The sequence below is a fragment of the Chrysemys picta genome, chromosome 4, assembly GCF_011386835.1.
Source record: "Chrysemys picta bellii isolate R12L10 chromosome 4, ASM1138683v2, whole genome shotgun sequence".
NCBI classification, from domain to species: Eukaryota; Metazoa; Chordata; order Testudines; family Emydidae; genus Chrysemys; species Chrysemys picta.
In genome coordinates, this window is record NC_088794.1 from 25,050,431 (window position 1) to 25,189,533 (window position 139,103).

Here is a 139,103-nt window from a genome sequence, read left to right on the forward strand (position 1 = left end):
CCCCCTACTGAGACCCCTGCCCCGCTCCCCACAGCACAGCGCCCCCCCCACTGAGCCCCTGCTCCGGTCCCTGCAGCACAGTGCCCCCCCACTGAGCCCCTGCCCCGCTCCCCGCAGCACAGCGCCCCCCACTGAGCCTCCGCCCCGCTCCCCGCAGCTCAGCGCCCCCCACTGAGCCCCTGCCCCACTCCCCGCAGCACAACACCCCCTACTGAGACCCCTGCCCCGCTCCCCACAGCACAGCGCCACCTATTGAGCCCCTGCCCCACTCCCCGCAGCACAACACCCCCTACTGAGACCCCTGCCCCGCTCCCCACAGCACAGCGCCCCCCCACTGAGCCCCTGCTCCGGTCCCTGCAGCACAGTGCCCCCCCACTGAGCCTCCGCCCCGCTCCCCGCAGCACAGCGCCCCCCACTGAGCCCCTGCCCCACTCCCCGCAGCACAGTGCCACCTATTGAGCCCCTGCCCCACTCCCCGCAGCACAACACCCCCTACTGAGCCCCCTGCCCCGCTCCCCACAGCACAGCGCCCCCCACTGAGCCCCTGCTCCGGTCCCTGCAGCACAGTGCCCCCCCCACTGAGCCCCTGCCCCGCTCCCTGCAGCACAGTGCCCCCCCACTGAGCCCCCTGCCCCCCACAGCACAGCACCCCCCACTGAGCCTTTCCAACCCACCCCCTGCAGAGTGAAGTGTGTGTGAGGTGGACAGTTTAGCATCAGTTCTTTACAGTGCCGTCTACTGACCTGGTGCTGCTTCTCCTTCTGCCCCAGAGGGCGCCCCTTGCATCCCACCCCTGCAGTGGGGCAGGGGCTCAGCTACACACCCGAGACTGTAAAGTCAGTGCTGGAATGAAGGAGCAACACGGGTCCCACTGCCCCTGGGCAGGTGAGTGGGGGGAAGGGTCAGAGCAGGTGCTACTGGATGGGGGGCACACGGCAGGGCCTGGGGACAGCCTGGGAGTGTGCTGGGCTCCCACTGTGCTGGGGAATACCCTCCCCAGAGAATGGGGCACGGGCAGAGCTGTGTGTGGGGGGTGGGAACCCAGGGCTGGGTTAGCGGGGGACGGAGGGAGGGGCTGCAGGGCCGGATTGAGGGGCACGGGCAGAGCTGTGGGCAGAGCCCACGGCTGGGCTAGCGGGGGACGGAGGGAGGGGCTGCAGCAGGGCGGGACTGAGGGGCATCGGTAGAGTTTGGGGGTAGCCCAGGGCTGGGCTAGCAGGAGTCTGCAGGTCGGGGACACAGAGCTGGGGGTTTCCTGGGGATATCTGCACTGGCGAGGCGCGTTATCCCATCTGGCCACTGGGTGTCACTGTTACTTCCAGGATTCGTAGCACCTTGGCTGGGAGGAAGCGGAGGGCTCAGAGTTAACCCCCTCCCCGCCGAGGGCCTTGCTGCCGCCTCCATACTGGGCCCCCCGGGGTGAGGTGGGCGGGGCGCTAGTGGCTGATTAGCTGGACTGGATTCTGGGGCGCTGCTTTCTGCGACTCCTTGCCGGCACGTCATTCCAAGGCCTGCTGCAAATACATGTCCACACAAGAGCCCCTCATCCCCATAGCACAGGGGAAACTGAGGCACGGGGCTGGCAGTGATGCCCCAGGATCACATGGGGGCCGTCCCAAACCTGGTCACCAGTCAAGGGTTCCCCCCTTGGCCCATGTAGTCTTCCCCCCTTCTCCATATCATTAGTCAAGTACCAGGGGGTAGCCGTGTTAGTCGGTATCTGCATCTGAAGAAGTGGGTTTTTACCCACAAAAGCTTATGCCCATATCGTCAGAGTTATTCTGGCTCCATGCCCCATTCTTTCACAGCTCTAGACTTTGCTGCATTGTTAACTCCGAAGCCTAGTGATTCCAGATTAAATACCTGTATTGTTAACACTTTCATGGCTGATCACTTACAAATCTAGCTGATGTGCTCCACATCCTCCCCTCCATCACCAAACTACCCCCCATCTTGGGTGCTGAGAGCCCCAACTTCCCCCCACCCCAATTTCTGCAAAGTCATGTGCTCATTACAAAGCTCTTTTACATGAGCAGTTTAGGGATTTCAATATAAAGAGGATGGCATATTAGGGCATCCCCCAGAGTCCCCAGTCAGGAGCAGGGCCCAGCACTGCACAAACACACACACACAGGCCCTGCCCTGAAAAACCAGATTTCACTGTGTGGAACTATCCCAGTTCTAATCTCTCTGCTGCTCCCACCCAGTGCTGAGATGCAGCCCCCTCTGGGGAAGAGGTGCAAGAACTGTTTATACAGGGATCTTTTGCCAACCACTATGGTGCAGTCCTCTGTGGGTTGGGGCACAGAGGCTGTTTATATAGGTATCCCTCACCCAGTGCTGAGATGCAGCTACCTCTGGGGAGGGGCCCAGCATCTGTTCTACACCTGCAGATTATTTTAGGACCAGAAGTGATGGTGAATAAGCGCAGCCAATTGAGGAAAGCAGGGTGACTGAAGGAGGCAGAATGGATGAACCAGAAGGGGTAGGGGAATGGAGCCCTGGGTCTGATGCCACAGAAGCTGGGTGGTCTCCCTTCCTAGGGTTAACCTATCCTGAGCCTGCTTAGCTTCAGGACTGTGCAGAGCTCATGGTCTGGGGGATAGAGAGTGACTCACTTTGGATCTCCCCCACATCCCTGACCCAGGGCAGCCTCAGCTTTGTCCCCTGCCAGGAACGGGGAGGGAATCAGGGCTGAGTCAGTCAGATTCCGGGAGCCCTGGCTCCAGGGAGACAAAGGGAGGCAGCAGGGGCCACCGACCTCAGCCCCAGCCTGCCTCTGTTGGGGGTGAGGCATCCAACATGGCACTGAGTCACCACTAGCCCCCAGGGCCTCCTCGCCCCCCCCCATCGGCTCTGCTGGTGCCCCTCAATCCCAACCTGCAGCCCCCTGCCCCGCATCCGACGTGGGGTGGGGAGGGGCTGGGACAGAGAGACAGAAACTCCCAGGGGGAGCCATGTGCAGGTCACCCAGCTCAGCCAGGACTCCCCACTCTCCCCAGCCTTCACAGGGGTCTGAGATCCCAGTGCCCCTCCCCCTTCTCCCCTTTCAGGGGCATGCCCAGGGCGCCAGGCTGGAGGCCCCACTCTGAGCCCATTGCTGACCAAGAGAAGTATGTCAGCCACAGACAAGGGGGCAGTAGGCATAAACAGCAAACATACACACACACACAGCTGTGCCGGCCCCTCAACCCTGACCCACAGGCCCTGCTAGCCCAGCCCTGGATTCCCTGCACCAGGTGTGGATTATGCCAGGCTGCAGTGTGTGTATGTGCTGCATTCCCCCCCTCCCCAGCTATATTTAGGGGCTCCCCCTCCCCATTGATTAGCTGCAGTTGCTGGGTGAATTTACAAGGCATGAAGGCAGTTCTGGGGTTCCACATACAGAGCGAACCCAGCCAGCAAGAAGGGGAGAGGCTGGGGACCTGCCCCAGACACTAACTCAAGAGCCACGATTCTGTACGTCAACCTCATGGGACGTGTCGGGGGTGTGTGTGGATGGATGGGTGTATTGGGGATAGGTGGATGGAGAGGTGTATTAGTGGATGGATGGAGGGGGTGTGTATGGGGATGGGTGGCAGAGTGTATTGGGAGATGGATGGATGGAGGGATGTATTGGGGGATGGATGGGTGGAGGGGTATATTGAGGGATGGATGGAGGGATGTATTGGAGGATGGATGGGTGGAGGGGTGTGTATGGGGATAGATGGAGGGGTGTATATGGGGATGGATGGAGAGGTGTATTGGGGGATGGATGGGTGGAGGGGTATATTGAGGGATGGATGGAGGGATGTATTGGAGGATGGATGGGTGGAGGGGTGTGTATGGGGATGGATGGAGGGAGGGGTGTATTGGGGGATGGATGGATGGAGGGAGGGATGTATTGGGAGATGGCTGGATGGAGGGGTGTGTATGGGGATGGCTGGAGAGGTGTATTGGGGGATGGCTGGAGGGTGTATTGGGGGATGGATGGCTGGAGGGGTGTGTATGGGGACAGGTGGCGGGATGTGTACATGGGTGGGTAGATGGCTAGATGGATGGATGTGTAGGGGCTGGGTAGATTAGGTCCAGAAGCAGGGGGTTAGGGGGCTAGCAGGTGTTTTGTCCCCATAATGCCTGCCATATTGAACTCTTTGGTGAGCTCTACACTGATAGGAGAGGCCCGATGGGCCTGAACCTCCCATTTATTCTCAGAGCAAGTGCAGCAGTGTTGGCTCCCCCAACCACAACATTTTAATTATGAAGCAGAGGAGTGGGGTCTAGTGGGTAGAGCCGCAAAGAGGGTGGGGTGGGAGCCAACATGCCTGGGTTCCATTCTCAGCTTTGCTTTTAACTGGCTGTGACAGAGCCCTATGCCCTCCCTGTTCCTCAGTTTCCCCCTTGGACATAAGGAGCCTGCTGTCAGACACAAGTGGGGAGGGCTCGTTCCTTATCAGACATGTCATGTTGTACAGGTAGGAGCTGCCAGGATGGGCAAAGGGGCCTGGGACTCGCCTCCTCATCCAGCCCCACCCCTGCATCCATCTCAGGGCCACTTCCCACATTACTGTTCCATGCTGATGAGCCGTCTCCCCACCCCCACCCTCTCACATTCTCTTTCCCAACCCCTAGTGCTCCAGCTATGTTGTTGCTCTCCCCCCCTCCCCCACACACACATGTTCTCCTTCCTGCCCAATTCTCCATGACCCTACAGATAAAACCCCTCAGGTCCCTATTTCTTTCCCTTCCTGCCAGGAAACCCCCGTCTTAACCCCAAAGCCTCAGGATGGCCAACCTTCCAGGAGAACGTGTGTGACATAGCAAATGGTGCCGGTGTGGGGGGCAGATCAGGCTCTGGATCAGGGGCAGGGACCTGGGGGACAGATGGGTGGGGGTGGATTGGGGTTGTATTAAATGGGTTAGGGATCTGGGGTGGCTGCTCAGTTTGTGGTAGAATCTGGGGCAGCTGATTGGGGTGTGGTGAACTCTAGCAGCCCAGTGAGCTCTCAGCCAGTCCCAACCCAAGATGCCAGTGAGCCAAGCTCATGGAGGAAGCCTTTTATTTGTTAATACAAGAATAGAAATTCTGCAATAAATACCATCTAATAAATAACATTTCCAAATAAATAAATATTAATATAGATAAACCAAGAAAAACACAACCCGATAGGGGGAATGTGAGGGGCGGGGGAAGAAGGGTGGGGTCACAGGCCCTTAACCCTGATCCCACACCTGAAGCATGGGGCTGGGCAGCAGGGCCTATGCCAGGTAAAGAGCCCCCACAACTGCCCAAATGCTACGTCGGCAACAATGTAAACTTTAAGGAAATTCTCCATGTGTCATGGCACGAAAGGGCGGAGGGATATTGCCCCACCCCTTCCTGGTTTAGCTCCCCTGCTTTCCTGGCCCTCATGGGTGTTTTGTCAGGAGGTGGGGCCAAAAGATGCAGCAGCATTGTAATTGGAGAAATGCTGGAGGTCCGCTTTCAAGCCCTGCCCCTATTTTGGACCCCAACCTTTCCTCTTCCAAATCCCACCCCTTCCTGGTTTGGACCCCAACCTTTCCTCCTCCAAACCCCGCCCCTTCCTGGTTTGGACCCCAACCTTTCCTCTTCCAAACCCTGCCCCTTCCTGGTTTGGACCCCAACCTTTTCCATTCCAAATCCTACCCCTTTCTGTTTTGGACCCCAATTTTTTCTGTTTCATTCCCCCTCCCCCTTTGTGTTTTGGATCTCCAGACTTTCCTGTTTCACACCCTGATCCTTCCTATTTCTAGTCCCTCTTGCCCTATGATGCTGCAGTGTCATGGGGTGAGATTGCCTCATTCATAGGTGGGACCGGAGGGCTGGCGCTGATGGCATTGCTCACCTCAGCCATGAGGGAAGTGATGCATGGAGGGCAGAACTGGAAGCACCCAAGGAGACATGGAGGCCAGGCTGCAAGACAGTGTCAGGGGCTCTGAACCTGAGGAAAGGCTGGATGAGTCCAGGTCTCTGTGCATGAGAGGAGGGGTGGGGGATTGCAGCAGGGGAGGGGGATGCAGAGGAAGAATTGGATCAAACCAGAGGTACAGGGTATGATGCAGCAAGAGACAAAGCCAGACAAGGCTTCGGGCTGCCCATGGTAAATAGACAGTGCTGGCTGCTGCCAAGAGCACATGGTGGTGGGGCTTATTGTTGCTCTGGGTGAAAGGGAAGGAGCTTATTGCTGTCCAGATCTGAGGATGGGGCTTATTGTAGCGCTGGATGAAATGGGAGGGGCTTATTGCTGTCAAGATCTGGAGGTGGGGCTTAGTGCTGCTCTGGGCTGTATTGGGAGAATGAGGGTCATATCCCTGTTTTGGAAAACAAATAGGTCCCTTGCTGGAGAATAAAGAAAAAGCGGGGGCAGGGAGGGCGCAGAGAGGGAGGGAGAAGGATGGGGACGTGCTGCATGGCATCACGGACGGGGAGGAGGCTGGAAACCATGGAAGGGAGGGAGAGGGGTAAGGGGTGGGAGGTACAGTGGAGCCTGGGTTTGGAGGTGTGGAAGATCTGGTGGGAGGTGGAAGTCAGAAGCCCCTTATCTCGAGGCACAGCATGACGAGTACGGTGGGAGTGGGCAGATGCCCCACACCTTGAGGCACAGCATGGTGATGGGATGTGGGGTGGGGGGGGTCAGGGGTCAGAAACCCCGCGCCTCGAGGCGCAGCATGAGGGCAGCAGGCGGCACCTTCTTCTTCAGGCGGTTGAAGTCCTTGGCGGAGCGCCACAGCCAGGTCTGCAGCTCCTTGAGCAACCAGAAGTCATCCATCTTCTTGAGGAAGTCATTGTGGGTGCTAGTGGCGCCCGGCCCCTGGGCCCAGGTGGGGTTGGCGCTGCCCAGCGGGCTGGGCAGCGGGTAGCCCAGCGAGGACATGACGCTGGCAATGCTCACCACAAGGCCCTGCAGGCTGGTGCAGAAGTGGCCCAGGTTCTTGCGCAGCTCGGCCTTGGCCACCTGCCCATCCATGCTGCGCAGGTAGCATAGCAGGTGCGTGTAGGCCCGGTAATTGGCTGCCAGCCGGGCATTGTCATTCAGGTTGCGCCACAACTCAAAGTCCACAGTGGCACTGGGCACCATCTCGGCCCTTGTCATCCGGGGAGGGTTGAAGTCTGGCTCATTGAAAGGGGGGCCAAGGTAATTCAGCTGCAGTGGGCGAGAGAGGGGAGAGAAGGCATTAGATTCACCCAGACAGAACCCAGTGTGACCCTCAGACACTCCTGCGAGGGTCAGGCCTGACCCAAGGATGGCCGGAGACTCTGAGGAGATCAACATGGGGACACCCCAGCTGCCACTCGGCCCTCCTAAGTAGCCCCAAGGAGATGTCCAGCAGAGGAAGCTCGGGAACAAGTCCCTCCTGGGAGAGCCTGGGGGTTAAAGGGAGGCACTGGAAAGGGCCAGTGATACTCAAGAGCCCTACGACTCAGCCCTGTCCCCTGCTGGAAGGAGATCCTCAGTCATGGGGCACAGTGTAGCTGGGTGAGGCTGGGAGTGACCGGGGGCATGTGTGGCCCTTAGCCCTGGCCCTGCAGCTTCGGGACAGAGTGCTGCCTGGGGGAGTACATGGTAAGTAGGTCTGAATCGGTTTCTCTCCCAGGGCCACAGGCTCCCTAAACCCCTCAGCTGGTGGCTTCTAGCCCAGGAGGGCATGACTCCTTCTCCCAGTGTAACTGGCTGCCAAGTGGGTGGGACCTGGTGAGGATGGGAACAGGGGGCCTGTCCCTGGCCAGGGGACAGGAGGCCAGGGTCTCAGTGGGCTATGGCTCTGGAGTGAATGCCATGAGGATCACAGGCTTTGGCCCATGCACCAAAGGGCCCAGTGCCAGTCCATGCATCAAAGAGGATGTGGGGAGGATAAAGGCCTGTGGGTTTAGAGCCCCTCAGCCCCACAGCCAGAGGGTATTGCCAACCAAGGCAGGGGCATGGAGCCGGGGAACCCCTGTGGGGGGCAGGAAAGGAGATAATTGGGGCTGGGGATGGGAACACTGGCACCAAAATGCCATGAGGCGGGGGAAGCACTGCTGGGCCTTGGGGGTAGTAAGTCTCAGGGACTGTGCCCCCTGGGAAGGGCTGCCCCACCCCGTCATGAGCTGTGGAATTTCCTGTGCCCCCTGGCGCGGGCGAGGACACTTCAGAGCACGGCGGGCGGCTCTCAGGAATTCCTCCAGGGATAATGGAGGGAGGGGGGCCCTGTCTCGCAGGTGAGGCCCTAATGATGGGGCTGGGAAGCGGCAGGAGGAACCAGCTGTCGGCCCCAGGGATGAGGTAATTTACGGGCTGCTGAGTGGGGAAGTGGAGGTGAACCAAGGCCATCGGAGTGCAGTGTTGCTGGAGTTGGGGGTCCAGGTGTGCCCCCCACAGACAGTGAAAGTGGGGGGGCAAGGGCTGTGTTCTCCGCCTAGGCCTATGCACAGGATGGAGAATAATGCCGGACTGGGGAAACTAGTCAGCCCCAGCACCCTCCCTCATCGCATGCAGACACACGCTGACCCCCCCTTGCCCCACAGACATATGCTGACCCCCCCCTTGCCCCACAGACATATGCTGACCCCCCACCCCAGGCAGGCACATGCTGACCCCCCACCCCAGGCAGGCACACGCTGACCTCCACGTACACGTTCTCACATGTACATTTCACATGTGTGCACATTCTCACTCCCAGGTACTCCCACACTCCATACACACATGCAGTGACACACACTCCCACGTGCATGCCCACTGTCTCACACACACACACCACACATACCCATTTTCACACCCATGCACATCCTGCATACCTGCGTATTATCACCCCCCACATCTGAACAGTGACACACACGCATGCTCCCACTCACCCCTATACACAGACACACCCCACACACACACCCCACACACAGACTGACACGCACACCAACACATACCCACATGCACACCACACACACACACAGTCACACGTGCAGCCCCAGACGCGCGCACACACCCCACACACATACTGACACATGCCCATTTTCACCCTCAACACATGCTTGCTAACATGCCTCCACACATGCAAATTCCCATACCCATCCTCCAAACTGCTACTCCCTGCCTCCCCACACCCAGGGATTCCCCGTCCCTCAGGACAGCATGGGGAGCAGCCCCCGCAGCAGGGGAGCCCTAGCAGGCGTTCAGGTGGACAGGGAGAATCAGGGAGGTGTGTCAATGCCGCGGGTGGGGCGGCGCGGGCACCTGAACAATCTGACAAGCTTGGGAGATGAATTAATTTCCTCAGTATTGCCTGGAGGCGAATGGAGACGTCTCTCCCCATCCGTTGCGCAAGCCTAAGCGGAAGCTGGTGGGGGCACGGGGACAAGGTGAGCACCCTAGGATGGGGGAGGGGATAGGAGCAAAGGGGGAAGAGGGGGAAACATACATAGAGGTGTGGGAGGCAGACACAAAGTGAGCTGGAGTGAAAGCGGAGAGATTGAAGAGCACTAACATGCACTGACATGTGAACATGGGAGCAGGGAGCATGCCTCACACATGTGACCAGAGGGAGAGAGGTGAAACAGAGCCACAAGCCGGGTTTCCCCCTGCTTAGTGCCCTCCAACCCTACCCCATGACCCTAGAAGAAAGGGGAGGGCTAGCAAAGGCCAAGGACATCTCCAGGTTGCAGGCAGCTGACAAGGGATGTCATGGGGTCAGGTCCTACACTGTGGCTGCCAAGCTGGATTAACCACTGGAGAACTCAGACAGCCCTAGACTTTAAGGCCAGAAGGGACCACTGAGATCATCTAGTCCAAAGATGGGCAAACTACAGCCATATCCAGCCCGTGGGACCCTCCTGCCCGGCCCCTGAGTTCCTGGCCCGGGAGGTAGCCCTCGGCCCCTCTCCTGGTGTTCCCCCTCCCCCGCAGCCTCAGCTCACTGCGCCGCCAGTGCAATGCTCTGGTGGCGGGGCTATGAGCTTCTGGGGCAGTGCAGCTGCAGAGCCCGGCCTGATCCAGTGCTCTGTGCTGTGCGGTGGCGTGGCTGGCTCCAGCCGGGCGACGCGGCTGTAGCGCCGCCAGCCACCAGTGCTCCAGGCAGCGCGGTAAGGGGGCAGGGTGGATAGAGGGCAGGGGAGTTTGGGGGGGGGGGTCAGGGGCGGGGGTGTGGATAGGGGTCGGGGCGGTCAGAGGGCGGGGAATAGGGAGGTTGAATGGGGGTAGGAGTCCTGGGGGGCAGTCAGGAATGAGAGGAGGGGTTGGATGCGGCGGTGGGGGGCAGTCAGGGGTGGAGGTTCCGGGGGCGGTCAGGGGACAGGGAATGTGGGTGGGGGGTGGATGGGGCAGGGGTCCTGGGGGAGGGCCCGTCAGGGAACAGGGGGGTTGGATGGGGAAGGAGTCCCAGGGGGACCGTCAGGGGGCAAGAAGCAGGGGGAGTCGGATAGGGGTCGGGGGCTGGGCCACGCCTGGCTGTTTCGGGAGGCAGAGCCTCCCCTAACCGGCCCTCCATACATACAATTTTGGAAACCTGATGCGGCCCTCAGCCCAAAAAGTTTGCCTGCCCCTGATCTAGTCGGATTTCCTGCATAACCCAGGCCAGAGAGCCATCCCTGGGGATTCCTGCCTCCAGCCCAAAACTGCTGCACTAGAGCAGATCCTTTAGAAAGAGCCCCACTGTGAGAAGAAAGAATCCAGGGAGAGGAACCTGCTCGCCATGCCCTGTGGGAAGCTGCCCCAAAGGATGGCACATTGCTTAGAGTCTGGCGACCTACTGAACAATTGTATCAGTGTCGAAAAATGGTCTTTCGTCCCAAATATGGATATTTTCACCCCCTAATGTTCATTTTTTCAAAATTTTCCATTTTTCATCCCTCTCCCCATGAACATCTGAGGTTGGGTTTTTAAAGGTTTTCCTCTCACCTGCGTTTTCCGTGTCAAAATGGAAACACGATGAAAGGAGGAGGAGGGAATCTAACATTTTCCAACCCAAACATTTTTGAGAAAAATGTGTGAAGAATTTGGAATCAAAAATGAAAGTGCTGCTGAGTGACAGTTACTGTGAAATTGTCAATAGTATTCACAGAACCTCTGAAAAGGTTGTGCCCCATTCCCAGTTTGAGCTTTGCTGACTTCATCCGTCGGATCTCATTCTGCCTTTGCTAGTTTAAAGAGCCCTCCCGCATCAGAACCATCTTCCCATCTAGGTACTTACTGACCAGGGTCAATCACCCCTTAACCTTCTCTTCAACAACCCCAGTAGATATATACCATCACACAGACTTTCCCAGAGTTTGCCTCATTCTTGTCGCTCTTTCCTGAACCCTGACCAGTTTTTCTGATATGGTCACCAGAACCAGACTCGCTGTTCCTGTAATGGCCTCACCAATGCCATATACAGAGGTAACACCACTTCCCTCCTCCTACTGGACATTCCCCTGCTTGTGCATCCAAGGATCACATGAGCTATAGCACTGCACTGGGAACTCATGTTTGTTTGGTTATCTAGCATGACCCCCTAGTCCTTTTTCATTCCAAGATACAGTCCCTCCTCCAGTATGCATGACCTACACCTAGGAACAAACAATGTATGTTCTTGTACCTTGTTCACTTGGGCCCAGCTTACCAAGCAATCCAGATCAGTCTGTCTAACTAACCTGTCCCCATCAGTATTTACCACTGCCAATTTTGGTATTATGTGCTAACTTTACCACCAGTCATTTTGTATGTTCTTCCAGATCAATGATAAAAATATCGAACGGCTTTGGGCCAAGAGGGGATCCCTGCAGGGCCCCAACAGAAACACCCCTATTGGATGAGAATTCCCCAATTATAATTATTTTTTCAGCTCTATCAGTTAGCCAGCTTCTAATCCATTTAATATGGGCTAGGCTGATTTTGCACCGTACTGTTTAATCAGATTATCCTGCAGGACTAAGCCAAATGCCTCACAGATATCATCTTTACTATCAAAGATGTGATTGCACCAAAAAACAGGATATCAGGTTTGTCTGACAAGCCCTATTTTCCAAAACACGGCTCCCTGGCATTCATCATGGTACCATCCTTTAATTCTTTGTTGTATTCCATTTAAGCCTTTCCATGATTTTGCCTGGGATAGGTGTCAGGGTAACTGGCCTATAGTTACCCAGGGCTCCTTATAACCCATTGGCACAAAACTCTGGAGGAAAGTGGAATCTACAGGCCAGGCTGGACAATATCCATGGGAAGTTTGGGCATTGCCAGGCAGATGAGGCTAGAAGGACTCATTAGTTTGATCCAGTGTGGTGGGGATACAAGGCTAGATGGGCCCAAGGGTGTGATCTGGCCCAGCATGGAGGAGGAGGATACAGATTGGATGGGCTTGTGGGTCTGGTCTGGCAGAGGGGGGAGAGGGATACCAGGCTGGATAGGCCCGTGGGTCTGATGCGGGCGGTGTTCCCCGTTGCCATGGTTGGGTGCCTGTTCTGTGCGTGGTGGAGCATGGGGCGTCTCCCAGGCGAGTTCTGACACACGAGCCTCACCTCACCCCATGGAGAGACAGCACAACAGAGTGTAAACAGTGGGAGACTCCCCCGGTGCCCGAGGACAGGGAGGGGACATGATGCAGGGCATCCTGCCAGGGCTAGAGCCATGCGGCGGAAAGGGTGTGAGCTGGGAGATATGCATGACAGAGCAGGGGCAGGTGGGTGCAGACAGGGAGAGTGGGAGCCCCAGCTCCCCAGAAGGGGATGTTGGTGGGGTGGGGGCAGAGAACTGGGCCCAGAATAGAGAGGGGGCTGGGGATAAGAGACAGAGACCCCCAGTCAGGGAGAGGCAGAGGATTTGCAGCTCCTCCCTCCACTCCGAGAGCTGCCTCCCGACTCAGCCCCCAGACCACATCAGCATGATGCAGAGCCGGATCCTATAACAGAACATGCCTCAGCCATTTGTCATCCCTGCTGCCTCATGTGCTGGGGCTGGGGGGGGGGGGGGGAAGGGTTTGAGTTACAATCACTTTTGGGAGCCTGTCATTTACCAAGACCTCCCCAAGGAGGACAGAAAGGAAAGGAATCAACCCCCCACCCCTCTGGGGAGACATCTAAGTTGGGGGAGGGGAGGAGAGAGAAAGGGGCAGGAGAGATGAGGGGGAGAGCTGAGGACAGGCAGGGATGGGCGAGGAAGGGGGAGATGGGGTCACAGGGCTATGGCCTGCTCCATAGCCCTCCCTGTACTCACATAGGTGCCGGCGAGTGTGCGCAGCTGGTGTTCCAGATACCTGGTGAGGTCGTAGGTCTTCTGGATGGACTGGCCGGCACCCACCTCGTCTGTGCTGTTCAGGGCAGGGATCGTGGGCAGGTTCCAGAGTGCGGCGCACAGGAAGGCAAAGATCCCCCAAGAATCTCCTGAAGGGAACACAATGACCAGCTCAGGGGGCGCTTTGACACAGGCAAGGGCAGAGCCTACCTCCCTGCCCACCCTAGCAAGGGGTGCTGGGACACTGGGGAGGAGGAGCCTGTGACTGCCCAGACCTGCCCTCCCCAGCAGGGGGCACTGTGACACCAGAGAGAGGGTGGCACTTCCTCTGCCCAGTTCCATCCTCCCCAGCAGGGGTTGTTGTGACATTGGGTAGGAGGAGGAACCTGTGGCTGCCTAGCCCCGTCCTCTCCAGCAGGGGGTGCTGTGACATGAATTTGTCTCTGGAGTTGTCACCCCATTGTTCTGCCCCAGAGCTGTGTTCAGGCTGGGTCTGAATGTGCTCTGGCTGGCGGTTGAGGAGAGGCAGATGGGGTGCACTCTCCGGGGCCACCCAGGCCAGTTCCCCAGCCCAGCGCCCCAGGGAGGCAGGATGTACCTCTCGCACATCTTGTCTCACATTCTCCTCCACACCGCCCTGAACAGCCTCCAGCCCCAGCTGCTCAGCCAGGTATTTTTATGGGTGTCTCAAACACCTGTTTCGAATGAGCTATAAAGCCTGTAAAGCACTCAGGAAAAAGCTGGGAGCAAGAGGCAGATGCTGTGGATGTCGGGGAGTCAAGGCCCAACTGGTCTAAAAGGCTTTTTAAGGTGTGCCTGGCCATCTCCACTCCTCCCCACCTGCCCAGTCCAGGGCTAAGTATCTCTTCTGGGTCCCAAGCCCCAAGGGAAAGGCGGGTCAGAGGGTTCAGAGCTGGAGGTAAAGGCCTCTCTTACTACTTCAGAATGCGTGATTTGGTTTGATGCTCAGCTAAACGTGGGGTCAGGGCCCACTGGAGGCGTGGAGTGGTGGGTGCTGCAGGGCCCATCGGGAGCTCAGCAGCTGTCAGGGATTCAGGGTGGTTGGAGCTCTTGGGGCTTTAGGGTGTAGGGAGCGGTCAAGGTTTGTAGGCTTAGAAGAGCATGGTGGTTTCAGGCTCCAGAACCATGCAGCGTTCCAGTGTCTCACTGCAGCTCCGCTGGGCTTGGCAGGAAGGAACTGTAAAGGGAGACATGCCTGCGTAGGCTGCTGGCTCTTGGCCATGAAGGGGACGTGCCCATTACTCGTGCTGGTGCGTGAATCCTGCTCAGGAAGGTGATTCTCACCTGCGATGAATCACCCATGAGACACAAAGCCCAGGCCCTGGCCACTTGCACGCTTCATTAAAGAGCATCCTGCAGCACTTTGCCTCAGTCAGGTGTTCACACCGTGCCCTGGACCAATCCCAACCTGGGCAATTCCATTCTGCCTCCCTACACCTCTTGCACTTTTGGAGATGGCCTCTCCTAGACAGCATCACAGTTGATAAACAGCTCCATGCCCCACTCTAGAGGAGGTTGCATCTCAGCACTGCATGAGTAATCCCTGTTTATACAGCTGCTGGGCCCCAACCCAGAGGTGGCTACATCTTGGCACCAGACAAGGGATCCTTGTATAAACAGCTACTGCATGCCCCCAGAGGCAGCTGCATCTCAGCTATTTTAACTAAGCCAGGACTAGCCAGCACTCCATGGACAATATGGCTACTCTCAACATCACAGCATCACTGGGTATAGCACTTGGATCCTCCTACTGAGGAAGCTCAAGTGTGGGCCACTGAGCTAATGGAGAATCCCCATTTGCTATCAGAAGTACAGAACATAATGACACACAGCTGAACAGTTCCAATTCAGCTCAGCAGATGGCAACTGTCTCTCTCATACACCCCCGGCTCATGACAGCACTGACATGCAATTTGCCCTTGTACTTTTAAACAGGGAGCGACAGGAACAGAGTCAAATGAATTGGAGATGACATCAGGCTGTGACTTCATAGCATGAGATCTCTCCTTGCCCCAGTGCCCCTGCAAAACAATCAATGGGCTGGCAGCTTGCTAATGAGTTATGCTAAGCTCCATGATGACTGGCTGAGGCCTCTCTGATGTCACAGCCTCCCCAAACGTTAACAACAGAAACATCCCGGACATGTTGTAAAACAGTGAATGGAATTTAACTAATCGGAGGGAGTGAAGGGTGAGGGCAGGGAGGGCTGGGGGTGGCAGGCAGCAAGCAGGCCCCTTCCCTCCTGCCCCACTGCCTCACCTCCCTTTCATCCCCTCTGCACCCTGCCAGCAGTTTGAGGGCCGGAACGCATTCCTGCCAACTCTTAATCGAAAAAGTGTGTCACACTCACAGAGCTATTTTCCAGAACTGGGGTTGGCAGAGCCCACAGATTTCTAACCCAGTGTGGGGAAGGGCTAGACAGCAGGTCCAGGCCAAGAGCCAGGTCAAGGAGTCACCTGCCAGGGGGTTGTGTTTCCACAGCCCCCCTTCGTCTCTGGTCCACCTCTCCCCTCACCCTCTGCTCCCTGCACCATTCCTCTCCTGCCTCCTTCCCTGGTTTCCTCTCCCGCTTGCCCCCTCCCCTGTCCCCCATCACCCTCCTCCCCCCATCCTTCCCTCCCCCGATCCCCTGCAGTGAACCTTCTGGCAGCCCCTCCCTGCCTGTTTGGCAGGGCAGAGCGAGCGCTGGAACATGGGCCCAGAGTGGAGCTGGCCCCAGTTCAGGGGAGGAAACAGGCAGCCCATTAAAGTGAGGTGTCACATGTTCCTTCACCTGGGTCACTTGGCCTGTGCAGTCGCTGCGCTTTCCCTTTAAGAGCCCAGCCTGCTTAGCTGCCTGGGAGGCACAGACCCAAAGGCTGCAGCCAGCAGCTTCCCCAGTGTTGTGCATGTGCGTATTGGGGGTTGGGGGACATACGCTCCTACCTTGGTGCTGACCAGCTAGGGAACTGCCAGGAGAGCCGACCAAAGGGGCCAGCTAGCCTGACGTTGCCCCAGATCAAAGGGCCCAGCTAGCCTGATGTTGCCCCACCCCGATACACTGTGAGAGACCAATGTGCCCATCTACTCTGCTGTCCCTCAACCCCCTGCTGCACCTAATCACACCAGGGCTGATCTAGCCCCCATCCCTCTCTCTGCCATGCTGGATCAGAGCAATAAGCCCCCTAGCCCAGTACCCCATGCCCATTCCCTGTTACACTAAATCAGACAACGGGCTTGTAATTCAGTATCCCCTTTCCTACCAAGCCCAGATCAGACCAACCAGCCCACCCAGCATGATATTCCCTCTCTCCCTCCAGCCCAGCTACTACCTGTCAGACCAAAGGGCCCATCTAAGCTGGTATCTCTCCCCACAGACACCAGGTTGGATCAGACCAATGGGCCCCTGTAGCCCAGTACCATTTCCCATCCTGCTGTGCTGTATCAGACCAATGGGCCCTAGACTGATATTCTGCCTCATCTGTTTCTTACACATGGTGCAAACTGCCCAATGCACCTCATTGCAGTGTCCTGTGCCATGGTGCCTAATTCTTTCCTGTTCCCCAGCTGGGAATCAGCTCAGGCCCAGAAGCCTGAGAGTGCAGAGTCCACCTAGCTCCCCTCCCTGCAATCACTCCCTATTCCCATGAGCCTATACCCTCTCTTCTAGGAGTGCAGTGAGCTCTCTGCCTCAGGACCAACCTGCAGCAGTGAGTCCCGCAGGTGGAGGCTCAATTAGGAACACTTGACTGAGTGCTCCTTGATCATGGGTGAGAGCTCCATCCCAGCCCCTCACTCACATCTCCACACACCAGCCTGAGTCTCTCTTCTCTCCTGGCACATCCCCATGCTGGGGAGCAGGCCCTGTCTGTCTCTCCCTCCCTCCCAACTGCAGCCAAACACTTTTGGGCCTCCCCACAGACCCCATTGCTGATGGGGGACCATGATGCCTGGCTCTTTTCCAAGCTGACTCAGGGCCTGTCAGTGCCTACAGGTAACTTCTTTGCAGCATGGAGTTCTGGCTGCCAGAGAGTCTCCCCTGCGCTTGCCCTGCAGCAGCTGAATTTGAGGGAAGGGCTGGAGGGAATATGCCTCAGATTGTCCCCATGTCCTAATTAAACTGACATCACTGGCTGGTGTTAACACATGTTCCCCAAACCTCGGATGACCAGGTGCCCCCTTCAGGCAAATACAACTAATACCATCCGTCTTGTGGTTAAAGGCCTGCCCGTATAATCTTACGCCTGAAAAATATGCCCTCCTCTAACTCTTTCTGACATGCTCTGACCAGCAGTGAAAGAGTTAACAATGTTGACACTTAAAGTGGCATCTTGGGCATGTTAGTGAGTGCCCAGTGAAACCAGCAGGGCAGCTCACACCTCAGAACCTCTCTCTCAGGCTCTCTGCAAACTCAGGCTGCATCAGTTACACTTGGTTCATATTTACAAGGTTTTCTTCCCAGCCAGAACAGCTGGAGTCTTACTCTTTTTAAATGAAAGCTGGCACCCTTGGGAATAATTGGGAGGCCTGCCTATCTGCCCATAGCCCCGTTATCCCAGTCCTTGGCTTTCTCCCCTCCCCACATCTGCTGATGCCCCTCAATCTGGACCAGCGGCCCCCTGTTATCGCAGTCCTGGGCTCCCTCCAGTTGTGCCAGGGCCCATCAATCCAGACCCACAGCTCCTCTGTTATCCCAGTCCTAGGCTCCCCTTTCCACAGCTCAGCTGATGCCCCTTGATTCCAAAGTAGTTTTTCAGCCCCCCCTCCCACTCAGTACATTGGGAAACACTGTATTAAGATCTGGCCAAACCTCAGCATTTACTGCACCTTCCTCCTCCTTTCTATGTTGCTTCTATCTGTAATACTATGATGATAGCAGCACCAACCAAGATCAGGCCCCCATTGTGCTGGGCGCTGTGCAGATACATAGCGAGTGACAGTCCCTGCCCCAAAGAACTGAGTCTTAAAAGACCAAACACACAAAAAAGGACCATTATCTTCATTTTACTGGTAACTGAGAGGTGAAGAGCCTTGCCCATGCACCCACGGGAAGTCTGTGGCAGAGTGAGGAATTGAATGCACCTCTTGTGGGTTTCAGCCTATGGGTGCAATCACAAACCCATCCTTCCTCCTTAAAACACAGAACCAAATCCAACTCTCTCAGGCAGTCTACTCTTCCCAGCCGGGGGAGAAGGAATAGCTCAGTGGTTTGAGCATTGGCCTGCTCAACCCAGAGTTGTGAGTTCAATCCTTGAGGGGGCCATTTAGGGAACAGGACAAAAATCTGTCTGGGGATTGGCCCTGCTTTGAGCAGGGGGTTGGACTAGATGACCTCCTGAGATCCCTTCCAACCCTGATATTCTATGATTCTATACCCTTCCTTCCTATTCCCTGATCCTCTTCTCTTAGCAACTTTTGAACAGAGGGAACAGCTTTTCACACCACGCACACTTAGCCTGTGGAACTCACTGCCACGAGGTGTTACTGGAACTAAGAGCTCAGCAGAATAGCCAAGAGCTTTGGGCGGGACCAAACCCCTCCTTCCGAGGGCGAAGCCAACCCCCAGCTGATGGGAGCTAGAGACTACACCGGTGGCATGTTATCCTGTAACTCCTCACCCCAGGATTTCCTGCAGCTCCCTTAGAAGCAGGTGGTATGGGGCACTGTCAAAGATGGGATACCAAGCTAGATGTGCCCCTGCTCTGATAACTGCTGTCTTTACCCATCTCGGAGGCACCCCAGGATTCCACACAAGACACAGAGAGGGAGCTTTATTGTTAAGCCTCTCCAAGGACTCAGTGAGGCTAGAGAGGGCCCCATTATCCTGGCCACCCCTATCAGCCAGGCTGCTGCGTCCCTCTCCTACTCTCACTCTTCTCTTTCCCATGGTAGTATTAAGAGGGTCCCTGCTCTGTCAATCCCGGAGTCTGGGGTGATGCAGACCCCCCACACTGACACTGTTTTGTGAGTGGTTCAGCCTTGTCAGTCTTGGTGAGGTCATCAGCTCCCAGGGATTTATTGCCCTCAACAACTCCAGCTGTTCTACTGCCTGCTGTCTCCGGAGCAGGGCCCCTCCCTTGCTCCCCGGACTCCACATTTAACAACACTTTGCCTTTCAACAGCACCATCCAGACTGCAAGAGCCCCATGGGCAGGGATGGAGGCTGTGAGAGGCCTCTTTAGAAAGGAATGTAGCTTCACAAATCCCATGAGTCAGCCAGTCAGGATCATTTATGCCCCCCCTTACAAACAGGGAAACTGAGGCACACAGAGGAGAAGGGACTTGCCCCAGGTCACACAGTGGCAGAACTCGGAGAGAATCCAGGAGTCCTGCTGCCTAGTTTGGTGCCCTACCCTTTCTCTCCTTCTGCCTACGTAGTAACATCCTACGGTAGGTAGATTGCCTTCAACTGTCCTCTATCCCGAGTGGGATCTCATGGTCTTGATTCTGCCTTTATGTCTCTTTACATTCCTGTTTTAGAAGACTGGGGACCCACATTGAACACAGAGTGTCCATCTACACTGCATTTAAAAACACGGGGCAGCAAGTCTCAGAGCCCAGGTCTATAGACTTGGGCTTGCACTAGAATGCTAAAAAGTGCAGTGTAGACACTGTGGCTTGGGCTCTGAAGCACAGGAAGGGGGGTGGGCCTCAGAACCTGAGCTCTGTAAGGCCGGCCCCTCAGCTTTGTTAGGACAAGACTGAGCTCCCATAAAGGTGGGGGCTCCTCATGGGGGGGAAAAATGCATTTACCATGCCCTTAAGGAACATGGAGACTGTTCGAGGAGAGAAGATGGGTTTGTCTTTAACAGAATAGTGATGAGTAGATACTGTGCCATAGGGAGGTGAAGTCCTGGGAATTAGGGGATAGAAGATGCTTTAGGACTGCAAGGACCCCAGCTTGTGATGGAGTGAGCCCTTTCATTTGAGGATGGAGCCCTTCCCGGATTGTAAGAGAGTCGAAACAGTCCACATTGGTCAGCAGGTCATCTACCCTTCACACTGCTAGGTGAGTGTGGGTTGGGATGCAGACTCCTCCCTTGCAGTTGACTCAGGAGGCCTGAGAACAGAGGCAAGTAGATAAGGTTACTCCTTTGTCAGCTGCAATGAGATCTGGACAACAGTGTTGATGAGGCCACAAAAAGGCTCTTAGTATAAAATTGGCTCTTTCCAGTCTGCTCTTCCTTATGACTCTGGGGATCAGAGGAGGAGGAGCCAAGATGTGGAGAAGATGGAGGCTCCAGTCCAGCAGAAACACCATGTGAGAGAGAGATGTTGTTCCTGTGTGCTCTTGAGCAGTATGCTTGGCATTTGGTGTATTGCTGGGATGTGAAGAGGTCTATTACCAGGTGGTCCCATCTGTGAAATAATGCTCTGGCCATTGCTGGTTTCAAGGACTGCTTGTGTTGATCCTGAGAGCTCCTGCTGAGCAGGTCCTCCTCCATGTTCCCCTTGCCAGAAAGAAGAGCTGCATACCAATCCCTGAGGGGTAAGGGTGGGATGATGTCCCCTGCTGTGAAAATCCTGAACTTGAATGTCCTTATGTACCTCTTGAGGTTTCGGAGGTCTAGGATGGGACCTGGTATTATTTAGTCTGCAGATAGGGATAGGGAACTGGGATTATTTAGTCTGCAGAAGAGAAGGGGGATTTGATAGCTGCTTTCAACTACCTGAAAGGGGGTTCCAAAAAGGATGGATCTAGACTGTTCTCAGTGGTACCAGATGATAGAACAAGGAGTAATGGTCTCCTGGGGTCCCTTCCAACCCTGATATTCTATGATGGGTCTCAGATAGTTGCTCTTCTTGGAGATCAGAATGTCCCTTGGTGAACTGCGGGACCTCTATGCCTCCCTTCCTGAGAAGGGAATCCAGCTCTTCCAACGGGACTCTCTGGTGAGACGAGTGCCTGAAGAGGTAGGGAAGAGGGGGAGGTGGCCTGGTGCAGAACTGGGTGGAATATCTGTTGTAGATGATGTCTAGTACCCAGAGAGTAGAAGTAATCATGCACCAGGCACTGTGGAAGGAGGAGAGACAAGATCAGAAGAGAGGGAATGAGGGACTAAGGACTGGTGATGTGATGTATGCAGCTCTTGACTGCACCATCAGAGCTGCTGTTTAGAGGCTGATGCTGGGGGCTGAGGATGTGTGGTGACAAATTCTGCTCCAGTGCTGCTGAGGTTGTTGGCCAGAGCAGGTTTTGGAGGCAGGTGATATCACCTGTGGGACTGTGTCCCGTGGTGTTGTGAGGGAGCCTGTCTTTGGAAGAGGCCAGGGTCTTGTCAGTTCTGTCACTCAAGAGGTCCATGCCTTCAAAGGCAGGTCTTTGATTTTCCCTGGGGATGCAGGTGTTAGGCCATTGTACTTCAGCAAGGAGTTCCTCCTGAGAACCATTTCTGTGGCCATTGTTCTTGCTTTGGTGTCTGAGATATCATGTCCTCTCCAAGTGAAAAAGGAGCAACTATGTGACCCTTGGGGTGAGTTTGCTGTTAGTTTGTTGTGTCAGATGCTACGTCTGGGGTCGACAACGAGAGTAATGGTGCCCGGTGTGGAGTAGGTGTTGAGGTTGGAGCCTTCCGCATTAGTGCCAAGGCTACGGAGGCCTTAGTAGGCAGTGCCAAGTTTGTCACTTTAGAGTGAACTGCCCCCAGTGACACTGAGTGAGGGATCCACACCACGCAGCGGGCTGAGGAGATTCCCACCTTCAGCCTGTGATTCAAGGCAGTGCTGAAGCTGAAGTGGTAGTGTGTGTATTGGGTTCCCATGTCAAAAGAGTGCAGCACAGAGGCTGGTCTCGATACTCCAAGGGGTCCATCAAGGGTATCAGGCTGCAGGCACTGAAAAGCCAGAGGAGCCTCCAGTATCTCTGCTGTCTGTTATGGGGTGTGAAGACATGACAGACTGTACATGAAGTTACCCAATGGGTTTCACCATGGCATAGGAGGTACCAGATGTGGGTGTTTGTCTCCGGTATAATTGCTGGACAAGAGGCACGTCTCTTGAAGTTGTTGTGGGGCCCGACATAGGCCCAGTGAGGGACAAGGGAAGGGCTATCACCAAAGGAATCACCTATACTACCCTAAAAGCTAGCTGATTAGGAGGAAAGATCAAGCTAGGGTTAGACAGCCTCTAGCCTGAGTTCCTTTAGCTATTTGCCTCAGTCCTTCGCTGCCACCACAGAAAAGGGTATCTGCCTTTACACAGAGTAAATGACATCACATGAGATATCGCATGCACCCTCCTGTAGGCACGGCTTTTCTGGGCAGTTGCACAGTTGGACACCAAGGGCACTAGGCCCCACAAATGGGAAACACAGAGGCCCTCAAAGAACCTGCCCAAGGAGAAGTTTAGGTTTGGTTATGTCTAGATTTATAAAGGAAATGGGGCAGGGTTAGCTGGAAGTAGCTCACTAGTCCTGACCTAACCATGACCCTTTCCCCCTGATCTAGACAAATCCTTAGTGGTTTGCAGGTGGGCTTAGGCCCCTTAAACACATTCAGCCAGCCTAAGGTAGCAGCAGAAGCTCTTACAACCCCAGAGATATCTGATCCTTTGGTGTGAGCTCTCGGCCTCACTGCCATCCAGTTCCATAGGCTAACTGCATTGTTAAATAGAGTCATCACTCTGTAGAGATGCAAGGGTAGGAAATGGCCTCTGGAAACGACTCCTCAGGCCCCGCTGCCCTCCCCTTGATCTCCTGATCCCTAAGGACGGGGTTGGGCCTTGCTGTGTTCTCATGCCTGCCCACTGGCTGCTGCGGTTGCTCCTGCTTCTCCTTCGGGGCAGCAACTCTAGCAGTGGAGCCCTCAGCAGCCTCCGTGCTGCTTCCAAGGATTCGTTACCTTCTGCTCCCCTTTGGGCTGCTTCTTGCAAACACTGGCAGTTTGTTCTGCTCCCCTCCTAGCCACTTGCTTTCACCAGGCCACCAAGGGCAACACTATTCCTGCCAGCACATCAGACTCAATTACACAGCAGCGCAGTCGCTGTGAACCAGTGACTCCCTGACCTGACCGAGCTGGGTTACTCAGAACTCAGTCCAGAGCACCCTCTCCTCCCAGCTGCTCCACAACGAGAGACACAGAAACAATCCTTTATATGGTCTTGAGAAAGCATTTCTCCAAGGCCATTCCCGACGGGACGCCTGGGCGGGTTATATTTGGGTACTCCGAGTCACCTACTATTAACGCTGCGGCAGACTTTGTTGCCTTCCTAATCTCAACATCCCTGCATTCCTCATCTGTGGTGAGGAAGGCTCCAGGTTCTTTCATTAGCACCCAAGGCTCTGCAGATGTGTAAGTCTCAGCACACCACCCCCGGCTACCCCAGCGCTGGGCTCCGCCCCTCCCCACAGCTTTGCCAGTGACCCTCAACCCTGACATGCAGCCTCCTGCTGTCCTAATCCTGGGCTCCCCTCAACCCTGATGCAGCCCTCTCTTTTCCTATAAGCAAACAATGTTACCTTTCATTAAAAGGCAAAGGCCCTTCTGCAGGATGTTCTTGGGGGCAAGGTGGGGGAAAACAGCCTTGGTTATGGAGCTGCCATCTTAGGCCACAGTCAGACAAAGGAAACAAGATCTGAGCAGAGGGAGGCACCAACGCCCCGTCCCTGTGACCAGCCAGTGTAGGTAGTGGCCTGAAGTCCTGTTCTAAAGTATGTGTGAGGGGGATGGGGGGGCCTGAGAGCTGTACAGAGGGGAATCTCTGGGGGATGCACACTGGGGCTGGGGGATTCCCCCACTACAGGGTTTCGCTGGACGGGGAGGAGGGATAGCTCAGTGGTTTGAGCATTGGCCTGCTAAACCCAGGGTTGTGAGCTCAATCCTTGAGGGGGCCATTTAGGAATCTGGGGCTAAACTCTGTCTGGGGATTGGTCCTGCTTTGAGCAGGGGGTTGGACTAGATGACCTCCTGAGGTCCCTTCCAACCCTGATATTCTATGAGGGTGACACTGGTCAGCTCCAGAAAGGGGAGGCTCTGGGGAATACTGGCTGGAGGTTCAGAGGCAGAGCCCCCTTGGGCTGACATGCAGAGGGCAGGCACCAAGGGTAGGGCTAGGTGTGCGGGATGTGGATGGTAGAGGGGGTGATGGACGGGGGAGGCCAGGGCCTGGCTGGGCCCATGGATGGATTGATCCCGACAGATGTTTACAGAGGCACAGAAAGAGCAGCCCAGCTCGAGGTGATTAGGGAGCCACAGACTAAACAGACCTCACTAATGTGACGGGGGGGAATCTCCTGTAATGCCCTTGAACCTGATCCTATAGTGTGCAGGGAGGGAGGGTCTCTCTGGGGCACAGTGGGGGGTTTCATGGGGGAGGGAACAGTGTGGGGGAAGGGGATCTCTCTAGGTCTGGGTCCAACAGGGGGAATAATGTGTGCGGAGGTGGAGGGCTCTAGGGCAGGGTGGGGGTTCCCATGAGGGGAGCAGTGTGTGAGGAGGTGGGGTCTCTCTGAGGTAGGTTGTGGGGATGGTGGAGGGCCTTGGCTGGGCAGACAGGTGTCAGTAGGGTCAGGTGAATTCTATGCATCCCAGCCCTGGCCTCAGCACCCTGCTACTCCCTTCAAGGAGAGGCATCCAGGCCAGGCTGAAATGAGCCCCAGTGGAGCATGATGGGCTGGGGTGACACATGGAATGCTCACAGGAGGCTGAGATGGGTAGGAGGCAGGGAAAGGTCCCCTGGTAAGCAATGTGGACACCATGTGAGGACCTGTCAGCTAGGATATCAATGCTAGCAGGGGTAAGAAGTGGTATTGGATAGCCAGGGGCCGGGCCTGACTTGGAGAGGAGCCAGAAGTCATATTGGGGTGTGAAATGGGGAGCCCCAGCTCAGCTCTGAGCCATATTGGGAATGATGGGGGAGCCCAACTTGGGAGGGAGGAGTCATGCTGAGGCACAAGGAGAGACCCTGACTTGGGGGAAGAGCTGTGAGTTGTAGTGGGAGGTAAGAGGGAACCCCAACATGGAGAGAACCCAGGAGGAATAGTGAGAAGTAAGGGGGGAGATTCCAACAACTCGAGGCAGGTCTGGGAGCTATACCAGACTGCTAGGGGGGATCCCCTATTCGGGGATGGCCAGAGAGCCCTGCCAGGGAATGAGGGGGAATCCTGACTTGGAGGGCTTGGGAGGCTTACCAGGGTGTGAGGCGGAAGACCCCAACTCAGGGATCGGCTGAGAGCTATCCCAGGGATGAGGGGGGACCCTGACTTGGGGAGGGACTAGGAGATGTCCTGAAGTCAAGGGGGACACCCAGACTCAGGAAGAGGCTGGGAGCCACTCCAGAAGTGAGGGGGACCCCTACTTGAAAAGGAGTTGGGAGCTGTCCCCAGGAGTTATGGGGGAAGACCCCAATTTGGGAAGGAGCTGGGAGCTGTTCTGGGCGAGGGGGGAGACCCTAATATAGGGAGGGCCCGGGAGTAGCCCACAATGATCTTTGCAGAGGCCTGCAGGAAACCGCAGCCTGGGATCCCGTCATCTTCTCTGACGTCAGGGGCAGGTTATGAAAGACAAACCAATTAGCCTGTTATTTTATAAAGGTCACGTCTCGTTTCCAAGACTTTTCCCGTCCAACTGGCACCTCGCTCAGTAGCCGAGGGAGCTGCCTTCCCCAGACTCCACTTCCCATCACAGCTCCAGGAATCTCCCAGTCATATCTCCCGTGGTGGGGGTGACAATGCTGATACCCCTCAACCCTCACAGCCTGCCGTTGCTCCCCTCCCCCACAGCTCTGCTGATGCCCCTTAATTATGACTCACAGCCACCCAACTATTCCAGGCCCGGACTCCCCCCTGCCCTCTGCTCCACTAATACCTCTAAATCCTGCTTCACAGCCCCTCAGCTATCCCAGACCTAGACTACCCCCCCGCCACCAACAGCTCTGCCAATGCCCCTCAATCCTGACCCACAAGCCCACAGCCGTAACAGCTCTAGGCTCCCCCCCACATAGCTCAATAGATGCCCCATAATCCTGACTCACAGCCCCCCTGCTACTGTGATTCTTCTGTATCCCAGCAGCTGGGAGTATTTGGCTGCCTGCTGGCGGAAGTACTGGGATGGTTATTACAGATGGAAGCTACGTGATGCCCTTTCACGTCAGATTTCACAGTCAAAGATGCAAAGAGATTAAGAAACAAACTACTAGTCAAGCTCCAATGACGTGGGCATCTGGGAAGGAACTCTCCCTGCTGGCACCAGTCCATCTGGGCTGTGCCTGCTCTGTAATGGGACCCCTTCACACTGCTCCCCCTGTGGGACCCCACCCCAAAGAGACCCCTCACTCTGCCCCTCACATTGCTCCCCCCCGTGGGACCCTGCCCCCAAATGTGGGAGGCAGGATCCTGAACTGGAAGCTGCAAGGAAAGTAAAGCTCCCTCTACACTAAGCACATTGAGCCAGGAGTGAGCACTTCCATGTAGCCAGATTCGTTGGCTGGGCTCTTCTCTGGTGCTGACAGGTTAAGGTGCTTTATGCAAGGACTGCTCCCCGAGGTGAGTGGAAGAGCTCCTCTGGGTATGTGTGGGCCTGGGAGTGCACAGGTGGGTTGTGTATGTGTGTACCCCTACCTGTGCAAGTGTGTGCAGGGGAGCTGTTCACTGGTGTGGGGCAGGGGTTGCAGGGAGGGAAGTGCTAATGTATAACTCCCCCTCCCTCCTGTGTTTGTTTTGGCCCAGTCCATGGTGGCGTGAGCCCTAGCACAGAACTTTATGGCCCATTTTGACGTTTTCCTGCTCACTGCATGAGGGAGGGCTGCGCAGACAGGGCTGGGACAAGACCCTGCGCCCACTGCAGGGTCAGGTTTCTAAAGTTTGCCTTGCACGGTGAGAGCTACATTTACGCCTGCTGCCTTCCAACCCAAATACAAACACAGTGAGATGGAAGGAGGATGGAGAGAGAGGGAACGGGAGAGAAAGAGCCAAGGCAGTAAAACAGAAGAGTGAGAAAGAGGGGCTGGGGAGAAGCTCCTGCACTGGGGACCACAGCTCCCACCCAAAGCACTTCTAGGATATGTCTACAGTGCAATTAAACCCCTGCAGCTGGCCCATGCTGACTTCGGATTGGGCTAAGGGGCTATTTAATTGCAGTGTAGATGTTCTGGTTCAGGCTGCAGCACGAGCTCTGGGACCCTCCCATCTTGCAGGGTTCTAGAGGCCAGACTCCAACCCAAGCCTTGAACAGCCCCTTAGCCTAAGCCCCACAAGCCCGAGTCAGCGGGCACGGGACAAGCACAGGTTTTAACTGCAATGTAGACGTACCCCTCCAGACCTCCCGGGGCCACGCTGCAGGTCTAAGCCGAAGGGGAAAGGGGTAGGCTTAGGGCTAGTGGGAGGAATGGCATTATGCTTGGGGCTGGGCCTGGTGCTGGCATTAAGAATAGGTTTGGGGTTAGAAATGGAATTGAGGGGGAATGTGGTTAGGGATGGGGTCAGAGGAGGGTTGAGGTGAGAGCAAGGAGGAAAACAATAGGATGGGACAATCATTGGGAATAGGGTGGAGATGACATTGTGCTTAGGGTTTGATTATAGGTGAGTCTTAGGGTGCAGATGAAGCTGTTGCTTGGGTTTAGGGAAGCATTGGGGAAGGGTCAGGGTGATTAGGATTGGGTTTCGGTGAAAGTGCTGGTTGGATTTCTTGTCTAGTTCAGGGATATGATGTCGGCTGGGGCAAGAGTTAATATGTTGGTGGTGGGAGGGAGTTGGAGGTGATCTTAAGGGAATGTGAGGGTTAGATGATGTGTGGGATTGGCTGCAGGTTAGGGTATTGGTTGGGGTGGGATTGAGGTTGGAGTTAGGGTGAGATTAGGGTTGTGTTCGCATTTGGGGAGAGGGTTAGGACACTGGTTGCAGTTAGGATGTGGGCTGGACGGAATCAGGGTGAGGCTTAGGGTTAGGCTTCAGGCGAGGGTTTGAACGACATCAAGGCATGAGCTTGGCTCAGGAGTAGGTTAGCATTAGGCTGTGGGTTGGGGTTGGCTGAGAATTAAGTGTGAGCTGGGGTGTTGTGGTTACGGATTTAGGTATTGATAAGCATCAAGGGACATTAGGGCAGTGGCTGGGGTTAGGATGGGGGGGTGAGTTAAGTTAGGTTGTAGGCAGGGGCTGGACTGTCAGTTGAGTTTAGGATGAAGGTCCGTGATCAGGTGGGGTTGGAGTTAGGGGGTTACCTGGGGTTAGGTTTACACATCATGGTTGTCTCTGCATCTGCTTGTTACCCCTGAGCATGTTTCAGGCTGAGAGAGCAGGAAAGGCTGGAAGTGACCATGTGTGTGTGGGGGCCCCAGGAGTCTCTTGCTCTTCGAAATGGGAGGCTCATTTGTATAAATAATAAAGGCTTCCCGGCTGTGCAGAAAACGGCTTGTGAAATTAACCAGACAATGGCTGTGCTTTCCAGGGATTTTTCAGTTCTGAGGTAAGCTGTGCCACGGAAGGCGAGAGGGAGAGAGATGTAGGGTCAGACAGAGGGATGGGGAACAGAGAGAGGAATGACATAGAAGAGGAATGGACATACAGAGGGGAGAAAGAATGAGAGCTAGGCCTTGTCTAAACAGGAAAGTCACACCAGAGTAACTTTCCATAGATTAGGGAGAGAGACTCAACATACAGCTGGAGGACAAAACCATGATCACAAGAACATAAGAATGGCCATACTGGCCATTGGCCCATCTAGCCAGTATAATGTCTGCAGACAACGGCCAGTGCCAGGTGCTTCAGAGGGAAAGAACAAAGCAGGGCAATTATCAAGTGAGCGATCCCCTGTTATCCAGTGCCAGCTTCAGGCAGTCAGAGGTTTGGGGACACCCAGAGCATGGGGCTGCATCCCTGACCATCTTGGCTAATAGTCATTGATATACCTATCTTCCATTAGCTTTAGTGGCATAGCCAGGTGTAGCGAAGCGGGGGAGCGATCACAAAAAAAGACGCCACCCGCTGTGGCGCTTTTACTGATGGGGCGGCACTCCAGCTCTTTGGTGGCAGTTCGGTGGTGGGTCCTTCACTCGCTCCGCGGGTCTTCGGCGGCGGGTCCTTTGGTGCCGCCGAACACACCTGGAGCGAGTGAAGAACCTGCCGCCGAAGACCCGGCGTGCCCCCCGTCAGTAAAAGCGCCACCGGGTGAGTAAAAGTTAAAAAGGCGCCAAGAAATTGTAAAGGCACCGCTTGTGCTCAGCGGGAGAGCGGCCGCTGCCCCACTCCCCCCCAGCTACGCTACTAATTAGCTGATCTAATTCTTTTTTGAATCCTGTTATAATTTTGGCCTTCACAACATCCCATGGCAACAAGTTCCACACATTGACTGTGAGTTGTGTGAACAAATGTTTCCTTATGTTTGTTTTAAACCTGCTGCCAATTAATTTCATTGGGTCACTTGGTTCTTGTGTTATGTGAAGAGGTTGGTAACACTTCCTTATTCACTTTCTCCACACCATTCATGATTTTATAGATCTCTATCATATCCCTCCTTAGTCATCTCTTTTCTAAACTGAACAGTCCCAATCTTTTTAATCTCTCTTTGTATGGAAGCTGTTCCAGCCCCCTAATAATTTTTTTCCCCTTGTCTGTACCTTTTCCATTTCTAATATATCATCTTTTTTTAGGTGGGACAACTAGACCTACACACTGTATTCAGGGTTGGGGGTACCATGGATTTATCTCGTGGCATTATGATATTTTCTACCTTATTATCTATCCCTTTCCTACTGGTTCCTAATATTATGTTGGGTTTTTTGACTGCTGCTGCACATTGAGCAGATGTTTTCACAGAACTATCCACGATGACGTCAAGGTATCTTTCTTGAGTGGTAACAGGTAATTTAGACCCCATCATTTTGTATGTATATAGTTGGGATTATGTTTTCCAATGTGCGTTACTTTGCAGTTATTAACATTTAATTTCTTCAGCCCTTTTGTTGCCCAGTCAGCCAGTTTTGTGAGATCCCTTTGTAACTCTTCACAGTCTGCTTTGGACTTAACTATCTTGAGTAATGTTGTATTGTCTGCACACTTTGTCTCCTCACTGTTTACCCTTTCCCCCCCCCCCAGATCATTTGTGAATATGTTGAACAGCACTGGTCCCAGTAGATTCATGGGAGTCCCAGCTATTTACCTCTCTCCACTGTGAAAACTGACAATTTATTCCTACCCTTTGGTTCTTCTCTTTTAACCAGTTACTGAACTATGAGAGGACCTTTCCACTTGTTGCATGACTGCTTACTTTGCTTAAGAGCCTTTGGTGAGGGACCTTGTCAAAGGCTTTCCAAAAGTCCAAGTACACTATATCCAGTGGATCACCCTTGTCCACATGTTTGTTTACACCCTGAAAGAATTCTAATAGATTGGTGAGGCATGATTTCCCTCTACAAAAACCCATATTGACTCTCCCCAACATATAGTGTTCATCTATGTGTCTGATAATTCTGTTCTTTACTATAGTTTCAACCAATTTGCCTGGTAGAGAAGTTAGGCTTACCAGCCTGTAATTGCCAGGATTGCCTCTGGAGCCCTTTTATAAAATTGCCATTACATTAGCTAAGTGATAGCTTACATACTACAGTTAGTCCTTGTGCAATTTCATATTTGAGTTCCTTCCGAACTCTTGGGTGAATACCATCTGGTCCTGGTGACTTATTACTGTTTAATTTATCAGCTTGACTATTTGATGATATAGTAGCAAGAGTTTTTGTTGAGTCTCTTAATATATTTACAAAGCAAGGTTCTACGGCAGATTGCCCTGCAACATTAGAAATACAGGAACAAGTGAATTTCAAAATTGACCCTGGAGCAGAGCCAAGATAATCACAGATCACATATGAAAAATGATTAGTGACTACCCAATGTTAATATAGAAAATACAACTTAATAAAGCAGGAACAAAATGAAGCCATGTGGCAAAGCCCACTGGCATTGTTAAGAACAGATACCACTCAGAAATAATGGGACAGGAAGCCTCGTGTGTGCTTAGGTTAAGGAGACGGCTGCAAATACAGATGATCAAACAGGTGTATAACTTGTCTACAGAACAGGATGCAAAAGATATTAAAGAGTTTCATGAGCTGTTTAATGGACTGGGATGCATTTAAGGATATTATACGTCATGCTGATATAGATCCCAGTCTACCACCAAAAATACGTGCACCAAGTCAAGTCCCATTAGCACTGAGAGATAACCATCTGGCCAAGTTCAGTTTTCATGTTAAGTTAGTCACTATTGGGCTAACAGTGTGGTCGCCATGTTACATTCTACATTTAAACACATTCAGGATTTCTACAGATCCAAAAGTTTTGGATAAGGCCACCAAACATGAATGCTTCCCCAGGAGGACAGTTGAGGAGCTCATGTCTAGACTTCAAAAATGTAATAATAATTCACCTTTGGAAGCAAGCCAAGCATTTTGGCAGGTCCAACTCGGCAGTGAAACTGCCAAACTCTGAACGTCCGACTTCCATTTTGGTAGACATATGTTCAAACAATGTCCTTTCAGCCTTGCCTTGTGTCCTGGATCTTGGGGGAACTGGATAGAGTGGAAGTATTAATCAATGATCTGCTAAGTTGGGTTGAAAATGATCAACAAAATGTCAGGATGGGACTCATTCTGCAGTGGGCCACAGTATTGGAGAGGAGAAATGCCAGATTGGGCTGAATGAGTTGTGTTATTTAGGACACATACTCAGTGACAAAGGAATTCAGCTGGACCCAGGAAAGATGGAAGTGACTGGACAAATAGAAAGAGACAAGGAGGTCTTATATAGATTGATTATTGGATTAGCATAGCTAAGCAAATTGATCCTTCATTTGTCGCAGTTAGGTGCTCTACTCAGAATGCTTGTGGGGGCCAGTTCAGAGTGGCACTGGGATGTAACTGGCAAGAGAAAAACCTTTGGGGAATTAAAAAAAAAAATGTTGTCACAGAAGCACCGGTACTGAAATATTTTGAAATTAATAAAGAGCCTAAGATCTCAGCTGTCACCAACTCTCCTGGGACAGGAGCTGCCCTTCTGCCAGATGATCACCCAGTAGCAGATGCAGCCAAAGCAGGGGCTAAAACCCAACAAAATTATGCTCAATTGAAGTGGAAATGCTGCAATTGTGCATGATTGTGAGCTGTTTCATGAGTATGTTTATGGACAGAAACCTACTGAGGTTGAGAAAGACCATAAGCCATTAAAAGCGACTTTACCAAAACCATCATGCAAAGCAATGTCCAGGCTTCAGACAGTGATTGTGAAATTGCAAAACAATTCATTGAGTGTGAAATATAGACCCAGCAAGGAGCTTTTTATATTAGGCACACTTTTAAACTCCTATCAACAGTGAAAACAAGGAACTACACGAAAAGAAGTTTGAAGTAATATGACCCATTCATTTCCAAAACAAAAGTTGACAAGTTCCAATGAGAAACACCAAATGACCCAACCTCATGAGAACAGAAGAGAAAAATTCTAGATGGATAGTCAATGGAAAAAGCCCAACCACCTCCAAGTATAAAAACTTATTGCAGCCAGAGATGGAATTGTTGCATCAGATGGCATTCTGTCCAAATGACATCATATCATAAGCATGAAATCACAAATGCAAAGCATCTTCCACAGTACTTATTTGGCTATCGAACCATGTAAGAATAGAGACCAAGATGCCCTATTGTAGCCAGGCATGAATGCTGCCATTAAAGAGAACATATCTGAGCTTGAAGGCTGTAATCTATACAGGAAACAGAATGCAAAAGAACTGAAACCATATGAAGAACAGGAGTATTTGTGGCACCTTAGAGACTAACAAATTTATTAGAGCATAAGCTTTCGTGGACTACAGCCCACTTCTTCGGATGCATACAGAGTGGAATAAATATTGAGGAGATATATATACACATACAGAGAGCATAAACAGGTGAGAGTTGTCTTATGCGCTCTGTATGTGTGTATATATATCTCCTCAATATTTATTCCACTCTGTATGCATCCGAAGAAGTGGGCTGTAGTCCACGAAAGCTTATGCTCTAATAAATTTGTTAGTCTCTAAGGTGCCACAAGTACTCCTGTACTTTTTGCGGATACAGACTAACACGGCTGCTACTCTGAAACCATATGAGATTCCTGAACTCCCTTGTCCAAAGTTGGTGCAGTTCTAGTTGAACTTAACAGGGAAAGATTACCTCTTATTAATTGACTCCTACTTAATTTTTTTAAATTGAACTGTTGCACAACACATCAATCATTGTAAATTGCACACCACAGGTTTCTAGATGAGTTAACAACAGAGGATGGTCCACAATTCAAGAGTGACTTCTTTCAGCAATTGTCTTGGAGTCTCAGTTCAAGCCCTTACCTTAGTCAAAGGGGTTAGCTGAAGAGTCAATACAATAGCAAAGGATGTGATTTCAGAAATCTCCTGACAGATCTAAGGGATCTATACTTAGCACTGTTAGGATACCCCAACACACCTCTCAAAGTTTCATTAGAATAACTAGGTCAGAGACTCACAGGCAGAAGGACGGATGCTTCAGTGGCAACACCTAAGGAGCTTTGTGAGCCAAAGACAGAAAATACTATGACAGGCTTCCCAACAGTGACCCCTATTGCAAGTGGGAGTGAACATTAGACTCCAAACAGAAAGCAGCCAGTAACATACCAAAGCAACAGTTGCACCATCCACACCAACGTCATAACCACCCTAAGGGCCAATCTGACAGGAGGCATTTAAACAAAACCAAGGAGACACTGGCTCGCTGTTGATGTCCTTCCTTCAACACATCCAGAATGCTGTCAGCTCTTGAGAGCTGACAGAAGTAATGCATGCCCACTCAGTCACTGACAATGAAAAACATCAGGAGTAGCAAACACAGCTTTCCGGGGCAGATCTCCAGAGGGCTGGCTAAACAGGCCACCATAGTACAAGCCGTTCGGAGAAGAACACACACACAAAAAATCAAAGGAAAAACTAATTCCCAACCATCCGTCCTCTATCACATTCTCCTTCCTCTTTCCCACTCTCAGCCCCAGAGACCTCATTCCATCCAGTCTCCTGACCCCCCTCAAAACTACTCTCATGCCTGCCCTCAGTCTCTCACTCTCCCCAGCTCCTTCTCCTCACAATACAAACTGCATTGGTCTCCCCTACTATAAAAGCCCCAGCCTTGACCCCACCTCTCCCTTCTCTCCTTATATCCAAATACATTGGGCATGCAGATTACACCCACAATTTCAAGCTCTTTCCTTCTCCATTTTAGACCCCCTCCTACTGAAATAGCTCTCATCAAGATCTCTAACAACCTCTTTATCACCAAATTTCAGGACCTCCACTCCAGCTTCCTCTTTCTAGATCAGCTGCCTTTGATATTGTCAACTATTCTCGTTTTCTTATCTTATCATCCCTGGGCTTTTCTGACTCTGTCCTCTCCTGGTTCTCCTCCAATATTCAGATCACCCTGTCAGTGTCTCATCCAGTGGCTCCTCCCCCTCCTCTCTCCTTCTTGCAGTGGCTCCTGGTTTTGTCCTTGATTCCCTCCTCTTCTCCCTTACCCCCTATCTCTGGATGATCTTAGCTACAAACAAGGCTTTACAACCATCTTGATGATGATGACTCACAACCTCTCTCTCTAACCCCGACCTGTCTCCATCCATCCTATCTTTCTGACATCTCCTTGTGGATGACCAGCCAGCAACTCAAACTTAACATGGCCTAATCAGGGCTCCTGATCTCCTTTCCTCACCCCTCCTTCTTTTTCTATCATGGTGAACAACACAGCCATCCTCTTGGTCATTCATATTCATAACTCCAGATTCTTCCAGGACTCAGGTTTCACCCTAGACCCACTTGTCCAGGCCATGTCTTAATCTTGCCACTTCTTCCCCTACAACATCTCAAAGGTCCAGCCTTTTCTCTCTGTACAGGCTGCCAAAGTTCTTGTTCAGACTCTTGTCCTCCTATACCTTGATTACTGTAATATCCTCTTGGACTCAATGCCTCCTGCTTTGCTCACCATCACATTAATCCAGAATGTTGCCAGTAGGCTCATCTTCCTGGCCAGTCGTTCTGACCTTCCTGCCCACTTCTGTGTCCATCACTGGCTCCCCTTTCTGCAAACACTAGGTTCTTGTCCTTACTGTTGTCCTTCACTCAGTCTCACTCCACCTCTCCTATTGAATTTCTTATCAAAAGGCTTATTCCTGCCTTTGCTCTGCCAATGATACCAATCTTGATAGTCTGAAAATCCATCCAACTCAAGTACATACTGTGACAAAGTTCCTCCTCTATCTTGGGGGGTCCTGCACTTATTGGCGGATTTTCTTGCCTCAGAGATTCACCATGTGGGTTGGGGAACAGCCCAGAGACCTTCCCTACTGGAAGAACCCACAGTCCAGGTCAATTGGGAGGTTTGGGGGGAACCCGGGCCCACCCTCTACTCCGGGTTCCAGCCCAGGGCCCTGTGGACTGCAGCTGTCTATAGTGCCTCCTGTAACAGCTACATGACAGCTACAACTCCCTGGGCTACTTCCCCATGGCCTCCTCCAAACACCTTCCTTATTCTCACCACAGGACCTTCCTCCTGGTGTCTGATAACGCTTGTGCTCCTCAGCACACCCTCTCCGCTCCTTGCACCTCTTGCTCCCAGCTCCTCACACCACAAACTGAAGTGAGCTCCTTTTAAAACCCAGGTGCCCTGATTAGCCTGCCTTAATTGATTCTAGCAGCTTCTTCTTAATTGGCTCCAGGTGTCCTAATTAGCCTGCCTGCCTTAACTGATTCTAGCAGGTTCCTGATTACTCTAGTGCAGCCCCTTCTCTGGTCACTCAGGGAACAGAAAACTACTCATCCAGTGACCAGTGTATTTGCCCTCTACCAGACTCCTGTACCCCACTGGTCTGGGTCTGTCACAATACCTAGGACCTGGGATAGGGCTGTACTTGGGCAGCTATGTGGACATACCTTTTGTGTTACTTCTCTGTACAGCACCTAGCACAATAGGGCCCTGAAAGCTGACTGGAGTCCTGACTGGTGGTACTGCAACACAAATAATAAAGAGATGGCCATGTAAGAACATCAGAACGGCCCTACTGAGTCAGGCCAAAGGTCCATCTAGCCCAGTATCCTGTCTTCCAACAGTGGCCAGTGCCAGGTGCCCCAGAGGGAACAGGTAATCATTAAGTGATCCATCCCTTGTCCTTCATTCCCAGCTTCTGGTAAACAGAGGCTAGGGACACCATTCCTGCCCATCCTGGCTAATAGCCATTGATGGATCTAGCCTCCATGAATTTATCTAGTTCTTTTTTGAACCCTGTTATGGCCTTGGCCTTCACAATATCCTCTGGTAAGGAGTTCCACAGGTTGACTGTGCGTTGTGTGAGGAAATGTGTGAAGCGTAGTAAACAACACTTCCTTATCTACTTTCTCTACACCAGTCATGATTTTATAGACCTCAATCATATCTCCCCTTAGCCATCTCTTTTCCAAGCTGAAAAGTCCCAGTCTTATTAATCTCTCCTCATATGGAAGCTGTTCCCTTTTTGTTGCCCTTTTCTGAACCTTTTCCAATTCCAATATATCTTTTTTGAGATGGGGCGACCACATCTGCACACAGTATTCAAGATGCGGGTGTACCATGGATTTATACAGTGGCAACATGATATTTTCTGTCCTATTATCTATCCCTTTCTTAATTATTCCCAGCATTCTGTTCCCTTTTTTGTCTGCCACTGCAGAACTATCCGCAATGACTCCAAGAACTCCTTCTTGAGTGGTAACAGCAAATTTAGACCCCATCATTTTATATGTATAGTTGGGATTATGCTTTCCAATGTGCGTTACTTTGCATTTATCAACATTAAATTTCATCTGTCATTTTGTTGCCCAGTCACCCAGTTTTGAGAAATCCTTTTGTAGCTCTTCACAGTCTGCCTGGGTCTTAACTATCTTTAGTAATTTTGTATCATCTGCAAATTTTGTCACCTCACTGTTGACCCCTTTTTCCAGATCATTTATGAATATGTTGAATAGGACTGGTCCCAGAACAGACCCCTGGGGGACACCACTATTTACCTTCATCCCTTCTGAAAACTGACCATTTATATCTACCCTTTGTTTCCTATCTTTTAACCAGTTACCAATCCATGAGAGCACCTTCCCTCTTATCCCGTGGCAGCTTACTTTGTGTAAGAGCCTTTGGTGAGGGACCTTGTCAAAGGCTTTCTGAAAAATTAAGTACACTATATCCACTGGATCTCCTTGGTCCACATGCTTGTTGACTCCCTCAAAGAATTCTAGTAGATTGGTGAGGCATGATTTCCCTTTACTAAAACAATGTTGACTCTTCCTCAACAAATTATGTTCATCTATATGTTTGACAATATTGTTCTTTATTATAGTTTCAACCAGTTTGCCCAGTACTGAAGTCAGGCTTACAGGCTTGTAATTAGAAGCCATGTAGGCTCAGAGAACGCATAGACTGACAGAAGGCTGAGTAGTCCTCTCATCTGTCTGGGGTTGAGCTATCTCCGCTGACCTCCAGGCCAGGTGTTTCTATGTGGAATGTTATAAATGGGCTAAATGTCTCTGTGATTGTTATTTTTGGCTGACATTTTATTTAATTTTCAACAAACAAAACATGGACTCACAGCCAGATGTAACAGCTACCACTGCAGTAACTGGCTACTGACCCTGTCATGTGACAGGAGAATTAACTCTTTGGAACCTTCACACAGGTCACACCACTCCACTGTCCACCAACACCACACACACACAGAGAGAATCCCCACAGATATCTCTCTGCCTCCTGTAGCTATGACACTCTTTGTAGGGAATTCCCTGTCCACCCCCCTGGCCATGAGGCCTCCCTGGGGGAATCCCTGCAAATATCACAATAGCTCTTAATTTCCTGGCTGTATGCTCAATGCTGGGATTGAGGAGTATTGGCAGAGCTGTGTGTATGGAGAGCCCAAGACTAGATTAGCTGGGGGCTATGGTTTTGGAACTGATGGGCACCAACACAGCTGGGGGGAGGTCGTTAGAAGTCCAGGGATAGGATAGCATAGCCGGGGGGTGGTAGTTGAAATACACAGGCATCGGCAGAGTTGTGTGTGTGTGTAGGGAGCCCAGGGCTGGGATAGCAGAGGGTTCCTCAGATCAGGACTGAAGGCAGTGGCACAGTTAGAATCATAGAATATCAGGGTTAGAAGGGACCTCAGGAAGTCATCTAGTCCAACCCCCTTGGCTCAAAGCAGGACCAATCCCCAGACAGATTTTTGCCCCAGATCCCTAAATGGCCCCCTCAAGGATTGAACTCACAACCCTGGGTTTAGCAGGCCAATGCTCAAACCATTGAGCTATCCCTCCCCCAACATGTTCTGGTTGGAATTGCCCAGTATTGCATGATCATGCAGGGAGAGATTCTGGTAGAATCTGTACATCTGCAGGGGCCAAATTCATCTCTCATATGTCTGGCCTTTGTAGGTTCAGATTGGGTGTAGCGAGGGTTGGGTTGGTTTTTTTGGTTTGGTTTGGGGTTTTTTGCATTTTCTAGTTCCTATCATCATATACAGTACATTCCTCTGTGCATGTGTGAGCGAGTGTGCGAGACTGAGTGAATGAATGTGTGGGTGTGAATTAGTGTCTGAGTGTGAGGTTACTCCATGCCCCTCCTTTCCCTCTTCCCCCTTGTGCCTCATGTCCCCCCCTCTGTCTCGCACACACGCCCGTCGATACATTTGGAGCCCGCTCGCACTGATTGTTTACATCCTGTCTCCTCTATATGTTTATAAATATATCAGAGCACGGGAGACTCCAGCGAGGCCTGTAATTAGCTGGGCCTGGATTTCCCATCACCGGCTCCAGCCAGGAGCATGATGGAAACAAACTTGTTTAACATGGGTGCGCAGGCCCCTAATTCCATCCAGACCCGTGAGCCTGGGGAAAGGCACTTCCCAGCTCTCGCTCTCTCTCCCCCCACTCCCCACACACACACTGAGAGACACAGACACAAACACACACAAACTGTGATTGAGACACATACAAGTGGCAGAGAGACACACACACAAACTGATTGAGACACACACCCACACACTGAGTCACAGATGCACATGCACACATTCACATGCCTTGCCTACACTACGATAATAAAGCATTGCTGGCAATATTTCTCTTCCTCTGCAGCCTGCACCCCAACATTCAGTGACTTTGCCCTCATTCCTTTCCTCAGCATGGCCCATGCTCAATCCAAGCTGCTCATGTTTAACCTGTCCCTTGGGCAGATCCCAGGCCAGTGCCTGCAGCATCCCTTGATGGCCCTGAAACATATGGGCCAGGCCTGAACCCAGACAGCGCTGCGGTAGATTCCCTGCAAAGGTCAGAGTGGAGGGGAAAAGACAGTGATGATGCCAAGGGAAAGGGAGCCGAGCAACCAGGCCAGCTCAGATCATGCCCCCATGCCATGAATCAATGGGATTCTCCTGAGAAAGGCTACCAGACTTCCCCAGCTAAGACTCACCAACTCTCTACCCATACCTAGCACCTGAGGAACTCAAATTGCTCACACACAGGGCCAAAGCCTCCCAGCTGCCCTGTGCCAAGTTCACTATCTTCACAGGGTGACACTGAGACCCAGAGAGGGGAGGAGACCTGCTCTAGGGCACAGTGAATAAATAGAACACAACCCAGCTGTTCTGACTCAAACATTAGGGCATATTCCCTACTTCATATGCCAGCCTGAGGATGAGAAAGGAGGGGAGAAAACCATGCAGAGGAATTTAGCAAACAAGCCAACCACAGAAACCATTGTGTCCCCCATACCTCCTCTGCCAGCAGTAAACTAACCTGGCTATGTCTTCACTGCAGAATTAACCACAGTTATCTCCTCTGGAGTGAACTCCTCTTGAGTTAGCCTAGTTCAAGTGAGAACAGCTAGGTTGCAAAATAACATCCCAGTTGCACAGAGTGGTCATGTTAGCAGCTGACAAGTTGGACTAACTCGAGTGTAACCTATACTCCCTGACTGGTCAGGCCACTTAAGCTGAAAGCACCACCAAACTCAGTGAAGCGGTTTTGTGTGTGGATGGGACTTGAGTTAACTCTGCAGTGAAGACAGGATCCTCCTATATGTGAAGAGTAGTTCACAATACACCACAAACCAATTCCTAAAGTGGCTTGAGTTAATGAGGCACAAAGAACCCTGTGATATATCCCGGAAATCCTAGTGCCAAACATGTGTAACTGCTGTGCCAATGTGGACATGGCTACCCAGGAATGGGGCGAGTGCAGCTCTGCAGTGTAGACATAACCCTAGTATCCCCTAATCTCCATGCTGCTAGTGGCAAAGTTAAGCCAAGTGTTTCAGACAGTAAGTACAGGAAATATGTGCCTCTGTGTGTGTGTGCATAAACATGTGAGTGTATGTCAATGTGTGCTTGTGTTAGCATGCGAGTATGCACATGTGAAGAGGTACATCCATGAGCAGGGGAGTGTGTCTGGACATTCAGGTGTGTGCGCGTGCTTATGTGTGAATGCATGCAAGCATCTGCACTCATGTGAGTACATGTGCACATGCATGAGGATGCAAATGTGGCCATGTGTGCTCATGTTAGTGTGTGCACATGCATGAGTGGGGAGACGTCAGCCCGTGTGGTCATGTGAGCGTGTGTGTACATACATAAGTGTATGAGTGTGAACATGCCAGCGTGTGTGCATGAATGAGCATGCAAATGTGAGCATGTGAGCACAAGCATGTGCATTGTGAGTTGGGACCATGTGCGTATTGCAAGCAGGTATATGTGGGCATGGGCATGTCAGCATGTGTGCTTATGCGAGTGTGTGTGCAGGCCTGAGCTTGCAAGTGGCAGCATGTCAGTGTGTATGCTCATGTGAGTGTGTTGTACGTGCATGAGCGTGCGAGTGAGAGCATGTCAGCATGTGTGCTCAGGCAAGCATGTTGTGCAGACATATAAGATGTGCCTGTCTGGATTAGCCCACCTGCCCATGCAGCTGGAACCCAGACTCTAACAGTGGTCAGGACCTGCACTCTCTAAGCCATTTCTCAAGCATTTCCCCTAGTTAGACCCTTCACACAATGTCCTTTGTCTCTCTGATGGTTCATTGGGCTGGCTCTGTCCCTGCTGTGTGCCTCTACTCACTCACCCATGGCCAGTTTGCAGACCAGTCTTGCTGTTTATTTCAGTGGGGTCAGGTCAGGCCTGGGTTCCTCCTTGAGCAAACTTAGTGTCTGGTTGTCAACCTCAGTGCAGCTGCCCAGGGGATAGCAAGGGAGCAAGCACTAGTGTGGTCAGAGCTCCAGCTTCTCCAGGTCAGTGTCCTGAAGCCATGCACCTGCATGCGTGCACACAGCATGCACACACACAGACCTTGGTGACATAGTGCTAAAATGTCAGAGCCCTGCCTACACTAGCACTTACATGGGTGCTGAATAACTGCAGATGCAAACTGTAGTTTCTGTTTGTGCTGTTGCAGATCCCGCCTCGCATGTGGATTGGAATTGGTGTGTTTCCATCTGTTTGCCTGTGTTTATGTTGGCATAGGTGTAAGTGTGAGTGAGAGAGTTTGCCAGTGCGTGCACCTCTGTGTGTGCATGTATACATAAATAAATGGAGATATCCTATCTCCTAGAACTGGAAGGGACCTTGAAAGGTCATCGAGTCCAGCCCCCTGCCTTCACTAGCAGGACCAAAGAGTATGTCAAAGAGTTTTCCTGTGTGTGTATATAGAGGATGTTGTTAGGGGAGTTTGCATGTGTGTGTGTGTGTATGCCGGTGTATGTACATGTGTGCGCCAGTGTGTGTGTGTCTGCAGCTCTCTCTGTGTGTGCATGTGTGTATGAGAGGAAAAATTGCCTTGTGAGTGTAGGTGCAGGTACAGTGGGGAAGGGTTTTAATTTATGGAAAAATGTGCCACTTAGCAGGGAATAAATCCTCCCCAAAGCCAGTCCCACAAGGAGAGCCCTTTGCATTTCCCTTTGGAGGCTTTTTTTGGTTTGTGGCTAATGCAGCCCAGATGTGCGCAGGGGCTGTGCCCTCGCAGTGCCTGCCAAATAGGAGCTGGGTATATCGGTTCCTGTCAGGATCCAAGTGTTTCTGATGAGTGACAAAGCCGAGGGGCTTTGAATCTCTGAGCTTCACAGCTCGTTCTAGGACTCATTCCCTTCTCTTCTCCCCAAAGACAGAAAATCCAACTTCCCCCAGCATCATGTACTTGGGGAGACAGAATGGGATGGGGACCAGGTTGGATTTTGCTAGACACTTGCCCTTCTCCATCTCCCCTTCCTCTGTACATTGTTCTTCTTCCATTTCTCAGCTTGTCTGTCCCTCCTTAATCCGCTCAGAGATTTTCGTTGTTCCGCACTCTTGGCCAAGAAACAGCCCTTGCCAGCTCCAGACCAGACAGACAGACAGCATGTTTCTGGGGATTGTGCATGGAGAATTCAGATTTCTAGTCCTCAGAGATCTGAAGGGCAAATCCTCCCCTGGGGTTTCATTCTGTCTCTGTCTGTCCATACAGAGATAGGTTCGGTAAGTCTTTCTGTCCTCACACTTTCTGGCCCTTCTCCCTCACTTTCCCCACTATGCCCTTCCTGACTCACTCCAGCACCTCCAGTCTGGAACAAAAAATGAACACAAATTTTTTTGTTTTTCAAATAACTGACTCTATCCAAAGGAGGAGAATCTCACCTCATCCTGTGCACCAAACCTAACAGCATAATTGTCAAAAGAGCGAGTCCAGGAAAGTCAAGATTTTGACCTTTTAAGGGTTGTTTTTACAATTTTATTTTATTTTAATGGCAACCTCTTTCCCAGAAAGCTTGCAGTGTAGTCTGCAAAACACAAAACCCCTACTGCTTATACAAATTACACCCTCCATGCTCTGGGACCGTTCCTTTCCTTGAAAAGATTTTTTGCTCCCCCACAAAGGGACTTTTCTAACTAGGTTTCAAATGTTAAAACTCCAAAGATTAACAAACAAAAAAAAAAGTCATTCACAACCAAGAAAAGCTCTGGAGAATTTTGAAGGGGGAGTGCATACCTTCCAAAGAAGGGTATTTCCTCAGTGTCCCTGAAACCTAGCTTCAATATCCATTAAAAAATGCAGACTATTTTAGCAACCAAACCCTTTCTCTTTTTTTGGTGTAAGTGCTTAAATCAAGCCATAGGAAGAAAAAAAATCTTTCTGCTCCAAGTACTGGTGACTTTCATTTTCCTCTTCTCTCTGTCAGTTCTGGATTTTAATTCTCCGTGCTAAGCGGCATTTCCCCCACAGTAATCACAAACATGCATGGAAAAGAGAGAACGAGAGAAAGCAAAGAAAAAAAAGGGGGGAAAGTCTTAAATCAATCACAAAGCCAGACAGACGTTTTAATCAAATCAAATTAGAATCAGCAGCGGTTCAGAAAAGAAAAACACGACACGCACAGCAAGACCCCCGCCCCTACACCCCCATCCCCTGCCAAAATAGTAGAGACGCTTCAGTCTTACCTGAAATCTCCCCAGAAACATATAGCATAGTAGACTCAGATTGTGGGGTTGGGGTGGGGGAAGGAAGGCTGCAGAATTTGTTCAATAGAAAACAAACTTTTTGATTAGTTATTACTCTAAACCCAAAGCCCCAAGCGAATGGCGAAGCCTCACTTTCTCCCTGATCGTTCTGCCCTGTCTCTCTCTCTCTCTCCCCCTCTCTTTTTCCTCTTCCCTATTTGTTTTGGTTTGTGTTTGCTTGGGTGTTAGGTGGAAAAAGCTGTCTAGGATATTTTTTTTGGTGTGTGTGTGTGTGTGTGCGCACAAAGTTTTAAACATGCTCGCTCGCTCTCTCCCCCTTTCCACCTCCCTTGATTTGCTCTTTTGATTGGTGTCCAGGAATGCAAGAATAAAAAAAATTGCATACACCCTCTCTCCAAGCTGCTTGCTTTTTTTTTTTTTAAATTCAAGTGTTAAGCAGAACCAGGTTGCTTTCAAGAATGTATTTGATGCAATTGTACACAAGAGCAGGCTCCATTCATTTTTCTCTTTTTCCCCTCCTCCCCCCCTTGGCTCTTCAGCTTTGGGCAAAGGTAGGGAGCTATGGAACTAAAGGGCGACATGCTTTTCTGAAAGCAAGAGGAGGAGGAAAAAAAAGAGACATTTTAAAAATAGATCTTAGAGGATAGGGGGGAATGCCACCCCTTTCACACACACCCCAGATCTTTGGATGTTGCAAAGCTTTTGTTAATGGCATTGAGTGGAAAGAGATTGCGAAAAATTAAAGAGTGTTTCCCAAAGAGTTGTGGGTGGAGGGCGCGCTGGGTGGGGAGGGGAGATGGGACGCAGCAGGCAAGGAGGAGGGGGAGGGCTGGCTTCCCTTTGGAGAAGGGGAGGTTGGGAAAGGTGTAGAGGTCTCCCTACCTGCTCTGAAATCCATTTGGTAAAGCCAAAGCTACACTCAGGACTTGCAGCCCTTCAAGGTAGGTTTGTGATTTAGTGCTTCCTTTCTCCAAGGGGGCTGCACAGAGTCTGCGGTCCTTTATTTTTGGCCAGGATTAATAATCCCATTTGCCAATCCCACTCATTTAGGGTTTGGTTTGGGTTGGTGTGTGGTTTTCTTTCTTTCTTTTTTTTTTTTATGAGGATATTCTTTAGCCCTCTTTTTTTTTCCTGACGTGTAAAGCTTTAACCACAAGCTGAAACACCAGTCCCTGGGGGAGGGGGGGGGGTGCAAAGGGGGGAGAGGAGGAGAGGTAGAGGCAGATTGGTTATTCTCTTTTCTACAAAAGAAAGTTTTAGTAGGAGGGGGTGAGGTAAGCATGCGGTGCCACCCTGTGTCAGAAACATCGGAGTGTCAGAGAGATGGGGGGGGCAGTGAGTGAGAGAGAAGGGCACAGTCAGAGAAAGATGGAGAGAGAGAGAGAAAGAAGGAAAGATACAGACAGATGGAAAAAAAGAAGAAGGAAAGAGAGAGAGAAATATACATAGACAACAGAAAGAAGGGAAAAAGGAAGGAGATAGATAGATAGATAGATAGATAGATAGATAGATAGATAGATAGATAGATAGATAGATAGATAGATAGATGACAGAATCTGTCTCAGTCTCTCCTCTCCTTTCTATAATGTTCAGCCCCTCGCTCCTCTTTCTCTCTCTTCCTCACATTCCAGAATTTTTTTTTTAAAGTTTTGCCCATAAGAAAAAACCCTACAAGCCCAAAGGCAGCCCTCTGCCCTTGCCCCAGCCCAAATGCCAGATGCGGGACTTGGAAAAGTTATACTGGTTCATTCATTTTTTTCTCCGCTTTCTGCTGACCTTTCATGGGAAACCAAATACAGTTGATTGTTGATTTTTTTTTAATTGTTTTCTCTAAACAAGGGAGAAAAGGAAGCCGCGTGCAGTGGTTTAGTCATCAGCAGGTGACTAACCCTGCTAAGCATTTCACCAGGCGACAGACACCAGAATGGGATGGATGGGGGTGAGTGCAAATATTTTGATGAAAGGAGAGTTGTGGGGTTTCTGGGGGGTTGAATTCTGAGTTTCTCCCCTCCCCCCTCACTAAAGTTCACACATTTTCTATTTTTCATTCATTCTTTCTTCCTCCCTTTGTGTGTGTGTGTGGGGGGGGGGGTTAGATTTGTGATTCATTAATCAGCAAAAGGCATCATAGCCCCATTTCAACACAAGACCTTTCAACTGCATATTGTGACTCAGCACTAGGCTCCAACTTTTTACAAAGTTAGATGCAGAGGCAGCTTTCCCATCTGCTTGGTGTTATTTTTCAAAATAAATGTGTCTGCTTTCAAAATCTGAAATATTTAATAATTAAAAATATTTTGCTAAATCTAAATGCAGCAGAATAAATATTTCCTCCCTAAAACAGGTGACCAATGTCCAAAAAGACATCATCCCTTCCTCCAGGAATATTTTATGTACAATAAATACTTAACACACACCTTATATATATACACACACAATGTAAATTTAAATGCATTTAAAAGTCTAATAGGTTCTGCAGGCATTTATAGTCATCATTCTGTTTCTCCCTTGTTTTGCATCTACACATATATTTGTGTGTGCACAAGAACTACATCATGGTATGGGCCCAATCCTGCAGTCCTTCCTCTGGCAAAATTCCCATTCACCAGTTTGCAAAATACACACAAAACTCATTGCAGTATTGTGTAGCACTGGTGTCCAAATTCAGTGAGTTTTCCCTCTCTGAACAACTGCTCTAGAGAATGACATAAAAAACGTCAAGATCTGTGTAAAAACTCAAGTTTTGTTTGGTTTTAGAAGTCTGGTTTAATATAGATGCGTGACTTTTTTTCTTAAAAGATTTACAAACAAGAATATTTCTTTTTTGCATAGTGCAACAGCTAAAAAAGAGTTTCTTTTTAATTAGCCTCATTTATGGGACAAGCTTTGCTCTTGGTGTCTCTCTAAACTAGATGAGAACTTTGGAAATAAACTTTGCATTTAAAATAAACTATCAAATGTTATTAAACTTGGTTTGTTGGGGATATGGGAAAAGCAAAAAAAGCAAAAATAAAAAACAGACAAAAAATCCCAAACCCTGTTTATTCACATTAGTAAATATTTACATTTTTTTCAAACAAGAAAAGCAGGGAGAGCTTTTTGTTCTGTAGAACAAAATACAATCAATGGATTCAAAATTATTTTCATTTGTGAACCATACTTGTTGCTGTTGTTGTTAAAACTTTACTAGTATTTATACTTTGTGGAAAAGAAAAAAACTATTACAATCCTTTTAACTGTGGGGAGGGGGGAGAGAAAGAGAGAAATGCATTCATTTTTGCAAGTTTTCTCTTAATGCTTTGTGTAAAACAAAGGCACTTACAACTTGTCTTAGATTTTTAAACAGTGCCTGAAGCTCCTAAAAATTAGTTTAAAATACAACCAGGGTTTTAAAAGCACCCAATATCGCAACATTTTTGTTTGAAAGTTCTTCAACTATTTTTTTCTCTTTGGTGGTACTCACCATAAGAGTGTGAATAACTCAAGTTTTCTGCCATTTCTTAAACAGCAGCTCTGCTATCATTTACAACTTGTTATGTATAATCATTTATATACGTGTGTGTATATTGATTTATGTAACAAATACACAAACAGATTTAAGTGAGCCTATATGGCAATACATACAATGATATGAATATCTACAATACAAATACTGACATATTTATGTACACTTCTGTATTTCTTTTTAGATAAACACAATTCTAAGTGTGTAATATGTACACATACACCCCCAATATCCTTATTCCATCCCATGTTTTTATTAGATACACAATATCTGACTGTAGGGAAATGTAGGTTACAGGCTGGTTAAAATGGGGGATTGTTTCCTTTGCAACATTAACAGGCAAAATGTGAGCCCAGAATGCACGTCTGAAATTGTGTTTGTTTCGTTCTCAATCCAAGGGAATGCTTTTTTTTTTTTTAAAAACTGCTCAGAGCTGGCAGGCGGGAATGGGGCAGTGCGATATGCCACCAGGAAAGCTTTGGAGACCCACTGATATTGCTGAGCAATTAGAGACAAGGAAATTCTTTTCTTGGCTTCGGAAAACTGGGGGTTTACCCTTCCGCAGAGGGACATTGCACAACACTAGCTTTCAGCATTCATGCCTGCCAGCCACAGGTAACAAGAGACAGAGGGAGGGGAGTGGGAAGAAAAGAAAAGAAAAGAAAAGAAAAGAAAAGAAAAGAAAAGAAAAGTAGGTGCCTCTTTGTAAGGTTCCCCAATTCCACGCTTTTCTTCAGGACTGAGTCACACTCTATACCCCTGTAATACCCGGGGAGGTGGTGGAATCCCCAATAACCTAGAACAAGATCTCTGAATGTGGGACAGACTGGGGGGGGGGGAGAATCCCTTTATTTCTCATTTTCTGTCATTCAGATGAAGCGACAGAAGGACAAACAGAGCAAGGGCTGAAGAACAAACGTTGAAAGCTAGAAGCAATCCCTTCCTCAGGCACAGACTGACTGAATTGGGGTCTTTTTGCTTTTACGAAAAGGAACTGCTTCCCAGTTCCAGTCAAACAGACCCTGCCACGATTGCAGCCCTGAGACAGAGCAAGAGAAGCTCACTGGATTAGCTTAATAAAATATCTTCTCATCCCAATAAAGCTACTGATACTGATAGTAACTTTGTCCTTCCTAGAGCCTCTTCCCCTCCTTCACTCAACATAGGGAAAAGTCCCTCCCTGGGAGATGTGGTATCACAGTACCAGAGCTTGGGAAGTGGGGTTACCCTCAGCCCCTCTCACTTTGCTCTGGCTAGTATAACCTGCTGTAAGGATGTCCCAGTTTATATTCACGTGGGGGGGGAACGGGGAAGAGGTTCAGTCCCAAGTCTCTAGGTGAGGGGCAGCACTGTGGGGAAAGTTCTCTCAACCCCTACCCCTGCCTGGCTATTTCCTTTATACCCCAACCTTCACTGCATCAGGGACCCCATCCCACCCCAGACATTCCCCCCACCTTGGGGACCATCTCTTCTGGATGCTCCCATCTTCACTATTTAAGCACCATGGATGCTCAACCAGTCCAGTGTAGTTCCTTGTGCATGTCAATATGGGACAGTCCCCCCAACAGTATATTTCTGCCTGGCCTTCTTAGTGGTGCTGCAGAGTATTTGGCCTCCCCTTCCAGCAGGTTGATAGGGAAGCCCCCTACAGCTAACAGCTGGGGAAAGAAGCACTTAAGTCTCCTGTGTCCAGAGGTCACCATGGTGCAGTCGTAATCTTAGGGAGCTGAAACACCCGAGCCAAAGGTCAGGTAGCTGACTGCAGTCTTGGTGCCTGGGTGCAAGAGCTAGGCAGGAGACTAAGGGTATAGATACTCTGCAACTGGGAGCGTGCTTGCCAGTGCGGGCAGATAGATGTTCTAGCTCTGCTCGAGCTAGTCCGCTGAAAATACTAGCGGGGCCATGGCAGCACAGGCGGCTGCTCAGGCTAGCCACCCCTAACAATGTACCCAGGGGGTCGGGCAGGTTTGTACTCGGGTGGCTAGCCCGAGCTACCACCCATGAATCTGTGGCCACACTACTATATTTAGTGTAATAGCTTGAGCAGAGCTAATGCGTGACTGTCTACCCGCGCTGGAAAGCACGCTCCCAGTTACAGTGTAGCTGTACCCTAAAAGGGGTCCTCCCCAGGCTTCCTCAGCACCACATAGGGCTGATGCTGCTGTGTTTTGCAGGGAAAGGGTTCTGGGCTGGAGAAGCTGGGGCTCACAATAAACTGCCTCCCCTTGGCTGGGTGGGAAGTGGTGGCTGATGGGGCAGCCATGGGGGTGGGGGCTCGGTTCCCTGAGACCAATCAAGTGTCATCCTGACCCTTGTCTGTGTGGCTGCCTGGAGCAGTGGTGGGGCTGTTAGAGAGGAGGAGAGAGGAAAGCCCTTCCTCACCCAGGGAGAGAGCTTCCCACTCCTCCCCAAGCAGTCCCAGGCGCTGTCTGGATCCTCCCCATTTTGGGGGGTGTTAACAAGGAAAGCTGGGTCTGGGCAGGTTCCAGCCAGGACATGGCTATTGGCACTGAGGCTTTGCTTGGCAGGGTCTGGGATGAGCAACAGGTTTGAGATGGGGGCCAGCTGGCCCCATCTGTCATACTAGGCCTCTCAGCAGCCTTGGAGCTGGTGGGCTGGAGCTGCCCTGCAGACAAGAGCTGATGGGAGGGTCACCCCTCCAAAGCCCCGCCCATCTTCTGGGCTCTTTGTGTATCCCAGAGGGCTCTTGGGCAGATTGTATCTAAGAATAGGGTACAGCGTCCCCGGTATGTGGCTCACGTGGGTGATACTTGGATGCCCCATGGCCCTGGCTGCTTCAGACTCTGTCTGGGAGAGACTGTTGGGTAGCATTGCTGGTGGCAGGTTTCAAGGCTGCTCCCTTCCCTTCCACCAGATCAGAGGCAGGAAGCTGGGCTTAGAACCTTCGTGTCACTTCTCACTGGGTTTTCTCCACAGAGAGTCCTTGGAGCTGCTCGGCTAACTTGGTGTCTGTAAAGCTCATTCCCTGTTGTTCCCTCCCACCTGGCAGACAGCACTCCCCTCATACCGGTGCAGCAGCAGGTTCCCCCTGCTGCCCTGTGCTCCCTACAATTCCCCCTCAGGAGGCATTACAATGGAACTTGTGTAGAAGCCTCCCTTGATCACTCTTCCTGACTCTCTCCTCACTTGGGAACATCACAGGTAGATTCTTTAATTGTGAAGCACTTTGGGAAACAATTTGTACCCAAAACACTATACAGCAAGTTCAATGGCTCAGGGATGGCCTCAGGCCCTGCCCATGAGTTCCAGACAAGCCATGAAGATGGAGCTTATATGCCATGCTGATGGTTGTTTTAGAGACAGCACAAGAACGAGGAGTGCAATGGCTATATCAGACCCTGCCTGTGGGTTCTAGGCCAGCCATGAGCTGCTCTTAATGCAGATGGAATGTCTACAGGCCCTCCATGGAGTGGCTCAGTCCAGCCATGGTGATGGGGCTCACAGAATCAGGGATGAGAGCCATGTGACAACAGGCAGTCCCCAGAGGATGTGTGTCTGAGCAGCCTGCTCCCAGTCTAGCCTGCCTCCTCTGCTTGGCGGCCGCATTGTTTAGGACATTGGTCGTCTCCATGGCACTGGGCTGGGACGTCCTCTGCGTGGGAGGGGATACTCACAGAGCCAAGGGCTCCACCTGGCCAGCTTGGCTCAGTGGGTAACGCACACCCTGGCAGGCTGACAAGCTCTCCTATCCCCTTGGCAGGCGAGCTGAGCTCCTCTTGCCCACCCCCCAGGCACCCCGCTCCTGGGCGACGTCACAGGAAGCATCGTGGGAGGCTGACCTCACTTTCTGCAGAGCGTGAGTTGCACATTCGCCCTCCAGCGGCGCCACCAGCCAGCCAAGCCTCCCACTTGCTGACCTTTCCATTGGACTCGCTCCCATCCCTGCTTACTCCACCTTCCCTCCCCTTCCCACTGACCCCCCCACACACTCTCCTGTCTAGACTGTGCCCATCTCTCCTTCCTTCTCATCAATTCCCCATGCCACCTACCCATCTCTTCTGCCTTCTCATCAGCCCCTCTTTCCTCTCTGCTTTGGATGATAGTTGAATACCCCAGAGCTCCCTCCATGGCGTTATCCCACCCCTGCAGGATTGAAAGTTGAGTCCAGAGGTCCCCTTAGAGATGGGAATTAGAGAAAGAAGAACAGCCTCACAGTGAGACACGTAGGGATATGTGGGACAGCAGTCTACAGATCCCCTACCCCTGAGACCAGAGAGCAGAACACTGAAACCTCTGCAGAGGGGAGATTTGGAACTCTGGTGACCCTTCAATTTCCTACTTTAAATCCTCCCCAAGCCTCTAAAATGCGCCCCCCCCCCAAGTGAGAACCTGGGGCTGGGATCTCAGGGGCCCAGCCTGCAGCTCTGTCCCCTCCCACTTCCAAGGGGATTCCAGGTGACTCTGCTGGGAGTCAGCCAGGGGATTTCTCCACACACAGAGCAGACACTTGGCTTCCCCATTTCTCAGTGCAGTGATAAGCACCTGTCACCCCCTGCTGGGCAAAACATGAAATGCAATAGTTTGCCAGAACCGAAAGACCAGCTGTGTCTGTCTGTCTCTCAAAACAAAGCCCACAGAAAATAAGTAAAGATCTATATGAACCGGCTGCTGTGTTGGTCAGGACAGTCTCTGCAGGGAGCCAGTGGTTCTGGAGTGTATGTGACTTGACCCTGAGTGAGTGTGTATGGGGGGGTGGGCAGTGATGGCTGAGTCTGTGAGAGGGTGGGGTGGGGAAGCAGTACTGGAGAGTGAGGGGTGACCTTGTTTGAGTGTGGAGACGCAGTACTGGGGAGCAGTAGTACAGGGGCTGTCCTGTGAGAGTATGGTCAATGGTGCTTGGGGGGAGCCGAATGTGGGGGGGATCAGTGCTGTGGAGCAGCAGGAGCTGACCCTGTGTGAGAAATGGGGGAGAAGTCCTGGGGAGCAGGGGGTGCTGACCCTGTGTAATTGCAGGGCGGGAGAGGGCTGTGCTGCGGAATAGGCAGGACTGACCCTGTGTGAATGAGGAGTGGGGGAGCAGTTGATGGTGGCGCTTGGGAGAGCTGACCCTGCGTGAGTGGGTTGGTTGGTTGGTTGGTTGGGAGGGCCATACTATGATGAGATTGACCTTGTGTGGGTGTGGGAGTCTCCCCAAGAGGGGGTTATAGACTCTCCCTGACCTAACTTAAGGGCTCCACAGACTCAAGCCCCCCCCACTCCTCGCCTAGTGTTAGCCTCCCCTGTGTCTAGTCAGTGCAGGATCTGGGAGGTCAGGAGAGAAGAGGGGAGGGGTACACATGGCTTTGGACACTGCAGAGGTGTGTGCATCACGATCCCAGCCAGCTGTGTCCTATCCACAGCTCCATAAAACTCTGAGCCCCGAGGCCAGAGATCCTCATGGGGATGCTCGCTCCATAGGAGCCCGGTTGCTGTTCAAGCGCTGGAACGGACACTCTAAACACCAAATCTGGTTCTTCTCCTCCTCTTGGGAGGAAAAGAGGCTGTGCCAAGAGCCTCTTCCAGGGGCCACTAATGTCCAGTTCCAGTTCTTCTCCTCCTTCTGAAGGCTAAACCCAGATCCCATTGCAGGGGCACAGGGATGCAGTTCTGGTTCTTCACCTCTCTGCAGGACTGCACCCAGAGCCCATTCTATGGTGGGCACGGAAATCCCATATGTAACATGTTTGGTGGGTCTGAACCCAGTCCCCAACATCCACAATCCTAATGGGCACCACCTAATGGGCTCCCAGCAGAGAAGCCAAGGAGTTACTGTGCCAGAGAGTTATTGAGCTAATTCAGGGACGGTGGGGACTTGGCCCTCCAGCTTCCCTGGCTGTACCTGTTCTAGGAGATTCAGAGAGGGCTCTGGACTTTGGGGTTCTCACCTCAACCTGTCATCCCCTCCATTCCCCGCCCCCTCCACCCCATACTAAGCAACACACCCTAAACATATTAACCAGAGAGAGATGGGGAAAAGAAAGGAAAGGAGATGGGAAAGAAAGGAGGGGCAATGCCTCAGACACATGTTTATGCCTCAAGGGGCTGTGGGATTTATTGCAAGCGAAGTAGTATTAAGCATAAGGCCGCTACGTTGTCTTAAAGTAAGATAATCTCAGCATCTCTCCTCTGGCTCTGGAGAGGGTTAACCCTGTAGTTCTCTTGCTTAAATTAGGATCAGGGCTCCATTTCACGAGAATGCACAGACATCACAAACACAGAATAAAGGATGGTCCCTACTCCAAAGAGCTCCAATCATTATTAAAAGCCAACACAACAAGTGAACATGATAGATGCTAGGAGGGTAGTAATGAGGGACTGTTGCAGTTACCAAGCCTGACAACAGGCAGGTCCCACATCAGGTATTTTTTTGTTAGAATTCCCTATCAAACTAGATCCCTTGGACTCCCTCAAGGCTCCCTCCCAGGAACACGTGATCCTGGGCTTGCTGCCCATTATTTTTAGAGCATTTTATTTATTTTTCCTTTCTGTACAGACTCCCTACACCATGGCCCTTTACCCAACATCATTAGTTCCCATCTCCTTAGCCCCCTCAAACCGTGGGCCAGTCCCTCAAGGTGTGTAATTCCCATATCTTTGCTGCTACACAGGGGGCCAGGATGGGTTCCAGAAGCATAGGGAATCCACTGATCTGTTATGGAATGCCTGCTTTGATGTCCCCACCTGTGAGGGTACCAATGGGGCCTGCCCGCTACCTAACTCCCTACTTAGGCTACCTATCACTGGGAACTTCCTTATTGCTATTGATCTTTTGTGTGAAAGGTGCTCAGATACGATGACAGTGATGGACAGCAAGGCAAAACTCTAATATAGCAAATTAGACATCTCCCCCATCTCTCAACCCTACAGAAGCACTCCCAGAGTCTGGAAACGCTGAAACCTGAGGGGCTGCTCAGCTAAAAGGAACCTTCATGTAGAGCTGCTGAGAGGGGGTATGGGACTACCAGGGCCCCAGAAGCCTGGCATCACAGAAAGGAGGGAACAGAGGTCAGCTCCATTACCAGCTGCAGTTAGCAGCAAGAAGTACCTCTGGCATAGCAGTCTCTTTGTGCTGCAGAGAATGCCCGTTGGAGGTAACAGTCAGAGCTCCCGTTTCTCAGGGAAACAAAACTTCCTGTTAGCCCCATAGACTCAACCCAGTGACAGGAGAAGGAACCAGAGGCTAGTCTGGCTCATACATCACCAGTAGGACGGTTAGATGAGCCAAGTGCTCTTGGTTACACTCGGGCAATCTAATTAAGGCAATGGGGTTAGGGCTGTGTGGGCAGGACCCAAAGGTGAGGAGGGGGAGGGGAATGTGGCTGTACATTGCTCACCTGAGGGTGTGACCCAAAGGTCACAGGACAGTTTGGGTGGGGACTGCACAGAAGTCAGGATATAGCCTGCCGAATCATTCTTGCTGGTGATGCTACAAGGCAGGGAAGACCTTAGCATGGCTCCCAGCTCCTGGGGAGTTTGAGGCATTTGTATCATTGAGATGATGAGTACAGGGCCCCACAAGGTGGGTTTGACAGTCACTCACCAGAACAGAGCTGCGCAGTGAGTCATCGTTCCCCTGTGCTGTGATTGGGAGGCTGTGAGGTCCTGCTCAGCTGGGGCACAAGGATGGAGCTTCAGCCCCTGACAGAAGATTCCAAGCTGGGAAGAGGCTAGGAAAGCCCTTGCAAAGGCTCCTCCTGGCCCCTTTGCTTCTTGTCCTCATCCTCTGCACGAGCAGCTTGTGCCCAGATGAGCTGCCACCTGGATCATGTGCCACAAAGAGGCAGACTGCGGTTGCCCATGAAGACCACAGCTTCCAGCAAACCTGGGGTAGCAAGTTTGCGACCTGGGGAGGGAACCTGAGCCAAAAGTCTCCAAGAGGAGAATGATGGCAGCCCAGGGGGAGGGAAAGAGTTGGGGCTCAGGGGAGGAGACTCTGGGGGTGGAGGGAAGGTGTGTGTTTGAGTGGAGACCAGAGAGACAGCCTAGGCCTCAGGGGGTGGGCTATCTCTGAGATGGGGCAGGGAAAGGAGCCTGAACCTAGTGGGGTGTGTTTCCAGGCTTTGGAGTGGGAGGGGCCAGGAGCCTGCGCAGGGGAGGGGGTTCTGAGGGGCACTCTGGGAAGTAGGCAAGGGAGCCTAGGTTGGGGATTGGTCCTGCTTTAAGCAGGGGTTGGACTAGATGACCTCCTGAGGGCCCTTCCAACCCTGATAGTCTATGATTCTATGAGGCTCTGGGCAGACCCCCGCACTCTACCGCCTACATTCGAGGCCCCATTGTCTGGTAGTTCTGTCCCTCTGCCGTCCCAGCCAATCAGCGTCATTCGGCTCCTCCAATGGCAGGAGGGGACGAGCCCACCTGACGAAGTGGCCTGGGACGCGGAGACAGACAGAACAAGGCTCCGCCCAAGGAGCTCACGTGCTCGCTAAGCGGGCCAGCGCGGCTCCTCTCTGGAGACTTTGTCACGTGAAGAGAAGAATTCCCCCTCCACATGACCCGTGAACCAATAGGACGGGCTAAGAGGCGGGGCCGAGGCCGGGCTCGGCCAATGTGAAGACGGCCGGGAGAGGGGAGGTGGGTTGCCCCAGAAGCAGTGTAAGGAGTGGAGCCGGGCGCGGCCATTGGGGGTGAGTGGAGGGAGTACTGGGCGAGGCCATCAGGTAGAGGCGCTGTCTCTCCGGCGCCCCGTGTTCGGGAGCCACCCGGCGAGTGGGGTGGGCTGGGCTGGGATGCCCCGCTCTGTGCTGGGAACCGGGCAGCACCGAGCAGGGACGGGGAGCGCTCCCCGGGGACAGGTGTGATGGGGCGGGGCTACGATGGATGGACGGGGCTAAGAGAGGTGGGGAGGGCAGGCATGATGTCCCATGCATGGGGTGGCTTGGGATAGGATTTGGCAGGGGAATGGCGTGATGCGGGGCAGGCAGGGTGAAGGGGAGGGGTGGGGTATGACTGGGTGCAGATGGATAGTGTGTGGTATGGGGACCGGATGGGTAGGGAGGGGAGCAGCATGGGATACGGGAGTTGGGATGGTGTGGGGGTGTGACAGGAAAGGGTGCTGGAGGTGAGGTGGGCGGGGCAGAGGAGCAGCATGTAGGAGCGGGATAGGACAGTGTGGGGGGCAGGGACAGGTTCCAAGGGGGTGCAGTGTGTGGTGGGAAGGACTGGGCGCTGCAGAGTCTGTTGATGCCCCTGCAGCGGCACACCTGCACTGACAACAGCATCTGCCCTTTCAGCTTCTGTTTCCTTGGCCGGGGGGCTGCTCTCGTGCTGGCAGGATCAACAGGTCCTTCCGAGTGGTTTGGATGGGGATACAGATGGAGAGTAGCAGAAACTGACAGTAGGGCTGCAGGCTCCATGCTAACAAAGAGAGCTGTAGGGAGGGGTGGGCTGGGACCCTCATCACCTGTCTCCCATCCCAACTGCAGGCATCCCAGTTCAGTATGGCCTTGGTGACCAGTGTGGTTAGTGATCTGGACCATGTCCAGTCTAGGATTTAGGAGAGGGATGGTTTAAACAGCATTAGATTAGCTCAATCTCACAAACCCAGGCATTACATTGACTGGCTCAGTGCATTCTAAGCATCTAAAGTACAGTTTGTTTGCTCTTGACTGGGTGTTTAAATGGCTAAATAACAGTGACTAACCTATCTTCCTACCCTGGTGTGGCCAGAGCCCAGGAAGAGGGTGCACCCAGCTCGCTAAGGAGACCTGTGGCTGCTGTGAAAATGGCAGGAGTTGCAATCACCACAGGACAGAAAGGCTCCCTGGGGAAGGAGGGGGCTGACTAAAAGAAGGGGAGAGGTTATAAATGTGGGCAGTGACTTGCAAAATGAGGTGCTGAATGGGCAAGTGCAGCTGGGACACTTGGGAGGGGTGATCTGCCAGCAAGAATCTGGCTGGAGATGGGACAGCCAGAGTGGCCAGAAGGGGCTGGGGGGAGGACAGGTGGCAAAGGAGACCACCTGGGTCTGTGATAGGATGTGGCTGCAGGAAAGGCTGGTGCAGGTTGACGCTGTGTGTGTCTCCCACAGCAAGAACGAGCCCTGTTCTGTGCAGAGCTGAGGGAGTTGGGATGTTGTGTTTAGGAGCTGGGCCTCTCGGTACCAGAAAGGGATTGACAAACCCCAGGGCATGAGAAGAGCCACAAAACTGTGCAGGGAGCTGGAGTGGGAGACTCCAGGGAAGGCGGTTGGAGGGGGTAATCGGCCTAAGGGCAAGGGAATGAGCCCCCAGGAGGGAGAGGGGTAACGTGCAGGGCAGGGGCAAGATTAGGAACTCCAGCAGGGGACTAAGAAAGTGAATCTACTTCCCTTGGTTCTTATTGGAGCTTCAGTCTGACAGGGTTTCTCCTTCACTTCCTGCTAAGCACTCCTATGTGGCTGTTCAACAGCTGCCCAGCCCCACCCCAGCAGTGGCTGCATGTTAGTGCTGGGTGAGGGATCCCTGTGCATACAGGGGAAGTGCTTGGGATCCTCAGGGGAAAGGAGTTGGAGATGTGTTGAGTTGATTATTTAGGGTGTGGTCTTTCTCCCATTTCTTCCCAGCATGTTGTACTGATTAGCCCCTGGCAGAGGACCCAGAGCAGCACCAGAGGCACAGACTCTCCCCACCACAGGGCTGGATTATCTCGGGGTTCACGGTGCTCTGACCGGGGCTGGGGTTTGACTGACACACAGACGCACACACAGACGCGCACACACACACACCCCCCCCTGAGTGGGGAGAGCCCAGCTGCATCACTCTGTGGCCATGAGGTGCCTTGTTACCGGGGGCAATGTCAAAGGTGCGTGCAGGGCTACCAGCTGGGCATGGGGGTGGGGAACAGGACATGAGGCCTTTCCCCCTAAGGGTCATTGACTCCTATCTGACCCCAGGGCAGAGGGACTGGGCTCAGCAGGGTGGGGAATGCGACATGGGGCCTTTCGCCTCTAGGGGGCGCTGGCTCCAAATGGCTGTTTTTCCTGCCCCAGAGAGCAGGAGTTGAGGGGAGTGGGGGTGGGATGGGTCTGGCCCTGGGTCACTGTCTCTCTCCTTCCCCCCAGTCCTAGGGAAGGCCGTGCACTCTCTGTCCCGCATCGGAGACGAGCTCTACGTAGACCCCACAGAGGATGGGGTAAGGGGGGGTGTTGTTTTAACTGGTGGGGGGCACCCTTCTGATCTGAGGGGGAGGGGAGAACTGAAGGGGGTTGTCAGCGGGGGGGCAATCAGGGTTTCGGAGTTATCACTGAGCTCCAAGAGGAGCAAGTTGGGTCACCCCCTGGTTGGTGATGGGGCTGGCTCTCCATGAGGAGATGGGGGGGGCGGGGGCTGGTCGGTGATGGGGCTAGCTCTCCCGCGGGGGGCTGGTCGGTGATGGGGCTGGCTCTCCTGCGGGTGGACGACTGGTCGGTGACGGGGCTGGCTGTCCTCTCCACAGCTCTCCCTGCGTGCTGTGAACTCTTCCCGCTCAGCCTACGCCTGCTTCCTGTTCGCCCCGCTCTTCTTCCAGCTTTACGAGGAGGGGAGCCCGGACCCTGATGGGGAGCCTTTCCGCTGCAAGGTCTTCATGAAGGTGAGGTTGCTGTGCTGGGGCGTCAAGAGTGGGCCTCAGAGGGATGGCCCAGGGATATCTGGGATATGGGAAGCCCAGCAGAGGGCCCTGGCTCTATGGTGTGGGGCGGAGGGGGAAGGGGGGGGGGAGAGTTGGGCTCAGGGCTGTGTCCCTGGCTGCACCCCTGGTCTGTGCTGTCTCTTAGCAGCCTGTGTGCCCATTCCCTGTGTCCCAGGGGCTCCCCTGCAGGAGGCAGGAGCTTGTGGCTTTCTTTGTCCTGGACAGTGAGTGTAGCTGGCACAAGGTGTGGTGAGGGGGAGGGGGGAAAGAGGGAGGGATCAAAAGGGATCAGGGCTTGGGACCACCCTGTTCCATGGGAAAGAATCTTGGTGTGAATCTGCAGGACTCCTGGGTTCCCTCCCTGGCTCTGGGAGGGGAATAGGTGTCTCGTGGTTACAGCAGGGGAGCTGGGAGCCATTTCTCCAGCTGTGTGGCGGGAGGTGCAGGTAGTGACGAGGTGGTGTCTGTGCCCCCCCCCCTCAGTCCTTCCTGGGCGTGTTCCGCTCACTGCCCTCCCTAGAGAAGATGGTGGAGAAGTGTTTGATTTCCCTGAATCCCCAGGCCAGCCGGCTGGTCGTGCAGCTGCACTGCAAGTACGGTGAGTGCACTGCCGCTGGGAAGCCCCCTAGGGGGCAGGAGGCGGGGATCTGGGTGGCCCTGCTGAGGCAAGAAGGGGTATCCAGGGAGCCCCATTAGTGGGGTGGGGGAGGGAGATTAGGGAGCCCTCCAATGGCAGGGGGCACCTCAGGGGTCCAGCGAAGGTAGCAGGGGACCTGGATGGAGTGAGTTGGGATGGAGGGCTGGGGCAGAGCTGGGAGCCAGGTGGGCAGAGGGGACCCTGCAGTGAATGGTACTGGGAAGCGGAAGGGTGCATGCAGGTGGGTGGGGCCGAGGGGTGAGTGAAGCTTTGGGGTGGGGGGGGAGGCAGTTTCCAAGGGTCAGGTCCCCAGCCTGGTTCCCTACTGAACATAGGGCAAGGCTGGTGAGGTGTACTGGGGAGGATCTGCAGGGATGGGTCCTGGGCTGGTGATGGTCCTGATGCGGGGGCAAAGGCGGCCTTGGCCTTGAGCTGCTGTTCTGATGCCTTTGGCAGGAGTCACCAAGACCCACAACCTGTCATTCCAAGAGTGCGAACTGCTACAGGCTGTTTTCGACAAGGAGCTGTGCGCCAACACGCTGCGCGCCCCTGCCCGGTGAGTGGGCTTTGCCGAGTGGGGGGAGAGGAAGCAAAGCATGAAGTATAGCTGAGGAGTTCTCAGCCTTTTTCTTTCTGAGGCCTCCCCGCATGCTATAAAAACTCCCGGCCCAGTGAGGAGGCCTCCAGGCTTCAGCTGCCGGAACAGGGGCTTCTTCTGGGTGGGAGGGACATTAGCCCTGTGAGGCTGGGGCTCAGGGGCTTCACCTGCAGTGTGTGGGGGACCTTGGGACTCTGGGCTTCAGCCACTGGGCAGGGGGAGGGATTCGGGGCTTTAGCCCTGTGGGACTGGGGGCTTCTGCCTCATGGGGCGTCGGGGCTTGGCGCGCCAGGCTTCAGTCCTGCAGCTTCGCTTCTGGCTTCAACCCCATGGGGCAAAGGGACCTGGGGTTCCAGGCTTCAGTTGCAGGGCCCCACAGACCCCTGAAACCAGTTTGTGGCCCCCTGGGGTGCTGTAGACCCTTGGTTGAGAACCACAGGTATAGATGAGGGGAGCGCAGAGGGATTGAGGATATATGCTGGCTCCCTTGGGTGTTAGTTTGACACAGAGGGGGTGGGAAGATCAGTGGGGCAGAAGCTCTCTCTGGGGTGCTAGGTTGGCACAGGAGGTGGGAGGATCGGGGGCACAGCTGGCTCGCTGGGGTGCTAGGTTGGCACGGAGGGGGTGGGAGGATCGGGGACACAGCTGGCTCTGGGGTGCTAGGTCGGCATGGAAGGGTGGGAGGATCGGGGAGCACAGCTGGCTCCCTGGGGTGGTAGGTTGGCACGGAGGAGGTGGGAGGATCGGGGGCACAGCTGGCTCTCTGGGGCGCTAGGTCGGCACGGAGGGGGTGGGAGGATGCAGCTGTGTCTGTAGGATGGGGCTCACAGCTCGCTCACCTCTGATGGCAGGGTGCTGGTGGACGCTGTGGTCCATTTCCCAGTGACGCTGGCCGAGGTGACGCTGGGGGTCAGCCCTGCTGGGAAGGTGAGCTTTCGCAATTACCTGGATGAGGAGACAGGTGAGCCAGCTCCGCCTTCCATGGGCCTCATCCAAAAGAGACCCAGCATGGTCCAGTCCCCTTGCCAGAGGGCTAGATTGAAGCTGGCACCCCCTAGAGGGGAAGGGCCCCATGTCCCACTCCACAAGCCCTGGGGTCTGGGCTGGCTGGCATCTCTGGGGTGGGAGGTTTTGGCAGCAGTTTATAGAGTGGCCAGTGGGTCCTGGGGGGGGGGGGGGGTGTCGTCTTGGCAGTGTGGGGACACTGGGGAGCTGATGCTGAGCTCCCTCTCTGTCTCCAGAGCCGAGCAGGACAATGGTGACTGAGCTGTGCCTCTCCGAGGACGAGTTCCAGGACGTCCAGGTGCAGCAGCAGTCCCATGTCACCTTCTGCCTCAAGGAATTCCGGGTAAGCAAGCAGAGCCAACCCCCACCAGCTCTTCTGCTCTAGCCCCAGAGGGTGGGGCTGCCTCACTGACCCTGTCTGTCTGCCCCTAGGGTCTCCTGAGCTTCGCCGAGTCCTCCAACCTGCCCCTCAACATCCACTTCGACACCCCTGGCAGGTATGTCCAGGCCAGCCCCTTGTGGGGTGGGGATGCTCCCTCTACCTCAGTGCCCTGAGCTGGCTCTCCCCAGATGAGATCACGTGCTCATTGCCACTCTCACTCCCTGGCCCTGTCTCTGACCCTCTGGATTGGTCAGGGTCCCCTGTGGACTCCCCAGGCCTCTGCTGCAACTCACTCTCTCTCTCTCTCTGTACACACCCTGTGCTGTCCCTGTAGAGTTCTGGACTTCCCCTCCCCATCTGTCTCATTCTCCTGTGATATCCCTGCAGGCCGGCCATCTTCACTCTGTCGGACCCCCTGCTGGAAGTGCACCTGGTTCTAGCCACCCTGTCAGACCCCAACAGCAGCTCACAAGTCTGCTCCACAACCTTGCAGGCCCGGCCAGCCAATGGGTAAGCAGAGCCCTGAGAGTTCAACAGTGGCACTCAGTTGTCATTAGAGTTCAGAGTGAACAGCCCCATTGGATTGGCTGGCTGCCACCTTCCTTGTAGGGCTGCTGTTGCAGGCTGTCTGCAGACTCAGGCAGCAGCAGCTTCTGTGGGGAAGCCTAAGGGTGGGAGAGCTGGGATACTGGGCTGGCCACAGCAGGGAGGGGTAAGGACCCCATCTCCAGAGGCAGGGTTTGACTCTGGCCCCAGCCCTGCTCCCTTCTTCCCACAGTGCCTTTCCCATGGCTACCCCTGATGATGACTTCATGGGTGATGACATTGATTCCTACATGATTGCCATGGAGACCACATGTGAGGAGGGGCCAGGGCTGCCCTCCAGCCCCACCTTTCCCCAGAGACGCCCCCATCCGGGCGCTGCCCTGGAGTCAGAGAACAGTGCCATGGAGAGCGACCTGGAGGGGGCTGTGCCAGGGACACCCCCACAGAAAAAGGTATGTGGTGGTGACGGGGGAGGGTGCGTCAGGGCTGTTCTGTGGAGGGGAGTTGTGTGAATGGCAAGGGCAGTATTGAAGCCTGGGGGGAATGGGACCATGTGGGTGGAGGGAGAAGCTGGGGAGTGCTCCCCCCCCCCCACACACACACACATCCTGCTGCATTTCTTTCAGTTCCGCTCCTTGTTCTTTGGGTCGGTGCTGACCCAGTCTCAGGTTGGGACCCATCCAGGGCCCAGCCAGGATGTGCTGGCCGAGGACAGCGAGGGAGAGTCCTGAGAGATCACCTTCTGCAGCCTGGCTCCAAGCCCCCTCCCCCTAAAAAAGCCCCCAGGAGCCTGCGTGGAGAAGCTGGACTTTACAACCCCATCACCTCTGCTGGAGCAGGGCAGGAAGACTGGGCAGGGCTGCTGCTTCTGAGCCACTGTGAATAGACATGACCCTGTAAATAAAGCTTTTATATTAAGTCTGCTGCCTGTAGAGCTGCTGCTGGGGCAGCTCAGCTCCCACCTCTCCCTGGGCAGAACAACACCCCCAGCCAGTTTGGGCGGGGGAGGAGGGGCTGCAGGCAGGATCCTTTCCCTCCTGCACCTTGCAGAGGCTGGGCCAGGACGGGGAGGCAAGCTATTCTATTCCCCAAGTGTCTCTTACTGTAGTCAAGCTAGCTGGCTTCCTGCTGCTTGCCTCAGTCTTTCTTGCAGGGCTGGTGGGTTTGAGGCTGGGGCAGGGGATGTGTATATTTCCCCAGCTTGCTCTCTATGGACTGTCCTCACTCAGGGCAAATTCCTGGGAGCTGCCGGAGACCTGTTGCTGGCCGTTAGGGGGCTGGCTATGGAGCTGGGCTAATAACGGCTGCAGGCTGAGCGGCTGGGGCACGTGGTAACCCTCTTACTGCCCCAGGAGCACAATCCCACCCAGCCCCGGGGCCCAGGAACCAGTCCCCCACCCTTACCTTGGCTACAAGCCAGGAAATCTGCAGCTGCCAGTGCTCAGGGTGCCTACCTCAACTGAGGGAAGCTGCCAGCCTATCCCCCTCTGTGGGGGGGCATAAACTAGGCAGAGTGGGGGGATGGGTCCTGCTCCTGGCTGGTATCAGCCCTACTGGAGGCAGGAAGAGCAGGCCCATGCTTTCCCCTTGCAGCAACCCCCACCCCCATTGTAATAGCTGTGATACCCCCTCCCAGGCAGCTGAGTTCACCCCCTGAGATCCTCTGCTACAGTGATCCCCACATTGCCATTTCCTCCTCCCACCTTAATGAGGGGGCAGTCTGGGCTCAGCTGCCTCCGCCACCCTCAACATCCCCTTCCTGGCAGGGGCCCCTTGGCGCTCCTGGAGCCATCAAGGTCCCTGCAGGGGCTGTGGCTCCCTGCTCTCCTCCATCATACCAGGAAGGTAGATCACAGCATAGTTCAGGGCCCCACAATAACACCCCCCCACCCATGGTGTAGGGGCAGTACAGCTCTCCCCAAAAGTGGCTACACATCAGCACTTTGCCCCCGGGGGGGAGGGTCAAGAGATGCTGGGGGCTGGAAGGCACCTGCCCAGGGCCATGCCCCCGCTCACAGGTCAGGCAGGAATCCCCTGTGGCATTGGCTGCAGCAGGCAGGAGCTGAGGGGAAATACCATTCTCCACTCCCAGGGGTATTAGAGCCTCAACATGGGGCAGGACAGGGTATTCCTTGCATAGCCCCTCAGAGAACCCCTGCGCCGCCGCCCCCAACACCACCACAGGCTGGGAACAGAGGGACAGGGAGGCAGCAGGGTAAGAATTTCTGGTAAATATTTATTCAACAAGAAATATTCTCAGCATTAAGGGGGAGGGGTGGGGGGCTCAACTGACAAAATAGACTTGATCCAAAAAGATTAAACCCACTCCCCCAAAATCAAGAGCCCTCCCTGGACCCCTCTCCCCAGAGCAAGATTTTTGGTATCAAACTCCAGGAGTTTAAAAATAATAATTCAGCTCTGCCCCAGGCAGGCAGGACTGGCACTGGATAGCAAAGCCCCTCTGTGCAGAGAGCCAGGGGCAGGGCAGTGAGGGGGGGCCCTAGTCCATGGGGTAGGGCAGGGGGAGCAGCCGGTTACTTCTTGGCCTTGGCCGAGTTGCGCGGGGGTGTGACAGGGCGGCCGCCGGGGTTCAGGCCGCTGAACTGCCCATACTTGCCCTTGTTCTTGTCAGCCGGTTTCAGGATCTGCAAGAGGAGAGGCAGGTTGGATGTGGGGAAGGGGGGGCCGAGCCTGCTGTGACCTGCCCTCCCAAGAGCTGGCCCAGGTACTGGGCCAAGGCCCATGCCAGCCCCCACAGCCCAGGGAAGTGGTCCCCAACACGGTGCCCACAAGCGCCATGGCATTTGTGTGCACCCGCCTAGTGCCCAGCAGGGGAGAGACGCCGCGGCCCCGTGCCTGACGGGGACAGAGAACTCCGGGGCTGCAGGCACCGGTGTTCTTGGCAGGGTCGGCTCCAGGGTTTTTGCTGCCTCAAGCGGGGGGGGGGGGGGGGGGGGGAAAGGCCGTGATTGCGATCAGCTCTACCGCCGCCGCTTCAGTCTTCGGCGGCAATTCGGTGGCTCGTCCTTCGCTCCGAGAGGGAGTGAGGGACCCACCGTCAAATTGCCACTGCAGAGCCCGACGTGCCGCCCCTCTCCGTTCGCCGCCCCAAGCACCTGCTTGCTGGGCTGGTGCCGGCCCTGGTTCTTGGCCCCTGGCAGGCATGGGGCCGCGGCTTAAGCCGGAGAGAAGCTGCGACCCCGTGCCTGCTGGGGACAACGAACTCCGGGGCTGCAGGCACCAGTGTTCTCTGTCCTCGTGGCTTCTCTCTGGATTCATATATTATGTAATATTAAAAATGATGTTTTTCGTATTTAATGTACAAATAAAAAATAAGCCTTGAAAAATTGTTGGCCCCCGCCACACTTCTGAAAACATGAATGTGCTACTGGCCACAAAAAGGTTGGGGACCACTGGCCCAAGGGATCTACTGCTCTTGAAATCAGAGCCCCGTCCCCCTGGCTGAAGAAATGGCTGCCATGGAGACACCCCCACACACACTCCTTCGGCCCCACAGAGCCCAGACTTGGGATCCCCACAGCTCCTCTAAGGCCTAAACCCTTCCCCATCTTGGCTGTTACTGGAAGGGGAGTTGTCCTCTGCAGGAGGTTTCCTCCCCCACTTGCCATTATCCCATCTGAGGTCTGACACCCCTCCTAGCTCCTACCCCTCCACCCCCGCTCCCCCTGGCAGGGAGATCAGGCTGCAGGGCCATGGCTGCCCCATGGTGCTGGCTCCACACGCCCTCTGCCCCAGCAGGGTGGACACAGCACTGCCCTGCCCCAGGCTCACCTGGAAGGAGCACATGAGTGTCTCATCCACACTCATCATGGCGCCCGCGTTGTCAAACTCGCCGCAGTAGTTGGGGGCTGAGAAGAGTGTCACCAGCTGGCGCTTGGCAAAAAACTCATAACCATCCTCCACCACCTGAGGCAGGGAGACAGGAGGTAGAGTCCAGCCCTACCCACTCCATGCCCCCAGCTCTGCCTAACACTGCCATCCCCAAACAGGCACAGCCTGGTACCACAGACTAACCCCTCTCTGTCACCCACATGGGATGCAGGGGTGCGGGAAGAGGAGCGGTGTGCAGGAAGGGGCTCAGGGCAGGGTGTTGGGGCATGGGAGGGGTACGGGGTGCGGCAGGGGGCTATGGGCAAGGGGTTGGGGTAGAGGAGGGGGTGCAGAGTGTGGGAGGGGTGCAGCTTGGGGTGCGGGAACAGACTGATCCAAACAATGCAAACCATCCCCAGCCGGCAGGTTCCTGTACCTCAGCCTGGGGAACCCCCGCCAGCAGAGCACCCCACGCAGCTCTGACGATGCCCTCCATCCAGACCCACAGCGCCCCCCCATCCGCTCTGACGATGCTTTTCCATGACGACCCCCAGCTATCCCAGCCCTTCTGATGCCCCTCAATCCCACCTGACAGCACCCTAGTGCTGAGTTCCCCCCAGACTGGTACCTGATGTGCCCGACAGATAAGGTCCAGGTCGTGTTTGTGCAGGAACTTGGCGACCACCTCAGAGCCGAAGGTGAAGGAGACGCCGCGATCATTCTCGCCCCAGCCCTGGACATCCTTGTCGGGGTCGGACCAGAGGAGGTCGCACAGCAGGCCCTGATCCGGCACGTCCGTGGGGCGCATGATCCTGCGGATCTGCTCCATCGACTGCAGGTCTGGTGAGAGTCCTGAGGGGAGGGGGGGGAAAAATCAGTCTGTTAGACTCCGCCCCTCACAGAAGCCCCACCCACTGTGGTAGCATATTAATAGGGCCCTTAGTTTTCAGTTTTTATTTTATTTAATTTTCACCAGGAATTTATCAGTGTTTATTACCACAACAACAAAACCAGGTGAAAAATCAGTGCTAAAATAATTTTTCTGGGTAAATATCGGGTTTATTTTGGTGGACGAAATGACGGGGGGGAAAGTATTCGGTAGATTAATGCTGTGAATTCCATTCATCAATGTGGTTTGCTGCAGAACTAAAACAAACTCAGAGGTGGCATTGTGTTTTGAGTTTTAAGAAACAATCTCTCTCTAATCCCCAAATAAAGCTTTTCATTTAAATAAACAGTTAACTGGTGTAGACTTAGAACTATTAGCCTATAAATATTTATTTTTAATAATTGGGCCACACGATTTGCAGTGCATACACTCAACTTGGTCCTTTTCTCCTGTTTTTGCTTTTGAAAACTTGAATACTTCCTTGTGTTCTGAAATGTATTCTGATATAGATTTTCATTTTCTTCCCATTTTAGTGTCTCGGATCTTTAAACCGTTATATGCTAACAGCTTGAAACATATACGTGGTGAGCATGAGATTCATCAGTATGGTCAGATGTGCACACACTTCAGAGCTTGCGTGCTGCCTGTTTGTTTCTTGTGTGTATCTTCTAGACCAGGGGTGGGCAAACTTTTTGGCTCAAGGGCCACATCTGGGTGGGGAAATTGCAGGCAGGGCCATGAATGTAGGGCTGGGACAGGCAGTTGGGGTGTGGGAAGGGGTGCGGTGTGCAGGAAGGGGCTCAGGGCAGGGGGTGTATGAGGAGTGTATGAGGGGGCTCAGGGCAGGGGTGCAGGAGGGGGTGTGGCAGGGGGTTGGGGCACAGGATGTACAAAGAGGCTCAGGGCAAGGGGTTGGGGTGTGGGCTCCGTCCCGGCACCGTTTACCTGGAGCAGCTCTGGGGTGGCAGCGGTGCACAGTGAGGCTCAGGCAGGCTCCCTGCCTGCCCTGGCCCCGTGCCGAAGCGGCTGGCACCACATCCCAGCAGCCCTGGGGTGGAGTAGGGGGAGGGGAGCAAAGGGCTCCGTGCGCTGCCCTCCCCTGCAGGTACCTCCCCCAAAGCTCCCACTGGCTGCGGTTCCCTGTTCCCGGCCAATGGGAGCTGTGGGGGGCTGTGCCTGGAGGCGAGGGTAGCACACAGAGCCCTCTGCCCCCCCTTCCCCAGGGGTCGCAGGGACATGGTGCCAGCCGCTTCCAGCAGTGGCGTGGGGCCTGTGGCGCCACGGAGGTGGCAATCCCGTGGGCCAGATCCAAAGCCCTGACAGGCCAGATCCGGCCCGCGAGCCGTAGTTGGCCCATCCCTCTTGTAGACCAATACATAGCCTTAGTTCAACAGGCAGCTTTGCATATACACACAGACTAATGTATTATCATGATACATACAGCTCATGCAATGCTTTGTATTTTCCTAATCAAACTAGGTTTTTTTATATATTTGAATGATGCGAAAGTAGGGTGAAAATCTGAAGGAAAAAAAAATGAATAATACTTTTTGTAAAACCTGGGGATTTTTTGGTAAATCCCACCAGACACAGCCCCTATAGCAACTCCCTGCCCCCCCCCCCCCCCAAATATCTGCCTTTGCAGCATCCCACCCCAGATGTGCCCTCCACAGCCCTCCCAGCATCCATTAGCCTTGCCCCAGCACCCTCCCATCCGATCCGCATGACAACACCCTGCCCTGATCAAGCGCCCACAGCCCCATGGTGCCTAGCACCCTCCGCCTTCCCCAGCAGCGCCCTCTACTGCACGAAGCCCACATTGGAATTCCTGAAACACCCCACTATGCTGTCTCCCTCCTTCCTGGGGACAGGGTCACGGAGCACTGGCCACCACACCCTGCAGCCCCTCCCAAACCTCCATGGCCGCAGAAGATCTTCTCGTCCACAATAGCGGCGATGGGCAGGCAGTTGAAGCAGTCGGTGAACGTCTTCCACAGCTTGATGTTGTAGCGCCTCTTGCCTGTGGGACACAATGGGGGGGGGATGGGGGCCCAGCCACTGAGGGAGACTCGGGAGAGGGGCCCGCCTCCAAGGCTGGACCCTGGCCTGCTGGGAGAGACCTAGGCCATACAGGGAGCCAAGTGAACTGTGCAGCGACAGCACACAGGGCCTTCCTCTGTAGGGGGCGCCAGTCTGACTCCAGGGTTAGCTATGGGGCACATGGGATATGGGGCAGAGGCTGCCCTCTGCCATGGACACTGGCGCACTCATGGTTGGGGGTGTAGGGGATATGATGGTCAGAGCAGAGGGGGTACAAGAGTATAGATGTGGGGCAGTGGAGGATATGGAGAGTACGGGGCAGAGCAATGTGGGCACACTCATCATAGAAGCCATAGATTTAGTTGATGCTGGCGCATTCGTGGTAGGGGTGAGGAGCAGGGTGAGGGGAGATTCGGGGAGCCGGGCGGTGGGCGTTCGGGCAGGACCACACTCACTCTCATCGTAGAAGCCATAGATGCGGTTGATGCTGGCGCACTCATGGTAAGGGTGAGGGGAGCAGGGCTGGGGGGACTCGAGGGGCCGGGCGGGGGCACACTCACACTCATCATAGAAGCCGTAGATGCGGTTGATGCTGGCACACTCGTGATTGCCACGCAGCAGGAAGAAGTTCTCAGGGTACTTAATCTTGTAGGCCAGCAGGAGGCAGATGGTCTCCAGCGACTGCTTCCCCCGGTCCACATAGTCGCCCAGGAAGAGGTAGTTGCTCTCAGGTGGGAAGCCCCCGTACTCAAAGAGCCGCAGAAGGTCATAGTACTGGCCATGGATGTCACCTGGGGAGAGCAGGAGGTGAGTATAGCAGCTACCACAGCCAAGCCTAACCCACCTCCCCCACAGAGCCAGGGTCCTCCCCCCACAGACCCAGGGATCCCTCCCACCTCCGGAAAGGGCCAGCAAGGGGACCACAGATCCACCCTGGCCTTCCCACCCAGCCTGAGCCAGCGAACCCCCCCAGAGTGAACAAGGGGTGCAGCAAATCCCCCCAGCCTCTCCCCCATGGCCACTGGGAGGAAGGTTCCAACCTCCCGACCTCACTCACCGCAGATCTTCAGCGGTGCCTCCAGCTCCAGCAGAATGGGCTGGCTCAGGAAGATCTCCCGCGACTTGAGGCAGAGGCCCCTGATCTCACTCTCCGTCAACTGCACATTCTTGCCAGGTCGGGAGCCTTGCACTGCAACACAGAACAGTGGGCATCTCTGCTTGGCCTTGGTCATAGCCCCCGCACTGTTCACAGACCCACCCACAGCTCAGGGCAAGGCCCCAGCTCCAGCTCCAGCTGGAATGCTCCAAGGGGCTACAGGGCTGAACTGCCTGAGGCTTTTCTGGGCAGCCTGTGTACCACCACCACCACCACCCCTCCACCCACAAGGGCAGGTTAACACGTGACTCAAGACCAGCAAAGGGGGAGGAGGCACCAAGCAGCCCTGGCCCAGCCTAAGTCCTCACCTGCTCTGTGCACCAAGCAGCCCTGGCCCAGCCTAAGTCCTCACCTGCTCTGTGCAGCCGGCTCAGGAGGCGCAGTGAGGCTGGACCCAGACCCACCACGGCATCTCACACAGGAACCTTGGCCAGAACCCAATGGGCTCTTCAGACACTTGGCCAGAGGAGAGCTGGCACCCCCTACAGAGGAAAGGCCCAGTGTCCCATTCCCTCACCCCTCTCAGCCAGCCAGTTCCCCCACCCTGGGGCAGGATCAGAGCCAGTGGATCCCATATCCCATTCCCCCCCCCCCCCCCCCCCCCCGCTCCTGGTCACACTAGAGTCCTTTTCAACATTGCAGGCTGCAGAATACACATGCTTTAAGAAGCAGCGTGTCCTAGCAACTGATACTGGACTGTTAGGCCCGACACCTGGGTTCTTTTCCCAGCTCTGAACTGTTCTGTAATCTTGGGCCACTCCCTTCCTCTGTGCCTCAGTTTTCCCATATGGTACACAGGACTGATGCTTTTGCTTTCCCTTTGTGATGCACTGGGATGAGAGACCAGATAATCTGCCGCTCAGCAACTGCTCCGGTTCAGGGTCCAGCCCCAGGGGTCAACTACCACCCAGAAAGCGTAGCTAGGGTCGCCCCCCAAACACCCCTAGTATCATAAGGGTGAAGGGAAGTAACAGTTAATTTCCCCCTCCCTTTTGTTAGCAGCACTGGGAGAGCAGAGTTCGCACTAGGACGACCGCCCCACCCTCGGGTCTGTCTCCCGCCACAAACGCCCCCGGCACCCGGGTCTCCCCCTCCAGCTGAGATCAAGTCCCCACCACGCCCCCGGGAATTGGAGAGTCCCTAGTTCCTCCCTGGGGCCTAGGAACAGCGCGTCCCACCCGGGATTGCCATGAAATGTACAAGCCATGGGCCCGGCCAGCGTGGGGCAGGCAGCAAGCGGCCGGGTCGCTACCGGAGCCCGGTCCCCCCCTCCGCCCAGGGCCAGCCCCGACCCCCGCCCAGGGCCAGCCCCGACCCCCGCCCAGGAGCGTGCTGCAGGCAGGGAGACCCGAGCGAAAACAAAGGAACCCAGAAAGTCAACACGGAACTTCCCGGAGCACCCGGCCCGGGCCCTTCCAGCCACAGCGCCCAGTGCTCCCGGCCCCTCCGCAGCCGGCCCAGCCTGGGGTGGGGGGGTATGAGCCAACCGGGCAAACCCCCAGCACCGCCCCACGCCCTCAATCGCTCTGCTCGGGCCCCTCCCGTCCCGGCCCCCCATGCTAGGACCTCTCCCGGCCCCAGGCCCCCGCACCTTCCAGCAGCCGCCCGATGATGGAGTCCAAGTTGAGTTTCTCGCCCTCCGACATGGCGGCTCTGCAGGGGGGGGAGACCCGGACTCCTGGGTTCCTCACGCTGCACTCGCCCCCCGCCCGCCTGCTTGGCTCCGCGACGTCCGGAGCGAGAGCCTGGCTCTGACTGACTGCCGCTTTCAACGACCAGGCGGGTCGGGAGCGCAGGCCCCCTAGAGGAGTGGAGGGATCATTGGCAGCCACCCGCCTAGAGCCCCGAGGGAGGGGCGCGGCTCCGCAGCGCGGCCTCTGCCAGCAGGGGGCGCTGCAGTGAGCGGGGCGGGGGGCGCTCGCTGTGGGGGAGCTCCCGGCTAGTCCAGCCCCAGCCTCTCCCAGCAGGGGGCGCTGAAGGGAGCGGGGTGGCAGCGCTGCCCCACAAACACACTCCCCGTGGCCTCAGGCTCCCCTGTCCCCGCCCCCCACCCTCATGCTGCCTTAGCCCTGTCAGGTGCAAAAGGAAATGACAGCAAAGAGGAAATAAGTTTGCAGCGCTTGTGGGGAGCGCCCTGGACTGAGGTGTTGGCAAGGGACGGATGCACGGCCGTGCCACTTGGGCACTGCTCCATTGGGAATGGCCCCAGCACAGAGCACGAGCTAAGGGGATTGGGCACATTGCAGGTGAGTGGGAACGAGGGAACGGAGCACAGGGAGGGCTCCTTGGGGGCAATGTGGGGAGATTCTCTAGGAACCCCCCCGAGCCGGGCTTGGAGACAAGGGCTGCACAAAGCCATCCCCAGGATAGACACAGGAGAACTGGAGTGGGGGCTCTGGGTGAGGGTGTTACTCACGCTCCCTGCCCAGAAACCAGGCCACCATGGATTCCTCCCGCTAGTACACATGGGGCTGGAGGAGCTGGGGCCCGGAGCGGGGGAATGGAGGTGTGGTTCCCTTCGCTGGAACCTGGGAACGGGGATGGAGGTGTGGGGCCCTGGACTGGAAGCAAAGATGGGGGGAGGAGCCCTGAGAGGGTCAGACCATGGGGAATGGAGATGTGGGGCAGTGGGCGGTGCAGATCCTGAGGGAATGTGAGTGTGGAGTTTTGGGTGGGGCAGATCCTGGGGAAGATGGGGGTGAGGGGCCCTGGGCTCTGCAGACCCTGGGGGGATGCGGGTGAGCGGCCTTGGGCTGGGCAGACTAGAGGGAATGGGGGTTTGGGGCCCTGGCTGGGCAGGACCTGGGTGAGGATGGAGTGCAGAGCTTTGGTAGAGGCAGACCCTGGGGGGAATGGAGGTGAGGGGCCCTGGGCTGGGTAGACCCTGGGGGGATGAGGTTGTGCGGCCCTGGGCGGGGAAGGCCCTGGGGGGATGGGGGTTAGGGGCCCTGGGCTGGGCAGATTCTAGGAGGGAGGGAATGAGAGGCCCGGGGGGAGGAGGGGGAAAGGCCCTAGGGGAGATTGGGATGCGGGGCTCTGGGCAGGTCAGACCAGGGCCGCCCGGGGGGGGGGGGGGCAAGTGGGGCAATTTGCCCCAGGCCCGAGCCCCACAGGGGCCCCCACGAGAATATAGTATTCTATAGTATTGCAACTTTTTTTATGGAAGGGGCCCCTGAAATTGCTTTGCCCCAGGTCCCCTGAATCCTCTGGGTGGCGCTGGGTCAGACTCTGGGGTTGTCTCCTGGGGTGTTCGGTTCTGGGCTGGCCGTGCTGGGCACTCACTGAGGGCCTCTCTCCCTGCCCTCCCTCCCCCTGCAGGGTGCTGGGCTCGTGGGCATGGCGTCCGGCCCCATGTCCTCCGCCGACTCCTCCAGCCTCAGTACCCTGGAGGAGCTGTCCGATGCCTTCGATTCGGCCCTGGGGCGCCATGACGACTCCAGCTCGCTGGGCTCCGACTCTGAGCTGAACGGGGCCGCCCCCTATCGCCAGACCGACCGCTATGGCTTCCTTGGGGCCAGTGGTGCCCAGGATGGGTAAGTGGGGCAGGCCTGGGCATGGGAGTACTCAAAGGGGGCATTGCAGAGGGAGTAGGGGTGCTGCGAAGGGCATTTCTGTGTCCCCTAGGGGTGAGCACCCTGCATGGCTGACCCGGATGCCTGGCTCCCATTCCTCGTCCTGATCTCTTGCTCCCTGGAGCCATAGTGGGTGCTGGGCTGATACCCACATTCCCGGTCCCGCAGGGCAATCCCCTGGGCTCTGAGCCTGGATCCAGCATCTCCCCGCTCTGTAAGCTGAGGATATGGGGTGCTCAGGCCCATAGAATGGACATACACAGAGGAGCTGAGCCCCGGGACTGGGGAATCAGCCCACACCCAAGTAGAGCAGCTTGTGGTTGTGGCCTTGCCCCCACCTCTCTCCTAGTCCTGCTGCCCCCCAGGGGTGGGGCAGAAGCAGGGAAGAGGCAGAGTTTGGGGAAGGAGAGTCTCAGGCGCTGGGGGCGAGGACTGTTTGGGACTCTTGCATCAGGGCCCTGTGCACCAGCCCCATCTCCCTAACGGCCTGATGTAGGGGATCCCCCAACCCAGGGAATATCATGCGTGCCCTCTAGGGTCTCTACAGCCAAGATGCTACTGAGGGCAGGCCCCCTGCTGGGGAGGCACAACGGCCCCTGGGAACCCCGGTTCACTCTCTGTACCTTCCCCCAGCTGGGAAATCACGAGTGGGTGTACAGCCCCAAAGCTGTATCCAGGGAGGGCCGGCTCAGGCCATCAGCCTCATGGCTGGATCAGCTGAGGTTGCTGGAGCTTTCGGGGCGGGGTTCGGAAGAGCCCATGCCACCCTGGTGTCAGTGTGCCACGCTGCTGCCACGCTCCCTGCAGCACAGTGTCCTGTGGGTGCCCTCCTCCCTAGAGGCAGCTGCAGCCCCATAACTCTCTATGATCACAATAACACCTAGCTCTTCCAGAGCACCTGCCATCCCATTTCCTATTGGATGGGAGGGGTGCAGGGTCGGTGTCCTACTCCCCATTGAACAGATGGGGAAACTGAGGCACCAAGCAGGGCAGGTGACCTGCCCCAGCTCACACAGCCAGCATTGACTGCAAAGTGCTGCAAGATGAAAGATGCTATGTTACTATAACATCCTCTCCTGCTTCCCTGGGACTTGGCTTATTGGGGTGTCTCCCTGGACACTGGGCTAGCTGATGGTGATAACAAATGTGAGGGCTAAGCTTAGCTAGTGCCAAGGGGTTTAGTGGTGATTGTCCAGCATGGCAAGGCTAAGGTCTGTGTGGTTGTTGTTGTTTAAATGCACAGTGTGCTGAAGGCAGATGACAGGGTGGGGTTTTCTAACTACTGGCTCAGTCAGGGATCCAGGGTCCTCCCTTGGAGGGGGAACATGTTTAGGTAGGGTCTAACCAAACAGATCCCAGTTCTGAAATCTGCAAGGTGCATCTGCAAAGGAGCAGAGCTTGGGAACACCAGAGATGGAAGCTCTGTCTTTGGAGGAGATTTTCCTCCCCTTCCTCACTGTTCATTACGAAAACTGTAGGAAATTAAATGCAAACTATGATGTCAATGTAATGCATGGAGGCATGGGAAGGCTCCTGAATCCCTGGCTGGAAGGCCAGAAGGGGCTGTTCTGATCATCTAGTCCAGTGGTTTTGAACCTTTTTTCATTTACAGACCCCCAAAAAATTTCAAATGGAAGTGCAGGCCCCTTTGGAAATCTTAGACATGATCTACAGACCCCACAGGGGTCTGTGGACCACAGATTGAAAACCACTGGTCTAGTCTGATCTCCTGCGGAGCCTTGAGGTGACTCCTGCACTGATCCCAGAACTTGTCATGAGCTAGAGCGGGTCTTTAGGGATGTCCCCTCAGGACTGCTAGGAACCGAGGCCTGGAGAATGCCCCAGCCCTGGGAGAAGCTGGGGAGCTCTGCCCCATTATCATGCCATGATCCTGCAGAGGACATGAGCTCAGAAGCTATGGTTTCCTTCTGGGCTGCTCACACCTGTCCATGGCCCTAGTCTTTCTTGGGGTTCTGGGGGGGACGTGTGGTAATGAGGGGTGTGAGGCCCACACAGGGCCGGCTCCAGGCACCAGCAAACCAAGCAGGTGCTTGGGGCGGCACATTTTCAGGGGCAGCATTCCGGCCACCCTTTTTTTTTTTTTTTTTTGCGCTTGGGGCAGCAAAAGCCTAGAGCCGGCCCTGGCAGCAGCAGCGGGGGGCGCCCTGGGGGCGCTGCGGTTTGCGTCAGGGAGCAGCGCCCGCACCTTATGGCCAGGCGGGCTCCGAGAGTGGGACACTCGGGCTGGGGGCCACCCGGTGGGGCACACGGAGCTGTCTGCAGGTGCCACAGGGCGGCCATCCCCCAGCGCCGCAGCCAGGGCTGGGTGAAGCAGCCCAAGCCGCCCAGGGACTGCGGCAGGGCAGCCAGAAGCAGCAGCAGCAGCGGGGCCATAGAGGGTGGGGCGCTGCCGTGCGGGGCCTGTGTCCCGCTCTCCGGGGCTCCACTCCATCTGGGGCTGCCCTGCCCCGGCTCCTCAGCCCCCTGCCGGGGTGGTCCCCCGGCTCTGCCCTCCCGGGTCCCGGACGGTCCTAGAGGCGGGAGCCCTGACGGGTGAGGTGGGGGGGGGAGAGCCCAGGGTTGGCGTGGCAGGGGGTGCAGGTGGAGTAGGGGGGAGAGCCCAGGGCTGGGGCGGCAGGGGGTGGGCGGGTGGGGGGGGAGAGCCCAGCACTGGGGCGGCAGGGGGTGCGGGTAGGGGGGAGAGCCCAGCTCTGGGGCGGCAGGGGGTGCAGGTAGGGGGGTAGAGTCCAGGGCTGGGGCAGCAGTGGGGTGCATGGGGAGCCCAGGGCTGGGGTGGGGGGCAGCCAAAAATCTTTTTGCTTGGGGCGGCAAAAAACCTAGAGCTGGTCCTGGGCCCACATCAGCCTCAGAGAAGAGCCAGAGCCCCTAACCCCTCTGGGAAGGGCTCTGAGCACTGTTGGTGCTGGGCCAAGGGAGGGGAGCACCCTGCACCCCTCCACCCGCATGAACTAACACTTCCTGTTTCAGCAGCTCACGGCTCGGCCACATCCTGTCCCCGTCTCCATGGCGATGTGCACACCGTGCTTGCAGCGGTGTGTGGTCAGGGACGTCAGCGTCCCAGCCTCCCCCACCTCACCCCGCCGAGCGGTTCAGGGTGTGAACGGGTCCAGGAGAGAAGAGAGAACAGCCCTGTTCAGCCCCACACCCGTTTTCCCTGGGATCCATTCCTACAGCCTCACTCCGTGGATCTGCTCTGTGCTGCTGGGAAGATCACTTGTAATGGGGCTGCCAACCTGCCCCCAAAGGCAATTCCCCTGCCCAGCAGACCCCTCGCTGCCCACACCCATCTCCTGATAAAAGAGTATGAGAGGGAAGCTCTGTAGGTTAAAACACTGATAGTATTACTCCCTCTTTATTCAGTATTTGCTCGCTCATTACTCAGTGTTTACATGCTCATTACTTTATATGTGGACATTACTCAATGTTTACTCGCTCATTACGCGGTGTTTATGTGGATATTACTCAATGTTTACTCTTTCGTTACTCTGTTTATTCACATATTACTCAGTGTTTACTTACTCTTTACTCAGTGTTGACTCACTCTTTACTCAGTGTTTACACACTTAATAGTCAGTGTTTACACATTCATTACCCAGTGTTTAGGTGCTCATTACTCATTACAACAAAAATGATTAGGGGTATGGAACAGCTTTTACATGTGGAGAGATTAAAAAGACTGGGACCGTTCAGCTTGAAAAAGAGATGACTAAGGGGGACTATGGTAGTGGTCTATAAAATCATGAGTGGTGTGGAGAAAGCGAATAAGGAAGTGTTATTTACCCCTTCACATAACACAAGAACCCGGGGTCACCCGATGAAATTAACAGGCAGCAGGTTTAAAACAAACAAAAGGAAGTATTTCTTCACACAACACACAGTCAGCCTGTGGAACTCGTTGCCAAGGGATGTTGTGATGGTGAAAAGTATAGTTGGTTTCAAGAAAGAATTAGATAAGTTCATGGAGAATAGGTCCTTCAATGACTATTAGCCAAGATGGTCAGGGACACAACCCCATGCTCTGGGTGTACCTAAATCTCTGACTGCCAGATGCTGGGAGTGGACGACATGGGATGGATCACTCAATAATTGCCCTGTTCTGTTCATTCCCTCTGAAATACCTGGCATTGGACAGAATACTGGATTAGAGGGATCATTGGTCTGAGCCAGTATGGCCGCTCTTATGTTCTTAGTGTTTACTCACTCGTTACGCCATGTTGTTTACTCACTCATTACTTTGCTTTTGCATGTTCATTACTCAATATTTACTTTTTCCTCAATGTTTATTCGCTCGTTACTCAATGTTTACTCACTCATTACTCAGCGTATGTCTACACAAGAAGCACTACAGCAGCACCGCTGCAGCAGCACCACTATAGTGTAGACACTTGCTATGGTGAGGGAAGGCATTTTTCCGTCGCTGTAGTAAATCCACCCCCCTTGAAAGGCAGTAGCTTGGCCAATAGAAGAATTCTTCCATCAACCTAGCTGTGTCTGCAGTCGGGGTTAAGTTGCACAGGGCATGATGTTTTTCACAGTCCTGAGTGAGGTAGCTCGGTTGACCTAAGTTTTATATGTAGACCAGGCTTCAGTGTTTACGCACTCATTACTCAGTTGTTACATAGGCCCAGATGGAGGGCAGGCAGTTTGTGGCAGGCGCCAGTTCTGCACTCCTCACAGGCTACAACAACCCTTGGGGCTGCCTCAACTAGTGCCTCTGCTGCGGTGGACCGATGGAGCTTTGCACAGAACAGTCAGAGACAGTGCAGCACCTCCCCCCAGTGTGTCCCCGCTCTGCCCCCAGGACACCCCGTCGACCTGGGGCTGCTGCAAGGTGACACATGAACTGGCAGAGCCAACTTTGCACCTGGACCTAGGGGCCTCTGCATAAAGACTCCCTAGGGCAGGGGTTCTCAAACTGGGGGTTGGGACCCCTCAGGGAGTCGTGAGGTTATTACATGGGGGGTCACGAGCTGTCAGCCTCCACCCCAAACCCCACTTTGCTTCCAGCATTTATAATGGTGTTAAATATATAAAAAAGTGTTTTTAATTTATAAAGGTGTCGCACTCAGAGGCTTGCTAGGTGAAAGGGGTCACCAGTACAAAATTTGAGAACCACTGCCCTAGGGAGTCTTTATGCAGAGGCCCCTAGGTCCAGGGCAACAGGGAGTTGAGCTCTTGGTATTTGCTAGGTCAATTACTCAGCTATGACTTCATGTTTAGTTGCTTATTATTCAAATGCCACCTGGTGTTTGCTTAGCCATTGCTCAGTATTTACTCAGTCATTATTCAGGGTTTACTCAGCGGTTATGAAGGCATTGTGTGGTGGTCATTTAGTCATTACTCGGTAGTCAGGGTTTACTAAATTGTTACTAAGTGTTTATTGAGTCACTATTTGGTGTTTACCTGGCCATTACTCATGGTTTACTCATTTGTTACTTGATCACTCCTTTGCCGCTACTTGGGTTTATGTAGTCATTACCCAAGCATTACTTGATATTTACTCAGACGCTACTCAGCGATTACTTGCTAATCTCAGTGTTTATTCACTTGTTACTCGGGATTACTAAGTATTTACTCAGACATTACTCACACGTTAGTTGTTAATCATTATTCCTTGCTTACTTGGTCGTTACTCAAACTCATGGTCTCCATGGCAGAGGGAATACATCCAGATCTGTGCTTCTGATGGGAGGGTGGGAATTGTGGGGTGTCTCTGGAGCACACGGAGGGTGAAAAGCAATGCTCTGGGTCTCTAAACAGTAACAGACGGTTAAGCCAATGCTTCCTCAGCATGCAGAATGTGAGGGTGATGCTGGGGGGAGGTCCATGGCTCTTCTCGGGGTAGAGTTGGCAGGGTGAGGGTGCCACCAGCCTGTAGCTGGGGTTAGGCAGGAGAGGGGTCAGAGTTAAGGTCATGTTGGAACATCCTGATTTGCCCAGTGTTTAGTTTTCACATTCCCAGGTGCTGCCTCCCCCTGCCCAGCCCCAAGGTAGGGCAGGGGTACAGGGAGCTGAGGCAGCAGTACCTGGAGGGGAAGGAGCAGACAGGGGATGGGCAATGAGGAGGCTGTGCTCTCTTCCCAGAGTAGTGCCCCAGGAGGGGAGCTTCGTGTGGCTACTGAATGAGGGAGGAGAGGGGGCCCAAGGAGGAGGAAAGGGGGAATGAAAGAGAGGTAGAAGGGGTGCACCAGAGGGACAAAGAGATGGGAGGAATGGAGGCACAGGGCAAGGAGGAGATGGCCTTTGGCCTGATACCCATTCTCTTCCCCTCATCCAGCCTGGGCCAGCCCCCAGTAGAGCTCATCCGGCACCGGGAAGCCAGATGGCTGGAGATGACATCGCACTGGGAGAAGGCCATGGCCAGGAGGTACAAGAAGGTGAGGAGGAGCCACAGAGAAGTCCCAACCCTCTATGGGGCCATGCCGATTGCCCAATGGGGCACTCAGCCCTCCCATGGGGCACCCCAAAGGGCCCTGCTAATCCCCCCAGGGAGCAACCAGTCTCCCCAGAGGGCACCCCAGTGTGCTCCACTCCCCCAAGGAATCAGCTGTTGCCAGGGTTTCCCCCATTACGGCTCCTGACAGTGTAATGCCACACAGCTGAGCCCCCTGGAGCTAGGGTCTCCCTGCCCCTGAAGCCCGTGTCCCAGGGCCCTGGCTCTGTCTAGTGTGGCACCATGCTGGGCCCCCTCTCCCTGGCCCTGTCCTGTGGGGGGTTGTACTATGGTTGATGCAGTTCTCTGGCTCCAGGTGAAGGTCCTGTGCCGTAAAGGGATCCCCTCGTCCATGCGCGCCCGCTGCTGGCCCCTGCTGTGCGGAGGGCAGGCCAGCATGGACCGCAACCATGGCAAGTACAAGGTAACCAGCTCCCCCTGCCTCCCTCGCGGCTCCCACTCTCCCTCGGCATCCTCAGCCCCCCCCACACACACACACACTCTGCCCCACCTGCATCCATGCCGATGCCCCCAAGCTCTGAGCCAGCTGCCTCCCACACTTCCGCACGCCTGGCTCTAGGCGCTGGATATGCACAAGGCTACCCTGTATTGGCTAGCGTGCAGAGAGGATAACATCCCAGCTACCACTGCTGCTAGAGAAGCGCTCCTTTAGCTCTTGCAGCAGGCACCTGCATTGCTGCAGTGGCAGGAGGGAGCTCTCAGCTCCCCAGGGCCAGAGGACAGGGGGTTAATATACAGGGTGAACGGGCCCAATCTTGTTCTCCCTAACCCTGCTGACTGCCATGGGGTGATTGGCAGGAGAACAGGATCTGGCCCCAGGGTGAGTCATCATCAGTGGCAGAATAGGACGTCTCGAGGCATGGATCCACTGGATCTGTGCTATGACCTAGCTTATAAACAGTGCTGTGGTGGACTGGTACCCTTCAGTGTACCAGTCTCCCGAGCGCTGGCCACAAGGCTTCAATGCCTCTGAGAAGGAGCTGCTGGACTCCAGCCCTCTTGCTTTGTGCCGTGAGCTCTGCCCCGTGAGTCCCAACTGAGCCAGACACCTGGTCAGAGACATTCACCCTCTCCAGGGCTCCGGGCACCCCATCCAGTGTTTGCAGTGACACAGGGCAGCTTTTCCAACCAGAGCAGGTTTCGTTAGCCTGCTGGCACATGGCGCGGGGAGTCCTGAGAGTAGGAACAGAGGGACAAAGATTAAGACATCATCCATCCTGATCCGCACCAGGACTCCATGAGCCATGCTGCTGCTGTGAGAACTGTGCAGTTTCCTTTCTCTGTCCCTGTCCCTTTGTCCCTCAGTCCCAGGTGAGAGACCGCAACTGAGTTCACATGCTCAGCCTGCTGGGAGCCCTTGCTGATAGGTGATAGTCATTGGGCTTCCATTGCTCTGGGTTAGTCTCAGCCAGACCCAAAGGACCTGCATCCAGTTGGGCTGAGTCCAGCATGCTCTGGCACCCCTCCTGGCCCACACTACACCTGCAAACACAACCACCGTGCAGGGAGCCGCTAACACCCACCCCAGGCCCTGATCTCTTGCCGCTAACCCTGAGCCCCTGCCCCAGGGATAGGGTGGTGTGGCCCACTTCCTGTCGCCATGGTCACCTGTTGCCGTGTCGCCGTAGGAACTGGAACAGTCACCTGGCGACCCGCAGTGGTTGGAGACCATTGAGAAGGACATCCACCGCCAGTTCCCCTTCCACGAGATGTTCCTGTCGCCTGAGGGACATGGGTAAGGGAGCGGCGGGGGCACAGCCAAGTGCTGGGGGAGCAGAGGGGAAGCCCTGCTGGGGCTGATGCCTGAGTTGTCCCTGCAGCCGGAGTGGGGTGCTGTGTCCTGCCCCCAGCCCAGGACATTCCTCACAGCTGGGCAGCGCTGCCGTAGTGGGCCTGTGATTCCCATTCCAGGTACTCGCCACTGAGTGGTGCTGTCTTCCTACTGACACCAGCTCCCAGTGGTTCCAGTTAGAGAGCAGGGATTGTCCAAGGGGCAGGGGGAACGCGGCTGGGGTCCATGGCATTGAGTCACGCCGGCCGGGGCACCACTCAGGCATGTGAGCCAGAGTCATCCCCCCACACCGGGGCAACCTGCAACTGAACGATACCCCCTGGGGAGTGCCCTGCTGGGCAGCAGAGTTACCCCCAAACCCCTCGGAGGGGGGGAGTGTGTGACCCAATCCCTATCCACACTCCTCCTTCCTTCTATCTATCCCTCCCTCCCTCCATCCCCATCCACACCTATCCTTCCCTCCATCCCTATCCTACTCCTCCCTCCCTCTCTCCATCCATCCACCCAATAGACTCCCCGCTAGGTATCTATTTAGAGAATTCTATATATATGTAGCCTCATGGACTCAGGACACCTGGGTTCTCTTCCCAAAGGTCTGATCCGACACGGGGTGGGGTATGGGTGGGGGCAGGGGATGATACTGGGCTAGTTGGGCTCAGTGTTCTGGTCCTGTATGGGAAGGGAGCTCTGCACCGTGTGCCCCATGTCCCAGCCGAACTCTAACACCCAGCCCCATCCGTGCAGGCAGCGAGGACTCATGCAGCTCCTGAAGGCCTACACCGTGTATCGGCCCCGCGAGGGCTACTGCCAGGCCCAGGGCCCTGTGGCTGCAGTGCTGCTCATGCACATGCCTGCTGAGGTGAGTCATGCCCAGCAACTACTGGGAACCATGCCCTCCCCCATGGGGCACCCCCCCAACTGCACTGACCCCGCCTCACCGCCCTGCCCCTCCCCCACTGCTGTTGTGCTGCCCTGTGATATAACCCCGTCCACTCATGGGCACTGGCCCTCACTGCCCTCCCCCATGGAGCAGCCAGCTCCCATCCCCACACGGGCCACCCTCCCGCCCCCCATGGGTCACCAACCCCACTCCCAGCCCTCATTAACAACCACCCTCAGGCCCCTTTGCATGCCAGGGCAGCCAGTTCCCCTCCTCCTCACACAAGATACACACCTTCCCCCTCGCATAAACCCTGTGCCCCTCCTCTATTCATTCCCCCTCCCCGTGTGCTCCGGGGACCCCGACATCCCCCCTGGCTAATGGCTCCCCCTCCTCTACAGCAAGCCTTCTGGTGCCTGGTGCAGATCAGTGAGCGCTACCTGCCCGGTTACTACAGCCCTGAGATGGTGAGAACCCCCCTGCACCCCTCCCCCAGGATGGGAATGGACCCTTATGAGATGCAACGTGGAGTCAGCAAGGCAGGGGGAAGAGCCTGCAGCTGCCTTGCCATGCCCTCCCCATCAGGGGGTACTGGGACACCAGAGAAGGGGAGGAGCCTGGACTGCCCAGCCATGCCCTCCCCATCAGGGGACGCTGGGACACCAGAGAAGGGGAGGAGCCTGGACTGCCCAGCCATGCCCTCCCCATCAGGGGACGCTGGGACACCAGGGAAGGGGAGGAGCCTGGACTGCCCAGCCCAGTCTTCCCCAGCAGGGGAGTAGGAGAGGGCTGTGGGGCTGGAGCCTGCGTGCTTGGAAGCAGGTGGGGCTGTGCAGCGGGCAGATCTGATGGTCTCTCGGTTGCCCCCACAGGAGGCAGTGCTGCTGGATGGCGAGGTCTTCGTGGCGCTGCTGCGGCGCGTCTGCCCCAAGGCCTACAAGCACCTGCAGAAGCACAGTGTGGGGCCGCTGCTCTACGTCACCGAGTGGTTCCTGTGCCTCTACAGCCGCACCCTGCCCTTCCCCACCGTGCTGCGCATCTGGGATGCCTTCCTCAGCGAGGGTGCGTGATGCACTGGCTCAGCCCAGAGCTTCACCAGCTGCCAGCCATCTAGCCAGGGCCGTACTGGGGGCATGGTCCTGCACGATTTATGGCTCCCCCAGGGCTGAGACATCCTGGCTGCCCTGGACTAGGAGGGGTGGGGGCGGGGCCAGGTCATGTTGTCTTGGTGGTTTCACAGCTCCCCACAAGCCTGCTGCCTGTTTCATGGCTCCACCTTCCCCAGCTCCGCTGGCAGCTTCATTCCTCCCCTCGCAGGTCCCCTGGCTGTTTCATGGCTCAACCGGCCATCTTTTGGCCCCCCTCCCAGGGGCCTTTGACTGTTTCAAGGCTCCTCCCCCCAGCTCACCTGGCTGTTGCATGGTGTCCCCCACACACAGCTCCCCTGACTGGTTCATGCCTCCCTGCGTAGGTCCCCCTGGTTGTTTCACATTCTCTCTGTCTCTCTCTGTCTCTGTCTCACTGACACAGAGCTCCCTTGACATGGCTCCCCCTCCCAGGTGCCTTTGGCTGTTTCATGGCTTCCTCCTAGGTACCCCTGGCTGTTTCAGGCCCCCCCCCCGCCCCCCCGGTCTCCTGGCTGTTTCAGGGCTGCGCCAGCGCCCCCTACCTCTGGCTTGGGGTCTGACAGCTGCTGTCTCCCTGCAGGGGTGAAGGTGCTGTTCCGGGTGGGGCTGGTGCTGGTGCGCCTGGCACTGGGCTCCTCGGAGAATCTGCGAGATTGCACGGGCATTGTGGAAACACTGGAAAAGCTGCGCAGCATCCCAGCCCGCCTACTGCAGGAGGACATGTTCATGGCCGAGGTGAGGCGCAGGGTGGGGACCAGGCTGGGCTTCTGCTGCAGAGATAGGAACCTTCACCAGCCTCCAGCACAGCCCCCGGCAGGGCCAGACCCCTCTCCCCTATTCAGCCCCCACAGGGCCAGGCCTCCCCAGCTCCTTCCTCCCTCATTCTCCTGCCCCCTCCCGAACTCATTCCCTCGTAGACAGGTCTCCCTAGCTCTGTCCTGCCCCCTTCTTCTGCCCCTCCTCCCCAACTCAGCTCCTGAGGACCACGCCTCCCCAGCTCTGACCTCCCCCCTTGCCCTGTCCTGCCCCTTCCCCAATTCAGCCCCCTGAGGGGCTTACAGCACCGTGCTCCCTGCAGGGGAGGGCGGGGCTGGGCAGCTACAGGCTCTTCCCCCCCCCCCCGATGTCATGGTGCCCTCTGCTGTTTCTCTTCCCTGCACACACCAACCTGAGGCCTCACACCTGTGCACGTGGGATCCCTTTGCACATAGGGCTCCCCTCAAGACACAGACCCCATGATGTCCCTCCACCCCCATCTCCTGCAGGTTCACAACGTGGCCGTCTCGGACCGTGATGTGGAGCGCGAGTGCCGGACCCAGCTAGCCAAGCTGCGCAAGGTCCGGCCTGATTTTGGGTACCGCCCGGAGCAGCGCCTGCCCAACGCCAAAGCCATCTTCGACGCCCAGCAGCTGGAGGATGCGCAGCAGCCCGAGGATGCGCAGCAGCCCAGGAAGGGCAGGCACCCAGCGCCCGCCTTCCTCATCCCCGAGATTGTGGTGGACCCCCCACCCCCACCCCCCAAGGAGCAGCGCCGGATGGAGAGGGAGTGGCTGAAGGAGCAGCGCCGGCAGGAGCAGGAGCAGCGCCGGCAGGAGGAGGCAGCCGAGAAGCAGGCTCGGAAGAAGAAGCCCCCAGGCAGGAAGAAACCAGACACGCGTGGCAAGACTTTCCATGTGGCCCAGCGCCCCATGCTCAGCCTAGCACAAGAGAGCGGGGAAGGGGAGGAGCCTGGCCCCGCCAAGAGAAACTCTGCCCCCTACCTGGAGACCTATTTCTGAATGGGTGGGGCGGGGCCTGCCCTAGCAAGAGACACTCCGCCCCTTGCTGGAGACATGTTTTGAATGGCAGGGGTGGAGCCTGCCCCACCAAGAGAGACTCCACCCCCTACCTGCTCAATGGATGGAGAGGAGACAGTGTGGGGCATTGTGTTGAAGAGGGAAGGGGTCTTGGGCTCAGAGGGCTGAGACCCCCCTGCGTCCTGTAGCGCCAATCAGCAAGGCCAGATTCTCCCACAACCCCCGTCAGTATTCACACTGGGGCCCAGTGAGTGGAGAACCTGCCTACTGCGATCTGGCCACTGGTGTCAGCAACACAGACAGTCCGGTCCCTGCCTGGGCCTTGCTCACTCACACGCACTGCCCGTCCTTTGGCTCTGGGCCTGCCCCTCCTTTGGAGACCTGACAGAGCAATCAGTGCACAGGTGCCATGGGCGCACAGCTCGTTGCCTGAGAGCCAGGTCCCTGGGAACCGCAGCAGCCGCCCTGTGAATACTGCAGCCTATGATCAGAGCGGGAAGAGGGGGTCAGATTGAAAACATAAAGGGAAATGAAACTTCCTTCTGCAGTCCCCCCCCCCCCCCCCCGAGCTGGGGCCAGGCTGGGGCGTGGGGCTGATGAGCCACTGCTTGGCAGCTTGTCTGTGTAGATGGTATTAAAAGTTTGTCCTGGGGGCAAAGGCCGATCACAAGTGTTGAATCAGGAGCCTGTTTGTTCAGGAGACCACCTTGGGGGAAGGAAATAGCCCCAGCTGCCTACGCAGCTCTCACCTGGCAAACAACAGGAATCACTGGGGGAAGGAAATATGCCCCAGGGCAGGAATGGCAGGAAGCTGCTCTGGCCTGGGTCATGCTGTGGGTTGGGCGGGAGGATCCCCCAGTGGCTTTCTACCTGGAAGCAAGCTGGGCTAGAAACCTGGATGGCCAGCAGTGAAGGCGCCCCACCCCTGGTGGTGGTCAATGTGGGGTGGGGCTAAGGACCTTCCCCACCGCCCAGATGGGTTGGCCTCCCGGTGGGGTCAGCCCAAGGCTGCATGATCCAGTCACAGCATGGTCGGTAATTTTTCCACAAAGGGCAGCCAGTAACCAGTTTAGCCCCCTTGTCAGATTACACTGCCATTTATAGACAGGCAGCCAAACACCTGCACGGCCCTCCCCCATGCTAATCTGGGCCTGCAGGCTGGCCCTCGACACCTGCGTCCCCAGACGGCAGTAACTCTCCACTGGGATTAGACCCTGGCCCTGCCAGGTGCAGGAGGCTCAGGGAACTGGAAGCAGTGGCCTCCTGCAGAGCCTGAGCTGTGTGCTGGGGAAGGGGGAGAAAGCACCCCACTCCAGGGGGAAAGGAACAGAAACCCTGGGCAAGTCCAGCTGAGATCCCTGATTGTTTTGGAGCCTGGGACCAGATTGGAGTCGGTGCCCCTGAGAAGGGAAAGGCTCCATGTCCCATTCCCCACCCCTGCTGGCTTGGAGCAGCTGGCTGTCCTATGGGTCCATGTTCCCCATGTGCTTTGCCCAGGCTGTGGGGATTTTGGTTGCTCCTCGGGCACCTGGCACTGGACTCCTGGCACTTCCCCCCGCAACACACACACACTCAGGGTGCAACCTGCCACCTCCCTCCCCGACGATAAGATTAGACTTTATCGTCCCAGCTGTGTTGATCTATGGTGGAGGCACTGATATGTGGGGCCGCATTGCTCCATGTGGGCCCGTGACCTCTCATCCAGGAACCCATGGGAGGCAGGGAATGGGCCCTGTGGTCACCACGCCAGCCCAGGGGAGAGATCAGGCAATGGGGCAGGGGAAGCTTTGGATGCTGCTGCCTCCATCTCTGCGCTGCCCACAGGGCTGGGGTGGAGCCCCGAGCCAGGCAGGGGGGCTGTTATAGCAGCCCTACGAGGGCTACTGCCAGGCCCAGGGCCCCATGGCTGCCAATGGGGCAGAGGGGGAGCCCACAGCAGGGTCTGGCAAGGTGAGCGGGTGGCTAAGATTGGGAAACTGAGGCACAGAGAGGGAAAGCCTCCTGCCTGGTGTCACGGCCCCACTCTGGTCTCATCCCTGATTTGCCCCAAGCCCTGGAATCAGCCATGCCTTACAGAACAAGCCCCTGAGTCCTGATCTCCCTTGGGTAGCTGCTCAGAGGCCAAGGGCTCACTCCCCCTCCCTTAGGGAATAACCCTATAGAATTCTCTGCCTCCTATAGAATCCCATAGGCTGGATCCAGAACCCTCCAGAAAGAGATTCATTCTCCAGTCTGGTGTCCTTGTATAGGCCCCCTATGCCATGTCTGGCTGGTTTCATCTCCTATGGAATTCCGTAGAGACCAAGGAGGAATAAGCAAGATCTTGCCCTGAATGAGCCCAGGCCAGAGATCTCCGATAAATCCGGCTTTATTAAGGAAAAGTAGAGAGTCTTGCTAAAGGCAAACTCTCTGATAGGTAGCCTCACAATGGTAGCCCCACGAGCCAGGGTCGAGGTCCACCTGTGCACAGACACACAGCGAGAGACAGGCCCTACCCCAGCTGAGATCAGGACCCCGTTGTGCCGGGCACTACAGACAAACGGAGAGACAGCCCTGCCCCAGCTGAGATCGGGACCCCGTTGTGCCAGGCACTGCCCAGACACACAGGGAGAGACATGCCCTGCCCCAGCTGAGATCAAGGCCCATTGTGCCAGGCGCTACAGACACACAGGGAGAAACAGGTCCTGCCCTAGCTGAGATCAAGGCCCATTGTGCCAGGCGCTACAGACATACAGGGAGCTCTACGCTACAAACTTACGTCAGTATAGCTACGTCAGTCAGGGTGTGGAAAATTGACACCCCACGTAATGCAGTTGTACGGATCGAACGCCTGGTGCAGGCAGCGCTATGTGGATGAGAGGGTTTCTCTGGCACCTGGGTGGGGGCACAGGGTGCCAGCCACTGGGGAGGGGGATAGGACAGGGCACTGGCATCTGGGTAGGGGGGCACAGGTTCCAACCACTGGGGTGAGGGATGGGACAGAGCACTGGCACCTGGGTAGGGGCAGGGGGCACACAGGACCCAGTCACTGAGGAGAGGAGGGCCATGGGCACCAGCCACCAAGGAACTTACATAAGAAGGCCAAAGTAGGAACTACCAGGAAGCCCCTTCCCAGCCGGGAACAGTCTGTCCCCCTCCCACAAGCCCTCACCCTCCCTCCTACCCCTCTGCCCCCTGACAAGCACCAGGAGCTCTCACCCCCAGCTCAGAGCCTATTGGATTGTTAAAGGCACTGGGCACATAGGGTGAAACAGGTAAAGCACTGGTGCTGCCGGGTGCAGGGTTCACCCAGCGGTTGAGGGGGAGAGCCAGGCCTCACCCTCAGCACCACAGCATTGCTCTGGGTGCAAGGCAGTAACCGTGGGAGGCGGCATCTGATCCCTGCCAGCATCACAGGGAATGTGCTACATCTAGGGGCAGAGCTCTAGTGAGCTTGGGGAGAGCTAAAAACTGAGCGGGGGGGACACCCCCAGAGCCCCTGGTGCCTGATTAACCATGGCCTCTGGCATCTTTGCAATTGTCTGTTGGTTAAACAACTGGTTGATGGTGCCAGTTAATACCTGCCAGCATAACACCCCCCCTCTCCCATATTGACACCTTGAATGTTCCCCTGCCAAAGAGTTGGGAGAAAAGGAGGGTATGGGGGGGACATGGGGGTGTGCATATCACCCTGGCATGGGGGGGGAATGGGGGACCCTGGTACGGGGGAGGGGAGAAGGGGATACACAGGGTTCCTACATGGGGAGAAGCTGGGGAAGGGGGGCAGACAGAGCCCCTGGCATGGGGCAAACTTGGGGCCCTGATATGGGGGGAGGTGGCACACAGAGCTGCTGGCATTGGAGGATAATAGGAGAACCTGGTACAGGGTGGAGGGGAGAAGGGTGTACATAGAGCCCCTGCCATGAGGGGAGAATGAGGGACATACAGAAGCCTTAGTGTGAGGGAAATTGGGGCCCTGCCATGGAGGCAGAGGGACTGAGGCACTAAATGATTTGATCAGTGTTACACGAGAAGAGCTGGGAATTGAACCCAGTCTCCCAGCACTCTAACCACTGGACTGTCCTGCCTCTTTCTCCATCCCTGCTTCTCTTCGCACTCAAGGCTCTTCTGTCCCTCCCTCTGTCATGCAGCTCCTCTGCAGTCCCTTTTCTGTGTCTGTGCAGCATCTGGCATGATGGGGCCTTCCATCTCGGTGACCCTGACCAGCAGCCAGCGTGATGAGGCCCTGATCTCAGCTGAGGCCTCGGTACAGCCGTAAAATACGCACATTAGAGACCCGTTCAGAGAGGGTCTCAGAACATTTCCCCGCCTCCCACCTTAAGACCCTAGCAAGGATATGGGGTGATAACAGTGACCCAGTGGAACAGCAGAGACAACCATGATGTCATCTCGTGAGCTCTCATTGGCTGAGCAGTACCCTGGTGGCTGGGGAAAGCTATCCAGTGGCTTACAGGTGGCAACACACAGTGTGTCAGGGACGCAGCTGACACCTGCTTGGCACAACTGCAAGTGACACTGCCTGTCCCATCAGACCTGCTCCAGCTTGTCTCCATGGCAACCAGGCAGGCTGGTCCCTCGCTGAGATCAGGTAACCGGAGACACACTCTTCACTGTGCTGAAGGGAACATCAGCGTAGGACTCCTGGGTTCTACCCCAGCTCTAAGAGGGAAGTGGGATCTCGTGAGCAGAGTAAAGGGGGCTGGGAGCCAGGACCGCTAGCTACTACTCCCAGGTCTGGTAGGGGAGTGGTGTCTAGTGGTTAATGCTCCTGTTTTGCCACTGATTGTCTCGGGGGTCTGATTTCCATGGACACCTAGCTCTTTGGCCCATGTGAACTTGTTAAGGTGCTAATGGCTCGTTTTGTCCCAAGTGCTTTGCTGCTTTGGGAGCTCTTGGCATGAGATCAGCACTGATTTTTATCTGTCCCATAAGCCTGGGTGCCTGGGACAGATAGACTGGGGAAGAGGGAGCAGAATGACAGTGATGGATGAAGATATGACCTGATGGCAGCCCCATAGCAGGAAGGTGCGTGTTGACGGCTCCCATCGATTGAGGAAGGAGGAAAGGGGAAGAGGGCGTGATGGGTTCTACCTCATGTTTACCCAGCCAGTGAGAGTCTAGGAGCAGTGGTGGGCAGTGGGGGTAAGGGGGTATGAGCCAGCATCAGATACAGGGGCAGAGAACAAGGGCAAGATGGGTGTGGGAATCAGGAGATGTTCCCACAACCCCCACATGCTTTGGGCTCATCAAACAGTCCTGATTGTTCTGTACTCTTGGGCGTGGCACTGGCCTGGCTCTACACATGCCAGTCACACATGGCCACTGAGTTAGCTGTCCTGCCCCTTCTCTAGGCTAACACAGGCCACCAGCAATGCCCTCTGGGTACACATCCTGCAGTTCCAAACAGCAGGGCATTTGGGGGGGGAGGGTGGCTGTGTTTGTGGGAGAACACCTAGGGGATTGTGGGAAGAGAAGCCAAACTCTCATGATTCCCCTTTGGGAATGTCCCACGATTCCTTGGGTCTAGCCCATGGTCGCTCCAGGCCTGGAAGATGAGTGCCTGGTTAAAGGTCCGAGCTCTCCCCCTGGAGGAGAGAGAGTCCCTCAAGGGAGCTGATGCCACACTCTGCAGCAGGGCAGGATAAGTACCCAGAAGCCTCTTGGGTGAACACATGTCATCAAGGGGCTGAGTCACTTATAGCAAAGGGATCTCTAGACTCCTGAAAGGTGAGGAGCCATTAGCCAATCAGAGAGCAGCTGTCCTGGACAAACCAGAGCAGACCACTCTGGCACTCCTGAAAGACCCTACAATAATACACCAAAGGGTGGAGCCCTGATACTTATGGGAGATCCCTGCCATCACAAATCAGCAGTAGCAGCCCCTGAGTGACCCTACAATAACATACCAGGGCACCGTTGTGGGAGATGGAGGCATTAGCTGCTGGAAGGCAGGAAGAAACACTTGTAGCGGGGGGGAATCAGCCACTGGGAGCCCTCCAAAAAGGACACATTCCATCTACTGCTCTAGGCATTGCCAGAATGCGGGGGGGAGGGGGGCAGGGCCGGCTTTAGGCCAGTTCAACCAATTCCCCTGAATCGGACCCCGCCCCTAAGAGGGTCCCGCACCCAAGCCCCAGTACTGCGTACCGGCAGGTGCGCTGTACCGGGGTGGCCCAGCTTCCCCAGGGGGCAATTTAAAGGGCTTGGGGTTCCCAGCAGGGGCTGGAGCCCCAGGCCCTTTAAATTGCCACCAGAGCTCCACTGCTGGAGCCCTGGGGTAGGGCTGCAGGGCTCTTGGGGCTATTTAAAAAGTCTGGGGCTACGGCTGCCTCTACCGCCCCGGCCCTTTAAATAGCCACTGGAGCCCCACTGCTTCCCCAGGGCTCCCGTGGCTATTTAAAGGGCCAGGGCGGTAGAAGCAGGGAAGCCTCAGGCCCTTTAAATAGCCCCCAGAGCCCTGGAGTAGCGGGCGGGCTCCAGCTGCCTCTGCCGCCCCGGTCCTTTAAATAGCCCCTGAGCCCCGGGCTGCTGCTGCTACCCTAGTGGGGGAGGGAGGAGAAGGGGGCACTCACCGTACAGGGTGGGCTATACCCCCTGTACCCGCACCCCCTGCCCGCAGCCAGCCCCGCTGCACCCCCTGCCCTGCCCGCACCAGCCCCTGCCTGCAGCCAGTCCCACATCCCCTGCCCTGCCCGCAGCCAGCCCCTGTCTCCAGCCAGCCCCGCACCCCCTGCCCTGCCTCCAGCCCCACAACCCCTGTCCTGCCCACACCAGCCCGTCTCCAGCCAGCCCCGCACCCCCTGCCCGCAGCCAGCCCGTCTCCAGCCAGCCCCTACTGCACCACCTGCCCTGCCTGCACCAGCCCCACACCCCCTGCCCTGTCTCCAGCCAACCCCTACCGCACCCCACTGCCTGAAGCCAGCCAGTCCCGCACTCCTCTGTCTCCAGCCCTGCCAACCCATGCCGCACCCCCTGTGGCCCTACCTGAAGACAGCCAGCCCACCCCACACACCCCTGTCTCCAGCCAGCCCTGCATCCCTTGCCCTGCCTGCAGCCAGACCCTACCTCCAGCCAGCCCCATATCCACGGGTGCCCTGCAGTTCCCAGGGCAGTAACCCTGCACAGCTGCTTCAATGAGCGGGGCAGGGAGCAGCTGGGACCCACACATGTGCACACCCTAGGGTGACCAGACAACAAGTGTGAAAAATCAGGACGGGGGGGGGTGGGGGGTAATAGGATCCTATATAAGAAAAAGACCCAAAAATCGGGACTGTCCCTATAAAACTGGGACATCTGGTCACCCTAGCACACCCCCAGGGAGTGGCAGGTACCCACACATGTGAAGCAGAGCTCATTTCTAGCGCAGGCCCATCTTTTTAAAAAAGAACTTTAGGTAGGGTTAACATACATCCATATTTTTCCGCACATGTCAGGCTTTTTGGTTCTTAAATCGCTGTCCGGGAGGAAAATACGGATGTATGGTAACCCTATTGGTACAAAATATACATACTGTGGCACATCCCTTAAATCAGAACTTTTTATAGGGAACCGGTTGCTAAGAAATGAAAGGCTTTTTTTTACAATTTTTTTTTTTAGTCATCCCTGCTGGGGCCCCGCCGAAAATGTTCGAATTGGGCCCAGCACTTCCTAAAGCCAGCCCTGGGGGAGGGTGGCTGGGCAACAGGCAAGGGGAGAGAGGCTGGAAAGGTTAAAGCCATTGCAGAAGTGGCAAGGGTCAGGGTGGCTGTTGGGAACTGTTTGAGTGTGTGTGTGTGTGTGTGTGTGTGTGTGTGTGTGGTATGCCATCAGGGGCTTGTTCACCTGCACATCTACCAATGTGATATATGCCATCATGTGCCAGCAATGCCCCTCTGCCATGTACATTGGCCAAACCGGACAGTCTCTACGCAAAAGAATTAATGGACACAAATCTGACATCAGGAATCATAATACTCAAAAACCAGTGGGAGAACACTTTAACCTGTCTGGCCATTCTATGACAGACCTGCGGGTGGCTATCTTAAAACAGAAAAACTTCAAAAACAGACTCCAACGAGAGACTGCTGAGCTGGAATTGATATGCAAACTAGACACAATCAACTCACGATTAAATAAGGACTGGAATGGCTGAGCCATTACAAACATTGAATCTATCTCCCCTTGTAAGTATTCTCACACTTGCTTCTTATCAAACTGTCTGTACTGAGCTATCTTGATTATCACTTCAAAAGTTTTTTTTCTCCTACTTAATTGGCCTCTCAGAGTTGGTAAGACAACTCCCACCTGTTCATGCTCTCTGTATGTGTGTATATATATCTCCTCAATATATGTTTCACTCGAAATGCATCCGAAGAAGTGGGTTGTAGCCCATGAAAGCTTATGCTTTAATAAATTTGTTAGTCTCTAAGGTGCCACAAGTACTCCTGTTCTTTTTGAGGATACAGACTAACACGCTGCTACTCTGAAAGCAGGTATATACTGTCAGTTTCTGAATGTACTGACAAAAAGAAGTTGTGCATCACTGTACAGTACCTTGCCTCTTAACTCATCTATATTTCATTTTCAACATTAACTTTAATAAAATTTTTACTCAGGACATGTCAGTCTACAGGACCTTAGTTTAAAATTTGCTTTAAAAATATTGCATTAGTGAGTTGGTGAAGATTATAAAATCACATCTCTAAAAAATCCTTGCATAGATTTTTAGATGCACAATCATCTTTAGCCTTAAATGCTTCGCTCTTCAGACATATGGTTTTTTAAATAAATTCTTTAAAAGACCACTCTTATCTAAAATACACATTTTAATTACTATAGTAAAAAAAACTTACTTCCAAAGTCTTCCTGTCCTTTCTGTCCATCCATTTCTCCCTTCACCCTCCCACCCCACATTGAACAGAGCCCTTAAAGGGACAACAGCCCTTTGCTTCCAGAAAGCTGGACAAAGAGTTTCCCTTTCTTTACTTCTGACTATCTGATGAACTAATTTTAAGAGAACCCTCCAGCAAAATCAGTACCTTAGTAAGATATAAAATCCTTTGTTATGCCTAAAATCTTTGGAAACATATTTTGTAAATATTTGGTGAACTTTCATAAACAGGTGTATTGTTATGGAGATCACACACCGTAAATTAGTGTTCCCTTTTTCTAAAAGCAATGAACATTGTTATGAACACACTAAACTTCTGTGACTGATTAATTTAAAATAATGTCTGTTTCAGTGAGTTAAATATGTAGTAATCTGGAATGGTTACTTTATGAAGGCTTCAGAGTACATTTAAAATATAAAATCAGATTAGAAATACTGATTAAGAAAATGTAAAACAGAGAAGAGCTGCATCATGTATTTCATAATTTAATGTTGTATTCAGCAAGACAGCTGACTCACCCTTACTACGAAGTTTTTGCAAATAAATGTCTGACAAACTTCAGGGCATATAAAAAAACCTGTGACTGACATTTTTTATTCCCAACTTTAGTGCTTTTAATTAAGTACGTTCTGCATGTCCATTCTCCGTGAGGGAGAGGGTACAGGGGTTTCTGCGGGGAACTGTGACTCTCCGCCACCATGAGGCAGGCCGGGCGTCTTGTTGTTCTTTCTGCCTTGTCCCTCCACCCCCGCCGGGCTGCAAGCTCAGGCTGCCGTCAGGCATAGGGGCACCAGTTTAATAATACTGCATAGGGCCCCATAAATCCTAAGGACGGCGCTGGTGGTGCCAAAAAGCAGTGCCCTGGCTCAGCAGGGAGGAGCTGCCTTCCGGAGGCACCGGAGAGCCAGAGTGTTGGCTTGCGGGGGTGGTGAGCCCCAGCCATGGAGGAGCCGGTGCGGCACGGGGGGCAGGAGCCCTGCAAAGGCTGCGGCACTGCTAGTGGGGAGCAGCCTCACCCCCCACCCCTCCTGCCCAGGCTGTGGCCTGGTGCCCCCCCCGGGGGCTCCTGCAGGCTGCAGCAGATGCATGCGAGCAGAGGCCCCCGTGCGCCCCCCATCTCCCCTCTCACCGCGCTCGGGCTCTGCGGCTCCTGGGCATGTGAGCCGCTACCCGGGGCACGGGGTCCTGAGCCTGCTCTGGGAGGGGCAGTGTCAGCTCACACTCCCGGGAGCCGCAGAGCCCGAGGGCGGTGAGGGGAGAGCCGGGGGGCGCACGGGGGCCTCTGCCCGCATGCATCTGCTGCAGGAGCCCCCAGGAGGGGGGGAGGCGCCAGGCCGCAGCCTGGACAGGAGGGGCAGGGAGCGCAGCTTCTTCCTGCTAGTGACGCCGCCACCCGCCTTTGCAGGGCTGCTGCCCCCTGCGCCGCGCTGACTCCTCCATGGCTGGGGGCTCTCCGCCGCTGCAAGCGGGACCCTCTGGCTCTCCGGTGCCTCTGGAAGGCGGCTCCTCCCTGCTAAGCTGCTGCAGTGGCCCAGCCTGGCAAAGCCAGTGAGTGGACTTGGGGCAGGGGCCGCCGGGGGTGGGGTGGGGAGGGAAGGGCTCACGGGGGGAGGGGGGACTCTGCACCCTCCAGGGGAGTTCAGGGAGCGGGGAGGGGGGAACCTGGTCTGGGGAGCAGCCCCTGGGCATGCTTGGCCCCTGTGGTCTATAAAGGCTCGTTGGGATTTGCCCCTCAATGAACCAATGTGTGTGTGGGGGGGTGGGGGGGGGGAGAGGGGTGGCACAAGGTGGAAGTTTCGCCTAGGGCACAAAATATCCTTACACCAGCCCTGTGTGAATGCAGTGACAGTGGTACGGTCCCCCTTTCCAGTGTGGATGCAGGTCCAGTGGAACAATCCCCCCTGCCCAGTGTGGATGCAGTGACAGTGAAACAATAGTGACAGTGGTACAATGAGGGGCTGGACTTGAGGCATTGATTTGTTATTGGAGGATCAGTGGGGTCTGGGGTTGGCTGCTCTGGCTTGCTGATGTATGGTCACTGGGGCTGTGTGTGCTGGTTTGTTATTGTAGGGTCACTAAAGCTGGTTTGTTATTGTAGGGCCAGTTGAAATCACTGAGGCCGTGCATGCTAGTATTTATTGTAGGGTCACTCAGGCATGTTGGGCTGCTTTATTTCAAATGGGAACACTATTCTGGAGTCCTTGGGATCCACTGGAGAGGCCTGGAATGCCCCTGTTCCCAGTTAATCAGAGACCTCTAACGCAGTGCTAGAAACCTCAGTATCTACATCGTCTTAGGACAGGGCTTCAAAATTCCCACAGCCCCTGGCTTTCCCCTTGGCAGCGGGGTTAGGGAGATGGCCAAAGGGGAAATGGCCAGTTACAAACTGGGTTCCTTTGGATAACTCCCCTTGCACAAATAGGGTTGCCAATTTTAGTTGGACATATCCCTGGAGGGTTCATCACATAATATAATCTTTAATTAAAGATTCATCTTTAATTCCTAGAGACTTCAGGACAATCCTGGAGGTCTGGCAACCCAATGCCCAAAGCTCTTGGCAGGGTTACAGCCGGAGGGGGTTTAGCTGCTGGATAAATCCATTAGCTTTGTGCAATGATTGTAGTAAGCACACCCCAACGTACAGCTTAGCACAGGGTCCTCTTTGTGCTGCCAGACTGCAGGGAGAGGGGGAGTCAAAGTCTCAGGACAGACTCTGCCTTTCAGACATGCCAAATCTCAGCTTAATTTGGAATCAGCTGCTTTGATACAATTCCCCCAGAGTGGGTTCTGAGACTCCAGTGGAGCACTGGCCAATTCACACCAGCTGGGATCCGGCCCATTGATTCCCATGGAGCTATGTTGGTTCACACTAGCTGGGGATCTGGCCTAAGGTTTGGGTGTTGGCCCCAGGGGCAGGAGTCAGAGGAGATGGGGTCCCAGAAAAGACCCCACCCGCTTAGGGCCATGTGAGGAGTGGGGTGATCCCAGGGCCTGAGGGTTAGGAGGCCCCACTTGCAAAGCGTGGGGGTGGTATTTGAGGGAAGGGACTCTGGAGGCAAAATGGAGTGGGCCCATTTGGTTGCTGCTGGGCTGAGCAATGGGGAACTGCCAGGCTGGTTGGGGGAAGAGATAACATCTTCAAAGAGACACCCTCTGCTGCCTGGGGATGGTCTCTACCACTGGGGGGCTGCCTGGAGGAGATCTGTGTAATGGAGGGCTCACTGGTACTTGGGGGGGGATTTGTATAATGGGGGGCTGATTGGGGCCTGGGGGAATCTGTAGAAAGGGAGATCTCCCAGGAGCCTGGGGGATCTGTATAATGCGGGGCAGGGTCTCACTGAGGGCCGGAGGGGATCTGTATAATGGGGGGCTCACTGATACTTGGGGGGATTTTCATACTGGAGGAGGACTCACTGGGGCCTGGGGGGATTTTGTGTCATGCAGGGTTGGCTTCTCTCCACCCTGTTTACAAACACTTGGAGCAGACGAGGTGCTGGCACCCAGGGGCTCAGGCTGGTGGTGGGAGGGACCTGCCAGAACAAACTGCAAGTGTTTCCCGGGAACAAAGGATAAAGGGAGCGCGGGGCAGTGGGGCAACAGAGGGGCCTTTGTGTGCCAGCCCTCAGGTGCCCCCGTGCCGCACTGCCTGCTGGGAGCGGGGCCAGGAAGCCTGTCAAGGCTAATGCCCCACTTTGGCACTTCAAGTGCAGAAGGTGGGGGCCCACAAGGATTCTAAAACTTAATACTGGCCACTCCAGGCTGGTATTAAACTCCCAAGGTTACAGCTTTTCTCTGACCTTGGATGGGTAGATGCTGCCACCACCCAAGTGCAGAACCCCTTTGAGAGCCCAGGAAGGCGCCCTTAGGAATTCCTTCCTGTGGGTACCCTCAAGCTCTTTCACTGCCCCCTCCGGGGAAGAGCTGAGAAAGAAAAAACAAAGGAAAGCAGCTGTTGCCACCAGCTAATTAAACAATGTGCACAAACCTCTTAAGACACAAAAATCTAATTATTTTCTTTAAAAAGGTAAATTTTATTAATAAAAAAAAATAAAGAAACTACATCTGGGAACTCAGGCTATTGCAAGATTTTAAAAGAGCAACTACAAGGATTAAGCACCAAGAATAGCTTTTTCGAGATCCAGTTCAAAGGCTACAAGCAAAACAAAAGCACCTGGGATTAGCACAAAGGAGTCCACAAGAACATAAGAACGGCCGTACTGGGTCAGACCAAAGTTTCATCCAGCCCAGTATTCTGTCTATCGACAGTGGCCAATGCCAGGTGCCTCAGAGAAAGTGACCCTACCAGGTAATGATCAAGTGATCTCTTTCCTACCGTCCATCTCTACCCTCTGACAAACAGAGGCTAGGGACACCATTCCTTACCCATCCTGGCTAATAGCCATTAATGGACTTAACCTCCATGAATTTATCCAGTTCTCTTTTAAACCCTGTTATAGTCCTAGCCTTCACAACCTCCTCAGCCATAAAGAAATAAAAAGAGATAACCCTAATTGCATCTTCTTAGACATTTCCTGATCTACTTTCATATCTGGGGTTTCAAATGAGTAGTTTTTAGGCATGATACTGAGGTTTTTCATACCTAGCCCCAAGCTTCTTACAGCATAGCTCTGCCCTGTCCACCTCTCTCCGGGAGAACAACAACAGACAGACAAAAGCGGAGTCTTTGTTTCAATTTTAAAAAGTTCTAGTCTCCCCATTAGCTCTTTTGGCCAGGTGCCCACTCACTTCCTTTTACCTATGCATAGCAGTGAGACTTTTTAACCCTTTACAGGTAGAGCAATTAGAGAACAGCTACTAAGAAATATTTTATAGCTACTGGCTGGCTGGTGTCCATAAAAGGGAGTTACCCCCCTACCTTCATTTATCTCAGAGCTGGAGACCTGCAGGGAGGAGGGAGGCACCAGGGAGAGTGGAGGGTGTGCTGCTGGGACATCCCCCGCCCATGGACGTACTCAGCAGCTTTGTGGTCCTGCCTGGTGTGGGCAGTCTTTGGAGTCTGCGACTTGGGTGTGGTTCCAGGCAGTGGGTCCCATGTGGCCCCCCGGGGGGAGTGAGGCTCCTGGGGCCCACCAGGCCCTAACCCCCCAGGCCGGCTGTCACCCCCAGGCCTGGTCATGGTGGGACTAGAACAGGGTCCCATTCAGGTTGTGAGGGCTCTGGGGCCATGGCACTGAGACAGGCTATGGGGGGGTTCCCTGTGCGGGACTGAGGTGACCCCGGCTGCCCTGATGGGACAAATGGGGACACACAGCTCAGTCCCGGGGAGGGTGGGAATCTCATTCCCGGGCTCCACCCCTCCCATCTGTCTTGTTCCTGAGCTGAGAAAACAATCACCAGGGAAAGGGATGGAAGATGGATTATGTGAAATTAAAGGAGGGGCAGAGACAGCCCTTCCCCAGGACAGAGCTGAGCGGTCCTGGGGGGCAGGGCAGGCCCGAGAGGGACTGGCGGAGAGGGGGAGGGGCAGAAGGGGTCTTGGGGGGTGCCAAGGGGCTGAAGGATGGGGTGGGGCAGGCCAGGACAGAGGTGAATCTAGGGGGTGGAGAGGTGCGAGAGGAGCAGAGATGGCCCCTCCCGGGGTGGGGTGGGACAGAGGGAGATCAGGCAGAGATGGTCCCTCCTGGCATGGGACAGAAGGGGCTGGGGGTTGTTGGGCAGCCTCAGTAGAGTCCCAGTGCTGCCTGGGTCAGACTGGCTGACTTGCCACCACCCCGAGGGATCCTGCAAGGCAGTCTGTGTGGGGCAGAGGGCACTGCTCCCCTGTTATTGCCCAGGCTGCCCTCCCCAATGCATTCAGTCCGGCGACGCCTCTTTTGACCTGTGGCTGGGGGGATCTGGACAGGGCCCCCTGGGGGCTTGGACATGGGGGGGTCTCCTGGGGCCTCCCAAGGGCTCCTTCACCTAGGAGCAGCAGCAGCCCAGTGGGTGGCTGCCCCCACCCCCTGAAGTGCCAGGGGAGCTCATTACACTGGCAGCTTCGGATGCTGTTGCTCCTGGCAATGGTGGTTGCCATGATGCTGTTTCCAAGCCTGCAGGATCCCAAAGGAATTTCCATCCCCTGGGGTGGCTCCTGCTCTGCTGCCAGCCCAGCCCATTCTGCAGGCCTGGGGCCCCACCCCTGGGCACCTCTAGTCCGGTCCTCCACCCCCATCTCTGCCCCTCTCGCTAGCTGGGTGGACCATGCTCAGCCCCCGTGGCAGCCGGGCTCCCCAGATCCCCACGCGTCTCTCCAGATCTGCATCCCACAATGGGATGGGGTGGGAGAAATGGGACTCAGGCCTTGGCTACACTGGCAATTCACAGCGCTGCACTTGCTGCGCTCAGGGGTGTGAAAAAACACCCCCCCTGAGCACAAGCGAGTGCAGCGCTGTAAAGTGCCAGTGTAATCACGCCTGCAGCGCTGCAAGCTATCCCCTCGGAGAGGTGGAGTACTTGCAGCTGGCGCGCGACTACACTCGCGGCAGCGCTGTGAATCCGCGAGTGTAGCCAAGGCCGTAGGGGTTAGCTCGTTCCAATGCCAAGAGCCACCCTCTGCCCAGCTGCTTGAGAGGCAGCATTGTCCAGCATTTCACTGCCTGCCTGTTTTCCCTGCGGTGGCCCCTGCACCTTCTGGGCACTGGACTACTAGAGAGCGATCTAGTGGTTAGACCAGATAGGCTGGGAGCCAGGGCTCCTGGGTTCTGTTCCTGGAGGGGTGGGGGGTGTAGTGGTTAGAGCAGGGGGAGCCAAGAGTCAGGACTCCTGGGTTCTACTGCAGCTCTGGGAGGAGAGTGGGGTCTATTGGTTGGAGCTGGGAGCCAGGAATTCTGGGTTCTGCTCTGGGTTTTGGGAAGGGCATGGTGTCTAGTGGATAGAGCAGGAGGCTGGTAGTGGAGGGGGTAACAGAGCCAATGAAAGGGGGGCCTTCGCTTGTGGCCTGATTGCTGGCCTCTTTGCAGGGCTGGGTGAATAGCTCCCATCTGGCTTTTGGGGGCTGTGGAGGAGCCAGTTACTGAGCAGCTGAGCAAGTCCCCTTTGGCTGGTGACAAGGAGTGAGTGTCCCCGCCCCCTTGGCTAGCTGCTGGCATCCCGGGCATCTTGGCTGCATCATGTAGCAGGATTAGTGAGCTTTGCAGTGCCAATGGGGTCCTGCCTGCCCCAACCCCACCCGCTGTGTATGGAGCTACCTGCCTGGGCACCCTTGCCTGGGCAGATTGATGAGCTCTAGGGCCTCTATTTGTAGAGGGTCTCTAAGGTGCCACAAGTACTCTGTTCTATTTGTAGAGCGGGCCTGAGTGGCTTCTCCACCCACTTGCCCACCCACTTGCCTGAGCCCTGACCTGGTGGGGACCCCTGCTGGGCAGCCGGCAGCCTCAGATACAGACGGGAGCTGGAGCCTGGCAGCTGGAGAGACTCTTAGGTGCTGAGGCCCTAAGTATATATGCAGCCCCAGCCTGTACCCTGGCCCTCCTCGACACCAAGGGGCACTGCAGCTGCCTCTGGGGCAAAGGGTGGCCTTTGGGCAACAGCCCTAGTGTAGGATGCTAGTGAGCTGGGTTCAATTCTGCCCACTGCTTATGAATCGCCTTCGGCCCTCCCATTTCCCCGCTCTCTGCCTCAGTTTCTCCACCGGTGGTGCAGGGTGACTGACTCGCTTGGTGAGGGTCACGTGGGAGATGCTGGGAGAATCATAGAATATTAGGGTTGGAAGGGACCTCAGGAGGTCATCTAGTCCAACCCCCTGCTCAAATCAGGACCAATCCCCAACTCAATCATCCCAGCCAGGACTTTGTCAAGCTGACCTTAAAAACTTCTAGGAAGAGATTCCACCACCTCCCTAGGTAACCCGTTCCAGTGCTTCACCACCCTACTAGTGAAAAAGTTTCTCTTAATATCCAACCTAAACCTCACTAACTGCAACTGAGACCATTACTCCTTGTTCTGTCATCAGGTACCACTGAGAACAGTCTAGATCCATCCTCTTTGGAACCCCCTTTCAGGTAATTCAAAGCAGCTATCAAATCCCCCCTCATTCTTCTATTCTGCAGACTAAATAATCCCAATTCCCTCAGCCTCTCCTCAAAAGTCGTATGTTCCAGCCCCCTAATCATTTTTGTTGCCCTCCGCTGGACTATTTCCAATTTTTCACATCCTTCTTGTAGTGTGGGGCCAAAACTGACACAGTGCTCCAGATGAGGCCTCACCAATGTCTAATAGAGGGAAATGATCACGTCCTTCAATCTGCTGGCAATGCCCCTACTTATACAGCCCAAAATGCCGTTAGCTTTCTTGGCAACAAGGGCACACTGTTGACTCATATCCAGCTTCTCGTCCACTGTAACCCCTAGGTCCTTTTCTGAAGAACTGCTGCCTAGCCATTCAGTCCCTAGTCTGTAGCAGTGCATGGGATTCTTCCGTCCTAAGTGCAGGACTCTGCACTTGTCCTTGCTGAACCTCCTCAGGTTTCTTTTGGCCCAATCCTCTAATTTGTCTAAGTCCCTCTGTATCCTATTTCTACCTTCCAGTGTATCTAACACTCCTCCCAGTTTAGTGTCATCTGCAAACTTGCTGAGGGTGCAATCCACGCCGTCGTCCAGATCATTAATGAAGATATTGAACAAAACCAGCTCCAGGACCGACCCTTGAGGCACTCTGCTTGATACTGACTGCCAACTAGACATGGAGCCATTGATCACTATCTGTTGAGCCCAATGATCTAGCCAGCTTTCTATCCACCTTATAGTCCATTCATCCAGCCTATACTTCTTTAACCTGCTGGCAAGAATACTGTGGCAGACCGTATCAAAAGCTTTGCTAAAGTCAAGGAATAACACGTCCACTGCTTTCCCCCTCATCCACAGAGCCAGTTATCTCCTCATAGAAGGCAATTAGGTTAGTCAGGCATGACTTGCCCTTGGTGAATCCATGCTGACTGTTCCTGATCACTTTCCTCTCCTCGAAGTGCTTCAAAATTGATTCCTTGAGGACCTGCTCCATGATTTCTCCAGACTGAGGTAATGCTGACTGGCCTGTAGTTCCCTGGATCCTCCTTCTTCCCTTTTTAAAGATGGGCACTACATTAGCCTTTTTCCAGTCATCCAGGACCTCCCCCGATTGCCAGGAGTTTTCAAGGATAATGGCCAATGGCTTTGCAATCACATCCACCAATTCCTTTAGAGTTGGATGCAGTGCATCCGGTCCCATGGACTTGTGCTCATCCAGTTTTTCTAAATAGTCCTGAACCACTTCTTTCTTACAGAGGGCTGGTCCTCTCCTCCCCATACCGTGCTGCCCAGTGCAGTAGTCTGGGAGCTGACCTTCTTTGTGAAGAAAGAGGCAAAAAAATCATTGAGTACATTAGCTTTTTCCACATCCTCTGTCACTAGGTTGCCTCCTCCATTCAGTAAGGGGCCCACACTTTCCCTGACCTTCTTCTTGTTGCTAACATACCTGTAGAAACCCTTCTTGTTACTCTTAGCATCCCTTGCTAGTTGCAACTCCAAGTGTGATTTGTCCTTCTTGATTTCATTCCTGCATGCCTGAGCAATATTTTTATACTCCTCCCTGGTCATTTGTCCAATCTTTCACTTCTTGTAAGCTCCTTTTTTGTGTTTAAAATCAGCAAGGATTTCAGTGCTAAGCCAACTGGTTGCCTGCCATATTTACTATTTTTTCTACACATCAGGATGGTTTGTTCCTGCAACCTCAATAGGGATTCTTTAAAATACAGCCAGCTCTCCGGGACTCCTTTCCCCCTCATGTTACTCTCCCAGGGGATCCTGCCCATCAGTTCCCTGAGGGAGTCAAAGTCTGCTTTTCTGAAGTCCAGGGTCCGTATTCTGCTGCTCTCCTTTCTTCCTTGTGTCAGGATCCTGAACTTGACCATCTCATGGTCACTACCTCCCAGGTTCCCATCCACTTTTGCTTCCCCTACTAATTCTTCCTGGTTTGTGAGCAGCAGGTCAAGAAGAGCTCTGCCCCTAGTTGGTTCCTCCAGCACTTGCACCAGGAAATTGTCCCCTACGCTTTCCAAAAACTTCCTGGATTGTCTGTGCACCGCTGTATTGCTCTCCCAGCAGATATCAGGGTGATTACAGTCTCCCATGAGAACCAGGGCCTGTGATCTAGTAACTTCTGCTAGTTGCCGGAAGAAAGCCTCTTCCACCATCCCCTGGTCTGGTGGTCTATAACAGACTCCCACTACAACATCACCTTGTTGCTCACATTTCTAAACTTAATCCAAAAACTCTCAGGTTTTTCTGCAGTTTCATACTGGAGCTCTGAGCCGCCAACATGCTCTCTTATATACAATGCAACTCCCCCACCTTTTCTGCCCTGCCTGTCCTTCCTGAACAGTTTATATCCTTCCATGTCAGTACTCCAGTCATGTGAGTTATCCCACCAAGTCTCTGTTATTCCAATCACATCATAATTCCTTGACTGGGCCAGGACTTCCAGTTCTCCCTGCTTGTTTCCCAGGCTTCTTGCATTTGCGTATAGGCACTTAAGATAACTTGCTGATCATCCTGCTTTCTCAGTCTGAGGCAGGAGTCCTCCCCTCTTGCACTCTCCTGCTTGTGCTTCCTCCTGATATCCCATTTCCCCACTTACCTCAGGGCTTTGGTCTCCTTCCCCAGTGTGAACCTAGTTTAAAGCCCTCCTCACTAGGTTAGCCAGCCTGCTTGCAAGGATGCTCATCCCTCTCTTCGAACAGAAGCCCTTGTCCAGGCCTCAGCAAGGGCCAGGGACAGCTGCTTCCCCTCAGGGGCTGTCAAGTCATGAGGGCTCTCAGCTGCTCCTGGGTGGGTTCACAGAGCAGTGAGGTGACAAAGGCTCCAGAGCTTCTTATCTCTTCCTGCCCACATCAGATGCCTGGCTGGGGGCTGGCCTTTCAGCTCAGCCACTTTGGCTTCAGTGAGACATGGGCCAATCCGACCCGTCTATCCAGTGACCCAGGATAGTGTTTTGGGGTAGACAAATAGCACCTTAAAGTCATCAAAAGACCAACTTCATATCCCCCTGTGACCTTATGAGTGTAATATAATATCTCATTGAAAGATGACATTGGTCCAGAAAGAGTTAATTAACTCACAGACTGACCTGATCCATAGCTGAACTTTAAAGACTTGTTAGGAAGATATGTAAATGAATAGAGCTTTGAAATGCAAGCCTGCATTATTAGAGATAGAAAGGTAAATGTTTGCTCAGGTCTTGTGATGTAAGCAAACAAGTCTTTTCTATTGCTATAGCTTTGATTCAAAGATAGTGTGGTGATCTGGTCACCCTAAAATATTGGGACACATTGGGGTGCCATAACCCCACCCACAGTCCACCCCCACTCCTCCCAGGCTCTGCCCCCACTCTGCCCCAGGTCCCACCCCCTCCCCACTCGGCCCCTGCCCACTGTGCCCTTCCTCATCCTCTGGCCTGCCGCTGGCTTGCTGCGTCCTTCCTCAGTCCCCCCCCCCCGTCCACTTGCCACTCAACCTTATGGTGTCGAATTCCCCTCTGCTGGGTGGGTGCTCGCCCACCCCCCGCCTCTTCCTGCCCCTGCATCGCCCTTGCCCCGCCCCCATTCCACCCCCTTCCCCGAAGTCCCCGCCCCTGCCCTGCCTCTTTTCCACCTCCTCCCCCGAGCACGCCGCATACCCGCTCCTCCCCTCTCCCTCCTGGAAAGCGGGCGGAGCGGGGACGCAGTGCACTGGGGGGAGGGGGGAGCTTGGCTGCAATTTTTCCCCATGGGTGCTCCAGCCCCAGAGCACCCACGGGGTCAGCGCCTACCTCCCGCTCACCTCCTTACCTGAATATCGGGACAAATGGCGTCCCGACTGTACATTGATCGGGATGCAGGCCAAAGGGTTAAATACTGGGACAGTCCTGATTTTATTGGGACATCTGGTCACCCTATTCAAAGATCAAAAAAGGAATATTAACATTTATGATGACACTTAAGTAAAATAGTATTATTGTCTATATGTCTCTCTGAAGGTTGTGATAAACTGTATATGAACTGTTTAATGGATAAATTACACTATGCTAATTGCCAGCATGGTTGGGAGACAGAAGATTAAGCTTATTCTCTCAGGACAAGAGGCTGCTGGAAAATGTATAAAAACCCTGGGACACCATCCTGTTTTATCTCAGATCTGCTTTGGGTTTAAAGAGGGGGAAACCTTAAGCCAGAAGAATTGAGATCCCTAGTCATTGACTGGAGTCACCCTGAATATGGACATTGTTGTGGAAGCAAAAAAAGACATTGGACTATATAACCTATGGACTATTTCTAAAAGGACTTTTGGCAACTACAAACTCATCTCTGCTGTGTATCTGAACCTCAAGAATTGAATTCAAGTCTGTTTTCTTTTTTAATAAATTTTAGTTTTGTTAACAAGAATTGACTATAAGCGTGTATTTTGGAGAAGATCTACGTTATAATTGGACCTGGGTGTGTGGCTGATTCTTTGGGGTTGGAAGAACCTTTTCTTTTATACGATGAGATAAGATTTTCAGTAGTCATCATCTTTTGGAGGGAGGGATAGCTCGGTGGTTTGAGCATTGGCCTGCTTAAACCCAGGGTTGTGAGTTCAATCCTTAAGGGGGCCACTTAGGGATCTGGGGCAAAATCAGTACTTGGTTTTGCTAGTGAAGGCAGGGGGCTGGACTCAATGACTTTTCAAGGTCCCTTCCAGTTCTAGGAGATAGGATATCTCCATTAATTAAATTAAAATATCTGACATGTGTCTGGATGTGACAATGTGACGGAGAGACTGCCGAGACTCATCAAGGCCTCGGATCGCTACCCCTTCCTGCTTCTCCACGTGGGCACCAATGATACTGCCAAGAATGACCTTGAGCAGATCACTGCTGACTACGTGGCTCTGGGAAGAAGGATAAAGGAGTTTGAGGCACAAGTGGTGTTCTCGTCCATCCTCCCTGTGCAGGGAAAAGGCCTGGGTAGAGACCGTCGAATCGTGGAAGTCAACGAATGGCTACGTAGGTGGTGTTGGAGAGAAGGCTTTGGATTCTTCGACCATGGGATGGTGTTCCAAGAAGGAGGAGTGCTAGGCAGAGACGGGCTCCACCTAACGAAGAGAGGGAAGAGCATCTTCGCCAGCAGGCTGGCTAACCTAGTGAGGAGGGCTTTAAACTAGGTTCACCGGGGGAAGGAGACCAAAGCCCTGAAGTAAGTGGGGAAATGGGATATCGGGAGGAAGCACAAGCAGGAGAGCGCAAGAGGGGAGGACTCCTGGCTCATGCTGAGAAAGAGGGACAATCGATGAGTTATCTTAAGTGCCTATACACAAATGCAAGAATCCTGGGAAACAGCAGGGAGAACTGGAAGTCCTGGCACAGTCAAGGAACTATGATGTGATTGGAATAACAGAGACTGGTGGGATAACTCACATGACTAGAGTACTGTCATGGGTGGATATAAACTGTTCGGGAAGGACAGGCAGGGCAGAAAAGGTGGGGAGTTGCATTGTATGTGTAAGCGGGGAAATGGTCCCGCTATTGTGGGGAACTTTCCTGGCTTGTGCACTACCCCAGTGAAGTGGGCTAGCAAAAGGATCTGAGTCCTCACTCCCACTTCCTTTAACCAGAGGCCTCCCTGCCCTTTAGGACTCCCCTTCCACTCTCCTGTCTGGCAGAGTCCTCATAACCCCGACAAGGCTGGGCCCAGGATTTCTGGGGGTCTCGACCCCCAACCCTGCTGTGGTCACCCAGGACAGGGGCTAGGGTGTCCCGACTCCGGGGTACTCTCTTTGCACTGGGCACCTCCCTGACCCACTGATCATTTCATATAATTTAAAGCAAATACAAGTTGTTTAATTAACAATTAATTTAGAATAAGAATAAGGAAAAATGGGAAAAGTTAAAGGAAAACACATCACCCCGCTCTGTGGCAGGGAACATCACAAACAGTGTCTCTGGAATGTCAGGGCAGTTCACAGTCTGTTCCTTGTAGGTCCCAGGCCTCCTTCTCAGGCCCTGGCTGTGCTGCAGAGACGCTGCGGGTCGGACACTTGCTCTGGTGGTGGCCACACGCTCTCAGGCTCTAGGTGGCAGGACCCTTCTTCCCAGCGTTGCCCCCGCCCTGACAGGGTTACGATCCCCCTCCAAGTCTGGCCTGCAGAGCCTCTTGGCTGGGCCACTGCCCAGGGTCCCCCTCCTCTCCCCAGCTGCTCACCGCACCCAGCTCCGGCTCCACTCTGCCTCAGCACGGCTGCTGCTGCTGCTCTGCCTTCAGCTCCCTGGGCTGCTTCTCTGGCTCTGGTTGCTGCAGCTCTGCTCCCAGGACAGGTCTGCTCTCTCTGGGCTCTGCTCTGGCTTTGGGGCTGCAGCTCTGCTTCCAGCAACTTAGCTCGGGCCCACTCTGTCTGACTCAGGCCATTCCAGTTCACAGGGAGGATGGGACCCCCCTGGCCTCCCGACTCCCTGATTAGCCTGCCCGCCCTGTCAATCAGGCTGATCTGGAGCATTGGCCTCTCCCCATTGTTCCTGGGGACTGTCAGTCTTAGGCTCCTGATTTGCCACCGACCCTTCCCCTTTTAGTGCTGGGAGCTAGCCAACCAAAACACCCCCACTGAGTGTTAGTAAGGGGGCAACAGTCCCCTTACATATGTAAGAGAGGAGTATGACTGCTCAGAGCTCCGGTATAAAACTGCAGAAAAACCTGAGAGTCTCTGGATTAAGTTTAGAAGTGTGAGCAACAAGCGTGATGTTGTCGTGGGAATCTGCTATAGACCACCAGACCAGAGGGATGAGGTGGACGAGGCTTTCTTCCGGCAACTAGCAGAAGTTACTAGATCGCAGGCCCTGGTTCTCATGGGAGACTTTAATCACCCTGATATCTGCTGGGAGAGCAATACAGTGGTGCACAGACAATCCTGGAAGTTTTTGGAAAGGGTAGGAGACAATTTCCTGGTGCAAGTGCTGAAGGAACCAACTAGGGGCAGAGCTCTTCTAGACCTGCTGCTCACAAACCGGGAAGAATTAGTAGGGGAAGCAAAAGTGGATGGGAATTTGGGAGGCAGTGGCCATGAGATGGTCCAGTTCAGGATCCTGACACAAGGAAGAAAGGAGAGCAGCAGAATACGGACCCTGGACTTCAGAAAAGCAGACTTTGACTCCCTCAGGCAGGGCCGGCCTTAGCAAGAGCGGGGCCCGATTCCTGGGGGCGGGGCTTGCCGCTGGCAAGCCCTGCCCCCAGGAATCGGGCCCCGCTCGGGCTGGGGTCGCGGGGTTTGGGTCCGGGCCGGAGCCGCTGGGGCCGGGGCCAGGCCGGAGTCGCTCGGCCCAGGGCCCGAGCCAGAGACGCCAGGGCCCCGAGGGGCTCGGGCCGGGGCGGCTCGGGCCAGCGCCCCAGGGCCCGAGCCGGGCCGGGGGTGCTCGGCCGGGGCCGGGGCCGGAGCCATGGGGCCCGAGCCGGGCCGGGGGTGCTCGGCCGGCACCGCTCGGCTGGGGACGCGGCCGGCGCCCCGGGGCCCGAGCCAGAGCCGCCGGGGCCTGAGGTGTTGGGGCCGGGGCCGGGCCGGTGCCCCAGGGCCCGAGCCGTGGGGCCGTACTGGGGGTGCTTGGCCGGAACTGGAGCTGCTGCCCCGGGGCCCGAGCCGGCCCAGAGCCAGAGCCGCTTGGCCGGGGCCGGAGCCGCTCGGGCCGGGGGTGCTTGGCCGGCGCCAGGGCCGGGCCGGAGCCGTGGGGCCGGGACGGCGCGCTCGGCCGGAGCCGGTGCCGGGCTGGAGCTAGAGCCGCTGGGGCCGCTCGGCCAGGGCCGGACTGGGCCGCGCCCCCCTCCCGCTTACCTGTTGCTGCCGCCGCCTGCCCCTTTTCAGACTTCCCACAAACATCTGATTTGCGGGAAGTAGGGGAGGGGGAGGAACAGGGGGCGGAGCATTCAGGTGAGGGGAGGGGAGGAGGGGGAAGTGAGCTGGGGGTGGAGTGGACAGCTGCGGGGCCCTCTTAGGCGCGGGGCCCAATTCAGCCGAATCGGCTGAATCGGCTTAAAGCCGGCCCTGCCCTCAGGGAACTGATGGACAGGATCCCCTGGGAGAATAACATGAGGGGGAAAGGAGTCCAGGAGAGCTGGCTGTATTTTAAAGAATCCTTATTGAGGCTGCAGGAAAAAACCATCCCAATGTGTAGAAAGAACAGTAAATATGGCAGATGACCAGCTTGACTTAACAGTGAAATCCTTGCTGACCTTAAATGCAAAAAAGAAGCTTACAAGAAGTGGAAGATTGGACAAATGACCAGGGAGGAGTATAAAAATATTGCTCAGGCATGCAGGAGTGAAATCAAGAAGGACAAATCACACTTGGCGTTGCAGCTAGCAAGAGATGTTAAGAGTAACAAGAAGGGTTTCTTCAGGTATGTTAGCAACAAGAAGAAAGTCAAGGAAAGTGTGGGCCCCTTACTGAATGGAGGAGGCAACCTAGTAACAGAGGATGTGGAAAAAGCTAATGTACTCAATGATTTTTTTGCCTCTGTCTTCACGAACAAGGTCAACTCCCAGACTGCTGCACTGGGCAGCACAGTATGGGGAGAAGGTGAACAGCCCTCTGTGGAGAAAGAAGTGGTTCGGGACTATTTAGAAAAACTGGACAAGCACAAGTCCATGGGGCTGGATGCGCTGCATCCGAGGGTGATAAAGGAGTTGGTGGATGTGATTGCAGAGCCATTGGCCATTATCTTTGAAAACTCATGGCGATCGGGGGAGGTCCCGGATGACTGGAAAAAGGCTAATGTAGTGCCCATCTTTAAAAAAGGGAAGGAGGAGGATCCAGGGAACTACAGGCCAGTCAGCCTCACCTCAGTCCCTGGAAAAATCATGGAGCAGGTCATCAAGGAATCAATTATGAAACACTTAGAGGAGAGGAAAGTGATCAGGAACAGTCAGCATGGATTTACCAAGGGGAAGTCATGCCTGACTAACCAAATTGCCTTCTATGATGAGAGAACTGGCTCTGTGGATGAGGGGAAAGCAGTGGATGTGTTATTCCTTGACTTTAGCAAAGCTTTTGATACGGTCTCCCACAGTATTCTTGCCAGCAAGTTAAAGAAGTATGGGCTGGATGAATGGACTATAAGGTGGATAGAAAGCTGGCTAGATCGTCGGGCTCAACGGGTAGTGATGAATGGCTCCATGTCTAGTTGGCAGTCGGTTTCAAGTGGAGTGCCCCAGGAGTCGGTTCTGGGGCCGGTTTTGTTCAATATCTTCATTAATGATCTGGACGATGGCGTGGACTGCACTCTCAGCACTGGGAGGAGTGGTAGTTATGCTGGAGGGTAGGGATCGGATACAGAGGGACCTAGACAAATTAGAGGATTGGGCCAAAAGAAACCTGATGAGGTTCAACAAGGACAAGTGCAGAGTCCTGCACTTAGGATGGAAGAATCCCATGCACTGTTACAGACTAGGGACCGAATGGCTAGGAAGCAGTTCTGCAGAAAAGGACCTAGGGGTTACAGTGGACGAGAAGCTGGATATGAGTCAACAGTGTGCCCTTATTGCCAAGAAGGCTAATGGCATTTTGGGCTGTATAAGTAAGGGCATTGCCAGCAGATCGAGGGACATGATCGTTCCCCTCTATTCGACATTGGTGAGGCCTCATCTGGAGTACTGTGTCCAGTTTTGGGCCCCATACTACAAGAAGGATGTGGAAAAATTGGAAAGAGTCCAGCGGAGGGCAACAAAAATGATTAGGGGGCTGGAACATATGACTTATGAGGAGAGGCTGAGGGAATTGGGATTATTTAGTCTGCAGAATAGAAGAATGAGGGGGGGGGATTTGATAGTTGCTTTGAATTACCTGAAAGGGGGTTCCAAAGAGGATGGATCTAGACTGTTCTCAGTGGTACCTGATGACAGAACAAGGAGTAATGGTCTCAAGTTGCAGTTAGTGAGGTTTAGGTTGGATATTAGGAAAAACTTTTTCACTAGTAGGGTGGTGAAGCACTGGAATGGGTTACCTAGGGAGGTGGTAGAATCTCCTTCCTTAGAGGTTTTTAAGGTCAGGCTTGACAAAGCCCTGGCTGGGATGATTTAGTTGGGAATTGGTCCTGCTTTGAGCAGGGGGTTGGACTAGATGACCTCCTGAGGTCCCTTCCAACCCTAATATTCTATGATTCTATGGAGGCCTGAGGCTCGGCACTATAAGGGAACTGCATTATTTGGACTTCTAAGTAACCAGTGAGGTAATATAGAAGCTGTTTTGTGCTGGTTTGGTAATCTAAGTACTGGACTATACACCAGCTTTTAGGGTTTGTCTGTCCCCTTGTGTTTGCAGTTCACCCTAATTGAGTGACCTCAGCTGGCTCCTACAAGCAGCATCGTTACACCCCATGCGGACCCACCTGAACAGTGTAATACTAACAGCCAAGTAGGATGGGAGGTTCAGGACTCCTGGGTTCTAGCCCAGCTCTGGGAGGGGAGTGGGGTCTAGTGGTTAGAGCTGGGGGAGGCAGAAGACATATAGGAGCCAGGACTCCTGAGTTCTATTCTTGACTATGTCGTTGGGGGAGGGAACTCCAGTTGCTAGGAAAAGGCAAGTGTTAGTAATGGGAGATTTGATCATTAGAAACATAGATAGCTGGGTTTGTGATGACCAGGAGAACCGTATGGTGACTTGCCTGCCTTGCGCGAAGGTTGCAGATCTTTCGAGGTATCTAGACAGACTTATGTGTAGTGCTGGGGAAGAGCTGGTGGTCATGGTACATGTAGGTATCAATGACAAAGGGAAGGGTAGGAGAGATGTCCTGGAGGCCAAATTTAGGCTGCTAGGGAAGAGACTGAAATCCAGGACCTCTATAGTGGCATTCTCAGAAATGCTCCTAGTTCCACGCGCAGGGCCAGGTAGGCAGGCAGAGCTTCAGAGTCTCAATGCGTGGATGAGACGATGGTGTAGAGAGGAGGGGTTTACATTCATTAGGAACTGGGGAAACTTTTGGGATGGGGGGAGCCTATACAGGAGAGATGGGCTCCACCTAAACCAAAGTGGAACCAGACTGCTGGCACTAAACATTAAAAAGGTTGTAGAGCAGTTTTTAAACTAGGAGATGGGGGAAAGCCGACTGCTGCAGAGGAGCATGTGGATCGGACAGAGACTTCTCTTAGGGGAGAGTCTAATCATAGAGAATCTCCAGGTTATAGGCAGGAGCAGAGGATGGAAGAGGATAATGTAAGGGCCAAATCAGATGATAAACATTCACATAAAAAAGAATCTGACACATCAGAAAAGGGCAGACAAATAAACAGTGACAAGTTTTTAAAGTGCTTTACACAAATGCTAGAAGTCTAAATAATAAGATGGGTGAACTAGAGTGCCTCGTGATAAAGGAGGATATTGATATAATAGACATCACAGAAACCTGGTGCACTGAGAGCAATCAATGGGACACAATCATTCTGGGGTCAAAATATATCGGAAGGACAGAACAGGTCGTGTGGGGGGGGGGGGGGAGGGGGGAGTGGCACTATATGTGAAAGAAAACGTAGTATCAAATGAAGTAAAAATCTTAAGTGAATCCACATGTTCCATAGAATCTCTATGGATAGAAATTTCATGCTCTAATAAGAATATAACATTAGGGTTCTATTATAGACCACCTGACCAAAGTGATAGTGATGATGAAATGCTAAGGGAAATTAGAGAGACTATCAAAATTAAGAACTCAATAATAGTGGGGGATTTCAATTATCCCCATATTGACTGGGAACATTTCACTTCAGGACGAAATGCAGAGATAAAATTTCTCGATACTTTAAATGATTGCTTCATGGAGCAGCTGGTACGGGAACCCACAAGGGGAGAGACAACTCTAGATTTAGTTCTGAGTGGAGCACAGGAGCTGGTCCAAGAGGTCACTATAACAGGGCCACTTGGAAATAGTGACCATAATACAATAGCATTCAACATCCCTGTGGTGGGAAGAACATCTCAACAGCCCAACACTGTGGTATTTAATTTCAAAAGGGAGAACTATGCAAAAATGAGGGGGTTAGTTAAACAGAAGTTAAAAAGTACAGTGACTAAAGTGAAATCCCTGCAAGCTGCATGGGCGCTTTTTAAAAACACCATAATAGAGGCCCAACTTCAATGTATACCCCAAATTAAGAAACCCAGTAAAAGAACTAAAAAAGAGCCACCATGGCTTAACAACCACGTAAAAGAAGCAGTGAGAGATAAAAAGACTTCCTTTAAAAAGTGGAAGTCAAATCCTAGTGAGGCAAATAGAAAGGAGCATAAACATTGCCAAATTAAGTGCAAAAATGTAATAAGAAAAGCCAAAAAGGAGTTTGAAGAACAGCTAGTCAAAAACTCCAAAGGTAATAACAAAATGTTTTTTAAGTACATCAGAGGCAGGAAGCCTGCTAAACAACCAGTGGGGCCCCTTGATGATCGAGATACAAAAGGAGCGCTTAAAGACGATAAAGTCATTGCAGAGAAACTAAATGGATTCTTTGCTTCAGTCTTCACGGCTGAGGTTGTTAGGGAGATTCCCAAACCTGAGCCGGCTTTTGTAGATGACAAATCTGAGGAACTGTCACAGATTGAAGTGTCGCTAGATGAGGTTTTGGAATTAATTGATAAACTTAACATTAACAAGTCACCGGAACTCAAATGTGTGAAGTTGCAGAACTATTAACTAAGGTTTGTAACCTGTCCTTTAAATCGGCTTCTGTACCCAATGACTGGAAGTTAGCTAATGTAAAGCCAATATTTTAAAAGGGCTTGTAGTAGTGTTCGGCCGAGGTTCGGCTGTCAGCGGGGCTGTGGGGTGTCCCACCGCCTTCCTCTGGTCCGGCGGCAGCCTGGGACAACAGGCACACCGTTAGGGTCTCTGGCCCATAGCTGGGGCTGAGCCAAGAGATCAGAACCCAGGCCCTTAAGCCAGGGCTGAGGCAAAGTCTATAGCAGCCCAGGCCCTAGGTCAGGGCGGGGCAGCAAGCAAATAGTCAGTCCGAAACCCAGGCCTCTAAGCAGGGGCTGGGTCAGTTTGTGGCAGCCCAGGCCCTAGGTCAGGGCGGGGCAGCAAACAAATAGTCAAACAGCAGCCCAGGCCCTTAAGCAGGGGCTGGGTCAGTAGCAAATAGTCACTCAGGTACCCAGCCTCTCTAGGCCAAGGGAAACAGGGGGAGTCTGCCACCCAAGGAGTGGGTGGCAGGGGGGACGCAGGCCCTCCCACCCCACTGCGTCCCAGCCCGGGGCCCTAGCAGCAGCGGAAACTTGCTGCTGTCAGTGGGGATCCTGGCCGCAACACACTGACATTGGCTCTGGCAGTGCAGCAGCCAGACTGGGGTCGGCTGCCCCTGGGCTACTTCCACTCTCCCCCTCGTATGGTACCTGGGCTGTCTTAGTGTCGTCGGTGCTCTCCACCAGCATTGGATCCTCTGGGTAGGTAGCGAAGGGCAGGCTCGGCTCCTCCTCAGGGTAGCTGGCATGGGGCAGGCTTGGCCCGTCCTCCTCGGGGTAGCTGGCACGGGGCAGGCTTGGCCCGTCCTCTTCGGGGTAGCTGGCGAGAGGTAGGCTCGACCGGCCCGGTGAGTCAGCAGGCCGGTTGCGGCCTGCAGCTGTTTCCCAAGCAGGAGCTCGGCCATGGACGTCTGCTCTCTCCGCTGGCCTGGCCTCCACTGAGCTCTGCAGGCGGGCTTTTATACTTCCGGGTCGGGGCCGTGACCTCGGAGGGGCGGGCGCCGGACCCGGTGGCTCCGCCCACGTTGGTATTAGGGGAGGTTCGGCCGTCAGCGGTGCTGTGGGGTGTCCCTCCACCTCGCTACAGGGCTCTAGAGGTGTTCCTGGCAATTACAGACCGGTAAGGCTAACGTCGGTACCGGGCAAATTAGTCGAAACAATAGTTAAGAATAAAATTGTCAGACACATAGAAAAACATAAACTGTTGAGCAATAGTCAGCATGGTTTCTGTAAAGGGAAATCGTATCTTACTAATCTATTAGAGTTCTTTGAAGGGGTCAACAAACACGTGGACAAGGGGGATCCAGTGGCCATAGTGTACTTAGATTTCCGGAAAGCCTTTGACAAGGTCCCTCACCAAAGGCTCTTACGTAAATTAAGCTGTCCTGGGATAAAAGGGAAGGTCCTTTCATGAATTGAGAACTGGTTAAAAGACCGGGAACAAGGGTAGGAATTAATGGTAAATTCTCAGAATGGAGAGGGGTAACTAGTGGTGGTCCCCAAGGGTCAGTCCTCGGACCAATCCTATTCAACTTATTCATAAATGATCTGGAGAAAGGGGTAAACAGTGAGGTGGCAAAGTTTGCAGATGATACTAAACTGCTCAAGATAGTTAAGACCAAAGCAGACTGTGATGAACTTCAAAAAGATCTCACAAAACTAAGTGATTGGGCAAAAAAATGGCAAATGAAATGTAATGTGGATAAATGTAAAGTAATGCACATTGGAAAAAATAACCGCAACTATACCTACACTATGATGGGGGCTAATTTAGCTACAACAAGTCAGGAAAAAGATCTTGAACTCATCGTGGATAGTTCTCTGAAGATGTCCACGCAGTGTGCAGAGGCGGTCAAAAAAGCAAACAGGATGTTAGGAATCATTAAAAAGGGGATAGAGAATAAGACTGAGAATATATTATTGCCCTTATATAAATGGATGGTACACCCACATCTTGAATACTGCATACAGATGTGGTCGCCTCATCTCAAAGAAGATATACTGGTACTAGAAAAGGTTCAGAAAAGGGCAACTAAAATTATTAGGGGTTTGGAACGGGTCCCATATGAGGAGAGATTAAAGAGGCTAGGACTCTTCAGCTTGGAAAAGAGGAGACTAAGGGGGGATATGATAGAGGTATATAAAATCATGAGTGATGTGGAGAAAGTGGATAAGGAAAAGTTATTCATTTATTCCCATAATACAAGAACTAGGGATCACCAAATGAAATTAATAGGCAGCAGGTTTAAAACAAATACAAGGAAGTTCTTCTTCACACAGCGCACAGTCAACTTGTGGAACTCCTTACCTGAGGAGGTGGTGAAGGCTAGGACTATAACAGCATTTAAAAGAGAACTGGATAAATTCATGGTGGTTAAGTCCATTAATGGTTATTAGCCAGGATGGGTAAGGAATGGTGTCCCTAGACTCTGTTTGTCAGAGGATGGAGATGGATGGCAGGAGAGAGATCACTTGATCATTGCCTGTTAGGTCCACTCCCTTTGGGGCACCTGGCATTGGCCACTGTCGTTAGCCGAATACTGGGCTAGATGGAGCTTTGGTCTGACCTGGTACGGCCGTTCTTATGTTCTTATGTTGCCTTGCTGTGTATCCCTAAGCAAGACCCTTTGCCTCAGTTTTCCCATTTACAATTCAGGGATGGTTACCTGCAGCCCTGGGGCCTCTTGATGACTCATTAACTAATGTTTGTGCAGAGCCTGGAAGATGCAAGGTGCTAATTATCTTAACAAATCCAGTTCCCCAGAGCCACAGCGAATTCATAAACAAGCAGCCCTTAGCACCCAGCAATAGTGGGGTGAGGGCAGGGCTGGCTCCCAGCTGCTAGAGCCAAACTGACCCAGACAGAAGGATCCACACACCACTCCTCTTACGGGTGACCTGCAAAGCACAAAATAGGGCTAGTGCCTCCCCCCACAAAAAAATAAAAATAAAAAGAGTTAAAAGCTATGGAAATTCTAAGGAAAAAACTAGGGTCCATTTGTCCACCCAACGCCTGGTTTTGGTTCCCACCTCTGCCACTGACTTCCTGTGGGACCTTGAGCAAGTCACTTCTCTCTCAGTTCCCTGGGGAATAACAATCGTTCCTTTGCCCATTTAGACTCTAAGGCCCTGTCACAGAGTTTGGGGGAGACAAGGCCCTGCGCCCCCGGCTTCCTGCGATTCACCGTGACTCTCAGCCAGACAGTAGAACAGAAGGTTTATTAGATGACAGGAACACAGTCCAAACCAGAGCTTGTAGGCATAAACAGGACCCCTTAGTCAGGTCCTTCCGGGGGGTAGGGAGCTTAGACTCCAACCTCGGGGTTCCCTACAATTCCCAGCCAGCCCAAGACTGAAAAACCCCATCCAGCCGTCTCACTCCCCCAACCCCTGGCTCCTCCTCTAGCCTTTGTCCAGTTTCCCCGGGGAAAGGTGTCACCTGGCCCCACCCCCCTTCTGGCTCAGGTTACAGGCTCAGGTATCCTCCCTCAAATAAAGTCATCCTCTGCTCTCCCATCCCCCATGCAGACAGTCCCAGCAAAACTAGAAGACATTCCCAGGTCAATCCATCCCGCTCCCTACTGCATCACAGGCCCAGATCCTCAAAGGTATTTAGGTGCCTCGTGCCTTACTCTCCTGGGGCACAGAATGTCTGGGCAGCACTAGCACCAGTCTTAGCTGGGGCTCTGGTGCTACCGTAAAACACCTAATAATCCTCTTTTATTTCTGCTTAGGATTTCTCCAGCCATAGGTGGAGATGCTCTCTGTCTTGGTCATTTGCTCTCTCTCTCTTCATCCCCAGGCTGCTGCAGAAGCTAAGTCTTGATGCTCATAGTCTAAGGCTCTGTGCGGCCCCGAGGGGAATTTCACTGTGAAATGCCCATCCGTATGGACTGAGGCCCTGGCCCTTTTCTACAGAGAACCACATGCAGGGCAGATTGCTCTGCTTTCTGCCCACTCATGCTTCTACGGCTAGTAGAGGGTTAGCTAGTCCTGGCCCGGCTGGGAACCTTGCTGGGGCTGCCCCCGGGGCCCGAGCGGTTTGCCAGTATTGGGGGCTGATATTCCCTTCGGAGGAGAAATCAGAGAGATGCGTCAGGTCCAGTCTTGGTTGCACCAGCTGGGGCTTTGGGCCATTGATGCTAATGGAACTCTAGCCCTTTTATATCAGCTGGGGATCTGGCCCATTGACTCGTTACCCTGTACGTCATAACTAGAATCTCTGCTCCATTTGGATGTTGTTCCCAGTGTGTCGCCCCTCTGTGATTTGCGGCTCTGCACTGGGCTCTGCTAGCGCTGGAGATCCCTGCTAAGCTCTCAGCCTTTTCTCTGTTCTGGTCACCCTTGTTCTTATTCCCATGACAGCAGCATCTAGAAGCACCAGCAGAGTTCAGGGCACTGTTGTGCTTGGCACTGCACACCAAGGGGGTAACAGTCCTTGCCTCAAAGAGCTCACCATCAAAATAGACAAGACGGATGCAGGAAGGCATAGAAAACGGAGGGGGGGGGGCTGTACTGGACATGCTCTGTGCTGCCAGACTGTGTGTCATGGGCTCTGCACTGCTAAGAGCTGATGGGGTGTCTCCCTTAGCTTAGTGGTTGGGGAATGGAGCTTTGAAGTTCTCTCCCAGCTGCTGTGGTTAAGTTCTGTCAGGGCAGGGCATGCAAGCACTGAGTCTAACAGCCGTCCCCCATCCCCCCGCCTGGTGCAGGTGAGAAACTGAGGCACAGAGAGGTGATTTGCCCAGGGTCACTGCACCTCAGAACTCAGATGTCCTGACTCCCAACCTCCCTCCTCTGCTCTAATCACTATACCCCCCCATCCCAGAGTTGGGCACAGAGCCCAGGAGTCCTGGCTCCCAGGCCCCCTGCTCTAGCCATTAGACCCCACTCCCCTCCTGTGGCTCTTTGGAGCTTGGCTGTGCTGTGTATGGTTCTGGAATCCTGGGAACCCAGGGCTTTGATGGATTTGACACCACTTCTCGTGCCAGGATCCCCTGCTCGCATTTCTGTTGGTTACTGACATGCAGGGCCACCTGAGCTACAGCATGCTCTGCCTCGGTGCTCTTGAGCTTGGGCCAGGGCAGCAGTGTGGGAGGACGCAGTGCCAACTCTCTGACCTGTGAGGATTGTGCAGGCCTCCTGTGAGCTGGTTCTGAACTGTCATCTCCACCGCCCGAGAAACCCCGACAGCTCCAGCTACCTGCACGAGCCTGGCAGCCATGGGCAATATCTTTGGGCACTGGGCAGGGTGGTCTAGGGGGAGCCCTGGGACAGGAGTAACTCACCAGGAGAACAGCACAGGACTGGGAGGCAGGATGCCTGGCTTCTATCCCTGGGTCTGGGAGGGAAGGGGAGTCTAATGGTTGGTGGGGGAGGCCCAGGACTTCTGCGTTCTATTCCCAGCTAAAGAAGTGGAGTCTAATGGTTACAGCAGCAGGCTGCTGAGAGCGAGGACTCCTGGGTTCTATTCTCAGCTCTGAGAGGGGACTGGGGTCTAGTGGTTTAGAACAGTGGGGGCTGTGAGCCTAGGGTAACCAGACAGCAAGTGTGAAAAATCAGGACAGAGGGTGGGGGTAATAGGACCCTATATAAGAAAAAGACCCCAAAATTGGGACTGTCCCTATAAAATCGGGACATCTGGTCACCCTATGTGAGACGGGTTCCATGGCCATATAAGTCAGTACATATATGTCAGATGTCATGCACAGCACATTATACCGAGCATATGGACAATTATATTAATCAACTGCAGCAAGGGAGGTTTAGGTTGGACATTAGGAAAAAGTTCCTAACTGTCAGGGTGGTTAAACACTGGAATAAATTGCCTAGGGAGGTTGTGGAATCTCCATCTCTGGAGATATTTAAGAGTAGGTTAGATAAATGTCTATCAGGGATGGTCTAGACAGTATTTGGTCCTGCCATGAGGGCAGGGGACTGGACTCGATGACCTCTCGAGGTCCCTTCCAGTCCTAGAGTCTATGAATCTATGAAACTGTATTATGCTCTTCCCAGAATGCTGTGCACGACTGTTCACTCATGTCAAGCCACATGTCCCCTGATACCCAGCACAGCTCAACACTTGGTACAGGCATGGAGCCTGTCAGAAGGAAGACGTATGGATGTTCTCCCTGGTACAAGTTTGGGAGGTGCCTCCCTGGCCCCTGGCACCGGGAATGTGGTGTCCAAAACAAGAGATAAGGAAAGATGCAAACCAGCAAGTTAAGCAACTCTTAGACTGGCACTTTCAGCTTGTACCCAGCCAAGCTCTAACTCAAGCACCGCTCCTTATGGGGATGAATGGTTATGAAAAACAATACCCCAGTAAAAGAAAAGAGGTTCTCCTGATCCCAAAGGACCAAACCCCAGACCCAGGTCAATATACAAGTCAGATTTTACCCACAAATCACATTGTTGCCAATCCTTTAGAATGTAAAATCTAAAGGTTTAGTCATAAAAAGAAAGAAATATAGATGAGAGCTAAAATTGAGAGCTAAATGGAATTAATTACATACATTAATGGCAAAGTTTTTGGTTCAGGCTTATAGCAGTGATGGAATTAACTGCAGGCTCAAATCAAGTCTCTGGAGTACATCCACAGCTTGGCTGGGTCATTCAGTCCTTTGTTCAGAGCTTCAGTGTAGCAAAGTTCCTCCAGAGGTAAGAAGCAGGATTGAAGACAAAATGGAGGGGTTTCCAGGGCCTTTTATATCCTCTGCCATGTGGAAGGACCCCTTTGTTCTTACTGTGGAAAATCACAGAAGCAAGGTGGAGTTTGGAGTCACATGGGCAAGTCACATGTCCATACATGACTCAGTTCTTTACAGGTAGAGCAGCCATTGCTCACATGCTACCTTGAACGTTCCCAGGAAACCTTCTCATAGGTGGATTGGAATCTCCCAAGGTTCATTGTCAGTTGAGTGTTTCTTGATTGGGCACTTAATCTGAAGAGTCCCTTCTCAATAAGGTGGCCAAAAGCTTCACTGGTGCTACTTAGAACTAAACACACTAGGATACAAGTACATAGCCAATATTCATAACGTCAAATACAAAAATGATACACACATACAGACAGCATAATTATAACCAGCAAATTACAACCTTCTCATAGACACCTTCTTGACCTCCTTTGTGCAAGATATGGTACAACTATAGGACCTTGGTTGCAACAATGATCTATACCGTCACAGTTCATGTCAATAACGTCATACCCCCAACGCAAAATTGATGCAAGAAGGGCAGGGCCGGTGCAACCACTAGGCGAACAAGGCGGTTGCCTAGGGCACCAAGTGGTTGGGGGCGCCCAGGGCCGTCCTTAGGCATAGGCAGCTGGGTAGGGCACCTGAAAATTTGGGGCACCACTGGGTCTTAGTGTGCACCTGTCTGGTTTTCCTATCCCTGTTCTGACCCGTCTTACAGCCAGGCTCCCAGTCTTCCTGGGAAGGAGATCTAGTAGTTAAAAGAGAAAAAGCCTCCAGCCTGCCAGACCTATTAGCACAACACTGAAACTGTTAAAGAGCCTTTCAAGGGGTAGGTTTCAGAGTAGCAGCCTTCATTTCAAGGGGTAATGAAGCCATTAAACAGGCATTTGCCAACCCCCAGGTATATACTTTCAGTTTCTGAATGTACTGACAAAAACAGTTATGCGTTACTGTAATTTTTACTCAGGACATGTCAGTCTACAGGACCTTAGTTTAAAATTTGCTTTAAAAATATTTAATTAGTGAGTTGGTGAAGATTATAAAATCACATCTCTAAAAAATCCTTGCATAGATTTTTAGATGCACAATCATCTTTAGCCTTAAATGCTTCGCTCTTCAGACATATGGTTTTTTAAATAAATTCTTTAAAAGACCACTCTTATCTAAAATACACATTTTAATTACTATAGTAAAAAAAACTTACTTCCAAAATGACAGGTTTCAGAGTAGCAGCCGTGTTAGTCTGTATCCGCAAAAAGAAGAACAGGAGTACTTGTGGCACCTTAGAGACTAACAAATTTATTGGAGCATAAGCTTTCGTGGACTACAGCCCACTTCTTCGGATGCATATAGAAGTGGGCTGTAGTCCACGAAAGCTTATGCTCTAATAAATTTGTTAGTCTCTAAGGTGCCACAAGTACTCCTGTTCTTCTTTTTACTTCCAAAGTCTACCTGTCCTTTCTGTCCATCCATTTCTCCCTTCACCCTCCCACCCCCCATTGAAGAGAGCCCTTAAAGGGACAACAGCCCTTTGCTTTCAGAAAGCTGGACAAAGAGTTTCCCTTTCTTTACTTCTGACTATCTGATGAACTAATTTTAAGAGAACCTTCCAGCAAAATCAGTACCTTAGTAAGATATAAAATCCTTTGTTATGCCTAAAATCTTTGGAAACATATTTTTTCAAGTTGGCAAAATTTCATAAACATGTGTATCGTTATGTAGATCACTCACCGTAAATTAGTGTTCCCTTTTTCTAAAAGCAATGAACATTGTTATGAACACACTAAACTTCTGTGGCTGATTAATTTAAAATAATGTCTGTTTCAGTTAGTTAAATATGTAGTAATCTGGAATGATTACTTTATGAAGGCTTCAGAGTACATTTAAAATATAAAATCAGCCTAGAAATACTGATTAAGGAATTTAATATTGTATTCAGCAAGACAGCTGACTCACTCTTACTACAAAGTTTTTGCAAATAAATGTCTGACAAACTTCAGGGTATATCAGAAAACCTGTGACTGACATTTTTTATTCCCAACTTTAGTGCTTTTAATTAGGTACGTTCTGCATGTCCATTCTCCGTGAGAGAGAGGGTACAGGGGTTCATAGAATCATAGAATCATAGAATATCAGAGTTGGAAGGGACCTCAAGAGGTCATCTAGTCCAACCCCCTGCTCAAAGCAGGACCAATTCCCAGCTAAATCATCCCAGCCAGGGCTTTGTCAAGCCGGGCCTTAAAAACCTCCAAGGAAGGAGACTCCACCACCTCCCTAGGTAACGCATTCCAGTGTTTCACCACCCTCCTAGTGAAATAGTTTTTCTTGATATCCAACCTGGACCTCCCCCACTGCAACTTGAGACCATTGCTCCTTGTTCTGTCATCTGCCACCACTGAGAACAGCCTAGCTCCATCCTCTTTGGAACCCCCCTTCAGGTAGTTGAAGGCTGCTATCAAATCCCCTCTCGTTCTTCTCTTCTGGAGACTAAACAATCCCAGTTCCCTCAGCCTCTCCTCATAAGTCATGTGCTCCAGACCCCTAATCATTTTTGTTGCCCTCCGCTGGACTCTTTCCAATTTTTCCACATCCTTCTTGTAGTGTGGGGCCCAAAACTGGACACAGTATTCCAGATGAGGCCTCACCAATGTCGAATAAAGGGGAACGATCACATTCCTCGATCTGCTGGCAATGCCCCTACTTATACAGCCCAAAATGCCATTAGCCTTCTTGGCAACAAGAGCACACTGTTGACTCATATCCAGCTTCTCGTCCACTGTGACCCCTAGGTCCTTTTCTGCAGAACTGCTACCTAGCCATTCGGTCCCTAGTCTGTAGCAGTGCATGGGATTCTTCCGTCCTAAGTGCAGGACTCTGCACTTGTCCTTGTTGAACCTCATCAGGTTTTTTTCGGCCCAATCCTCTAATTTGTCTAGATCCCTCTGTATCCGATCCCTACCCTCCAGTGTATCTACCACGCCTCCTAGTTTAGTGTCATCTGCAAACTTGCTGAGAGTGCAGTCCACACCATCCTCCAGATCATTAATAAAGATATTAAACAAAACCGGCCCCAGGACCGACCCTGGGGCACTCCGCTTGAAACCGGCTGCCAACTAGACATGGAGCCATTGATCACTACCCGTTGAGCCCGACGATCTAGCCAGCTTTCTATCCACCTTACAGTCCATTCATCCAGTCCATACTTCTTTAACTTGCTGGCAAGAATACTGTGGGAGACCGTATCAAAAGCTTTGCTAAAGTCAAGGAACACCACATCCACTGCTTTCCCCTCATCCACAGAGCCAGTTATCTCATCATAGAAGGCAATTAGGTTAGTCAGGCACGACTTCCCCTTCGTGAATCCATGCTGACTGTTCCTGATCACTTTCCTCTCCTCTAAATGTTTCATAATTGATTCCTTGAGGACCTGCTCCATGATTTTTCCAGTGACTGAGGTGAGGCTGACTGGCCTGTAGTTCCCCAGATACTCCTTCTTCCCTTTTTTAAAGATGGGCACTACATTAGCCTTTTTCCAGTCATCTGGGATCTCCCCCGATCGTCATGAGTTTTCAAAAATAATGGCTAATGGCTCTGCAATCATTAGGGTTTCTGCGGGGAACTATGACTCTCTGCCACCGTGAGGCGGGCTGGGTGTCTTGCAAACTCAGGCTGCCGTCGGGCATAGGGGCACCAATTTAATAATACTGCATAGGGCCCCATAAATCCTAAGGACGGCGCTGGGGGCGCCAAAAAGCGGTGCCCTGGCTCGGCAGGGAGGAGCCGCTTTCCGGAGGCACCGGAGAGCCAGAGTGTTGGCTTGCAGGGGCGGCGAGCCCCAGCCATGGAGGAGCCGGTGCGGCACAGGGGGGCAGGAGCCCTGCAAAGGCTGCGGTTCTGCTAGCAGGGAGCAGCCTCACCCCCTGCCCCTCCTGCTCAAGCTGTGGCCTGGCGCCCCCCGGGGGCTCTTGCAGGCTGCAGCAGATGCATGCGAGCAGAGGCCCCCGTGCGCCCCCCATCTCCCCTCTCACCGCACTTGGGCTCTGCGGCTCCTGGGCATGTGTCAGCTCACACTCCTGGGAGCCGCAGAGCCCGAGCGCGGTGAGGGGAGAGCCGGGGGGCGCACGGGGGCCTCTGCCCGCATGCATCTGCTGCAGGAGCCCCCAGGAGGGGGGGCGCCAGGCCGCAGCCTGGACAGGAGGGGCGGGGGGCGCGGCTTCTCCCCGCTAGTGACGCCGCCACCGCCTTTGCAGGGCTGCTGCCCCCCTGCACCGCACTGACTCCTCCATGGCTGGGTCTCTCCGCCGCTGCAAGCGGGACCCTCTGGCTCTCCGGTGCCTCCGGAAGGTGACTTCTCCCTGCTAAGCTTCCGCTGTGGTCCAAGCCTGGCAAAGCCAGTGAGTGGACTCGGGGCTGGGGCCGCCGGGGTGGGGTGGGGAGGGCTCACGGGGGGCAGGGGGGCGTGCACCCTCCAGGGGAGTTCCGGGGGTGGGGAGGGAGGAACCTGGTCTGGGGAGCAGCCCCTGGGCATGCCTGGCCCTTGGGGTCTATAAAGGCTCGTTGGGATTTGCCCCTCAATGAACCGATGTGTGTCTGTGTGTGGGGGGGCAAGGTGGAAGTTTCGCCTAGGGCCCAAAATATCCTTGCACCGGCCCTGAGGAAGGGATGATACAAACATCACTGACTGCATTCCAAGAGCTCCCCATCCTTGGTTCTGTCTTACTACAGCTAGTATTGGGTTAGAAGTCGTACCAGTGTATAACAGAAATGGTTTATCAAAGTCACGTTCAATAAAATGATTAAATCTCTTTACAAACTCAAGGTAAAACATGGTTAGAACAATAGTATATTGGATCTGCTCTTGCAGCATGGTTCCTGTATGTCTCATCTGATCTTGCCAAGAGCTGAAGGACATAGCTACTTTATCCATACAAGCTCTGTCAAATGTTTGGAACCCAATTAATATCAAGATAATGTAGACATTAATGTTGTCCACAGTACAGGAAACTTGGCATTTAGCTGTGAAAGCAATATAGTAGGTGCCTCAGTTTCCCTCTTGATATAGCACATCAGGTCTGGAATGTCTTTTCTTATGTGAAAAGTTCCAAGACTGTTTACAGGCACTAACTGTGAAATATCTGCATTACAAGGCCTTTTAACATAAAGTGTGTTCTTATGTATCACTTTTAACATATTCAAGGGATTTTCCAAAAGATTAGGCACATTGTACATTTTTTACAGTTCTTGGTAATAACACATTAGTTACAAAAATCACCATTAGCAATAACAACAAATCCATTGCAAGTGTCCATCTACAATCATTTTTATCATGCCACACCTTTGGCCCAATACCATTGGGATTTGGGGCTTTTGGGGTTAACCTGTGGCTTCCCTTTGCAAAATTTAATTCTCTCTTTCCTCCTTGTCCTGTAGGATCAAACCCTGATTTCTCTTGCTTAACAGAATTCAATGGCTGATTGGGTGTGCTCTCTTTGCTAACAACTATTAGCAAGTCTTTCTTCTCCCTGTCAGCCAGGTAATTTGTATCCAAACAGACAAGAGCTGGTTTACCAGTTTTCAGATCCTTAACTGTTATGGATTCCAAGACTGGACTCTGTCTTAAAGAGATACCATCCATTTTTACTAGCATGTTAGATGCAAGGTTCTTGTCCTTTTCTTACCAACCTCTGCTTCCACATGGAGTCAGATGTTATGTCCACTGAGAGACTACAAGTCATACCCAAAGTGTCTAGAGATGAGAGTGTACCTGCCATCCCCTGCACTCTCAAGAGATTAACTACACAGCTGTCCTGCTCTGCAGACTCAGCTTCCCAGTCTTCCCTCTGAATCTGAGACAGATTGTTTACTCACAGAATCAGCATGGAGACATTCCTCTCTCAACAACCTTGTCTTCCCAACAAACTGGTCAAGCACAGCCACTTGGTTATAGGGCTGTTCAGCTTTCTTAACAGCTTTTACTCCATCTGAGACCTTCTCAAAGCTACCCACACTGGATCTTTCAAAAGGAAAGTCAGTGGATCCATTCACAACTGAAACTTCCTTGGTCAAATCATTTCCACACCCTTCAGTTGCAGCAAACGCTTGCAAAGACTACCCTGAAATTTTTTTTCTTCAGGAATCTTTCTAAGGGCTTGTCTACACTACGTAGCTTTTAGCGACAAGGCTGGGTCGACACAGCCTTGTCACTAAAAGTCAGCATGTGTGAACACTCTCTGTCTGTAGCCGACAAAATACTTCCAGTCCCGCGAGCGATGTTAGCTTTGTCAGCTTTGTCGGCAGGAGAGCGCTCATTGGCAAAACTTTTGTCTTTTGCAGGGGGGCTTTTTTAAGAACCCGTGAAAGACAAAAGGTTTGTTGACAACGTCGCGGTGTCGACAAGCCCAAAGCACCAGTTCATCTTTACGTTGCTCCACAGAAGCCTTGCTCTGCTGTGCCACTACCAACTGCTGAGTTTTACTTACATGCAGAATCAACTCTGGCTCATCAGGCTTCCTACACAATCCCCTTTTAGGCAAACTGCTAGATTTCATAGTCAAAAGGTCAGAAGCATTCTCCTTCCCCTTGCCACACACAAGTTCAGGAATCTTTTCCTTCTTGATACAAGTTTCTAAACTGTCAGTAGGTAACACAATCAAATCACCTTTATGCTATCCTTGTGGCCTGGCTAGGATATCAATCTGATTAGACAAAGTTGGTGCACCCTTTCCCAGCAACACTCTAGCAACAGGCAAAGCAACAGTACCTGAATTATTTGGTCTCTGGGATTTTGCTAGGATACTAACTGGATGCAACCTAGTTACAGTGCCATTCTGCCTAGCAGACACAAACTTAGGACCATTCCCTTCCTGGGCTTTAGTTGAATCAAGAGCCAACTTTGAGACAACTGCACTACCCTTCACCATCACAGACTGAAAGGCACCTTCTGTCTGCTCCACAGACAAATAAGAGCTGGAGAAACCTTCCCCTTTAACAGACACACAGCTTGGGATCTCATTTCCCTTGTCCCAGCACACAGGGCTGTTCACAGACAACTGTTTGGAGACTGAGGTAGCTCCCTCCATGGGCAAGTCATTAACCCTAACAGACACAGGCACATTTCCTCCATTGTCACAATTCGCCGCACAGGTAACAGGTAAGGTATAGGGTGTGTGACTCTGCTGTGATGCAGCCCTGCTGCTGTGCTGTGTTTCCAGATGGAGGATGCCCTCCAGAGGCCCCGTTACCCACATTCCCAGTTTCTCTTTGCCTGGAATAACTCTCACGGTGCAGACAGCTGTTGCAAAGGGTTTATTTCAGGAGTGAGGGACAGAGACAGGGAGAGTTTGGGAAACAGTCACGGATGTGAATACAACACACAGTCGTCCCCAAGGGTCCATCCCACCAAGAGGGAGATGCCTGGGGGAATGGGTGGGGCTGCTGAACCCTGGCATCCCTCACAGTAGAAAGGCCAGTTTCACCTTCATGAGCACCCCTTGTCCTCAGGCTGGCCAGTGCCCTGGAGCTTGTACTTGGAGAACCTGACCTCCAGCCTCTCCCCATGGGAGACGGCGTAGCACCCAGCACCTGGAACACGAGGAGAGGAAAGGGAAGGGAAGGGATGCAAATGGGGTCAGTGGCCCCTCAGCGCCAGCCACCCACCTGCGCACACACCAGCCCCTCCCTGGGTCGGTCTGTCTTCTCCTGATTCTCATCCCCTTTCTCTTGTGCCTCTCACCCCCCCTGTTCCCCTCCCCCACACAACCCTCCCCCCTCACACTTCCCCCCACCCCCACTCTCCTCTGCTGTCCCACCTAGTGTCAATGGGATGCCATAGCTCAGGAGCTGCCAGTAGGTGCTGTCTTCGGGATGGGCCTCCAGCCCCTGCACGGAGGTGATGTACGCGCTCCACACACTCAATGTGTACATGAAGCTACAGAGAGATAGAGTGAGTCCCACAGGAGGCCTGGTTAACACTGCCTCATAGCCTCCCCAACCCCCATTCCACAGGGACATGCAACCCAGGACACTGTGAGACTGAACCCCCATGCCATATGGGTGGGGGGGAGGGGGATTGAGAGGCAGCCAAGTTGGCCTCTGCCTGAGTTCTGATCTCCCGACCCCAAGGAGATAGTGTCCAACTGAGTGAGGCGGAGGAACCAGAATTGATCCCCTGATACTTTAACTCGCCCCCAGCAAACTGCTGGCTGAGGGAGTCATGCAGGGTGGGGTAGCAGGGGCATTTCCCCCCCCGTGATCCTAGGGACCCCCTCCAATTTTTCCATCTCTGTTGCCCTAGTAGTGCCATGCTGCCATCTAGCCTGCTCTCTGCCAGTGCCACTGGCACCAGCGATGGATGCCGGGTTGCCAGGCCGGCTAGGTACCTTTTGGGGTCTCTCTTCTGGGCGACATCCATCACATTGAAGAAGAAGGAGTCCCGGGGCCCGGTGACACAGATGGAGTCATTAAAGGATTGTTTCACGCCATCCACAGCAGTGTAGGTGACACCAATGTGGGGTTGAAGATAGGTGTGTGGAGCAGCTGTGGGGGTGGAGAGAGGGAGGTTATCTGTGTGGGTAGGAGAGAAGGTGAAGACCAGCCACTTATACCTTGGAGGGGGGTGAGTCTCCCACTGCAGGGACTCCTGTACCATTGGAGTCAAGGGGAGATCCACAGATCCTACCAGGAATTGGGTGGAGGTACAGGATTGCAAAGGGAGAAGCAAAGACAGAGAGGATCTGGGTGATGGCCCTGTGGCCAGGAGGTTAGCTGGGATTGAAGACAGGGCCTCTGGATCTATGACTCTATTGCTTGAGCTAAAAGCCAAGGAGCATTAATTAGCTTGAGCACTAGAGGAGATCCATAAATCTCTAGGTCATCCAGCCACTAGAAGGAGACACAGGGCTCCATATAGTGCTGGCGTGCAATTTTTCAATGAACAAATTTTTAACTGAAAAAGGCCAATTCAGTGCAGAACTGTTCAGGAAGCAGTGCTGGGTTGGAAGAAACACTCCCCTTGAAAAATGTTTGGTTAAAAAAATGTCCATATTGGAAAGCTTTGGTTTTTCAATCGAAGCGACTTTTCATTCAGAAATTTTAGTAAATTTACACAGAAAAAAGGGAGAAAAGTATGAAATTGAAACATTTCAAAGTTATAGAAAGGACACATTTTGATTGACCCAAATTGTTGGTTTTGCTTTGGTTTGTTTTGTTTTTCTGGATTTTCAGTTCATGAAACTTTTTTAGATTTTTGACTTTTTGGCCGCATGCAGGACAGGAAAATGTTTTTGAAATGTAGAAAATTCTCATGGAACAGGAAAACAATTTCCTCCCACACCCCCCAGCGTTGCTACATGTGCTTCTGTCTACCTTAGGTACTTTAGATGGCCCCATCACCATCTAACAACAGGGCCGGCTCCAGCATTTCTGCCGCCCCAAGCAAAAAAAAAAAAAAAAAGCCGCGATTGGCGGCGGCAGTTCAGCGGCAGGTCCTTCGCTCCTAGAGGGAGTGAGGGACCTGCCGCCCCCGAATTGCCGCAGGTGCCGCCCCTCTCCCTTGGCCGCCCCAAGCACGTGCTTGTTAAGCTGGTGCCTGGAGCCGGCCCTGCTTAACAACCCCCCAATGAGGCAGGGCAGTGCTATTAAGCACATTGTACAGACGGGACCGAGACATAGAAAGACACAGGGTACATCTACACAAGAAAAAAACCAGCAAACTAAAAACCCTGTGACAGCAAGTCTCAGAGCCTGGGTCAACTGATCTGGACTTGCACTGTGGAGTTAAAAATAGCAGTGTAGACATTTAGGCATGGGCTGGACCCTGGGCTCTGAGACACAACCCCCTTGGCCTGACACCTCCTACCCCGCATCCCTCACTGGCATTTCAGCTACGCAGAGATGCTCTGCACAGGCTGTTTCCACCTGGTGAAGGGAGGGCACGGTTTCTGCAGCCCCCCAGGTAGAGGGGTGTGACTCTGGCACCTGAGCTAGCCAGCATTTCCAGTGCCCAATGCTGGCACAGTCTCATGCTGCAGGTCACCTATGTATTAGCCCAGAGATAGCTGCATCCTTGATCCCTGCCTCCCTCCTCCCCCAGTGGTGTGTGTGAAATTTCCCAGGCCGGGTGCAAGAGGCAGGAGACAGGGGAGGTGAGAGGCCGCCATGGCCTGGATAGTAGGGACAATGAGGCTATTATAGTTCAGACGGTGGGTCAGGAAGGGAAATTCCTCCTGAGTCACCGGTAGAAGTGGATGGCCCAGCTTCCAGGGGGTCACTGTGTTTGGGCACCATCCACACTGCATGCCAGTGTCAGCAGCAGGAGAGCAGGTATAGCTAGTGCCACAGTGAAAAGCGCAGGCTGTGCCCATGCTGTGGTGTGTAGCTACATGTGTGAGGGGAAGGCTCCAGCAGCTCCCCACTGGTGGAGCCTTTCACTGCGGGGGAAGGAGGGAGAAGGCTGTGTTAAGGGGGAGCTGGTAGAGCCTTTCCCTGCTGCAGGAGTCTATTCCTGTGGAAGAGAAAGGCTCTAGCAGTGTTGGCGCAGTGGGACACTGCACTGTTAAACATACCAGCGTAAATGGGGATACATGGCTAGGGCAAGTAAAGAGTCAGGTAGGGTGTGTATGTGGGTACGTACCCACACTCCTTCATGTGTGTCTTTACTGTACTCACCTAAGCCACAAGCTGGCCACTCACCCGTTCCTGGAATATCGGACATTCCAGTACTTTGGGAATGGCAGGGGCCTGCCCCGTCAGCCTGACAGTGTATGCAAGGTCCTGCTCTATGGCGGTGGTGGTGGGGGGCCCTTTTTAAGAACTGGAGGGGTAGAGTGGTGTTTCCTATCAGATACTGGACAGAGCTATGTTTGGTTTTGTCCCCGTACAGATGAGGAAAAACCTCTGAAAAAGAGGACTGTCCAGTTTAATACCAGACAAGTGGCCTCCCTACTGAGCCATGCCTCATCAGCTACACTGCTATTTAGACCTATGCTAGTGGGGACTACTCATGTATGTACTCTACATGCCCCCAAAAGCAGGCAGTGTAGATGCACCTCTAGACTCAACCCTGTTTCCTGGGGAGAGGGGGGGTGTCTCTTTAAATCACTATGAGCTAAGCTAGTCTGACTCTGAATTCCATCCCCCTGCCCGCCCCTAAAGTGATGCTGGCATTGCTGGGTCTCTCCCATGCTACTGAGCTGGGGCATGGGGAGAGGGGCACTCTACCCCATGGAGCATGCAGGGGGCAGTGTGCTCTGGAAGGAGGAGTCCAGACTCCAGGATTCACACCCCAGCTGGATCACCCAGTTTCCCCATGCATATGAAGAGCTCTGCAGAGGAAGGATTATTGACATCCTGCAGAAGCCCATCACTCTCTGGATTCTCTCCCTTCCCCCTGCCACCCCAGAAGTCACACTACAGAGGGGAGGGGTACATGGCAAGGGCCATTTGACTCATCACAGCACAGCCCCCCAGGGGCGAGGTACAGGAGCAGTAGCCCTGCTAGCATGAACACCAAAATCCTCATCATACCTCTGTCTCCAGTTACTCCCTGGCTGTGCTGGGACCTGGACTAGGACCTGGTATTTATCAGCTGAGAGTGCCCTGCCCTCCTCCCCTGGCTTGCCTCACCTTGCTGCTTCCCCATAGCACACGGGAGACATTAAGCAATGCCCAGCAGTATAGGCAGGTCTGTGCCCCAGAGTGCAGCAGACAGAGATATCCGGAGCGGTCAGGAGCTGCAAGGAGCCAACTGGCATCAGAGACCTAGATGGAATTCTCCCTGTCACAATCCATACTCCCACTTCCCCAGTTGACTTGGTATCACAGGGCCCTGGGTCATATCTCACTGGGGGCCGTAGGACTGTGTGACCACAGCTGGCTAACACCTCCACACGAACACACTGACACCATGTGCCACCCCAGTGAAGTTGTGCACCAGTGTAAGGGAGAGGGAATTTGGGCTTCTTGGCTTTATCCCTTCCTGATTTCCCAGGTCATAGATTTCATAGATTTCATAGACTATTAGGGTTAGAAAGGACCTCAGGAGATCATCTAGTCCAACCCCCTGCTCAAAGCAGGACCAATCCCCAGACACATTTTTACCCCAGTTCCCTAAATGGCCCCCTCACGGATTGAACTCACAACCCTGGGAGTTTAGCAGGCCAATGCTCAAACCACTGAGCTATCCCTCCCCCTGCATTGTGTGCAGGTGGTCCTGGCTGTAGGCAGGAGTGAGGGGAATTGGCAGAGCTGGGGTGAAAGCGCTACACAGGGATAGCAGGGGTGTAATGGGAATCGCCAGAGCTGGGTGGGGGCTCAGTATGGGAATGGGGTGGGCGGTTCTGTGGTCCAGGACTCCAGTGATTTCAACTGAAGCCGGAGCTGTCCAGCACCTCTGAATAGCAGGCCCCAGGAGTCTCACATTAGACACCCAAATCTAGTGGGTGCTTGAAAACTTAGCCCTTGACTGTTCTGTGTCTCAGTTTCCCATTAGTACAATGGGGGTGATCATCCCTTCCTCACACACCAAACGTTGGGGGTAGAGTTAGTTCATCATCTATGCATAGCACTAGGAGATCCCTGCTTAGGAGAGGGGTGTTGCAGTCTTGCCCGTGTATGAGGGTTTCATCCCCAAGTGCTGGAAGGGATACAGGGAAACAATGGGTGGAAATTTTGCAACAAACAACACCCCCCCACACCTTCTCTTATCACACAGGGGTTGTGAACAGACATAAAGTCTCTTATGAAAGTGGGTGGGTGGCTTTTAATTTACCTTCACTGGGAAAGGGGCATGTCACCACCCCTGGGAGATGAACCTACAACAACAAGGGCTCTGGGTATTGCAGGCCTGCTAGCTAGATCCCTTCTGGCCTGACAAAGCCCTGTCAAATCTGTAGAGCAGGGGTGGCCAACCTGTGGCTCCGGAGCCACATACGGCTCTTCAGAAGTTAATTTGCGGCTCCTTGTCTAGGCACCGACTCCGGGGCTGGAGCTACAGGCGCCAATTTTCCAATGTGCTGGGGGGGTGCTCACTGCTCAACCCCTGGCTCTGCCACAGGCCCTGCCCCCACTCCACCCCTTCCTGCCCCCCCGAGCCTTCTTGGGGGTAGCTTCTTGTTATGTGGCTGTTTCCTGAGTTGGGGGGTAGATGCTCATCTGAGTCACAGGTGCTTGGGCTCAAAATGCTTCAGGTAAAGTGGTGGGGGGGGAATGAGGGTTGCTAGGAGCAAACTGAGCTGCTTGCTGTAGAAGTGGGTAGGTGGGTTTTAATTTACCCTCACTAGGAAAGGGGCAGAGTTACAACCGCTGGGAGCTGAACCTACAACGACAAAGGCTCAGAGTAGCAGACAGCTATTAGCTAGAGCCTGCCTGGCTTTGGTTGGCCACTCTCACCTGCCCCTTGTCAAAGCTGCAGAGGATGGGACTGGAGCTGTGGCCCATGCTGGTAATGGAGGAATCGCAGACACCTGAGTGCTGCTGCCCCCTGTATAAAACCAGCCAGTGGGGGCAGCTTTTCCTTATGTGGCTGTTTCCTGAAGGGGGAGTGGAAGATGGGAGCTCCTGGGGGTTGCTGGACTTTGCTCCTTTTAGTCACTGGTGCTTGGGCTCAAACTGCTTCAGGTAAAGTGGGGGGAATGAGGGATGCTGGGTGTGAACTGAGCCTCTTGCTGTGGTTTATCCTCCAACTGTGTGGAGACTTCCTGCTCTGGGTTCCAGCCTCCTGGAAGAGCTGCTGGGTGGGCAGAGCCGGATCCAGGTCCTGTTGTTCCAGTGTTTCACTGGAACTTTATGTTCTGGGCAGGTAAAACCTAGGACTCTCCTGTATGGAATGTATTCTGGACACCTGCTCAGTGACTTATCTGCTGGCAGGTTGCCTACAAAGCTTCACTTCCTCCTGGCCCATGTGGGAAACCCATCTCTTGCCAGTTAGTCCAAACTGGTTGTTAAATTTAGAAGCCGGTTTAGAACCGGTTGTTAAAGGGGTGGGCTGTCTGGCTGAGCCCGCCTGAGCTCCCGGCTGGGGAGGCTCCACTGGCCCCTCCCCCACCTCCCCCCTTTTTGCAGAGCCTCAGCGTGCTGCGCCGCCAGCGCTCTGGACCACTCCTGGGCAGCTCGGCAGCTCCTGCTGCTTTGAGCGGCATGGTAAGGAGGTGGGGCTGCGAGCTCCAGCGGGCCGCACGGCATCCATACACGCTGCCCTGAGCAGCATGGTAAGGGGGCCGGGCCAGGGCTGGGAGGAGGGGTTGGATAAGGGGCAGGGAGGGGGTGGAGGCTCTGGGGTGAGGTCAGGGAACAGGGCAGGGGTGGTTGGGTAGGCATGGGAGTTCTGGGGTGTTACCAGATTTGCCCATTACTTTGGGGTATGCTCATTTATTCAGGTTACTCTTCTGGGGAAGGGGATTCTGTAATCCTATCAATGTACTGCTTGTGTCATTTGTGTTTTCATATGGAGCTCTACTTCTCCCTTCTGCAAGTCCCCTCCCAATGGAGCCATCCTGCAGGACCTAGGTTCCCCAGGGCTGGGTTACTCCAGCCCCAGAACTGGATGAACACACCCACACATCTTAACAGAGGAAGTCTGAGTGGATGGGGTCAATCAACACTGTCAAGCTGACCCCTTTATATGTCTCTGGACTCACTGGGCTGGATGAAGCAGCATTTTCAAGCTGCCTCTCCTTATATGCCCCTGGGCTCCATGGACTGGGTCAAGCAGCACTTTCAAGCTGTTACCCTTATGCGTCCTAGATCCCCTTAGAATTGGTCTGATAACTGCTGAGCTGGGTGTGTGCAGGCATAGGTTCATTAGCATCTGGAGCAGAGATTCCCATGATGCAGTGCTTCCCTGCTTTTTCTGGTCCCAGAGTTCAGTGCAGTTCTCTGTTCTCCATTCTGTATGTAAATTGAGATGTCTTAATCTTATCACCCTTTTCAGGAGGGGTCTAGGTGTGTCTCCCCACGCCCTTCACTGCTCTCTGCAAGTTTTTTTTTCTCTGATGGGTTTTGGTTTAAGCAGAGGCTGGGTGTGGGGAGGGAGGTGTCTTTCATGAGTCAGGCTGGATCCTGCACTCTGGTTCCCCAAGAACACAGAGCTGACTGGTATCAGGGGGTCTATCGGGGTGGTGGTAGATAGGGTTGGGGCAGTCAGGGGACAGGGAATGGGGTGAGTTGGGTGGGGTCCTGGGGGGCAGTTAGGATGGGGGGGTCTCAGGAGGGGGTGGTGGGTTGTGGGTTCTGAGGGGGGGCAATCGGGGGCAGGACATGGGTAGGGGTCAGATGGGGGGGGGGGGTAACAGGCTGTTTTGGGAGGCCCAGCCTTCCCTACCCAGCTTCCAATACAATTTTGCAACCAGACGGCTTAAGGAAGTGCGGGGCCCAATTTGAACAGTTATGACAGGGCCCTGGCAAGGATGACAAAAAAAAACACACGTGGAAAAAACCACATGGGGCTTGTACTCACCAGGCAGCGCTCCGAGTCTTCGGCGGCGGGTCCTTCACTTGCTCTGAGTCTTTGGCGGCACTGAAGGACCTGCCGCTGAAGACCTGGTAGGGATCCGGTTGTTAAGATTGTCGGGGACTTTTTAACCCAGACGGCAAGGTTCGTTGTCTGACCGCAGAGTGAGAGACAGGCAACACCAGCAAGGTCCAATACAAGCTCTTTATTGAAGAGTGCACACAACAATAGAGAGCGGCGCGTCTCCAGAGAGAACCAGCCACGATTACAATAACTAGTGAGATTATATAGACCGTTCCGTCGCGTCATAGTTAAAGCAACCCAATCCCCCCCTTTACTAGTTAAAAGCTTCTAATATTTATGCATATCTATGTTTGACAGTACAAACAGTTCATGATGCCTCAGCAGCTTCTTATCAGCTTTTTCGTCATGCACCAGAAACTAGGCGAAAGGAGGGAGTTAAGAACAGAAACAGGGAGTGGAGACTGCAAGTCTTCATATGTCCAAACAAACCGTTCCTAGTATATTTGGTACAAGAATACGGTCCCCCCTTTATCTCATTCTTTGAAGCCCAAGCAAGCATGTCCTCATGTTTCACAGAGAGACAGGAATGGCCCAGCAACTACAGTTAGCCTAACTTTGGCTAAGCTGGCCAAACAACCTGTTCTATACTCCATTTTCCTTGGACCTAACAAGATTTTGGCAGCTCATCTCTGGGGACACTCATTTTCCACTATCCTTGCCTTCCCAAACTGCTGATTAGGCAAAGCCATCAGCTCACAAGGCTGCCTAAGCCCATCCAAACTTTCCTTTCCTTCCTCTCCCTTGTCCCAGCACCCAGGGCTAGTTACAGACAAATACTAGTACTAGGAGAGTGGGTATGACGGGTTAGATCACAGAAACCCCCTTGGGAACTGCCACCTGATGTGCCAAGACTACTTCTGACCCTGCTTTCCCTGCCCTTGTTATACCAATTAAAGACTAGCAGGATCTTATTAAAGGGAACAAGATAAAGATGCCACATTTATTATGATTTGATTGATGACCAATAAGTAATATCTTAATCCTTATACACACACATTATACCTAATACCTATACACATATTTACACACACACCCATCAGATGTTCTGCAGCTGCTGCATAGTTACCAGTCCTGCTTGAGTTTGCAGCTTGGGTTCGTAGCTTGTGGCGGCTAACTGTCCAGGAAAGCCGGGCACAAGGACGAGCTGGGTCTCTGTTGGGCATGCACCGATGCCCTTCCATGTTGGCAGCAGAATGTTATCCTCCTCTAAAGTTTTCCATCTCACCCATCCTTTTTGTAGGCTTTAGTTTGAATCCAGAGTCTACAGGTCTTGCTGTGTCATGCTGCCTTCAGGTTTGGGGATTGATCACCCGTCAATTGCAGACATGACTTTCAGCCTTGGACCGGGCTTTGATCTTCCTTTTATTGTACCTTTTCTTTTTAGGGTGGATTCTTCTTACTTTGTTAGGGCTCTTGTCTGCATCTTCAGCCCTTGGTGTTTGAACTTTATTTAATCAGAACAGGCTGGGGCTGGAGGTTGATTCCATCATCCATACATACCTCATTCACACATCTAAACTAATAAGATTACAGCAGGGTTTGCAAAAATGAAGGTTGCAGCAAGCCCTTACAAAATGGAGTAAGCGTTTTAAAATGGGGTTTGAATTACAATATGGCAAACAGTGACCAGAAGTTACAATATAGACAAGTATAATAAATGGTGAACAGAAGTTCCAATACTGAAACAGTGCAAGTCTCAGTGATTTAAGCAGGAATTGGATTGACAGTGAAACTTACAAAGGCAGCTGACTGAACAGCTATGGCTCTTAACAAGCATCTTAATTGTTAATTAGCCAGTTATTGGGATAACCGGTTTTATGAATGAATATTGTTTCATCATAAAACT

General features: G+C 53.5%; 5 protein-coding genes and 1 long non-coding RNA gene across 20 annotated transcripts in view; 3 read left to right on the forward strand and 3 right to left on the reverse strand.

Moving 5' to 3' along the window:
- Positions 1 to 5,626: 5,626 nt before the first annotated feature.
- Positions 5,627 to 55,480, reverse strand: CLCF1 (cardiotrophin like cytokine factor 1). 4 transcript variants are annotated; one of them, XM_065591753.1, is made up of 3 exons: positions 54,693 to 55,480; positions 13,201 to 13,327; positions 5,627 to 7,145 (listed from the first exon to the last, which is right to left on the reverse strand). In XM_065591753.1, the coding sequence occupies exons 1-3, from the start codon at positions 54,716 to 54,718 to the stop codon at positions 6,642 to 6,644; spliced, it is 657 nt and encodes a 218-aa protein (XP_065447825.1). In that variant the 5' UTR covers positions 54,719 to 55,480; the 3' UTR covers positions 5,627 to 6,641. The 4 variants fall into 4 exon arrangements, with proteins under 4 accessions (XP_065447825.1, XP_023970629.1, XP_008176503.1 ...); XM_024114861.3 differs by lacking the exon at positions 54,693 to 55,480 and adding an exon at positions 44,530 to 44,680 and having other exon boundaries at positions 13,161 to 13,327; XM_008178281.4 differs by lacking the exon at positions 54,693 to 55,480 and adding an exon at positions 43,627 to 43,965 and having other exon boundaries at positions 13,161 to 13,327.
- LOC122174476 (uncharacterized) lies at positions 44,133 to 48,319 on the forward strand. The gene is made up of 3 exons (XR_006176342.2): positions 44,133 to 44,588; positions 45,487 to 45,586; positions 48,026 to 48,319. It is a non-coding gene; the product is annotated as an uncharacterized LOC122174476 (long non-coding RNA).
- Positions 55,481 to 55,626: 146 nt separating the features above from the next.
- Positions 55,627 to 64,852, forward strand: RAD9A (RAD9 checkpoint clamp component A). 8 transcript variants are annotated; one of them, XM_005280528.3, is made up of 12 exons: positions 55,627 to 55,776; positions 57,693 to 57,931; positions 58,191 to 58,261; positions 58,565 to 58,699; positions 59,222 to 59,336; positions 59,832 to 59,931; positions 60,825 to 60,934; positions 61,215 to 61,321; positions 61,411 to 61,475; positions 61,748 to 61,870; positions 62,139 to 62,358; positions 62,533 to 64,852. In XM_005280528.3, the coding sequence occupies exons 2-12, from the start codon at positions 57,898 to 57,900 to the stop codon at positions 62,635 to 62,637; spliced, it is 1,185 nt and encodes a 394-aa protein (XP_005280585.2). In that variant the 5' UTR covers positions 55,627 to 55,776; positions 57,693 to 57,897; the 3' UTR covers positions 62,638 to 64,852. The 8 variants fall into 8 exon arrangements, with proteins under 8 accessions (XP_005280585.2, XP_005280588.2, XP_065447820.1 ...); XM_005280529.5 differs by having other exon boundaries at positions 55,723 to 55,809; XM_005280530.5 differs by lacking the exon at positions 55,627 to 55,776 and adding an exon at positions 55,802 to 55,944.
- PPP1CA (protein phosphatase 1 catalytic subunit alpha) lies at positions 64,123 to 71,550 on the reverse strand. Its single transcript, XM_005280533.5, has 7 exons — positions 71,414 to 71,550; positions 69,724 to 69,855; positions 69,227 to 69,457; positions 68,542 to 68,646; positions 66,366 to 66,589; positions 65,699 to 65,833; positions 64,123 to 64,551 (listed from the first exon to the last, which is right to left on the reverse strand). The coding sequence occupies exons 1-7, from the start codon at positions 71,466 to 71,468 to the stop codon at positions 64,441 to 64,443; spliced, it is 993 nt and encodes a 330-aa protein (XP_005280590.1). The 5' UTR covers positions 71,469 to 71,550; the 3' UTR covers positions 64,123 to 64,440.
- A 141-nt stretch (positions 71,551 to 71,691) lies between these two features.
- On the forward strand, positions 71,692 to 86,134 carry TBC1D10C (TBC1 domain family member 10C). The gene is made up of 10 exons (XM_005280565.4): positions 71,692 to 72,068; positions 73,141 to 73,355; positions 79,693 to 79,792; positions 80,165 to 80,272; positions 81,498 to 81,604; positions 82,406 to 82,520; positions 82,943 to 83,008; positions 83,414 to 83,603; positions 84,249 to 84,403; positions 84,934 to 86,134. Exons 2-10 carry the CDS (start codon positions 73,159 to 73,161, stop codon positions 85,444 to 85,446), a joined length of 1,551 nt encoding a protein of 516 aa, XP_005280622.4. The 5' UTR covers positions 71,692 to 72,068; positions 73,141 to 73,158; the 3' UTR covers positions 85,447 to 86,134.
- Positions 86,135 to 105,939: 19,805 nt separating this feature from the next.
- LOC101948895 (transcobalamin-1-like) overlaps positions 105,940 to 139,103 on the reverse strand; it is a 37,391-nt gene continuing 4,227 nt past the window's right edge. Inside the window, exons 1-5 of one of the 5 annotated variants that reach the window (XR_010600417.1) lie at positions 137,180 to 139,103; positions 130,107 to 130,263; positions 129,537 to 129,655; positions 115,679 to 121,772; positions 105,940 to 106,238 (exon numbers count right to left, since the gene is read on the reverse strand). The exon at positions 137,180 to 139,103 is cut by the window's right edge and continues 4,227 nt beyond it. Coding sequence is in view for 1 of the 5 variants with exons in the window: in XM_065591756.1 (XP_065447828.1) it covers positions 129,206 to 129,309; positions 129,537 to 129,655; positions 130,107 to 130,375 (492 nt within the window). In the remaining 4 variants the exon portion in view is untranslated. Of the gene's footprint in view, positions 106,239 to 109,566; positions 121,773 to 129,018; positions 129,310 to 129,536; positions 129,656 to 130,106 lie in introns of those variants that run through there. The other 4 variants (XR_010600419.1, XR_010600418.1, XR_010600420.1 and 1 more) reach the window with 4 other exon arrangements.

Excerpts from the sequence above, each read along its gene's own strand:
- TBC1D10C (XM_005280565.4), top strand. The coding sequence starts at position 73,159 with ATGGCGTCCGGCCCCATGTCCTCCGCCGACTCCTCCAGCCTCAGTACC. Across the intron at positions 73,356-79,692 it reads GCCAGTGGTGCCCAGGATGG|CCTGGGCCAGCCCCCAGTAG; the intron begins GTAAGTGGGGCA and ends CCCCTCATCCAG. Across the intron at positions 83,009-83,413 it reads GTTACTACAGCCCTGAGATG|GAGGCAGTGCTGCTGGATGG; the intron begins GTGAGAACCCCC and ends TTGCCCCCACAG.
- CLCF1 (XM_008178281.4), bottom strand. The coding sequence starts at position 43,654 with ATGCTATATGTTTCTGGGGAGATTTCAG. Across the intron at positions 13,328-43,626 it reads TGTTTCTGGGGAGATTTCAG|GAGATTCTTGGGGGATCTTT; the intron begins GTAAGACTGAAG and ends TGTTCCCTTCAG. Across the intron at positions 7,146-13,160 it reads GCACACTCGCCGGCACCTAT|CTGAATTACCTTGGCCCCCC; the intron begins GTGAGTACAGGG and ends CGCCCACTGCAG.
- RAD9A (XM_005280528.3), top strand. The coding sequence starts at position 57,898 with ATGAGGTGCCTTGTTACCGGGGGCAATGTCAAAG. Across the intron at positions 59,932-60,824 it reads ACGCTGCGCGCCCCTGCCCG|GGTGCTGGTGGACGCTGTGG; the intron begins GTGAGTGGGCTT and ends CTCTGATGGCAG. Across the intron at positions 61,871-62,138 it reads CAGGCCCGGCCAGCCAATGG|TGCCTTTCCCATGGCTACCC; the intron begins GTAAGCAGAGCC and ends TTCTTCCCACAG.
- PPP1CA (XM_005280533.5), bottom strand. The coding sequence starts at position 71,468 with ATGTCGGAGGGCGAGAAACTCAACTTGGACTCCATCATCGGGCGGCTG. Across the intron at positions 69,458-69,723 it reads GGCACCGCTGAAGATCTGCG|GTGACATCCATGGCCAGTAC; the intron begins GTGAGTGAGGTC and ends TGCTCTCCCCAG. Across the intron at positions 66,590-68,541 it reads GATCTTCTGCGGCCATGGAG|GACTCTCACCAGACCTGCAG; the intron begins GTTTGGGAGGGG and ends CCCTCCCCTCAG.